Source organism: Carcharhinus amblyrhynchos, unplaced genomic scaffold (assembly GCF_965287045.1).
Source record: "Carcharhinus amblyrhynchos unplaced genomic scaffold, sCarAmb.v2.hapA chromosome_296, whole genome shotgun sequence".
Classification (NCBI taxonomy): domain Eukaryota; kingdom Metazoa; phylum Chordata; class Chondrichthyes; order Carcharhiniformes; family Carcharhinidae; genus Carcharhinus; species Carcharhinus amblyrhynchos.
The window spans coordinates 34,065-178,243 of record NW_027650036.1 but is presented as its reverse complement, the minus strand read 5'-3'; the positions used below and the strand labels follow the sequence as shown (position 1 = coordinate 178,243).

Here is a 144,179-nt window from a genome sequence, read left to right as displayed (position 1 = left end):
ACTGTGTCCTGAAATATCAAATGTTTGGCGATCAAAGCTCATTGTCGTTGAGGAAATCTTTGGAATGAAATGTGGAAGTTCTCCAAATGCTTATCTGATCCAGCCATGCAACTCGCCTAGATAGCAGACCATTGGCAAAATAGACTGATTTCAATTCAGCAGGTCGTTGGAACTGAAAGTAGCTTTGCCCAACTTGCTTCCCTCCTTCAGCTTGACGGCACTAATAACTCATTAGCATTGAGGAAAAGTTTGGAGACGAATGTGGATTTACTACAAAGTCTGAACTCTTCGGGATATGCAATTTTTGGCAATGTCAGTTTTTGTGGCGATTAAGGTTTCAGTGGTGTTGAGGGAAGCTTTGGAATCAATTCTGGGGTTACTCAAAATGCTTAGCTCATGCAGTTATGGAAGTTTCTCAACTCTCAGGCGTTTGGCAATAAAGGTTGTATGCTGTTGAGAAAATCTTTGGAATCGAATGTGCACATACTGAAAATGCACTTTACCGAAAGATCAGATTTTTGGTAATAAAAGCTCCTGATCAATAAGGAAATCTTCAGAATCAATCCTGGGATTTACCAAAAATGATTATCTCGAGCAGCTGTGCAACTCGCTGTAATATCGTACTTTTGGCAAAGGAGACTGATTGATAGTCAGGAAGTCTTTGCAAGTGATTGTAGATTTACCCAAAATGTTTCCCTGATTCAAATGCCGACTTGGCCACTATATCAGATTTTTGACAATAATAACTCATCAGCATTGAGGAAATGCTTGGAAGTACAGGGTGGACTTAATAAAATGCTTAACTTATCGAGATATGCACTTGTCCGCAATGTCCGATCCGTGGCGATTCCGTTTGCAAAGGAGTTGTGGAAGTCGTTGGAATCAATTCTGGGTTTACAAAAATGCTTATCTCATCTAGATATGCACTTTGCCACAATATCACCATTTTGGCCGGACAGAATCAATGGCCTTGACAAAATCTAAACAGTCAAAAGTGAATATGCTCAAAATGCTTACTCATCGAGATAAGCAATTTTCCGCAATATGGGGCGTTTGCCAATAAAAACTCATTGGCAACGAGGAAATTTTCAGAATCGAATTTAGAGATACCCAAAGTTTTAAGAATCCAGGAGCGCACTGTGTACTGAAATATGAAATGCTTGGCGATCAAAGCTTATTATCATTGAGGAAATCTTTGGAATGAATTGTGGAAGTACTCCAAATGCTTATTTCATCCAGCCATGCAACTCGGATGAAAAGCAGACCATTGGCAAAATTGACTGATTTCAATTCAGCAGGTCGTTGGAACTGAAAATAGCTTTTCCCAAAATGCTTCCTTCATTCAGGTTGACGGCACGAATAACTCATTAGCATTGAGGCCTTGCAAAAGCCAAACAGTCAAATGTGAAGTTACTCTAAATGCTTACTCATCGAGATAAGCACTTTGCCGCAATATCAGGCGTTTGCAAAGAAAGTCTCATCGGCAACGAGGAAATTTTCGGAATCGAATTTAGAGTTTTCCAAAAGTTTTAATAATCCTGGTGCGCACTGTGTCCTGAAATATCAAATGCTTGGCGATCAAAGCTCAATATCATTGAGGAAATCTTTGGAATGAAATGTGGAAGTTCTCCAAATGCTTATCTCATCCAGCCATGCAGCTCGCCTGAATAGCAGACCACTGGCAAAATAGACTGATTTCAATTCAGCAGGATGTTGGAACTGAAAGTAGTTTTGCCCAACTTGCTTCCCTCCTTCAGGTTGACGGCACGAATAACTCATTAGCATTGATGCCTTGACAAAAGCCAAACAGTCAAATGTGAATTTTCTCAAAATGCTTACTCATCGAGATGAACGCTTTGCCGCAATATCAGGCGTTTGCCAATGAAGACTCATTGGCAACGAGGAAATTTTCAGAATTGAATTTTGAGATACCCAAAAGTCTTAATAATCCTGGTGCGCACTGTGTCCTGAAATATCAAATGCTTGGCGATCAAAGCTCGATATCATTGAGGAAATCATTGGAATGAATTGTGGAAGTACTCCAAATGCTTATCTCATCCAGCCATGCAACTCGCCTGAATAGCAGACCATTGGTAAAATAGACTGATTTCAATTCAGCAGGTCGTTGGAACTGAAAGTAGGTTTTCACAAAATGCTTCCTTCATTCAGGTTGACGGCTCGAATAAGTCATTAGCACTGAGGCCTTGACCAAAGCCGAACAGTCAAATGTGCATTTACTCAAAATGCTTACTCATCGAGATAAGCACTTTGCCGCAACATCAGGCGTTTGCCAATGAAGACTCATTGGCAACGAGGAAATTTTCAGAATCGAATTTTGAGATACCCAAAAGTCTTAATAATCCTGGTGCGCACTGTGTCCTGAAATATCAAATGTTTGGCGATCAAAGCTCATTGTCGTTGAGGAAATCTTTGGAATGAAATGTGGAAGTTCTCCAAATGCTTATCTGATCCAGCCATGCAACTCGCCTAGATAGCAGACCATTGGCAAAATAGACTGATTTCAATTCAGCAGGTCGTTGGAACTGAAAGTAGCTTTGCCCAACTTGCTTCCCTCCTTCAGCTTGACGGCACTAATAACTCATTAGCATTGAGGAAAAGTTTGGAGACGAATGTGGATTTACTACAAAGTCTGAACTCTTCGGGATATGCAATTTTTGGCAATGTCAGTTTTTGTGGCGATTAAGGTTTCAGTGGTGTTGAGGGAAGCTTTGGAATCAATTCTGGGGTTACTCAAAATGCTTAGCTCATGCAGTTATGGAAGTTTCTCAACTCTCAGGCGTTTGGCAATAAAGGTTGTATGCTGTTGAGAAAATCTTTGGAATCGAATGTGCACATACTGAAAATGCACTTTACCGAAAGATCAGATTTTTGGTAATAAAAGCTCCTGATCAATAAGGAAATCTTCAGAATCAATCCTGGGATTTACCAAAAATGATTATCTCGAGCAGCTGTGCAACTCGCTGTAATATCGTACTTTTGGCAAAGGAGACTGATTGATAGTCAGGAAGTCTTTGCAAGTGATTGTAGATTTACCCAAAATGTTTCCCTGATTCAAATGCCGACTTGGCCACTATATCAGATTTTTGACAATAATAACTCATCAGCATTGAGGAAATGCTTGGAAGTACAGGGTGGACTTAATAAAATGCTTAACTTATCGAGATATGCACTTGTCCGCAATGTCCGATCCGTGGCGATTCCGTTTGCAAAGGAGTTGTGGAAGTCGTTGGAATCAATTCTGGGTTTACAAAAATGCTTATCTCATCTAGATATGCACTTTGCCACAATATCACCATTTTGGCCGGACAGAATCAATGGCCTTGACAAAATCTAAACAGTCAAAAGTGAATATGCTCAAAATGCTTACTCATCGAGATAAGCAATTTTCCGCAATATGGGGCGTTTGCCAATAAAAACTCATTGGCAACGAGGAAATTTTCAGAATCGAATTTAGAGATACCCAAAGTTTTAAGAATCCAGGAGCGCACTGTGTACTGAAATATGAAATGCTTGGCGATCAAAGCTTATTATCATTGAGGAAATCTTTGGAATGAATTGTGGAAGTACTCCAAATGCTTATTTCATCCAGCCATGCAACTCGGATGAAAAGCAGACCATTGGCAAAATTGACTGATTTCAATTCAGCAGGTCGTTGGAACTGAAAATAGCTTTTCCCAAAATGCTTCCTTCATTCAGGTTGACGGCACGAATAACTCATTAGCATTGAGGCCTTGCAAAAGCCAAACAGTCAAATGTGAAGTTACTCTAAATGCTTACTCATCGAGATAAGCACTTTGCCGCAATATCAGGCGTTTGCAAAGAAAGTCTCATCGGCAACGAGGAAATTTTCGGAATCGAATTTAGAGTTTTCCAAAAGTTTTAATAATCCTGGTGCGCACTGTGTCCTGAAATATCAAATGCTTGGCGATCAAAGCTCAATATCATTGAGGAAATCTTTGGAATGAAATGTGGAAGTTCTCCAAATGCTTATCTCATCCAGCCATGCAGCTCGCCTGAATAGCAGACCACTGGCAAAATGGACTGATTTCAATTCAGCAGGATGTTGGAACTGAAAGTAGTTTTGCCCAACTTGCTTCCCTCCTTCAGGTTGACGGCACGAATAACTCATTAGCATTGATGCCTTGACAAAAGCCAAACAGTCAAATGTGAATTTTCTCAAAATGCTTACTCATCGAGATGAACGCTTTGCCGCAATATCAGGCGTTTGCCAATGAAGACTCATTGGCAACGAGGAAATTTTCAGAATTGAATTTTGAGATACCCAAAAGTCTTAATAATCCTGGTGCGCACTGTGTCCTGAAATATCAAATGCTTGGCGATCAAAGCTCGATATCATTGAGGAAATCATTGGACTGAATTGTGGAAGTACTCCAAATGCTTATCTCATCCAGCCATGCAACTCGCCTGAATAGCAGACCATTGGTAAAATAGACTGATTTCAATTCAGCAGGTCGTTGGAACTGAAAGTAGCTTTTCACAAAATGCTTCCTTCATTCAGGTTGACGGCTCGAATAAGTCATTCTCAATAAGGCACTGAGGCCTTGACCAAAGGCACTGAGGCACTGAGTGCTTCCCTCCTTCAGCTTGACGGCACTAATAACTCATTAGCATTGAGGCCTTGACAAAAGCCAAACAGTCAAAAGTGAATATGCTCAAAATGCTTACTCATCGAGATAAGCAACTTTCCGCAATATCAGGCGTTTGCCAATAAAAACTCGCTGGCAATGAGGAAATTTTCAGAATCGAATTTAGAGATACCCAAAGTTTTAAGAATCCAGGTGCGCACTGTGTACTGAAATATGAAATGCTTGGCGATCAAAGCTTATTATCATTGAGGAAATCTTTGGAATGAATTGTGGAAGTACTCCAAATGCTTATTTCATCCAGCCATGCAACTCGCCTGAATAGCAGACCATTGGCAAAATTGACTGATTTCAATTCAGCAGGTCGTTGGAACTGAAAGTAGCTTTTCCCAAAATGCATCCTTCATTCAGTTTGACGGCACGAATAACTCATTAGCATTGAGGAAATGTTCGGATCGAATGTCGATTTACTATAAACACTCAACTCTTTGGGATATGCAATTTTTGGCAATGTCAGTTTTTGTGGCGATTAAGGTTTCAGTGGTGTTGAGGCAACCTTTGGAATCAATTCTAGGGTTACTCAAAATGCTTAGCTCATGCAGTTATGGAACTTTCTCAACACTCAGGCGTTTGGCAATAAAGGTTGTATGGTATTGAGAAAATCTTTGGAATCAAGTGTGCACATACTGAAAATGCACTTTACAGAAAGATCAGCTTTTTGGTAATAAAAGCTCCTGTTCAATAAGGAAATCTTCAGAATCAATCCTGGGATTTACTGAAAATGATTATCGCGAGCAGCTGTGCAACTCGCTGTAATATCGTACTTTTGGCAAAAGAGACTGATTGATATTCAGGAAGTCTCTGTAAATGATTGTAGATTTACCCAAAATGTTTCCCCCATTCAAATACTGACCTGGCCGCTATATCAGATTTTTGACAATAATAACTCATCAGCATTGAGGAAATGCTTGGAAGTGCAGGGTGGATTTACTAAAATGCTTACCTTATCGAGATATGCACTTGGCCGCAATGTCAGATCAGTGGCGATTACGGTTGCAAAGGAGTTGTGGGAGTCATTGGAATCAATTCTGGGGTTACAAAAATACTTATCTCATCTAGATATGCACTTTGCCACAATATCACTATTTTTGCCGGACAGAATCAACGGCCTTGACAAAATCTAAACAGTCAAAAGTGAATATGCTCAAAATGCTTACTCATCGAGATAAGCACTTTGCCGCAATATCAGGCGTTTGCCAATAAAGACTCATTGGCAACGAGGAAATTTTCAGCATCGATATTAGAGATACCCAGAAGTTTTAAGAATCCAGGTGCGCACTGTGTACTGAAATATGAAATGCTTGGCGATCAAAGCTCGATATCATTGAGGAAATCTTTGGAATGAATTGTGGAAGTACTCCAAATGTTTATCTCATTCAGCCATGCAACTCGCCTGAATAGCAGACCATTGGCAAAATTGACTGATTTCAATTCAGCAGGTCGTTGGAACTGAAAGTAGCTTTTCCCTAAATGCTTCCTTCATTCAGGTTGACGGCTCGAATAACTCATTAGCATTGATGCCTTGACAAAAGCCATGCAGTGAAATGTGAATTTACTCAAAATGCTTACTCATCGAGATAAGCACTTTGCCGCAATATCAGGCGTTTGCAAATAAAGTCTCATCGGCAACGAGGAAATTTTCAGAATCGAATTTAGAGTTTTCCAAAAGTTTTAATAATCCAGGTGCGCACTGTGTCCTGAAACATCAAATGCTTGCCGATCAAAGCTCAATATCATTGAGGAAATCTTTGGAATGAATTGTGGAAGTACTCCAAATGCTTATCTCATCCAGCCATGCAACTCGCCTGAATAGCAGGCCATTGGTAAAATAGACTGATATCTATTCAGCAGGTCGTTGGAACTGAAAGTAGCTTTTCCCAAAATGCTTCCCTCATTCATGTTGACGGCACGAATAACTCATTAGCATTGAGGAAATGTTTGGATCGAATGTGGATTTACTATAAACACTCAACTCTTTGGGATATGCAACTTTTGGTAATGTCAGTTTTTGTGGCGATTAAGGTTTCAGTGGTGTTGAGGCAACCTTTGGAATCAATTCTGGGGTTACTCAAAATGCTTAGCTCATGCAGTTATGGAACTTTCTCAACACTCAGGCGTTTGGCAATAAAGGTTGTATGTTATTGAGAAATTCTTTGGAATCAAATGTGCACATACTGAAAATGCACTTTACCGAAAGATCAGCTTTTTGGTAATAAAAGCTCCTGTTCAATAAGGAAATCTTCAGAATCAATCCTGGGATTTACTGAAAATGATTATCTCGAGCAGCTGTGCAACTCGCTGTAATATCGTACTTTTGGCAAAAGAGACCGATATTCAGGAAGTCTCTGTAAATGATTGTAGATTTACCCAAAATGTTTCCCCCATTCAAATACTGACTTGGCCGCTATATCAGATTTTTGACAATAATGACTTATCAGCATTGAGAAAATGCTTGGAAGTGCAGGGTGGATTTACTAAAATGCTTCCCTTATCGAGATATGCACTTGGTCGCAATGTCAGATCAGTGGCGATTACGGTTGCAAAGGAGTTGTGGGAGTCATTGGAATCAATTCTGGGGTTACAAAAATACTTATCTCATCTAGATATGCACACAATATCACCATTTTGGCCGGACAGAATCAATGGCCTTGACAAAATCTAAACAGTCAAAAGTGAATATGCTCAAAATGCTTACTCATCGAGATAAGCACTTTGCCGCAATATCAGGCGTTTGCCAATAAAGACTCATTGGCAACGAGGAAATTTTCAGCATCGATATTAGAGATACCCAAAAGTTTTAAGAATCCAGGTGCGCACTGTGTCCTGAAATATCAAATGCTTGGCGATCAAAGCTCATTATCATTAAGGAAATCTTTGGAATGAATTGTGGAAGTACTCCAAATGCTTATCTCATCCAGCCTGCAACTCGCCTGAATAGCAGACCATTGGCAAAATAGACTGATTTCAATTCAGCAGGTCGTTGGAACTGAAAGTAGCTTTTCCCAAAATGCTTCCCTCATTCAGGTTGACGGCACGAATAACTGATTAGCATTGAGGAAATGTTTGGATCGAATGTGGATTTACTATAAACACTGAACTCTTCGGGATATGCAATTTTTGGCAATGTTAGTTTTTGTGGCGATTAGTGGTGTGTCAGTGGAGTTGAGGGAATCTTTGGAATCAATTCTGGGGATACTCAAAATGCTTAGCTCATGCAGTTATGGAACTTTCTCAACACTCAGGCGTTTGGCAATAAAGGTTGTATGTTATTGAGAAAATCTTTGGAATGAAATGTGGACATACTGCAGGAAGAAATCTAATGAGACCAGGGAACCATAGAAAGGTTGCATTAATCAAGATTAATTTTATTTTCAGAGGTTGATGCTTACTTACAAACATGGTTGCTAAGTACAAGTGCCTAATGTCCATGTCCACACTGACCTTAAGGTCTTCTTAATCTTTCTAACCCCGCTGCTATGTCTTGGTGCATCCCCAGGATCCACAGTGAATGTGGAGGCAGAATGATGGTCTGCCATGCCCTGGGGTGACACAGTAGCATAGTGGTTAGCGCTGTTGCTTCACAGCTCCAGGGACCTGGGTTCAATTCCCAGCTCGGATCACTATATGTGTGGAGTTTGCACATTCTCCTCGTGTCTGCACAGGTTTCCTCTGGGTGCTCCAGTTTCCTCTCACAGTCCAAAGATGTGCGGGTTAGGTGGATTGGCTAAGTTCATTGCCACTTAGTGTCCCGGGATGCATAGGTTAGAGGGATTAGCTGGTAAATATGTAAGGAATGGGGATAGGGCCTGGGTGAGATTGTTATCAGTGCAGATTTGATGGGCCCAATGGCTTCTTTCTGCACTGTAGGATTTCTATGGTTTCTGTGATGACCTCCCCCTTTGAAATAAGAACAAAGAACAACCCAGCACGGGCCAACGAGCCTGCGCCGCCATCTTAACAAAGCATTTTCCTACACCTACCTTGACCCGTGTGTATGCCAATGGTACCCCTATTATAACCAGATTCAGGGGAGAATAGTGTAGGGTCAATTTGTTACACCAATCAGCCTAAGAGCACATCTTTGGGGTGTGGGAGGAAACCGGAGCACCCGGAGGAAACCCACACAACCACAGGGAGAACGCGCAAACTCCCACAGACACTGGCCCAAATCCATGTATCTGCACAGCTAGCAGTGATAGTCACTGAGCTAATGTGGTGCCCATCTGCTGGTCCAGGTTTAAGCACACACATCGACACGAAGTACTAGGCCACTCTCGAAACATCCAAGAGCAGCCCACGCACGACCCACCATGTGCATGCCCCTCGTTAGACAACAAGGTGGACCGACACACCTGCGGATTAAAAGAGACAAAACATTAACATGTAGCATTAGATTTCCAGTAACGTCCCAAGGCTCTGACCCTTTTTAAAACTGTCTCCTATAATCCTCCATCCCTGTGTCACTCATGTGCCTATCTAAGTAAACCTTAAACAAGTCCAGCATGCCTGCCTCCACCACCTTACTTGGTAGTGCATTCCATACCCCCACGACCCTCTGTGTGAAAAACCTCCCTCTAGTATCCAAATTATACTTCTCCCCCCTCACCCTTAGCTCGTGACCCCTTGTGATATTTGTCTCCAATCTAGGAAAAAGCCTGCCACTGTTGACTCTATCCATACCCTTCATTATTTTATACACGTCTATCAGATCCCCCCTTAATCTCCATCTTTCTAAGGAAAAGAGCCCCAGTTTACCCAATCTTTCCTCATAACCCAGTCCTTCCATACCAGGCAGCATCCTGGTAAACCTCCTCTGCACCCTCTCCAGGGTCTCCACGTCCTTCCGGAGTAAGGTGACCAGAACTGGACGCAGTACTCCAAATGCGGTCTAACCAACGTTCTGTACAACCAAAGCATTTAGACACCAGCTCTTATACTTTATACCCCTTCCTATAAAGGCTAGCATTCCATAAGCTTTCTTCGCAACCTTCTCCACCTGGGTTGCCACCTTCAGAGACTTGTGCACTTGCACTCCCAGGTCCCTCTGCATTTCTATACTCTTAATTGGTCTACCTTTTATCATGTAACTCCTCCCTGTATTATTCCTTCCAAAATGCACCACCTCGTATTTATCAGGATTAAATTCCATCTGCCATCTATCTGCCCAATATCTGCCTATCTATATCCTGCTGTGTCACCTGACAATCCTCCTCACTATCCGCCAATCCTGCCATCTTGGTGTCATCTGCAAACTTGCTGATCACACCCCGTACGCCCTCTTCCAAGTCGTTTATATATATTACGAAGAGAAGAGGTCCCAGTACTGAGCCCTGCGGCACACCACTGGTGACAGACCTCCAGCTAGAAAAGGACCCTTCCACTACTACTCTCTGTCTCCTGTTACCTAGCCAGTTCTCAATCCATCTAGATACCTGTCCTTGTATCCCATGAGCCTTGACCTTTTCAACCAACCTACCGTGAGGGACTTTGTCAAATGCCTTACTGAAATCCATATAGACGACATCAACGGCTCGTCCTTCGTTGACCGTTTTTGTCACCTCCTCAAAAAATTCTACCAGATTCGTAAGGCAAGACCTCCCCTTAACAAAGCCTGCATATCCCTAATCAGATTGCAATGCTCTAATTGCGTATACATCCTATCCCTAAGAATTTTTTCCAACAACTTTCCTACCACTGACGTCAAACTCACCGGCCTATAATTACCAGGGTTATCCCTACTACCATTTTTAAACAGCGGTACCACATTCGCTATCCTCCAGTCCTCTAGGACCTCACCTGAGTCCAAAGAAGAGACAAAGATTTGCGTCAGAGGCCCAGCAATTTCATCTCTCACCTCCCTAAGCAGCCTGGGATAAATGCCATCAGGCCCCGGTGATTTATCAGTTTTTATGCTGCCCTAACACGTCCTCCCTCGTAACGGATATTTCCTTCAACTGGTCCACAGCTCCCTCCAAGACATTACAAGACACCAAGCCCCTCTCCTTCGTGAATACCGACGCAAAGTATTCATTCAGGATCTCCCCCATTCCCTCAGACTCAATGCATAGTTCCCCTCCTTTGTCCCTAAGAGGGCCTATTTTCCCTCTAACCACCCTCTTGTTCCTAATATAAGAGTAAAATGCCTTTGGATTTTCCTTAATCCTATCAGCCAAAGCAATTTCATGCCCCCTTTTCGCCCTTCTTACTCCCCTTTTGAGCTCCCTCCTGCTCTCTCTATATTCCTCCAGTTCTTTCTCCGTTCTCAGTTGCCTAGACCTAACATACGCTTCTCTCTTCTTCCTGACCAAGTCCTCAATATATCCTGTAATCCACGGCTCTCTAATCCTGCCTTTCCCATCCTTCCTCTTTACTGGCACATGCCTTTCTTGCAACATTTTCAGTTTGCCCTTGAAAGCCTCCCACTGGGTGCTGGGAAATGAGCCAGACCAGGTGCTAGACTTGGAAGTTGGTGTGCATTTTGGTGAAAGTGACCACAATTCGGTTACGTTCACCTTAGTGATGGGAAGAGATAGGCATGAACCTCGGGTCAGCAATTTTAGCTGGGGTAAGGGCGATTATGAGGCTATCAGGAGTGAATTAGGAAGCATGGATTGGATTAGGGGATTACAGGGACTGGGAACGTCTGAAATGTGGAGTTTTTTCAAGGAGCAGCTACTGCGAGTCCTTGATAGGTATGTCCCTGTCAGGCATGGTGGATTTGGTAGATCTAGGGAACCGTGGTGCACTAAAAGAGTTGAGTCGATGGTTAAAAAGAAAAAGGAGGCTTATGTTCGGATGAGATTGGAGGGCTCAGATAGTGCACTAGAAAGCTTTAGATTGGCTAGGAGGGAGTTGAAGAGTGAGTTGAGAAGGGCTAAAAGAGGACATGAGAAGACTTTGGCTGATAGGATTAAGGAGAATCCTAAGGCGTTCTATAGGTATGTCAAGAACAGAAGGTTGGTCAGGGCAAGATTAGGGCCAGTTACAGACAGCAGGGGGAAGTTGTGTGTGGAACCGGAGGAGATTGGAGAAGTATTGAACCAATATTTCTCTTCGGTGTTCACGCAGGGGGACATGAATATAACTGAGGAGGACATTGGGTTGCAGGGGTGTAAAATAGACAGTATTACGGTTGATAAAGGGGATGTGCTGGAAATTCTTGAGGGGCTGAAAATAGATAAGTCCCCTGGTCCGGATGGGATCTACCCTAGGATTCTCTGGGAGGCTAGAGAGGTGATTGCAGAGCCTCTGGCTCAGATCTTCAGGTCGTCATTGGTCTCTGGTGTAGTCCCGGAGGATTGGAGGATAGCGAATGTTGTCCCATTGTTTAAGAAGGGGAACAGAGACTTTGCCGGGAATTATAGACCGGTGAGTCTTACTTCTGTTGTGGGCAAGGTTTTAGAAAAAATTATTAGGGATAGGATTTATAGTTATTTGGAGTGTAATGAATTGATTAGAAATAGTCAGCATGGTTTTGTAGCGGGTAGGTCGTGCCTTACTAACCTTATTGAGTTTTTTGAGAAGGTGACCAAAGAGGTGGATGGGGGCAAGGCAGTTGATGTGGTATACATGGATTTTAGTAATGCGTTCGATAAGGTTCACCATGGTAGGCTTCTGCAGAAAATGCAGATGTATGGGATTGTGGGTAATCTAGGAAGTTGGATCAGGAATTGGCTATCAGATAGGAGACAGAGGGTGGTGGTGGATGGTAAATATTCATCATGGAGTACAGTTACGAGTGGTGTGCCTCAGGGATCTGTTTTGGGGCCACTGTTGTTTGTAATTTTTATTAATGATCTGGATGAGGGTATAGTTGGGTGGATTAGTAAATTTGCTGATGACACCAAAGTTGGAGGTGTGGTAGATTGTGAGGAAGGGTGTCATAGTCTGCAGGGAGACTTAGATAGGTTGCAGAGCTGGGCCGAGAGGTGGCGGATGGAATTTAATGCGGAGAAGTGTGAGGTAATTCACTTTGGTAGGAGCAACAGATGTGTCGAGTATAGGGCTAACGGGAGGACTTTGAATAGTGTGGATGAACAGAGGGATCTAGGTGTGTGTGTACATAGATCCCTGAAAGTTGGGAATCAAGTAGATAAGGTAGTTAAGAAGGCGTACGGTGTCTTGGCGTTTATTGGTAGGGGGATTGAATTTAGGAGTCGCAGTGTAATGTTGCAACTGTACACTACTCTAGTGCGGCCGCACTTGGAGTACTGTGTGCAGTTCTGGTCCCCGCATTACAAGAAGGATGTGGAGGCGTTGGAGAGGGTGCAGAGGAGGTTTACTAGGATGTTGCCTGGTATGGTGGGGAGGTCCTATGAGGAGAGACTGAGGGATTTAGGGTTGTTTTCGTTGGAAAGAAGGCGGCTAAGAGGGGATCTTATTGAAACATATAAGATGATTAGAGGTTTAGATAGGGTGGATAGTGATAGCCTTTTTCCTCGGATGGAGAAAGCTAGCACGAGGGGGCATGGCTTTAAATTAAGGGGGGGTAGCTACAGGACGGATGTCAGGGGTAGGTTCTTTACCCAGCGGGTGGTGAGGGATTGGAATGCCCTGCCTGCTGCAGTTGTAAATGCGTCTAGTTTGGGGGCGTTTAAGAGATCTCTGGATAGGTTTATGGACGAAAGGGGACTGGTATAGGCTAGTGGGTCATTGTTTTTGTAACTGGTCGGCGCAACATCGTGGGCCGAAGGGCCTGTTCTGCGCTGTAATGTTCTATGTTCTATGTTCTACTTGCCAACCGTGGACTTGCCCGCTAACAACCTCTCCTAATTGGTGTCCTTCAGCTCCTTCCTAATCCGGCTATAGCTTGCCTTCCCCCAGTTCAGCACCCTCCCCTTCGGACAGCACTCATCCTTTTCCATTTTTATCCTAAAGTAGACAGACTTGTGGTCACTGTTCGCCACATGTTCGCATACTGCAACCTCAACCACCTGACCCGGCTCATTACCCAAAACTAAATCCAGTATAGCCCCCTCCCTAGTCAGGCTAGTTACGTACTGCTCGAAGGACCGTTCCATCACACATTTTACAAATTCCTCCCCATCCGAACCCCCAGCTCTAGGCACCTTCCAATCCACTCCAGGAAGATTAAAGTCACCCACTACAACCACCCTATTCTTTCTGCACCTATCTAAAATGTCTTTACAAATGCCTTCCTCCACTGCCCTTGGGCTGTTGGGTGGCCTATAGTACACCCCTAGAATAGTAATCGCTCCCTTCCTATTCCTCAACTCCACCCACAGCAACTCAATCCCTAACTCCTCCATATTGTCCTCCCTCTGCACTGCTGTGATGTGCTCCTTAACTAACAATGCCACCCACCACCTCTCTTCAACCCTCCTCTGTCACACCTAAAACCCTTATACCCAGGAATATTCAGCTGCCAGTCCTGCCCTTCCTTTAACCACGTCTCCGTCACTGCCACCACATCTAAATTCCTCACAAACATCAAGGCCCTAAGCTCATCCGTTCTACCCGTTACATTCCTCGCATTAAAACAGACGCAATCCAACCCTCCAGGCCCACTCGGATCTTCATTTCCCCTGATAATTTTTCTTTCAACCAAACCTACTCTGTCACCCAACTCACTCCCGACCCCAGTGCCTAATAAGCTATCAGTCTCATCCCCACCCCCCCCTCCATATTAGTCTAAACCCTGCCGAAACACTCCAGCTAACCTCCCAGCTAAGATATTTGTCCCCCTCCCATTCAAATGTTCCCTATCCCTCCTGTACAGGTGCCCTTCTCTCACAAATACTTCCCAGTGATCGACAAAAGTAAAGCCCACTACCTTGCACCAATCCCTCAGCCATGCATTCAGCTGCATGATCTCATTATTCCTAGCCCTGCTGTTACTAGGCAGTAGCCCAGAGAATGCCACCCTGGAGGCCCTGCTCTTCAGCTTGGCCCCCAACTCCCTAAATTGCCTACGTACATCCCCCCCTGCTCTGCCTTCCTACGTCCTTTTCTCCTATGTGTATAATTACATCAGCCTGGGTCCCCTCACCCTTCAAAATTCCCTCTATCCTCTCTGATACATCCTGTACCCCTGCTCCAGGGAGGCAGACTGCTATCCTGGAGTCACGCTTTTGCCATCAGAACCGCCTATCAATTCCTTTGACCCTCCCATCCCCCAACACTATCTCATTGCCAGCCCCCTTCCTTCCCTCTGAGGCATTCTGACCCTCCTGACGTTCCTTTTGTACCCCTGTCGATGCCTTTTGGGGGGCCACTGGGGTGGTCTTTGGACCAGGACTATTCTTCTTCTTCCCCCTCCTAACAGTTACCCACCCGTCCTGTCCCCCATGCCCTGGGACCTCCACTTGTCCATGGTTCATAGTCATTATCTCCTCGTTCTCCCTGACCAGAAATGCATCCTCTAAACGCAGCTCCAACTGCCTGACCCGGGCCCTCAAACGCTGCAGCTCTAAACACTTGACGCAGATGTGGACCTTCGGGAGACGTAATGCCTCTAGGAACTCCCACATGTGGCACCTAACACAGTTAGTCCCATAGTCCCTGCCATATCCTGACCTCCCTTGGAATTATATATACCGAAATGGAACACGGGAAAGATGGAACCAGCAACTCACCTTGCCTAAGCCTGCTCTCGCCTATGCCCAGCGAGCCCTTATAACTCTCATTCACTCCGCTGCCCGCTGCCTATTACTGCCTTCTTTTTATACTCCCCGCTCTCCCTTCCCGACTAGCCCCTCGCCTAACTTCCACTACGGAAAGAAAAAGGAATCAAAAAAACCCCGCGAACCGGAAATGCAGTCAAAAGCTTCTAAAGGAAAATCAAACACTCACCACAGCCACCAGGTACACTGCTCTGGAGAACAATGAGAGCCTGCATAATGGAGTGCACTTGCTGCACCATGGAGTTTATGCCTTCCACCAGGTCAGGACAAATGTCCTGCACCAAAGTCTCCATTGAAGCTGCCACCCTTGCAATGTTGACCTGGTTCGGAGTGCCGGTAACATCTCTTGGACAGAAGATGTTATGACTTCTCTTTTGGCCCTTTCAATCCAAGGAGTCTTTCCTGAAGTTCCTGACTTTGGGCAGGACAGAATTTTACAATTTTTGTGACTAAGTCTCAACTCATTAGTGAAAAAAAAGGAAGCAGGCCCCTTGATGTCATGCCGGCAGATTCTGCCCACCAGCAACTTCAGTTCTCAATAGATTGTCAAAGATCAAATAACAAAGATCAAAGAAAAGTACAGCATAGGACAGGCCCTTCAGCCCTCCAAGCCCATGCCGAACCTTCTGCCCTTACTCAGTCTATATCCCTCTATTCACTTCCTATTCATGTACCCACCTAGGTGCATCTTAAATGTTGCTAATGTGCCTGCTTCCACCTCCTCCTCTGGCAGCGCGTTCCAGGCACCTACCACTCTCTGTGTGAAAAACCTCCCCTGCACATCTCCCTTAAACTTTCCCCTCCTCATCTTGAACCTGTTCCCCCTTATAATTGACACTTCTACCCTTGGCAAAACCCTCTGACTATCCACTCTGTCTGTGCTTCTCATAATTTTGTAGACATCAGGTCTCCCCTCAGCCTCCACCTTTCCAGTGAAAACAATCCTGGTTTATTCAACCTCTCCTCATAGTCAACACTCTCGAGACCAGGCAACATCCTGGTGAACCTTCTCTCCAAAACTTTCACACCCTTCTGGTAGTGTGGTGATCAGAACTATCCAAGGTAAAAGAAAAAAAAAGGTCCCAATGGAAATGCAATGCCCTCTCTTCCCTCAGACACAGACTCCTCCCCCACCACAGAACTCACCACCCCCTGCCCCCTACCACTCCCATCATCCACCCATCTATACATGGGACCCCTAGCCCAGGGAGCAGTGCCAGAGTACTGCCCAGATATGGCATTCTTTTTCCCCCCGGGGCGATACTTACCTGGCTGTACTTATCTGTTCACTAGAAGCATGCTGACCTGTATAGACAATTCAACGTGGGGCCAGTGCAATAAGGTTAATTCTTAAATGCCCTCTGAAATGGCCTAGCAAGGCACATGACATTCAACTCCAAATTAAAGATTTAAAGAATAAAACAAGACTGTCAACCGGCACCGAAATGACCACAGCAAACCCAGCCCTGTCGACCCTGCAAAGTCCTCCTTACTATCATCTGGGGACTTATGCCAAAATTGGGAGAGCTGTCCCACAGTCTATTCAAGCAACAGCCTGACATAGTCATATTCATGGAATCACACCTTGTATAATGTCCTAGACACTGTTAGCGCGAGTGGGCGAAACGACCACTACGGACTCAGGGTGAAGTTCAATAACGGCACAGCTTTATTTTCTTTTTACGTTGACGGAGAAGCACAGTCAGGACATACAATCAGACTGTCCCGAAAGCGGTCTAAAGACTCCCCCACAACGGGTTACAGTTATACCTGAACTTCGCGTTTCAAATGCTAATCCTTTATTTACAGTTTTTGACTTCAGCCATCCTGTTTCGATGTTTGAGTGTTGGAGCAATTGTTTTAAGCGTGTGTTAATCGTTTTTGTCTGGTTGGTTATCAATGGTCTAGAATCTCTGGGGTTTGAACCATAGGTGTTTTATTGATCTCAAGAGTTTTGAGGGGCCAGGGACGCTTCCTTAACGGTGTTAATTTTAGGTGTCTCCATGGGTTGTTTGACCGGTTTAGAAGTGCTGATTTTGATGGGGTGGGGATGTGTTCTTTAATTTAGTTCCTGTAGGTGCCATCCTGTCTAATTTCCCTTATGTGCTAGCCCTCATTTGCATTCTAAAAGCATGCTCTTGCCTACTGATCAGTGTCTGTTACTTTGTGATTTTAGCAGAGGGCTCTGAGGATAGCTTTAGTTTGCTTCCGTTTTGTGTGCCCAATTTCATAAAATTTGTTGTCCGATAACAACACCATCTTGCCCATTCCTGGATTTGCCCTGTCCCACTGGCAGTACAAATCCAGCAGAGGTGATAGCTCAATCGCTCAGTTGGGAGGGCTCCCACTACCCTGGGAGGCCTGAACACTGAATATAAACCCCATGAAATCTCATGACAATGGGTCAAACATGAACAATGAAACCATGGGCTAATTACCACATACCATCCACCCTCAACTATCCTCCTTCGACTGATGAATCAGTGCTCCATGCTGAACACCACTTGGAGGAAGTATTGAGGATGGCAAGGACATAGAATAGAGTCTTTTTGGGGGCTTCAATGTAGTCCCACCATAGATTGAGCTGGCTGGGTCCTAAAGGACATAGCTGCTGGAATGGGACTCCGGCAAGTGGTGAGGGAATCAACAAGAGGGAAAAATGTACTTGATGTCATGCTTACCAATTTGCTTGTCGTAAATGCATCCATCCATGACAATATCAGTAGGAGTGACCATAGTAGAACATAGAACAGTACAACAGAGTACAGGCCCTTTGGCCCTTAATGTTGTGCCCAGCTATGTCCAAATCCAAGATCAAGCTATCCCACTCCTAAGGTTGCCTTTGCTCCTTTGATTCCATAGAAGATTTCACAGAAACCCTACAGTGCAGAAGGAGGCCATTCGGCCTATCGAGTCTGCACCAACCACAATCCCACCCAGGCCCAACCCCCTTTTCCCTACATATTTACCCACTAATCCTTCTAACCTACGCCTTTCAGACACTAAGGGGCAATTTAGCATGACCAATCAACCTAACCCGCACATCTTTGGACTGTGGGAGGAAACCGGAGCAAACCCATGCAGACACGAGGAGAATGTGCAAACTCCGCACAAACAGTGACCCAAGCCGGGAATTGAACCCAGGTCCCTGGAACTGTGAAGCAGCAGGATGGCAAGGGCAGGATGGAAGCAGCACTGTGCTACCGTGCTGCCCAATGATAATCCCTATATCATCCTGGAAAACTTCAGGATTTCAGGATATTGAAGCAGGACTTCAATAAGGCTGCCATTCTTTAACTGAAAAATGTTGAGCCAATCCAGGTGGATCTCTCGCAATCAATTTTGCCCTAATAAGCTTTGCTCTGAGACCTCCAATACAATCATTGGTAACCGAACCAGTTGCCTTTTATAGGAGACAAGAACAGAGGTTGTACCCACAAGTCACAAAGGTTCTCAGTCTCGTTAAGGTCTTGGTTAAAGTCAAGGATTAGAATACAGGGTGAATTTTATGGATCAGTGATTTGCTGACCACTGACCACAGCTGCAACTGTATCGACCTCCATTTATACCGGATGTCCATTTAACCACAGTTATCTTAATTAGGTCCAATTTGGACATCACTATGCAGTTTAATTGCTCTAAATCAGATGTAGATGGATTTTCCAGGATGTGCACGCTCCTGGATAAAGGCGTAATATTGTTTTTCTCAATCTAGGTCTTGAAGGCTTGCTCTGCTGTTTCAAATTCACTTACCAGCAACAATAACAATGCATTGCCGGGGATTTTGAAGGGACTTTTAACTGTTTGGTCAAAGTTTGGTTTTGCTTTGATGTTAAACTGTGTGCAGACCTTGGTTCTGTGCATCTGAATACTTCCTCAGTGAGGCAATGTAATCACCTGTGCTCAAGAACTGCTCCCTTAACTCAGTCAAAATGGCATGGGTGTCCAAAGCCCTTGAGATACCTTACAACTCAAAAAACCTAGAAGCAGGAGTAGGACATTCAGTCCTTTGAGCCTGGTCTGCCATTCATCTTGATCATGGCTAGTTATTGAATTCGACATCCTGATCCCCCCTTCCTCCTATATCCCTTGATCCACTTAGCCCCAAGTGCTATATCTAATTTCTTCTTGAAATCAAACAACAAAGAACAAAAAAGGTACAGCACTGGAACAGGCCCTTCAGCCCTGTGCCAAAAATGATGCCTGCCTAAAATAGTATGCACCTGTGGAATCCACATCCTTCCATTCCCATCCTATTCATATATTTGTCCAGTTGCCCCTTAAATACCGCTATCATACTTGCTTGCAACACCTCCCAAGGCAGCGCATTCCAGACTTATTTTCCATCTTCTGTGTGAAAAACCTGCCTCGCACATCTCCTTCTAAACTTTTCACCACACACTTTAAACCTATGCCCTCTAGTACTTGGCTTTTCTACCCTAGGAAAGAGCATCTGACTATCCACTTAGTCCATGTTACTCACAACCTTGTAAACCTCTATCAGGCCACCATTCAATCTCCGTCATTCCAGTGAGAACAAACCAAGTTCATTCAACCTCTCCTCATAGCTAATACACTCCAAACCAGGCAACTCCCTGGTAAACCTCTTCTGCACCCTCTCCAAAGCTTCCACATCCTTATGGTAGTGTGGTGATCAGAATTGTACACAATATTTTAAATGAAGCCTAAGGGCGTTTAAGAGATCCGTGGATAGGTTTATGGATGAAAAGGGATTGGTTTAGGTTAGAGGGTCATTGTTTTTTAACTGGTCGGCGCAACATCGTGGGCCGAAGGGCCTGTTCTGCGCTGTAATGTTCTATGTTCTATGTTCTAACTAAGGTTCTGTACAGTTGCAGCATGACTTGCCAATTTTTATACTCAATGCCCAGACCAATGAAAGCAAGCATGCCGTATGCCTACTTGACTACCTTATCGACCTGTGGTGCCACATCCAGTGATCAGTGGACATGTACGCCAGATCTCTCTGACTGTCAATACTCTTGATGGTTCTATCATTTACTGTATAATTCCTACGTGCATTGGATCTTCTAAAATGCCGTTAAACTTCATCTGCCATTCTCCGCCCAAGTCTCCAACTGGTCTATATCTTGCTGTATCCTCTGGCAATCCTCCCTATCCACAACTCCACCAATTTTTGTGATGTCTGCGAATTTACTAATCAGACCAGCTACATTTTCCTCCAAATCATTTATATATACTACGAACAACAAATGTCCCAGAACTGATCCCTGTGGAATACCACTAGTGAAAAGTCTGACAACACCAGGTTTTAGTCCAACCTATTTATTTGATAATATACTCACAAGCTTTCGGGGTTAGCCCCTTTGTCAGGTGAATGGAGAGTTCTGGCCTCAGACAGAGCATATAAAGCACAGACAGTTTAGAGATTACTGATTAGAATGCGAATCCTTACACCTAACCTGCTGTTCAAGACCTGAAGTGGCTGATAATGTGAGTGGAAGGAGCACTGATCACAGTTTAAAGAGATGTGTATTGTCTCCAGACAGTACAGTAAGTGAGGTTTTGCAAACCCAGGCAAGTCACGGGGGTTACAGATAGTGCGACATGAACCCAAGATCCCTGTTGAGACCGTCCTCATGTGTGCGGAACTTGGCTATCAGTCTCTGTTCAGCGACTCTGTGCTGTCGTGTGTCGTGAAGGCCGCCTTGGAGAATGCTTACCCGAAGGTCAGAGGCTGAATGCCCGTGACCACTGAAGTGCAAGACTGTTCCCTTCCTGTTGGCGAACACTTCAGTGGTCACGGGCATTCAGCCTCTGACCTTCGGGTAAGCATTCTCCAAGGCGGCCTTCATGACACACGACAGCGCAGAGTCGCTGAACAGAGACTGATAGCCAAGTTCCGCACACATGAGGACGGTCTCAACAGGGATCTTGGGTTCATGTCGCACTATCTGTAACCCCCGTGACTTGCCTGGGTTTGCAAAACCTCACTTACAGTACTGTCTGGAGACAATACACATCTCTTTAAACTGTGATCAGTGCTCCTTCCACTCACATTATCAGCCACTTCAGGTCTTGAACAGCAGGTTAGGTGTAAGGATTCGCATTCTAATCAGTAATCTCTAAACTGTCTGTGCTTTATATGCTCTGTCTGAGGCCAGAACTCTCCATTCACCTGACAAAGGGGCTAACCCCGAAAGCTTGTGAGTATATTATCAAATAAATAGGTTGGACTAAAACCTGGTGTTGTCAGACTTTTCACTCTGTTTACGCCAGTCCAACGCCGGCATACCCACATCATGAATACCACTAGTCACAGCCTTCTATTAAGAAAAGCACCCCTCTGTCTTCTATGGCCAAGCCAATTCTGTATCCATCTTGCCAGCTCTCCTCTGATCCTGCGTGACTTCACCTTATGTACCAATCTACCATGAGATTTCCTGAAGTCCATGTATACAACATCCACTGCCTTTCCCTCATCTATTATCTTTGTCATTTCCTTAAAAAACTCAATCAAGTTAGTGAGGCACAACCTCCCCTTCACAAAACCATGCTGTCTACCACTAATAAGTCCATTTGTTTCCAAATGTGAATAAATTCTGTCCCTAAGAATATTTTCCAATAATTTTCCTACCACTGACATAAGACACACCGGTTAATAATTTCCTGGATTATCCAAAATTTCGGCCCAACTATTGGTGAATTCCACCAGCCTTTTGGTGAAGAAATTTCTCCTCACCTCAGGTTTAAAAGGTCAACCCTTATCGTCAAACCATGATCCCTAGTTCTGAATCTACCGTGTCTAAACCTGTTTGAATTTTATAAGTTTCTATGAGATTCCCTCTCACTCTTGTAAACTCCAATCCAAAGATGTGTGGGTTAGGTTGATTGGCCATGCTAAAATTGCCCTTCGTGTCCTGAGATGGGTAGGTTAGAGGGATTAGTGGGTAAAGTATGTAGGGATATGGGAGTAGGGCCTGGGTGGGATTGTGGTCGGTGCAGACTCGATGGGCCGAATGGCCTCTCTGTACTATAAGATTTCTAAGATGATTCTATGATGATGATAATCTTAACTGACTTAGTCTCTCCTCATATGACAGACCCACCACCCCAGGAATCAGCCTGGTGAATCTATGTTGTACTCCCTCTATAGCAAGGACATCCTTCTTAAATAAGCATGCCAAAACTACACACAATACTCATATGCTTCACTTGTAGCATTTTTCAATGATACTGCCAGCTGTAGCACCAGTCTGAAATCCAATTGAACTTCAGCTAACAGGTATTTCTGAATAGTGACATTATTAATCCTGCATATCAAGATTAATAATGTCACTAAGATCATTATGGGTTAACCGGAATTTCAAATGCTTCTTTCTGCCAGTCACCTTAGCCTATTATGACATTTGTAACTAATTCCCCTGCCTCTCGGGCTACTGAGTAAAACTGATAATGTCTCAGGATCAGAGGTTGCTTTGGATCACAGTATTCACCAACTGGTTCAGTTAATTCTCAAAAGATTTTGGTATCCGGTGCCTGAGGGAAAGTTAAGCTCTGAATGATGGCAAATGCTGAACCTCCAAAGACAGTCAGGAGAGTTACTTATTGCTTTTCTTCTATCATAATGTTGTTTGCCCAAAAGAAGTAATGCATTCATTCCACATATTGGGCCTAATCCTTAAGGGTCAGATCAAATTCTATTTTTCCGAATAAAGCCACAATGCGTAAGGCTGGCTTACCCCAGCCTAAGCCGACTGTTGCAAATGAGTTACTTCAGAGTTGTACTTTACTTCCTCATCACTTTCAGGCTGGCACTGCCCATCGGACACCCTGGCACTACATACCAGACACCGGGCAGTGCCAAGGAGTGGGCAGACAAGGAAAAACTGCGCACTCTGCAATTGGCAATCAGCTCAGGTGCAGGAGGGAAGCTGCAGACTCCGCAACTGATGATCGGCTGGGCCGTGGAGTGGACAATCAACTGGGCCATGGGGGTGGGGGTGGGGGGTTGGGGGGGGGCATTCGGCTGGGGGTGGGGTGTAATATCCAGGGAATGATGGGGAGGGGGCTGATAGGCCAGGGATTGCAATTGTGCTGGCTTCCCAGTACATTTAGGCCCTCCCCCTATTGGCAGGAATCAGATAGTGCAAAAAATGATGTACAAAGTGTGATCACTTAGTACAAAATCACTTGATCATCAGTGATGCTAGAGAAATGTTTGGAAGTTCAGTAGACACTTCTTCCCTTGGAACTAATTGTGTATCATTATCACATAGCAAAGACACTCAGATTCAAGTTTGTCTTCTGTAATAGTATTCACAACACGAGGGATTAATGAAGTTGGTAATTTGAGGAAATGATTTCAAGATGACAATAACAGTCAGCGTAGCTTCGCCAAACTAGATCATCTTCGGTTTGAACCTTGTCAGAAATTGGATCTGTTTTTGCTAAAACAATGGCTGATACCCATTTCTCATTTGTGGTGTAATTCTGCACTAACACTCGATATTCTTGTTGGAATGAGTGTTGTTTTGCCTTCACTTCTTGTCTAGTGTTGTGAAGTTGGTGTTTGTAAAATTACAAAAAAATTGTAAAATGCTAAGAGGTATTGCAAGTATTAAAAAAGTAGTTTTTGCTATGCTTAGAGAGTTAAAAAAAATCACAGATGCATATGGTGCCGGTATGCAATCTAAAACATTGTAGCAAAGGTAAAACAGCAGGGTTGCCATGGCAACAGGCTTCCAGGCTTTTGATTTGTTTTTAATTTAGCCTATTTCCCCACTGTATCTATGATGACATATCCACATCTCCTAAAATATGATTGGTTCTCAGGTTACCAAAACATCAATTTCAAATCTAATACGTTGCTGGTAGCTAAGTGCCTGATTCAAATTTGATAGGCATTCTATCCATGCCTCCCATAATTTTGTAAACTTCCATTAGGTTGCCCCTCAGCCGCTGATGTTCAAGTGAAAACAAACCATGTTTGTCCAAACTTTGTTTTAGTGAGTTTAGTGGGTTTTTTTTTGCTTGCTTTAAGTTTGACCCCGGAAGTAGTTGCTAGGGCACTCGGGTCAAGTTTTTTTTCACCTTTAAAAGTTTACTCACCTCGGGGATCCGGCCTCATTGTTCCGTGGGAGCACTGAAGAGAGGCTGCGATTTGCGAGTGGAGAGCTTGTGGGTGAGTACAGCGACTTTTTCTTTCTTTCAAAAACTAACTTTGTTTTAGTGAGTTTAGTGGGTTTTTTTTTGCTTGCTTTAAGTTTGACCCTGGAAGTAGTTGCGAGGGCACTCGGGTCAAGTTTTTTTTTCACCTACTATAAATTAGACCGGAGGGTAACTATTAGGAAGGGGAAACCACGGGTGATGGAGAGCACACCGGTGGATGTCCCCCTTCAAAATAAGTACTCCGGCCTGAGTACTACTCGGGGGGACAGCTCATCTGAGGGAGGAAGCGGTGGCCAGGTCTCTGGAGCTGAGCCAGTAAGTCAAAAAATCAAAAAAGAGAGCAGAAAGGTAGTATTAATAGGGGACTCCACAGTGAGGGGCGCGGACAGGCGTTTTTGTGGACGTAGACGGGAGTCGCGGATGGTGGTTTGTCTCCCTGGGGCTGGGATTCGGGATGTCTCTGGGCGTGTCCCAGACATCCTGAAAGGGGAGGGTGAGGAACCAGAGGTTGTAGTTCATATAGGTACTACTGACGTAGGCAAGAAGAGGGAGGCACTCGTGAAAAGGGACTATAGGGAACTGGGTAGGCAGCTGAGGAAGAGAAAAGCGAAGGTAGTAATCTCAGGATTGCTGCCTGTGCCACGGGAGAATGAGGGAAGAAATGAAATGAGGTGGAGGCTGAATGCGTGGCTGAGGGACTGGTGTAGAGGGCAGGGATTTCGGTTCCTAGATCACTGGGACCTCTTTAGGGGTAGGTGGGACCTGTACAGTAAAGACAGGTGGCACTTAAATCCCAGGGGGACTAATATCTTGGCGGGAAGGCTGGCTAAGGCTACCGGGGGGACTTTAAACTAGAAAGGATGGGGGGAGGGAATTGTGATGGGGAGACTGGGACGGAGGAGGTTAGCTCCCAGGTAGGGGAGGACCGCAGGCAGTATGGGAGGGAGGTTAGACAGGGGGTGGAGAAGGGAAATGCCCAGACTGAGGGGCTGAAGTGTATATATTTTAATGCAAGGAGTGTAGTGAATAAGGTAGATGAGCTTAGGGCATGGATTGCTGCTTGGGATTGTGATGTGGTGGCCATTACGGAGACTTGGATGTCTCAGGCACAGGACTGGGTACTTCAGGTGCCAGGTTTCAGATGCTTCAGGAAGGACAGGGAGGGTGGCAGAAGAGGTGGTGGAGTGGCACTGTTGATCAGGGACAGTGTCATGGCTGCAGAGAAAGAGGATGCTGTGGAGGGACAATCTACAGAGTCTCTGTGGGTGGAAGTTACGAACAGCAAAGGGTCGAAAACTTTGCTGGGTGTATTCTATAGGCCACCCAATAGTGACAGGGAAGTTGAAGTGCAGATAGGGAAACAGATTCTGGAGAGATGTATTAATAACAGAGTTGTCGTGATGGGAGACTTCAATTTCCCAAACATCGACTAGAATATCCCTAGGGTAAGGGGTTTGGATGGGGAGGAGTTTGTTAGGTGTGTTCAGGAAGCTTTCCTGACACAGTATGTGGATAAGCCTACGAGGGGAGAGGCTGTACTTGACCTGGTACTGGCGAATGAACCAGGGCAGGTGATGGATCTCTCGGTAGGAGAGCATCTTGGGAATGGTGACCATAATTCTATCTCCTTCACAATTGCATTGGAACGAGATAGGATCAGGCAGGCTAGGAAGGTGTTTGTCTGGAGTAAGGGGAGATACGAAGAAGTCAGGAAGTTACTTGGACAAATAAACTGGAAGGAGGCGTTCTTAGGGAAAAGTACCGAAGGAAGGTGGCGGATATTCAAGGAATGTTTGTCTGGAGCTATGCATGACAACGTTCCAATGAGGCAAGGGGGTTTTGGTAGGTCGCGGGAACCGTGGTGCACGAAGGCTGTGTTGAACCTAGTCAGGAGGAAAGGGAAGGTGTACAAAAGTTTCAGGGAACTAGGAGAGGTTAAGGATCTTGAGGAGTATAAGGACTGTAGAAAGGAGCTTAAAAGGGAAATTAGGAGAGCCAGAAGGGGTCATGAGAAGACCTTGGTGGGTAAGATTAAGGAGAGTCCCAAGGCCTTCTATAAATATGTGAAAGGTAAAAGGATGAGATGAGAAGGGATAGGACCTATAAAAGGTGAAGGGGGAAAGGTCTGTGTGGAACCAGAAGAAATGGCAGAGGTGCTTAATGAGTACTTTGCCTCAGTATTCACGGTGGAAGCTGATCTGGGAGATTTTGCTACGGATTTGCAGCAGATGGAAAAGATTGAGTTTGTGGATATTAAGGAGGAGGATGTGTTAGAACTTTTGAATTCTATCAAGATAGATAAGTCGCCGGGACCAGATGGGATGTACCCCAGGATACTGTGGGAGGCGAGGGAAGTGATTGCAGAGCCCCTGGCGATGATCTTTGCGTCATCAATGGAGACGGGAGAGGTTCCGGAAGATTGGAGGATTGCGGATGTAGTCCCTATTTTCAAGAAAGGGAACAGAGATAGCCCGGGAAATTACCGACCGGTGAGTCTGACCTCAGTGGTTGGTAAGCTGATGGAGAGGCTTCTGAGGGACAAGATTTACAAGCATTTGGAGAGGTTTGACATGATCAGGAATAGTCAGCATGGATTTGTCAAGGGCAGGTCGTGCCTTACAAGTCTAGTTGAGTTCTTCGATAATGTGACTGAACACATTGACGAAGGAAGTGCCGTGGACGTGGTGTACATGGACTTCAGCAAGGCGTTTGATAAGGTCCCCCATGCAAGACTTCTTGAGAAGGTGAGAGGGCATGGGATCCAAGGGCCTTTGGCCTTGTGGATCCAGAACTGGCTTGCCTGCAGAAGGCAGAGAGTGGTTGTGGATGGGTCTTTTTCGGCATGGAGGTCAGTCACCAGTGGAGTGCCCCAGGGATCTGTTCTAGGACCCTTGCTGTTTGTCATTTTCATAAATGACCTGGATGAGGAAGTGGAGGGATGGGTATGTAAGTTCGCTGATGACACGAAGGTCGGTGGTGTTGTGGATGGTCTGGAAGGATGTCAAAAGTTGCAGCAGGACATAAATAGGATGCAGGACTGGGTGGAGAAGTGGCAGATGGACTTCAACGCGGATAAATGCGTAGTCGTCCATTTTGGCAGAACCAACGGGATGAATGAGTACACTATCAAGGGCAGGAGTCTTAGTAGTGTTGAAGAGCAGAAGGATCTTGGGGTCCGGGTCCACAGGACTCTTAAATTGGCCTCGCAGGTGGAAGAGGTGGTCAAGAAGGCGTATGGGGTACTGGCCTTCATTAATCGAGGGATTGAGTTTAGGAGTCGGGAGGTAATGCTGCAACTTTATAAGACTCTTGTCAGGCCTCATTTGGAGTACTGTGCGCAGTTCTGGTCGCCTCACTATAGGAAAGACGTAGAAGCTATTGAGAGGGTACAGAGGAGATTTACAAGGATGTTGCCTGGACTGGGAGGCATGCCTTATGAAGTTAGGTTGAGGGAGCTGGGTCTCTTTTCCCTGGAGAGACGAAGGTTGAGAGGCGACCTGATAGAAGTTTATAAAATGTTGAGAGGAATAGATAGGGTGGATTCTCAGAGGCTATTTCCCCGGGTTGAAATAGTCGCTACGAGAGGACACAGATTTAAGGTGCGGGGAGGAAAGTACAGAAGTGATGTTAGGGGTAAGTTTTTCACTCAGAAGGTGGTGAGTGAATGGAATCGGCTGCCGTCAGTGGTGGTGGAGGCGAACTCGCTGGGGTCTTTTAAAAGACTTCAGGATGAGTATATGGGGTTTTAGGGGATTGGGGGTTATAGATAGGTCTATAGATTGGTGGGTGTTGATGTGATCGGCGCAACTCGTGGGCCGAAGGGCCTGTTTGTGCTGTAGTGTTCTATGTTCTATGTTCTAAACTCTCATCATAGCTAATACCTTCCTAACCAGGCAACATCCTGGTAAATCTTTCCTGTCCTCACTCTGTAATGACTTCAATGAGGTCCATGAGTTGGACTGGCTGAAATATGAGCTTCTTAACTGAGGTCTGTTAAGGCTGCCAAATCAGAGAGCTCTATAGAGACATATAATGTACAATGTCTGAGTGACTGGGACGTGGGATGAATTCTCTGTACTGGGATGTACTTGCCTGAGTATTGCAAACCATTCTAAATAAATAAGTTTTGGTGAAGGGACACTGGCCTCTTAGGATCCAAGGCCAACAATGCCAGGCTGGCACTATGCAAGGGGCATTGCCCACTTTGCCCTTGACCACCTGGGGGCCACAATAGCCTCCAGTGCTACCGGAGAGGCCACCACATCAAGTCAGTGGGGAGCTTCACTGACGACGTTGTTAAGGCAAGTGAGCCTGGCCAATTGCATCCCGGGCTCACTAATAATATTTAAATTAGCACTTAAATTGATTTAAATATTATAATCAGCCACATGCCCTTTCTGGGCATGAGGCTGATCACGTTGGAAATCCGGGGCCATTTAGATTGTGGGAGGTGAGAAACCAGACGTGAACAATTGTAAAGGCTTGCCCTGCCTATCAACTGGCATGAAGAGCTTATAAGATTGCCCCTCCATCATGTCTTCCATCAAGGACACTACAGGATCCAGCCACAATCATAGCACTGACTGGACCTGTATCAAATACCGCCCAGGCTCAAGATGATGTCATCTGGAGGAGGCATTTGGGCCAGCTGTTGGCAGGGAGAACCGATCCATCAGAGACAGAACCTGCATTGGAAGCAATTCAGAGAAGGTACACTAGGATGATTCCCCAGTCTGGAGGGATTGTCTTGTCTTACAAGCAAATATTAAACTGATTAGGAAGTTCACAGATAACACAAAAATTGATGGAGTTGCGGATAGTGAAGAGGATACAGCAAGATATAGACCAGTTGGAGACTTGGGCGGAGAAATGGCCAATGGTGTTTAAATCAGACAAGTGTGAGATAATGCATTTTGGAAGGTCCAATGCATGCAGGAATTATGCAGTAAATGGTAGAACCCTCAGGAATATTGACAGGCAGAGAAATCTGGGTGTGCATATCCACTAATATGGCAACACAGGTGAAGAAAGCACAAGGCATGCTTGCCTTCATCAGCCAGGGCACTGAGTATAAAAATTGCTGGCTCATGCTGCAGTCATACAGAACATTAGTTAGACCTTATTTCGAATATTGCATACAACTCTGGTCACCACACTACTGGAAGGATGTGGATGCTTTGGAGAGGGTACAGAGGTGGTTTACCAGAATGTTGCCTGGTCTGGAGGAATGGGATGGATAGGATAGAGGTGGAGAGGCTCTTCCTGCTCAGAAAGGACAGTAGGACTAGGGGGCACAGCCTCAAGATAAAGGGGGGGTGGTTTAGAACGGAGTTGAAGAGGAACTTCTTCACTCAAAGGGTGGTGAATCCCTGGAATTCTCTGCCCGTTGAAGTGGTGGAGGCTGCCTCGCTAAATATTTTTAAGACGCGAGTTGATGGGTTTTTGATAAGCGAGGGGATTAAGGGTTATGGGGAGAGGGCGGGAATGTGGAACTGAGACACGACAGATCAGCCATGATCTTATTGAATGGCGGGGCAGGCTCGAAGGGCTGGATGGCCTACTCCTGCTCCTATTTCTTATGTTCTTATATTAGCTACAAGGGGAGATTGGATTTACTTAATTTGTTCTCATTGGAACGATGGAGACTAAGGGGTGACCTGATAGAGGTTTACAAGAATGAGTGGCATGGACAGTGTGGTTGGTCAGATGCTCTTTACTGGGGTAGAAAAGTCAAGTACTAAAAGACATAGGTGTTTTTTTACACAGAGGGTGGTGAATGTCTGGAATGCACTGCCTGGGGAGGTGGTAGGAGCAGATACCATAGCGGTATTTAAGGGGCAACTAGACAAATACATGAATAGGATGGGAATGGAAGGATACAGACTCCGTAAGTGCATACATAGAACATAGAACATAGAACATAGAACATTACAGCGCAGAACAGGCCCTTCGGCCCACGATGTTGCGCCGACCAGTTACAAAAACAATGACCCACTAGCCTATACCAATCCCTTTTCGTCCATAAACCTATCCAGGTTTTGCTTTACTGAGGCATCGTGATTGGCGCAAGCTTGGGGGCTGAAGGACCTGTTCCTGTGCTATACTCTTCTTTGTTCTTTGTTTGTTAAAAAGATTGGGACTCTACTCATTGTAATTTAAAAGAATGAGAGATGATTCCTATTAAAACATACAGGATTCTTGAGGGGCTTGACAGGGTAAATACTGAGAGGATGTTTCTCCTAATGGGAGAGTCCTGGACCAGAGAACAGAGCCTCAGAATGAAGGGGTGCCAATTTAAGACTGAGAGGAGGAGGAATTTCTTCTCTCAGAGGGTTGTGAGTCTTTAGAGCACTTTGCAACAAAGAGCTGTGGGCAGAGTCATTGTGTATATTTAATTCATTATTTACTTATTAGTTTCACAAGTAGACTTACATGCAATGAAGTTTGAGATAGATTTTTGATCAGTAAGGGAATCAAAAGTTATGAGAAAAGGGCAAGAAAGTGAACGTGAGCAAAGTTGCATCAAAGTTGCAAAGTTGCATCCTATTGAATGGTGGAGCAAGTTCGAAGGGCCAAATGGCCCTACTCCTGTTCTTGTTCCTTAAGGTCTCATTAAAATTGATGCATAGCATATTGTATAGGCTTTGTACTTCTGCTTTTGGACAGCTGAATTTGAGACATTGTACCTGATTTTTCTTTGCTGGTTTCTGAAACATTCCCAATACTCAGGCTGACTATATTCTTTGCAACATTATGTCATTAAAACCAAGTGTTTTTTTAATGGAATGCATTTTTGGTGAGTATTTTGAATTATTTCTTTAAATGTTTTCACTTTTTATTTGCTGCCATACTTTTGAGCCTATTCATCTAATCAACCTACATCTACATAATTGACGTTAAGTTTCAGATTCTTGGAAGATGGGAAGTCACACAGTAGGATTTGGAATAATACTTAAAAAGGCAAGTGTTCCCAGAGGTCACTGAGATATTGCATGCTGAGTAGGAACTTGGCTTCTTCTTGCGCAGAGCTGATTTGATGCAGAACTGACTTCTTCTGACTGCTGCAATGTTCCTCCATCCTTTTTGTCTTGCTTGCTAGCAAAGAGGAGACTGGCTGAGGCTGACAGCTGCCATATAATTGGAAAGATCATTTAGAAATGCGCTGGTTGAAAAATGCCAACACTGTACAGAATCAAAAATGATTGAATCATATTTCTCCAAACATTGGTTGAGTCACACCTTTTCATAATATTTCAACGCATACGGTATTATTTGGGGATGCTATTCTCCATGAGCTATAATGACTGAAATCATAAATTGCTTTATAAAGATCAGTGAAAGGTTTATAATTATTCCATGCTTAAAGCTTATAAAGGGACCCCATTTTCTCATATCCAATACACATTAGAAGAATTTCTACAAGAACTTGGCCAGATTCAGAATGCTTGAAAGATCAGGAAACTTGGTATTCAACAAATGAGAAATACTCATCAGTTCTGGCAGCTTTTGTGGAGTGAGAAAGATTCAAAATTTCAGACCTTTCTTTGGAACTTCACTCAGGGAAATGATAAAGGGAAATGCAGCACATTATCATTCCATTCTTGTTAATAATCAGTTGGAGGACTAGGGTCTATTCTTCTTCCAAATTTTCCAACAAAAGAAATGGTGACAGATAATATTGTTTTATCATGTACTATAGGAAGACATGTTGAAGTGTCAATTTGTCTCAGCAATAACGTGTTCACATCTCAGTTAACAATAATAACTTGCATTAATTATAGACTTTAAATGTCCCAAGATGCTTCACAGGAACATTCATAGAATCATACATAGAATTATACAGTGCAGAAGAGGCCCTTCAGCTGATCCAGTCTGCACAGACATGTGTGAAACACTTTAACCTCTCGCCTAATCCCATTTATGGCATTATCAAACAAAACTTGACACCGAGCCTTATAAGAAATAATTAGAACAGGTAACTTTAAGCCTGGTCAAAGAGGTAAGTTTTAAAGCAGTTCATAAAAGATAAAGTGGCACAGCAGTTTAGGTAAGGAATACACAACTTTTGTCTTAGGCAGCTGATTGCACTTTTGGAGTAATTAAAATATGGGATGCTCAAGAGGCCAGAATTGGAAGAACACAGATCTTATAAAATTGTAGGGCTGGTATTAATGGTGCAGTAGGAACTTGGAAATGGCAGCGACTCACTTACTACACCATTCATATTTGTGCTCTGGGCCCCATCACTTTGGCAAAGACAATGGTATAGCAGTAATGTCACTGGATTAGTATTCCAGAGACCAAAAGTAATGCCCTGGAGACCTGGGGTCGCAGCAAAGAGTGAAATTTAAATTGAATAAAAATCTGGAATTAGAAGTCCAATGAAACCACTGTTGATTGTCATAAAAACCCACCTAGTTCACTAATGTCACATCCATGTATCTGTCCAAATGCTTTTTAGGGAAGGAAATCTGCCATTCTTGTCTGGCTAGCTGATGAGTCCAGATCCACAGCAATGTGATTGACTCTTAAATGCCCCCTCAAGGACAACTGTTTGAGGTGAAGGTCACTCTTTAATGTAAAAGACAAGGTCCTTTATTGTCTATATTGAACTCCAATTGCAATCTTGACTTGTGCTAACCCTCTATTAGTGGCCTCGTTATTGTGGATACTCTTAAAGAGACCATTGGAGGCATAGAAAAGGACTAAAAACCTTTTCCAGGAGGAATTTTAGATCTCCTCCCTCCATCTGGTGTCCCATCTCTTCAAGCTGAGATTGTTGACTGACCTAGCTGATATCATGTTCTTCCAAAGTGAATGCCATCAAATATGCCACACTTTGCTCATTAGACCTTATCAAATGAGGCTGTGCCTCAAAATGCCATAGTTCTCCCTGCAGCAACAATGGATAAGTAGCAAACAAGCATTGAAAATTAAAAATGGGTCAAGGGGACTTTACCCACCCATGTAGGTTCAGTTATTAAAAATAGAAATTATATGAACTACTGTAGACAGTTTCTTTAGTCAATAAGAGACAACTAATAAAACATTATAGTTAAAATTACGGGAACAAATCCATTTGTTTGAGGCCCTAACAACTTTCGTACTTGTCGCTTCTGTCCTTTCATACCTCAACCGTTTTTAAAATCAGGACAGCAGGATTTTCACAGAAGTACAACATCTTCAAAGTATTTGATAGATAAATCAGGGGTCATTTCATGGAATTATGCTCATGCCATATAACCTCACTGTCCTGCAATTCAGATGCACAATAGTAAGTGGTGATTATTTAGCATCTTCAGTGTAAAATGACTTTCCAAGCCACTTCACAAAAGAGCAAAGAAAATAATTGGCAGCAAACCAAAAGAGGCAATATTCACATCGACTCATTTGGATGCATGATTTAGCTTTCACTCTGGACCCAAACCCAACATTTCTATTATGTTTTCCTCCCACTGTTTACTTCTTTTTTGTTACCCCTCCCACCTCCTTTTAGTTTTCCCCACTCCATTATTCTACTTTCTCAAAACCTTACTTCCACCGTGCAGTACTTCCCAACTTGATGCTACCTGATTCCTTTTCAGATAAATCCTACCGTTATCTTCTGTGCCTTTCTGTGCCCTGATGGACTCATTGAGACATCATCACTGCCTTCTTACATGTAGCAATTCAACTGCCATGATTGTACTCTCATTTTGACTTTCCCATTCAGTGAGTATGCTGAAGGAGGCTAATGTTACCATTCTCCTTCCCATCCAATCAGTGCTGACCCTATGGACTCAGCTAGTGGATCAGCAATGTCCATTCACTTGTATCTTTGATCATAGCACACTGCGTTTACATTATGAGCTCAATGGAGACCATGATGAGGAGTGATGACACCCTTGCTGCACTGAAGCCTTCTCCAGTCTGGTGATACATTCCACCACTTGCCCCATTATAATGGTGACATGACTCTTACCATCAAATCACACCTTGGCACACTCCGTTCACTCCTCTGGCATTCTGAAACTCCCGCCTTGTTCTAAACATCGCGCCTCTCATTTAAAATCCTTGTTCTTTACTGCCAATTGTTGCAAAGTTAATAGAATGTTGGAATTTGGTGTTTGTAAAATTATTTAAAAAGTTTTTAAAAATGCAGGTGCATATGCAGTACACAGACTGTATCGTGAGGACACGCAGTAGTATTGCTAAGACAACAGGCTGTTCTTGAATTTATCAATCAACTTAAATTAGGCACTTGGATAACAGCAACTTAGTAGATTTAAATGTGATGTTTTGGTAACCTGAGAACCAGTCCTATTGGATGTGGCTATGTCATCACAGGTAAAGAAGAACAGGCATGGGGCAATAGGCAGAGATAGCAATGGCCATCTACCAGCATAACAGCCTCATTCGTCTCAAGTCAAAGCCTCATCTTGATAGCAAAGATGCAGAAGAAGACAGAGGTTCCAGACAGAAGGAAAGAACAAAGAAGGCTTCTATGATTTCTTTGAAAATATGCTGATGGACAGCAATACACAGAATGTTCCGGAAGATGACAAACCTGGTTATAATTTAGAGAGTGAATAAAAATTCTACTTTTTTGTTAAAAAGTGGAAATTGTATTTATCTAAACAGCATTCCATTATAATTATGTGTTATTGGTTTGTTAAGAGTTTAGTTACCTGTTCACTGTTAGTTAGATAAACAAAGTGTTATTCGTTGATTTTAAAGAGTGTCTCAGGTGGTTATTTTGATTTAACCACAAAAAATTGCTGAAGAGCAGATCATACTACTTCTCAAACACTTGTACTATGATGCAAGGTACTCCTCTTTAAGTGGTTAGGTGCTAGTTCTTACTTGAGAAAGGATATACTGGCATTGGAGGGGGTGCAGAGGAGATTCACTAGGTTAATTCCGGAGTTGAGAGGTTGGCTTATGAGGAGAGACTGATAGACTGGGGCTATATCTTTGGAATTCAGAAGAATGAGGGGAGATCTTATAGAAACATATAAGATTATGAAGGGAATAGATAAGATAGAAGCAGGGAAGTTGTTTCTACTGGGAGGTGAAACTAGAACTACGGGGCACGACCTCAAAATAAGGGGAAGCAGATTTAGGACTGAATTGAGGAGGAACTTCTTCACACAAAGGGTTGGGAATCTGTGGAATTCCCTGTCCAGTGAAGAAGTGGAGGCTATCTCACTGAATGTTTTTAAGGCAAGGATAGATAAATTTTTGAACAGTGAAGGAATTAAGGGTAATGGTGAGCAGGCGGATAAGTGGACCTGAGTCCACAAAAAGATCAGCCATGATCTTATTGAATGGCAGAGCAGTTTCGAGGGGCCAGATGGCCTACTCATTTTAGGGAGATTCAGTGGGTAGCATCACTGCCTCTGAGCCAAAAGCTCTGCATTAAGACCATAATACAGAGATGCAGAAGAATGCCAATGGGCCCATCCAGTTTGCTTCACCATTCACTGAGATCATGACTGATCTGATATGATAATCGTCAACTCTACTTTCCTGCCTTCTCCCTACAACTCTTGACACCATTTCTGATTTTAAAAAACTGTCTATCTCTGATAATTAACATAATTAACAACCCTATCTCTACAACCTATGAGGTAAGAATTCCACAATTCATGACCTCTGAGAGATGAAATTCCTCCTCTCTGTCTTAAATGGATGACCACTTACTCTGAGATTAGGTCCTCTGGTTCTAGACATCCCCACAGGGAGAAAAAAGTCTCCCTGTGGGGATGTCTCTTAAGGTCGCCTCTTATTATTCTAAACTTCAATGAGTACAAGCGCAAACTATTCCTCATAAAAAAATCTGTCTGTACCCTGAATCAACCAAGTGAACCTTCTCTGGACTGCCTCCAATGCCAGTAGGAGACCAAAGCTGTTCATAGTATTCCAACTGTGGCCTAATTCATGCCTTGCATAGGTTTAGAAAGAGGTCCTTACATTTATACTCCATTCCCTTTGAAATAAAGCTAACATACCATTTGCCTTCAGTGTTGATTTTCCCAGCTGTTGTGCTAGATTTTTGTGACTTAATCCTGTTTGAAATGTACCTAGATCTGCACCTTAAATGCTTTAAGTTACAGGGTCATAGGTCATGTGCAGGAAGATAGGATTAGAAAGGGCACCTGGGTGTCTTTGAGTTGGCATCATTAAGATTGGTCAAATGACACTTTCTATGCTGTATCATTTCTATGGTTCTATAATTATGGGTGACATTAATCATCATGCTGATTGGGGTAATCAAGTTGGAAAGGATAATATGGCAACAAATTCATAGACAACATTGGGAATTGTTTCTTGAGCAATATGTCATGGAGTCAACCAGGGAACTCCCCGACTAGGAACGGGCCTATACTGGATTTAGTTCTGGGTAATTAGCCAGGTCAGGTGGTTGAGGTTGCAATAGGTGAACATGTGGCTAACAGTGACCACAATTTAGGATAATAATGGAAAAAGATGAGTGCTATCTGAGGGGGAGGGTGCTAAACTGGGGGAAGGCAAGGTACAGCCGGATTAGGCATGAGCTTATGGATACTGATTGGGAGAGGTTGTTTGCGGGTAAGTCCACATTCGGCAAGTGGGAGGCTTTCAAAGGGAAACTGAAAAGGCTGCAGGAAAGACATGTGCCAGTTAAGAGGAAGGATGGGAAAGGTAGGATAAGAGAGCCGTGGATTACAGGGGATATTGAGGACTTGGTCAGGGAGAAGAGGGAGGCATATGTTAGGTCTAAGCAACTGGGAACGGAGAGAGCACTGGAGGAATATAGAGAGAGTAGGAGGGAGCTCAAAAGGGGAGTTAGAGGGGCGAAAAGGCGGATAGGATTAAGGAAAATCCAAAGGCATTTTAATCCTATGTTAGGAACAAAAGGGTGGTTAGAGGGAAAATCGGTCCTCTTAGGGACGGAAGAGGGGAACTGTGCTTAGAGTCTGAGGGAATGGGGGAGATCCTGAATGAATACTTTGCGTCAGTATTCACGAAGGAGAGGGGCTTGGTGTCTTGTAATGTCTTGGAGGGAGCTGTGGACCAGTTGAAGGAAATATCCGTTACGAGGGAGGACGTGTTAGGGCAGCATAAAAACTGATAAATCACCGGGGCCTGATGGCATTTATCCCAGGCTGCTTAGGGAGGTGAGAGATGAAATTGCTGGGCCTCTGACGCAAATCTTTGTCTCTTCTTTGGACTCAGGTGAGGTCCTAGGGGACTGGAGGATAGCGTATGTGGTACCACTGTTTAAAAATGGTAGTAGGGATAACCCTGGTAATTATAGGCTGGTGAGTTTGACGTCAGTGGTAGGAAAGTTGTTGGAAAAAATTCTTAGGGATAGGATGTATATGCAATTAGAGCGTTGCAATCTGATTAGGGATATGCAGCATGGCTTTGTTAAGGGGAGGTCTTGCCTTACGAATCTGGTAGAATTTTTTGAGGAGGTGACAAAAACGGTCAACGAAGGACGAGCCGTTGATTTCGTCTATATGGATTTCAGTAAGGCGTTTGACAAAGTCCCTCACGGTAGGTTGGTTGAAAAGGTCAAGGCTCATGGGATACAAGGACAGGTATCTAGATGGATTGAGAACCGGCTAGGTAACAGGAGACAGAGAATAGTAGTGGAAGGGTCCTTTTCTAGCTGGAGGTCTGTCACCAGTGGTGTGCCGCAGGGCTCAGTACTGGGACCTCTTCTATTCGTAATATATATAAATGACTTGGAAGAGGGCGTACATGGCGTGATCAGCAAGTTTGCAGGTGACACAAAGATGGCAGGATTGGCGGACAGTGAGGAGGAGTGTCAGGCAACACAGCAGGATACAGATAGGCCGGTATATTGGGCAGATAAATGGCAGATGGAATTTAATCCTGATAAGTGCGAGGTGATGCATTTTGGAAGGAATAACGTAGAGGGGAGTTATATGATAAAGGGTAGACCTATTAAGAGTATAGAAATGCAGAGAGACCTGGGAGTGCAAGTGCACAAGTCTTTGAAGGTGGCAACACAGGTGGAGAAGGTTGTGAAGAAAGCTTATGGTATGCTAGCCTTTATAGGAAGGGGTATAGAGTACAAGATCTGGCGTCTAATGCTGCAGTTATATAGAACGTTGGTTAGACCGCATTTGGAGTACTGCGTCCAGTTCTGGTCGCCTTACTACCGGAAAGATGTGGAGACCCTGGAGAGAGGGCAGAGGAGGTTTACCAGGATGCTGCCTGGTATGGAAGGACTGGGTTATGAGGAAAGATTGGGTAAATTAGGGCTGTTTTCCTTGGAAAGACAGAGATTGAGGGGAGATCTAATAGAGGTGTACAAGATAATGAAGGGTATAGATAGAGTAAACAGTGGCAGGCTTTTTCCTAGATTGGAGACAAATATCACGAGGGGCCATGGGCTTAGGGTGAGGGGGGCGAGGTATAATTTGGATGTTAGAGGGAGGTTTTTCACACAGAGGATTGTGGGGGTATGGAATGCACGGCCAAGTAAGGTGGTGGAGGCAGGCATGCTGGACTTGTTTAAGGTTTACTTAGATAGGCACATGAGCGAAATAGGGATGGAGGGTTATAGGAGACTGTTTTAAATAAGGGTCAGAGCCTCGGGACATTCCTGGAAATCAACTGTTACACGTGTCGATGTTTTTCTCTTTTACTCCACAGGTGCGTCGGTCCACCTTGTTGTCTAATGAGGGGCATACACACGGTGGGTCGTGCGTGGGCTGCTCTTGGATGTTTCGAGATTAGCCTAGTACTTCGCGTCGTTTGTGTATGCTTAAACTGGACCAGCAGATGGGCACCACGACAGCTCAGTGACTATCACTGTTTGCTGTACAGATATCTGTGGGAGTTTGCGCATTCTCCGTGGTTGCATGAGTTTCCTCCGGGTGCTCTGGTTTCCTCCCACACCCCAAAGATGTGCTCTTAGGCTGATTGGTGTAACAAATTGTCCCTAAATTATTCTCCCCTCAATCTGGTTTCCAATGTGGGTACCATAAGCATAGACATGGGTCAAGGGTGGAAGAGGAAAAGCACATTGTTAATATGGTGGCACGGGCTCGTTGGGCCAAAGGGCCTGTTTCCCGTGCTGTGTTGTGTTGTTCTTTGTGCAACAGGCTATCTTGCTTGGATCAGGCAATGAGGCAAGTTTAATAAATGATTTCAGAGTAAAAGATCCACCAAGAATTCCTGATCATACGAAGATAGAATTTAATATTCAATTTGAACAAAGAAAAGTAAAGCACAGAAACAGGCCCTTTGGCCTTACAAGCCTGCGCGGATCACGATGCCTGCCTAAACTAAAACTGTGTACGCTTATGGAGTCCGTATCCTTCCATTCCCATTCTATTCATGTATTCGTCTAGTAGCCCCTTAAAATGCTATCATACCTGCTCCCACTACCTCTCCAGACAGCGCGATCCAGACATTCACCACCCTCTGTGTAAAAAACACTTGCCTTGCACATCTCCTTTTCTAAACTTTTTTACACACATCTTAAACCTATGTCTCTTAGTACTTGACTTTTCCACCCCAGTAAACAGCAGCTGACTATCCACCCAGTTCATGCCACTCAATCTTGTAAACCTCTATCAGGTCACCCCTTAACCTCCATCGTTCCAATGAGAACAAATCAAGTAAATCCAACCTCTCCTTGTAGCTAATACCCTCCAGGCCAGGCAACATCCTGGTAAACCTCTTCTGCACCCTCTCCAAAGCATCCACATCCTTCTGGTAGTGTGGTGACCAGAATTGTACACAATATTCTAACTGAGCCTAACCAAGGTTCTGTACAGCTGCAGCATGACCAGCCAATTTTTATATTCATTGCCTCAACTAAAGAAGCCAAGCATGTTGTATGCTTTCTTGATTACCCTATCTTTATTAATGATCTGGATGAGGGTATAGTTGGGTGGATTAGTAAATTTGCTGATGACACCAAAGTCGGAGGTGTGGTAGATTGTGAGGAAGGGTGTCATAGTCTGCAGGGAGACTTAGATAGGTTGCAGAGCTGGGCCGAGAGGTGGCGGATGGAATTTAATGCGGAGAAGTGTGAGGTAATTCACTTTGGTAGGAGCAACAGATGTGTCGAGTATAGGGCTAACGGGAGGACTTTGAATAGTGTGGATGAACAGAGGGATCTCGGTGTATGTGTACATAGATCCCTGAAAGTTGGGAATCAAGTAGATAAGGTTGTTAAGAAGGCGTACGGTGTCTTGGCGTTTATTGGTAGGGGGATTGAATTTAGGAGTCGCAGCGTCATGTTGCAACTGTACACTACTCTGGTGCGGCCGCACTTGGAGTACTGTGTGCAGTTCTGGTCCCCACATTACAAGAAGGATGTGGAGGCTTTGGAGAGGGTGCAGAGGAGGTTTACTAGGATGTTGCCTGGTATGGTGGGGAGGTCCTATGAGGAGAGACTGAGGGATTTAGGGTTGTTTTCGTTGGAAAGAAGGTGGCTAAGAGGGGATCTTATTGAAACATATAAGATGATTAGAGGTTTAGATAGGGTGGACAGTGATAGCCTTTTTCCTCGGATGGAGAAAGCTAGCACGAGGGGGCATGGCTTTAAATTAAGGGGGGGTAGCTACAGGACGGATGTCAGGGGTAGGTTCTTTACCCAGCGGGTGGTGAGGGATTGGAATGCCCTGCCTGCTGCAGTTGTAAATGCGCCTAGTTTGGGGGCATTTAAGAGATCTGTGGATAGGTTTATGGACGAAAAGGGATTGGTATAGGCTAGTGGGTCATTGTTTTTGTAACTGGTCGGCGCAACATCGTGGGCCGAAGGGCCTGTTCTGCGCTGTAATGTTCTATGTTCTATGTTCTATCCACCTGTGTTGCCACTTTCAGTGAGTTACAGCCCTCCATTTGGAAAACATCCTTCCACCGCTACCCTCCGTCTTCTAAGGCCAAGTCAGTTCTGAATCCATCTAGCTAGTTCACTCCTGATCCTATGTGATTTAATCTTTTGCACCAGCCTGCCGTGAGAGATCTTGTCAACTGCTTTACTAAAGTTCATGTAGACACTATCCACAGCCCATCCCTTGTCAATCATTTTGTCACCTCCTCAAAAATCTATTAAATTAGTGAGACATGACCTCCCTTGTACAAAACAATGCTGTCTGCTGCTAACAAGATCATTCAGTTCCAAACGTGTATAGATCCTATCTCTAAGAACCTTCTCCAACAATTTCACTGTCACTGACATCTAGTTCACTGACCCACAATTACCCAGGTTATCCTTGCTACACTTCTTAAATAACGGGACAACATTGGCTATCCTCAAGTTGTCTGGGACCTCACCAGTGGCCAACGAGGAAACAAAGATTTCTGTTCGAGACCCCAGAAATTTCATCTTTTCTCTCCCTCAGTAATCTGGGATAGGTGCCATATGGCCCTGGGGATTTGTCCATCTGAATGCTTTCTAATTCACCCACCACTTTATCCCTTGTAATAATGACTTGTTCTAAAGGGTTTATGTATCCCTCCAAGAAACCATCAACTGATGTGTCCTCCTTTGTGAATACCAATGCAAAGTACTCATTAAGGATGAGTGCCTACGTAAAAAAGAAGTACAGCAAAGAACAGACCTTTTGGCCCTCCAAGTCTGCGCCGATCATGGTGCCTATCTAAACTAAAACTGTATACACTTACAGAGTCCGTATTCTTCCATTCCCATCATATTTATGTATTCGTCTAGTTGCCCCTTAAATACCACTATCGTACTTGCTTCCACCACCTCCCGGGCAGTGAATTCCAGACATTCACCACCCTCTCTATAAAAGACTTGCCTCACACATCTCCGCTAAACATTTCCCCAGACACTTTAATGCATGTTCCGTAGTACTTGACTTTTCTACCCTAGGAAAGAGCATCTGACTGTCCACTCTGTCCATGCCGTTCATAATCTTGTAGACCTGCATCAGGTCACCCCTCAACCTCTGGTGTTCCGGCGAGAACAAACTGAGTTTATCCAATCTCTTCTCATAGCTAATACCCTTCAGACCAGTCAATATCCTGGTAAACCTTTCCTGCACCCTCTCCTAAGCATCCATATCCTTTTGGTAGTGTGACAACCAGAATTGTACACAATATTCTAAATGAGGCCTAACTAAAATTCCGTACAGCTGCAGCATGACCTGCCAATTTTTATACTCAATGCCCCAATTGAGGAAGGCAAGCATGCCATATGCTTTCTTGACTATCTTATCAAGATAGTGGCGTTGTCACTTTCAGTGATGCACACCTAGATTTCTCTGCCTGTCAATACTCCTAAGGGTTCTTACATTTATTGTATGATTCCTACATGCAATGGATCTTCCAAAATGCATTATCTCACACTTGTCCAGATTAAACTCCATCTGCTATTTCTCTGCTGCTGTATCCTCTGGCAATCCCCTTCACCATCCACAATTGCACCACTTTTTGTGTCATCTGCAAACTTACTAATCAAACCAGCTACATTTTCCTCCAAATAATTTATATATACTTTGAACAACAGAAGTCCCTGTGGAACTCTGCTAGTCTGAGCCTTCTATTCAGAAAAGAGCATGAGAAAGTTGGGTCAGAAATAATTGATTCAACTTCAAGGGAATTGGAATTAAATGAGGATAGAGTTAGCTAAAGTAGACTGGGTGGATAGATTAGCAGGAAAGACAGTAAGCAAGACATTTAAGGAGGTAATTTGTGAATCTCAGCAAAAGTATATCTCATAAGGAAGAAAGAATCTAACAGAGTGATAAACAAACCATGGTTAACCAAAGAAGTTAAGAAGAGTTTAAGTTCAAAGAAAAAGCATATAAGGAGTCAAAAGTCAATGATAGCTCCAAAGACCGAGATAAATTCAGAATCCAGTAAAGGATGATTAAAAAGATATTGAAGAGAGAAAAAATATGCTGCGAGGGCATACTAGCAAGGAATATAAAAACTGAGGTCCAAAGATGTGAGGATGAGGTGGATTGGCCATGTTAAGTTGCCCCTTAGTGTCAGGGGTACTAGCTAGGGTAAATGCATAGGGTTATGGGGAAAGGACCTGGGTAGAATTGTGATTGGTGCAGACTCGATGGGCTGAATGGCCTCCTTTTGCACTGTAGGATTCTATGGTTCTATGAAGAGTTTCTTAAATATATAAAAACGAAGACAGAGGTCAAAGTGAACATAGGGTCCTTGGAAAATGAATCTAGGGATATAATTATGGGGAACAAGGAAGTGGCAGAGAAAGCTTGAACGCAGGTGTAGCAGGTTATCAGGAAGTCTATGGAATGTTGGCCGTTATTTCAAAGTTCAAGTTAGAATTATTTTTTAGTGTCACAAGTAGGCTTACATTAACATTGCAATGAAGTTACTGTGAAAATTCCCTAGTCACTACACTTTGGTGTCTGTTCAGGTACACTGAGGGAGTATGGCTAATGCACCTAACCAGCACATCTTTCAGACTGTGGGAGGAAACCAGAGCAAGTGGAGAAAACCTACTCAGACATGGGGAGAATGCGCAGATTCCGCACAGATGGTGACCCCAGTTGGGAATCAAACTCGGATCACTGGTGCTCTGAGGCAGCGATGCTAACCATAGTGCCGCCATCAATTTAGCCCATTGTCATGAGATTACGGGATTGGAGCATAAGAGTAGGGAAGTCTTGGTACAACTATACAAGGTATGATGAGAAAACATCTGGCGTACTGTGAGCAGTAGTTAAGGAATGATATTGGGTGGAATTTTAGGAAAAAATTCTAAATGCTGAACAAGCAAGAAAATGGGAAAGTTTCAGACTCGTTTGTAAAAAGTAAAGCTTTTTAGTGCAAAAAAGTGCCAGGATGTGAATCTTGTCAGCAGAATGAAGGGGTGGAGCCTGAGCTCTCCTGCCAATAGGCCCCCACTTCCTGATTACCTGCTGCACTTGTGTGTCAGCTTTCTGTGTTTTGTGTATAAGTACCTCAAGTCCCTTTGTGTTGCAGCTTTCTGCACTTTCTCTCTATTTAAATAATATTATTGTCTTTTAAAAATCAACAACTTCAGAGACAACCTCTCCCAGCTACTGTTGGCCTTTAAAGCTGATTGCCCCCCTCAACTCCTCAGCTGAAACCCCCCCACCCGGACTGATTGCCCCTCTGCACATGATTCTCCCCCCTACATGCCAAGACCAATCGGCCCCTCCGTCCCCCCATTAGCATGGAGCTCAGCGGCCAAAGCCCCTCTCAGCTCCCCCAGACCAGATGAACTCCAGCTGTCATTGGAACATTTCAGAAACTTCTGCCTTTGGTTTCTGTTTGCACTCTGTACAGGCAACACCTCCAAGAATAAATTTGTTGTTATTAGTTTGAACTTCTTGTGCAAACTACATCCTTTTCTTTTTGCTTAAAACTCACAACCCCTAACTTAGTTAGGAAATTATAATAGTAGTAGGGGAAAGTATAAGTAGGAGGATAAATATTGCTCTGTGCAGTCAAGCAAGAGTCCAAAAGGCTGTGTTGCCTACGGTGTGCCAGGATTTAGGGCATTTGCTCAGGGCTGGACAAGAACTTGGCGTGGAAAGGATAGGATCTAGTTGACACCCATATAGCGATCAACAACATAGGCAGGACCAGGAAAGAGGTTCTACTTAGTATGAGGAGCTAGGCACAAATTGAGGAGGAAAATCTCAAAGGAATAATCTCTGGATTCTTCCCTGCGGAAGCCTCACAACACCAGATTGTTCCCTGAGACACATGCCAATTGGCAGAGGGCATATAAGATTAGTGAAATGAATACATAGATTATGTCACAGAGGTTAATCCCCTTTATCTCACATCATAATCTGCTACAATTATTTGGGAAGGTGGTAACTGTTTTTAATTAATGGCTAGAGGTTCATTAATATAAAGCCCTGACACTCGATTAAGTGAATAATTAATAAGGTATTTTATTTAAATAATCTGGAATTTAAACTAAACAAATAATATATTATTCTACAGTTTAACTAAAATGCTGTTCAAATAATACAAGGAAGATTCATTAACAAAACAGTAATAATGGAATTTTAGTCAGTCTCAAAGATATTATTTAGACTTGATGGAATTCCGAAGCTTTTTGGAGTTCTTCTGTGGTTATCCGCTGTCTGTAAGGTCTTTCTGACTTGGTATCCTTCTGTTAGATAGCTGGATAATTTTCTTTAGAGAAAGTTAAACTGGCAGAGTGGAGTGCTGCTCTAGAGATAAGTGCTGGCTGTCTGACTGGCTGCCCTGGCCTCTAGAGATGTTCTCACAAGATGTTGTGATTTTTATAAATGAACTGGATGAGGAAGTGGAGGGATGGGTTGGTAAGTCTGCCGATTACACAAAGGTTGGAGGTGTTGTGGATAGTTCGGAGGGATGTCAGAAGTTGCAATTAGACACAGGATGCAAGACTGGATGGAGAAGTGGCAGATGGACTTCAACCAAGATAAGTGGTACATTTTGGTAGGTCAAATGGGATGATGGAATATAATATTAAGGGTAAGACTCTTAGCAGTGTGGAAGATCAGAAGGATCTTGGGGTCTGAGTTCATAGGATGCTCAAAGCAGCTGCACAGGTAGAGGATATGGTTAAGAAGACATATGGTGTACTGGCCTTCATCAATCGAGGAATTGAGTTTAGGAGTCGGGAGATAATGCTGCAGCTGTATAAGACCTGGTCAGACCCCACTTGGAGTACTGTGCTCAGTTCTGGTCACCTTGTTACAGGAAGGATGTGGAAGCCATAGAAAGGGTGCAGAGGAGATTTAGAAGGATGTTGCCTGGATTGGGTGGCATGCCTTATGAGGATAGGTTGAGGGAGCTTGGTCTTTTCTCCTTAGAGAGACGAAGGATGAAAGGTGACCTGGTAGAGGTATATAAGGTGTTGAGAGGTATTGATCGAATGGATTCTGAGAGGCTTTTTCCCAGGGCTGAAATGGCTGCCACAAGAGGACACAGGTTTAGGGTGCTGGGGAGTAGGCACAGAGGAGATATCAGGAGTAAGTATTTCACTCAGAGGGTAGTGGGTGCATGGAATCAGCTGCCTGCAGTGGTGGGGGAGGCGGATTCAATAGGGTCTTTTAAGAGACTTTTGGATAAGTACCTGGGACTGAGTAAGATAGAAGGTTATAGGTAAGTCTAGTAGGCAGGGATATGTTCGGTGCAACTTGTGGGCTGAAGGGCCTGTTTGTGCTGTAGTTTTTCTATGTTCTCCTGATGGCTTTTGCTCTGGCCTTTATACTTGCCATGACCTCGCAATTTTCTTACACCATAATTGGTTTGATGCTGACAACAACAGCAAATTCAAATCTTATAGGCTCTTAATAGTTGATGATCTAAAAGAGTGCAAAAGCCTGCTACCAAGTCAACCCTGATGCTTGGTCCTTTTGAAACAAATGTTGCAACCTGGAGTCTGTGTATACTCTGCATTTTAGCACAGAACTCAAAAACAGCTTTTAAATGCATTGTTTTCTTTCCCTCCAGCATTTCTTTTACAATTCTTTTATATCTTAACAAACATTCTTCTGTATTTTTACAAACTCAATTTCACAACACATGGCTCAAGGGCTGGTGTGGGAAAAGTGAATTTTGGTCCATGGGGCATTGGCATCAGTACTGTAAGTGAGGGCTCTATCATTGAGATTATCTGCATCTCAACAATGTTGGGACCAGTGTTCTGGTGAGCCGTGTAACAAAGGAAATTGAAGGTGGGCTTTAAGCTAATCAAGGGGGTGATATATCAAGCTTGGACAGATATAGTAAACTAAGGGATAAAGTTAAGGCTGGAAAGCAAAATAGTAATCTGGTAAATGAAGTTCAGAGAAAGGCAGGAAGAGATGAAGTGAAAGGAAACAAAGAATACACCAACAGTTAAAACTAATGTTCAATTCCTCTCACAATAAAGAGTAGCATCATTTTAGCCTTCTTAATTACTTGCTATACCTGCATATTAACTTTTTGTGACCTGTGCTAGAACACCAAGATCTCTCAGCACCTTGGAATTCTGCAGTTCTTCTCCATTTAAGTAATACTCTGATACTTTATTCTTCCTGCCAAAATAAGCAACTTCCATTTTCTCACATTAATTGTGGACCATGTGGGCAAAACTGTCTGGCCAGACAAGGACTTAGTTCAGGCCTTTACACCAGAACAAAACTCAAGGTGGAAGAGATCCCTAAATTATCAAGCTATCTTTCTTAAATATAATGTAGATCATACCTTGCAGGAATTGGTTATGGCTGTATCTGATTGACTTCTTCTTTCTTTCTTTAACTTGCAGCAGTCTGTTCCATAATTTGCTGTAAGTAATTTACTGCCTTTCATCACATCTTCTTGGGACTTGGAGATTTCTAGAAAGACGCAAACATTACAACTAACACAAAAATAACACTGGGCAAAACTTCCCCAAAAAATGATAACACCGCGTGGAACGTCAGACGTCTAGCTCACATTATCTCCTTTTGTGTCCCTGCAGGAGAAGAAAGCATACAACCGCAGAGTGAAAGAGGAAGTGGCTGGTGAGATACCCGAACTGAAAATCCTGACTCCATTTGATGAGAGAGCCATAGAGCTCACAGGGGAGGAGCTGGACCGGCCTGCCAAGAGAGTGAGATGGGTCTATGACAGAAAAGTGACAAGTCACTTTATTCAGAAGATCAATCTCAAATGAGTTATTTGTTGACCAAACCCATTGTTGTCCAATTCATGTCTCTTGTCTTGAAGGAACATCAACAAAGTGTCATTTATGGTGAGAAAGTCAGTGTAATTCCCACTGGCCTGGGTAGCGTGATCCGGATTTAAATCTTCAGGCATTTTGAATTTATTTTTACCCATATAAAGAATTGGTCTCAGGCAAAGCATCTGATTTGCCAGCCATGAGGGTCATTTGAGCACTGCAATGAACTGCATTTAAATGATTCCATAGCACTTTATCCAATTCACACCAGGAGAGTGGCAATAAGGAAACCAGCTCCTAAATTTAATGAGTGAGGCCTCAGCCATTTACCAGCTGCCATGGAGAGGCAGGTTACAACTTACCCGTAGGTAGGCAAAAGTCCCTCCAGCAAGATCATGATTCCCAACTGGGAGATGACGGCAGCACTGGTCAGCAGCCTGACCTAGAAGATGGGAGTGCAATGTAGGAAGGCAATGAATTACCCATTATAATCAGCAAGGGTAAGTACTCCCTGTCTCCTCCTGGCATTCCACCTTGCCATCACCCCTTGGAATGTCAAGCATCCAGCTCACATTATGTCCTTTGGTGTTGCTGCAGGAAAAGATAGCCCGCAACCTCAGAGAGTGAAAGAGGAAGTGGCTGGTGAGTTACCTGAACTGAGAATCCTGACTCCATTTGATGAGAGAGCCATAGAGCTCAAAGGGGAGGAGCTGGACCAGGCCTGCCCAGTCCTGGACAGGGCCTATGATAGAAAAGTGATGAGTCACTTCATCCAGAAGACCAGTCTCAAGTGAATTCTTTATTGTCCACACCAAGCCCCTTGCCTTGTAGGAAATCAACTGAAGAACCTGGTTCGTTGACCAGCAGTGCTCACCACCCACCCTCAGTAGTACTTCAGAGATCTCGGAGGAGGACATGAATGAAGCATCACAGCTGTCACCTGCACCATTGCAGAGAGACATACCTTCGTGAGCGACCTTAGCAGAAAGGATTCTGGGTCACTTTATAGTGAGTACCACACTGCTTCTGACGCACATCAAGTGGAGGGAGGAACATTCCAGGGATCGAACAGTTGGAGGTCTGCTGGATCCCAGGACACAGGCATGCCCCAGTCAGGTGCCATGTCTCTGGACATGTTCACCCACCAGTTGCTTGAGGTGCAAAGGCAGAGCCAATCCAGGAGAAGCTGTCAGCAATATTCCTGTGACTACAAGGCCAAATGGAGAGTCCTTAAAGCCTTCTGTTGCAGGACATGTTGCGAGTGAAACATGGCATGCAGGCTAAAACTGCAAGGGTGGTGTCTGCAGTGGAAAGCCTGGGGCAAGACCTCAGATTCATGACAAGAGAATTCTGGAACAACGCATAGTCCCTGAGGACCTTGGCTGAGGCGTTCAACATCATGGTGCAGACAATGGTGGGCCTCCAGGACTGGCAGCTCCAGATAACTTTGAGGCTTCTGGAGCTCACTCCAGCTGGCCCTCCATTCCATGGAATAACCCAGTGACCCATGAATAGCTGAAGGGCTGGTCACCAATCATGCAGTCTCCAGCCCTTGAGCCTGCCCTGTGAACCCCTGGTCTTCTGGCACTGGATGTTTCCTGGATTCTGCTGCTCATTGTTGCTGGAGTCTGTGCTCCTCCTGTGTTGTAATAAACAGAATTTTCATCTCCACTGGTTCCATACCGATGATAACTCTTGATAAGCTGAGAGGAATAAGAGAAATAGAGTGAGACAGATAGTCATGTTGGTATCCCAGCCGCTCAGAATCTCTCCTCACACATTGGTCTCCCAATCCTTGAAGCAGCTAGTCCTATGTTTTACCTAAATGCTACCATTCACTCACATCTCAGGTGCCCTTCCATCTTCATTGCATGATTGGTCCCAATCAAATCTCTCCCCTGTCAGAGTTGTCTCTGGCCTCCTGTCTGATTGTTTCCTTAATCTCTACATCACTGGGGGTTCTGACAGGAGGTTTCAATGTTCGCCCATCCCTTATGGACAGGGTCAACTGGACGGTGATGTTCATCTGGACAGCTAATAGATCCTCTTTGGCAGGTGCTTGGGTCTAGCACTTATGCAGATATGGTCCCTTTCGGTCCTGTACACCAAGTGTTCATCCTTGAACCCTGTGTTTTCATTCCTATTCTTGATTTTGAGACTGTGGCAGCTGACATTGTTAAGTGTTAACTCATGATGGCCAATTAGTTTGATGAGTCTCAGGAATGTTGAAGGACACAATTACTTTATGCTTCAGGGATAGGCAAGGTCAATAGGCACCCTTCATACTAAGGCTGAATAATTTCAAGATCTCATTGCTAAAAGCCTTTTTGCATAGGCTGGGTTTCAGGAGGCAGTAGGAAAGCCATCAGGTAGTGACAATAGCCACAAAGGGCAGGAGCACACTCACAGCTTCCTGTTTCATGGATGGTGATGATTAGGGCTTATGAGAAAGTTCCAACTTCCTGAAGTCCCTCCATGCTCTCCCGTCTGACTGCTGGCAGTGCAAATGCTCATTGATATGGGGAGGCACAATTATCCACAGTTCCAGTGTTACAGGAGGATGATGACTTGCACACTATTCCTCAAAGATCTACTGTGAATATCTGACTCCTGTCTGGCTGAAGGCCTGTACTCTCACTAACCAGACTCATACCTGCACGATGTTGCACAGACGATTTAATATCATCCTGATCTCGGCTCCTCCTTAGTTAGATATGTCCCTGAGGTTCAGTGTCACTGGACGCAGATGCATACTTTTCAGAAAGATTGAGTTCCATGTGCTGAGATCAAACATTCACAATGGTTGAATCAAGTGACATTGTTCTCATTACCAGGGAGAAACAGGCAAGACTGATGTATTCTGGAGGGTAAACTGGCAGGTTTGCAGGGCGCAGATGGAGGAGGCTTCATAACGAGCATCCAGCCTTTCAGTGGAACACGTACGTAGTTGTCTCAGCAACACTACATGAAAAATATTATGAGAGCAGGGACCTACAGAGAGGTTGCAATTAGTGATATTTAATTCATTTACAGAAATGATTGCTAACTTACATTGGTGGTTTCTATCTACAAGTGCTTCACACTCATGCCCACACCATGCAACTTGTTCTTCTCAACCTTTCTAACTCTATCGCTATGTCTTAGTTTATTTCTCAGGATCCACAACAGAGGTGGAGGTATCCTGCTATCTGCCACATCCTATTGTGATGACTTTGTTGGCATTGTTTGGACGCCTGAGACTTGGAGAGCACCAGCCGGCTTTCGGGATACTTCTGTGGGGTGGTGCCACCCTCTTCAGCCTGTTGAGGTAATTCAATGAAGAGAAGAAGGGAGTTAGATGGACTGGACATTCCCAGAGTTTCCTGCATGGAAGGCCTCACGCTCTGCACCAGCTTCCCCTTTTCCCTGTGGGTGCTCAAGGACCCTTGGCTTCCTTTTTGGGGTATGCAGGTATCTGGAATGAAGTTGAGAAGTCCCGCGTTTCTCTGGCGCTGGCAATTGTTGATACCCTAAATACCTGACCCATAGAATTCATGGCCTGAACCATGGAGGGCATGTCCTGTGTCCTGGACTGCACATCTTGCACCATGGAATTCATGCCCTCCACCAGTGCAGGATAGAAATCTTGCACCAGAGTCTCCACTGTGGCCACCACCCTGGTGGTGTTAGCCTGGTTGCCTCAAGTGCTGACTTTGGACAGAAGGCATTGTTGGGACACCTCCATTTGGTCTTTCCATCTGAAGAGAGCAGCTGACATCCCTTCCTGATTTTCCCAATTTTGCCTTTTAAGCCCCAGTAACTGAAGCATGACTGAGTCCAGAGGTATGTCAACTGATTGGGATTCAGCAGATTCCTAACCTCCTCCTACTGCCAGCCTCCTGGGGCACCCCTGCATCAGAGGTGTCCCAGGAGTGAGGGGTAGTGCCGGGGTAGTGAGGTGCACACTCGATTGTGAGGTTTGATCCTCCCTCATACTAAGTCCCAATGAGGTGTGCGTCTCTGTGCTAGTGAGAGGTATCCATGAAAGCTATCTGAGAGTTCATCAGAGCTGGTGTCAGGGGTAGACTCCAATATTTGGCTGTTGAGACATTGGGTTATTCCCCTGATGTGTCTGCAAGAGAAGAGAGATGTCATTAGTGCATGACAGGTGTTTAAGGATAGAAGAGACATGACACACATTACATTGGTGGATGGATAACAGTGTTCTGGGTCCTCACTTGGTTCTTGGTGCTCGCTTCATCCTCCATACAGGAGCAGTCATCTTCTTTCCCAGGCAGTTGGAGGGCTCTCTCTGAGAGGGGACTTTAAACTTAGCCATCCATTGCCCTGTTAAATCAGGATGACCCTTTGAAGGCTTTGCGTCTCATCAACAAGTCCCGGACGTTATTGTCTGGGCTCACTTCCCTCTATCACCTCACCCGCCAAGATTCTCCCCAAAGAGAATCATGTATGGTGATTCAATTCACTGAGGACCAGATGTGATTGTTTTGCTGGGGTATCAGAGGCCATTGAAGCCCCCAGGTGGTTGGGGATAGGGCCAGGCAGTGTCCACAGGGCAGTGCCTGCCTGGCACTCCCCACAGCAGGCATCATTAATGTGTCGGGTCAGTGCCAAGGGAGGAACCAGATTGGTAGAAGCCATGGCGGGGGGTGGGGGGAGGGATTTCCACAGGGATGGGAGGGAGGAATTTCTGCTGGGATGGGAGAGAAGGGGGGGAAGCTGCCATGGGGGTGATCCGTGATCAGGGAGGGAGGGAGGGAATTCTGCCAGGGAAGGGGGGTTGATCTGTGATTGGGTGGGGAGGGAACTCTGAGGGGACGGAATGGTGATATCCATGGAGGGGACGGAATGGTGATATCCATGGAGGGGTCCCAATGTCTGTGGGGAGGTCCAAAGGTCCCTGGGGAGTGAGATGGGGGTGCAACAGGAGATGTCCCAGTATAGCACACTGGGCGATCGGGTGCCTGTGCAATGGCATCCCTAGAATACATCAGTCAGCTTCACTGGTAATCTTAGACTCCATGCCCCCATCTCTTCCCCTGCTGGTGAGAATTGCATCCTGGCACTTTTTTTTGCATCAAGTGCCATAAAATTGCATTTTTAAACTCAGCCAAAAAACAAGTCTGATACTCTCCCATTTTCTTGCTTGTTTGACAGTTAGAAATTTTCCATGAAATTTTGCCTGCAAATTCTCTCTGAAGATCCAGTTAAAATCCCAACACTATCAAATACTGAGTTCAGTAAAGATCTGGACCATAAATGGATTGTCATAAAAGAGCTAATGCCCTTTAGGGAAGGACAGCGACGTAGTTTACCCTGAATCAGCCTAGCAAGTCACTCAGTTTAAGGGCAATTGGGAACACCAATGTCCCATGAATTAATGAAAAACATACACATGTCATATCTGCATTAATCTGCCTTTCTTCTTTTACAGGCATTGGTAGACCTGTCATGCATAAAAATAAAATCTGAAAATTAGAATCTGAACAACTCAGCAGGCTTGGCAACTGTGTAGGGAGAAAGAGAGTTAACATATCGAGTCCATGCTGATTCTTCTTCTAAACGTGAGTCATTCTAAACTCAAAACACTGTCCGGGAAAAATTTTCCCTCTACACAGATGCTGCCAGACACCTTGAGTTTTTGCAGTAGTTAATGTTTTTACATTAATATAGTGTCTGGAACATAGTAAATTGGCCATCGCACTTAACAAGAGCATTATGAGATAAAAACTGCCATCAAACCAATAAACAATATATGAAATTATATTCCATTTTTACTCCAGCAGGCTTTAAATTGTGAAAACATTTTACAATTTGATTAGAGTGGAACCATCAGAATTTTAGTCTCACTAAGAAACCACTAAACCAACTGAACTCAGGCCAAAGTGATACAAAGAGCAAAATGTTTAACTCATTGTGAGGAAGAGAGTTCAAACAAGACACCAGACAGGACAGATGGAATTGGATTGACTTACGTCTGATATGGCCAGTGAGAGACCAGGACAAATTTTCCATAGATCTAGTGGATCCTTTCAAATGCTTTCCCTCCTATAGGTCATCAAATCAGCTTTGATTACTTGTACAGTCCTGACAAAGTTCATTCAATTGATCACTTAACAGAATAACATAAACAGAGATGGCAAACTTCAATCTACTTCTAGCTAGGCAGCCACATCTGCACGTAGAAGTACAGAAGTGCTGCTGGCCACTGGATGCTTCCCACACAGGCCAAATGCATCATGCACATGCAATGTGTCCCCTGCATATGCCCAAAGAGATTGAAATAGCAAGATTGTGACAACACGGATGTCAATGGCTGATGCAACACACAAATTGGCAGCAAATGTACAGCAAAGCATTCCTTATTCACTGCTTAAAGAACAAACATTAGCAAGCAAGATGAGCTCTGTTCTGGAGTTATTTAAAAGGACATTCAATAAACCATAGGCATTTTTGATTTACTTGCACTCAGACAACATTGGCTGAAACACTGTACTGAATACTGTTGGAGTTTGAAAGTTTTTGCTGATTACTGCAAAGATCCTTTGCATAAGTAATGGAAATGGTTGCAATGCCCAGGCAACCTAACAGGTCAAGCAGAGAAGGAAGCAGAAAGTGGAACTTCTGGAAGGAGGAATGAATAGAGTGGCTCTCCATAGGAGCCCGACCCTTACAGTGTCTTCTGGGGGGACTAATCCTACAACAGGTTGAGCCAGGAATTGTGCCTCAGGAAGCTTTGCTTCACTAATCAGGATTTGATGGAGTTTACGAAGACCTGAGCCTCAGACCAGGTAGGAAATGATCCTTCTAATAGCTATGAAGATCACCATCTCTTTTTCATTGCTACCATTTTTATTCAAACTGTTGCAATGCAGAGGTTGTCCTCCTTTTGAGATGTAACGCCAAATCCCCTCGTAATCTGTTAAAAGCATGTGGGAAGGTGTGAACCTTCTTCGGAAACATTTAGTGGTTAACTAACAGAAACACCATTCATTTTAAAATGAACACAACGATTTATTTATTTAACTAACAGGGAACTTTTAACTAAAGAAGTAACATACCGAATAAAATAAGGTTCTAATGGAATGCTGTTCAAATAAATACAGTACTCATTCAGTTGGTGGCATGGTAGCACAGTGGTTAGCACTGCTGCTTCACAGTTCCAGAGACCTGGGTTCGATTCCCGGCTTGGTCGCTGTCTGTGTGGAGATTGCATATTCTCCACGTGTCTGTGTGGGTTTCCTCTGGATGCTCCGGTTTCCTCCCACAGTCCAAAGATGTGCAGGTTAGGTTGATTGGCCATGCTAAAATTGCCCTTAGTGTCCTGAGATGCATAGTTTAGAAGGATTAGTGCGTAAATACGTAGGGATATGGGGCTAGGGTCTGGGTGGGATTGTGGTCGGTGCAGACTCAATGGGCCGAATGGCCTCTTCCTGTGCTGTAGGCATTGTAAGTCATTCAATAACCAAAAAAAAATTCAGTCACTCTCAAAAAAATGCAACCAGGTTCTGTTGCTTTCAGAAATTTGGAGTTCTTCTGTTGATCTCTCTGTGTGTAAGCTCATTCTGATTTGGTGTCTTTTGCAAGTCAGATGCAAAAGCACAGATGGTGTGCTCTCTTAAGACAGATCCAAAACTGGCAGATTTTAGAGTTGTTCTCTCCCTCTTGAAGCTTGAGAGTTGGCAGTTGCTAATTGCTGCTTTTCCCCCTGCACTCTCTTATACTTGTGATAAGCTATCAATTTTTCTATAATAGGATTGGTCTGATGTAGTCAACACCATCAAATGTTCTTGATATCTCATTGTCTGCTTTAAATTGATAAGACTGAATTTCAAAACATTCAATTGCCTGAAACCTGTTACCAAGGCAACCCTGCTGCCTGGTGTTTGACACAAATGTTTCAGTCTGGGACTGTGTGCATACTTTCCATTTTAAACTCCAAGCACTGAAACTAAACACCAACTTTTGAAGGAACCACACAATGTTTTTTTCCCTTTAGCATATTTACACTCTTTACATTTTACTAACATCAAATTCCAACTTCACAAACTCAACTTTGTAACAAACCAATTTCTTCCAAGCAGGAGCTGACAATATTAGCAACATATCTCAATTCACCATCCATGGAAGCATCCAGAAGGAGACTGAGACACTACAAAAGGAGAGAGCGTTTCATCCTCTTCTCCCTGAGAAAGGATAACAAGGATGAAGGGGAAGTGGCTTAACCATGTTAGTGGACTTCCAATGGTGTACGGTACCATCACCTGCTCAAATGTGGTCTGTGGCCAAGCATATTAATTGGGAGCAAAATCATAAACACAAGGGTTATTACTACACTGTTAACATCCAGCTGCATGAGAGCACACCAAGAATTTCATTTGGTGAATGTCCACTTTCCTGGAAGCTGCCATCATGCCTCTGCCATTTGTCTACCATCTTCAGGCTCCAACAGACAGCTCAGAGGTAAAAGAGTCGCTCAGAAGGGTTTAAACTAGTATGGCAGGGGGCTGGGAACAAGAGCAGAAGGTCAGCAGGAGAAATAACTTAAGGAGAGCTACAGATTAAGGCCAGTAAGATTAAGAGGAAGAGTAGGCAGGGAGTAGTTGATGAACACAGTGGGAGTGATGGTCTGAAGTGCATTTGCTTCAATGTGAGGAGTAAAACAGGTAAGGCAGAGGTACTGAAGATTAATACTTGGAACTATGATGTTGTTGCTATTACAGTGACATGGTTGAAAGAAGGACAGGATTGGCAGCTAAACATTCCAGGATTTAAATGCTTTAGGCAGGATAAATGTAAAAGGAGTGGGAGAGTTGTATTGCTGGTTAAGGAAAATATCACAGCTGTACTAAAGGAGGACATCTCGGAGTGTTCAGGCAGTGAGGCAATATGGGGTACAGTGCAGGAAATGGAAGGGTGCAGTCACAATGTCGGGGGTTTATTACAGGTTTCCCAACAGTCAGTGAGAAATGGAGGAGCAGATATGCAGACAGATTTTGGAAATATGCAAAAACAACATGGTTGTTGTGGAGGGTGATTTTAATTTTCACTATATTAGGATATTCTGGATCATGTCGATATCAAAAAGGTGGTGGTATTGGACGTCTTAAAAAGCATTAAAATAGACAAGTCCCCAGGGCTTGATGGGATCTACCCGACCTCAGAATACTGAGGGAGGCAAGGGCGGAAATTGCTGGGGCCTTGACAGAAATTTTTGTATCCTCATTGGCTACAGGTGAATTTCCAGAGGACTGGAATGGAAGGCTGTGACTAGTGGTGTTGCAACGGGATCAGTTCTGGGGCCTTTGTTATTTGTAGTATATATAAGTGATTTGGAGGAAAATGTAACTGGTTTGATTAGTAAGTTCGCAAATGAGACAGAAATTAGCGGAGTTGCGGATAATGAAGAGGACTGTCAGAGGATTCAGCAACATATTGGAGACTTGGTCAGAGAAATGGCAGATGGAGTATAATCCGGACAAATGTGAGGTAATGCATTTTGGAAGCTCCAATGCATGTAGAAATTTTACGGTAAATGGTAGAACTCTTAATAGTATTGACAGGCAGAGAAATCTGGGCGTACATGTTCACCAAATGGATTAGGTCATCAAGAAAGCATACAACAAGCTTGCCTTCATTGGTCGGGGCACTGAGTATAAAAATTGGCAGATTATGTTGTAGCTGTGCAGAATCTTGGTTAGGCCTCATTTAGAATATTATGTACAATTCTGGTTGCTACACTACCAGAAGGGTGTAGATACTTTGGAGAGGACACAGAAGAGAATTATCAGAATGTTGCCTGCTCTGGATGGTATTAGCTATAAGGAGAAGTTGGGTGAACTTGGTTTGTTCTCACTGGAATGACAAAAATTGAGGGATAACCTGACAAGAGTTTGCAAGATTATGAGTGGCACTTACAGAGTGGATGGTCAGATGCTCTTTCCTAGAGTAAAAAAGTACTGTGAGTCATAAGTTTAGAGGAGATGTGCAAGCCAAGTTTTTTTACATAGACGGTGGTGAATGTCTGGAAAGTGCTGCCTGGGGAGGTGGTGGCAGCAGGTACAATAGTGGCATTTAAGGGGCAACTAGATGAATACATGAATAGGATGGGAATGGAAAGATATGGACACCATAAGTGCACATGGTTTTAGTTTAAGCAGGCACAATGACCGGCACAGGTTTGGAGGGCTGTATTTTTTTTGTTAAGTGGGTGAGATCCTTAATGAGTACTTTGCATCGGTATTCACAAAGGAGAGGGACACATCGGTGTCTCGGTGGGGTATATAAACTCATTAGAACAAGTTATCATTAAAAGGGACAAAGTGTTTGGTGAATTAAAAAGCATTGAGGTAACACAGATGGCAGCTATCCCAGATTATTGAGGGAGGCAAGAGATGAAATTTCTGTGTCTCGAACAGAAATCTTTGTTTCCTCCTGTTGGCCACTGGTGAGGTCCCAGACGACTGGAGGATAACCAGTGTTGACGTTATTTAAAAAGTATAGCAAGGAATAATTACGGATCAGTGAGCTAGATATCAGTGATAGTGAAATTGTTGGAGAAGATTCTTAGAGATAGGATCTATACACATTTGGAACTGAATGGTCTTGCTAGCAACAGACAGCATGGTTTTGTACGAGGGAGGTCATGTCTCACAAATTTAATTAAGATTTTTGAGGAGATGACAAAATGATTGACAGGGGAAGGGCTGTGGATGTTGTCTACATGAACTATAGTAAAACATTTGATAAAGTTCTTCATGGCAGGCTGGTGCAAAAGATTAAATCACACGGAATCAGGGGTGAACTAGCCAGATGGATTCAGAATTGGCTTGGCCGTAGAAGAGGAGATGCCAGCGTTGGACTGGGGTAAACACCAGCCGTGAGACTTCTTACTGTGTTGGCCATAGAAGACAGAGGGTAACGATCGAAGTGTGTTTTACTGAATGGAGGTCTGTAACTCGTGGTGTTCTGCAGGGATCAGTGCTGGGACCTCTGCTGTCTGTAATATATACAAATGACTTGGATGAAAACGCAGCTGGTCTGATTAGCAAGTTTGCAGATGTAACTAAGATTGCTGGAGTTGCAGATAGTGATGGAGATTGTCAGAGAATGCAGCAGGATATAGATAGGCTAGAAAATTGGGCGCAGAAATAGCTGATGAAATTTAATCCAGACAAACGTGAGGTAATGCATTTTGGTAGATTCAATTCAGGAGGGAGCTATAAAGTAAATGGCAGATCAATCAGGAGCATAGACACAGAGTGATCTGGGCGTGCAGGTTCACAGATCCTCAAAAGTGACAGCACAGGTGGAAAAGGTGGTGAAGAAAGCATATGGCATGCTTGCCTTCAACAGATGGGGAATCAAATATAACAGTTGGCAAATTATGTTACAGTTATATGTTACAGTGAGGCTGCATTTGGAATACTGTGTCCAATTCTGGCCACCACACTATCAGAAGGACGTGAAGGCTTTGAAGAGAGTACAGAAAAGGTTTACCAGGATGTTGTCTGGTATGGAGGATATTAGCTATGAGAGAGATTGAATAAACTGCTTTCTATTCACTTTGTCCCTACTCCTCATAATCTGATACACTTCAATCATATCACCCTCTCTGCCTTCCCTGTTCTAAATAAAACAATCCAAAGCTGTCAGTCTCTCCTTATAGCTCAAATGCTCCACCCCAGGCAACACACTGGTGAATCTCCTCTGTACCCTTCTAATGTAATCACATCCTTCCTATAATTAAGTAACCAGAACTGTGCGCAGTAACCAACGTTCTGTACAGCTCCAACATTACCTCCTTGTTCTTATAGTCTATGCCATGGCTGATAAAAGCAAGAGTCCCAAATGCCTTCTTAACTATCCTATTCACCTGCTCTGCTGCCTTCAGGGATTTGTGTACAAGTACCCCAAAATCCATGTGTTCCTCTGAGCTTCCTAGTGTTCTGCCATTCATTAAATACTCCCTTGTCTTGTTACTTCTGCCGAAGTGCATCGCCTCGCACTTATCAGGGTTAAATACCACATACCACTGCTCTGTCCATCTGACCAACCCATCCATATCTCCCTGTAACCTACAAGCTTTTTTACTATTAACCATCCTATCAATCTTGGTGTCATCTGCAAATTTGCTTATCATTTTCCTCCACATCACCTATATCATTTGTGTAGGCACCCAGCACTGAATATTTTGGTGTGCCACTGGACACTAACCTCCAGTCACTCAAATAGCCTTCTACCATCACTCTTTGTGTCCTATTACTAAGCCAGTTTTGGATCCATCTTGCCAAGTTTTGCTGAATTCCATGTGTTTCAGCCGGTCTCCCATGTGGGGCCTTGTCAAAGACTTTGCTAAAATCCATATAAATGACACCAACTGCACTTCCTTCATTCACACACTCAATCGTATTTTCAAAAAATTCTATAAAATTTGTCAGGCATGACCTCTCTCTAACCACAGCGTGCTGACTATCCCTAATTAGTCCATGTCTTCCCAAGTGCAGATTAATGTTCTCCTTCAGAATTTCCTCCAATAGTTTCCTATCGCTGACATTAGAATCACCGGTCTGCAATTTCTTGGTTCATCTCGATCACCCTTCCCGAAAAGTGGTACCACGTTACCTCTGGCACTTCCCACCTGATGTGGAGATGCCGGCATTGGACTGGAGTAAACACAGTAAGAAGTCTCACAACACCAGGTTAAAGTCCAACAGGATTATTTGGTAGTAAACTCCACTAGCTTTTGGGGCTTTGCCCTTTGTCAGATGAGTGGGGAGTTCTGATCACAAACAGAGCATATAAAGGCACACACTCAGTTTACAAAATACTGATTAGAATGCACGTCTTTACAGCTAATCAAGTCTTAAAGGTGCAGACAATGTGAGTGGAGATCGCATTAAAGGGATGTGTATTGTCTCCAGACAGGACAGTAAGTGAGATGTTGCAAGCCCAGGCAAGTCATGGGGGTTACAAATATTATGACATGAACCCAAGATCCCAATTGAGGCTGTCCTCATGTGTGCGGAACTTGGCCATCAGTTTCTGCTCAGCGACTCTGTGCTGTCATGTGTCGTGAAGGCCACCTTGGAGATCAGAGGCTGAATACCCGTGACTGCTGAAGTGTTCGCCAAAGTGTTCCTATTGGCAAGTCGCTGAGCAGAAACCTGAGCATCTTTTCTATCTCTCCCCTCTCATCTTAAACCTATGCCCTCTAGTTTTAGACTCCCTTACCTTTGGGAAAAGATGTTGACTATCCACCTTCTCTATGTCCCTCATTATTTTATAGAGCTCTATAAGATCACCCATAAGTCTCCTACACTCCAGGGAAAAAAGTCCCAGTCTGTCCAGTCTCTCTTTATAACTCAAAACATCAAGTCCCAGTAGCATCCTAGTAAATCTTTTTTGCACTCTTTCTAGTTTAATAAGATCCTTTTCATAATAGGTGACCAGAACTGCACACGATATTCCAAGTGTGGCCTTACCAATGCCTTATATACTGGAAGAGGATGTAATCCCCTCTCCTTCTGTAGAGTTTCTCTATCCCCTGGGTTTCTGATGGTGAGTTGTGACAAGTCACTTAATTCGCCAGCTCTTGCCTATAAGGAACAGTTTACAAAGAATGAAAGGATTTTCATAATTTTCTCATCCACTGGGAGAGCTGGCTTGACCCTGATTTGAGGCCCCAGCTATACATGAAGAAGGTAGCACAAATCCATAATTAGCTCCTTAGGGCACTGCTCCTCCTTCATTCCAAATGAGGCTGGTGCACCAGAGAAATAATCTCATATAGGGCATCTTCTCAAATAGAGAGCCCACATTTTCCTCACTCCTCATACTCTTTCTGCCTCCTTCCCTACCTGCCTGCTTATGCTGCATGAACATTGTAATTCTCCTATCTCTTCTGTGGTCAACAGAAATTCCTAAGTTCCTCCAGAAATTCAGAGCAATGTTTCCACCAACTTTCCTAAGCACAACTGAATCCACAGAATCCATCGAATCTCTGATAGTCTGAAGGAGGCCTTTTGGCCCATCAGATCTGCACTGTACACAATCTCACCCAGTCCCTATTCCTGTAACCCTACATATTAACCCTGCTAATCCCCCTGGACACTAGGGTCAATTTAGCATGGCTAATCAACTTAACCCTGCACATCTTTGGACTGTGGGAGGAAACTGGAGCACCCAGAGGAATTCCACGCAGACATGGGGAGAATGTGCAAACACAGACGGTAACCTGAGGCTGGAATTGAATCTGGGTCCCCGTAGCTATGAGACAGCATTGCTAACCACTGTGCCACCATGCCGCTCAAGTCTCAGCTGCAACTTGTTGAGTGATCATTAAATAACTCCAAACAGGGCACTTCTTGTTTCAGAAGTGAATATGGAAGGAGTTGTCTGAATATTTGTTGGCCAGCCTGTTAAGATTTTGCCCCTTCACTTTTGAGTTCACCAGACTTCACACCTGTATGTGCCAATCTTTCACCATAAAGTTGTCTGCTTGGCACTGCTGGAAGCAGGAGAGTGCAGAATAGTGAAATAAACTGGGAAAGAGGATAGAAAGCCGATGTGAACATGGGGAGAGGTTAGAATACTGGGGGAGGGAGTGGATTACTAACAAATTTCGGGAGGGGATTAGATGATTATCATAAACTGGGTTATAAGGAAGAGAATAGCAGTTAGAACTGAAAAAGAAAGCACCAACATGTACTGTGAGAAATGTCCCTGAAACTGTGTAGGCATGTACCTGAAAGACCCCACACTAGTCAATCCCAACAGAGCAAGGAATAATGGTTTTGACTAATCAGGATATCGATGTAATTAATATTAAATGCGTCAACTTGGTCTTACCAATAAATATCCCACAGATGGGGGACTCGGAGGTACAATGGTGATATTACTGAAAAATAAAGCATATTCAGTGTTGAGTTCTCTGTAACAGTATTGGAAAGATGGCTGAATTGGCATAGCACTGACAAAATAGCAACTTTCCAATAGGATTCACAACCCTCAGTCACTCATTACTGACAGTATGCATTGTTGGAAGGTTTGGAGCCAACTCTGACATTCATTAATATAGCACATGTGTGCATCAATGTGTTCTGTACATTTGTTTCCAGCCTAGATTAGAAACTTTTGGTGCAAAACTTAACTCATCAATTAACCATTTTGCCAAAGGACAGGATTTTTTTTAAACCAATGGGACTATTCACTTCAAATATATAGCAATTGGCTGAAATCTCCCAGCAAAACACATATTAAAAACAAACTGTTTGTTGCTTAGAAATTAATAATTCAGAGGTATTTGAATATAATGCTTAACATCCCTTCACTCACTCACCTGTGTTTTTGCTTTATTAAATTCCCCTTGTAGCTTCCCTGCTGTTAAATCTCACTTTTCTCAACCCCTAGCTCAAACAGGAAGTAACATTAAAGAGTGAGAACACAAAGATGCCTCAGGTACGTAACAAACCAGGATATCAGCGAATCAAGTGAAAACAGAGTACAATTCAAAAGATGAACCAATGTCAAGATATTGTTGCTTGGCATCAACTAACTCAGTACCATCTTTTTAAGGATAATGAGGCATGGGCAATAAATGCTATCCATGCCAATATTGCTTACATCTCAAGAACAAATTTTAAAAAGTTACAGGATGTTAAAATGGAATATTAAAGGAATTATTTTGTTGGCAATGCTTGAGGCTGGATTGGGTAAACAACCAAACAGGAATCTGCTACAACCTCACCAGTTGTGCCTATTCATTTCATTGCTTTGAAGTCAATCTTGTTCAGCACTTATTAGTGCTTTAGTATTATATTTGAGTCAGTAGGAGTGGGCGGCATGGTGGCACACTGGCTAGCACTGCTGCCTCACACTGCCAGAGACCCAATTCTGGGTTTGGGTGACTGTGTGGAGTTTGCACATTCTCCCCATGTCTGATGGGTTATTGCAAAGGGTCTAGAGTATAGCATCAAGTGAGTGATATTGCATTGGGTGTCTGGAATTCACTGTCCGAGATGGTGGTGGGGGCAGAGACCCTAAATTCTTTTAAAAAGTACCTGGATCTGCACCTTAAGTGCTGCAAACTACAGGGTTATGGGCTAGGTGCAGGAAGGCGGCAGTAGAAAGATCACCAGGTGTCCTTGAGCTGGCAGAGTGAAGATAGGCCGAATGGCCTGCTTCGTGCTGTAACTTTTCTATGGTTCAGACTGCTTGATTTTCAGTTCCAATGCGATTTTTCTACCCTGGTAACTTTATACAATGATTCAAAAATATGGGAAGACAAATCATTTACAGAATTGTAAAAAAAAAGTCATGAACTGCAGATATTGAAGTGGGCGGCTTGGTGGCACACTGGCTAGCACTGCTGCCTCACATCGCCAGGGACCCAGTTCTGGGTTTGGGTGACTGTGGAGTTTGCACATTCTCCCCGTGTCTGCGTGGGTTTCTTCTGGGTGTTCAGGTTTCCTCTAACAGTCCAAAGATGTGCAGGTTAGGTGGATTGGCCATGTGAAATGTGTAAGGTTACAGGGGTAGGGCAGGGGAGAGGGCCTGGATAAGATGCTTTGTCAGAGAGTTGGTGCAACCTCAATGGGCCGAATGGGCTATTCTGCACTGTAGGGGTTCTATGATTAGTATTTCAAATACCTTACACAATACAACATTGCATAAATTGTTGATTTTTACCTACTTCTAAACTATTAAAGAAAGGATCTGAATTTATATAGAACCTTTCATGATCTCAGACCTTCCCAAAGTGCTTCACATCCAGCTAAATACTTCTGAAATGTGCTCACTTGTACAGTAAGATCTTACAAATACCAATGGCATAATGACTGATTCATCTGACTTATTTATGTTGGTGAAGATTTCTGAGTCAATCATTAAGGAACTGAGCGTCTGGAAAAGCAAAGCTCAATTCACCAATGTCAATATAGTTTTGTGAAGGGCAAGTTTTGTTTGACAAACTTGCTAGAGTTCAGGATGTAACCAGAAAGGTAGATAATGGAAATCCTGTGGATATGATCTATCTGCACTTCCAGAAGGCATTTGATAAGATGTCACACTTGAGACTGATAAGAAAGTTATATCCCAGGGAGTTGGCGGTAGAGTCATGGATTGGATTGAGGATTGACTGATTGATAGAAAGCAGAGGGTTGGGATAACCTAGTTGGTGATTTGTCACTAGTGGGGTCCTGCGAGGTTCAGTTCTGGGACCACAACTATTCACAATCTGTATCAATGATCTACAAGCAGGGACAGAATGTAACAACAAAATTTGCTCATGACACAAAAATAGGCGGGATAGCAGGCAGTGATGAGGAGATAAAAAATTTACAAATGGATATTGATAGGTTAAAGGGATGGGCCAGAATCTCAGATGGAGATTAATGTGCATAAATGCAAGGTTATCCATTTTGGCCAGAAAAATAAAAGGGCAAATTACTATTTAAATGGAAACAGATTCAGAAACAAAAGTGTCTATGCAGAGGGATCCAGGTGCCTTTGTGCATGAGTCTCAGTAAGAGGATATGCAGGTGGAGAATGATATAAGGAAGACAAATGGAATCTTGGCATTTATTGCACAGGGTCTAGAGTATAAAATTAGGTAAGTGTTGTTACAGTTGTATAAGGCATTGGTGAGACTAAAATCGGAATATTGTGTTCAGCTTTGGTCACCTTCTTTGAGAAAGCATGTGGTGGCACTACTGGCAGTCCAGAGAGGTTCACTGAATAGATTCCAGGTTTGAAGGGGCTGTCATATGAGGAGCGGTTGAGTGGTTTGGGCTTGTACTCACTGGAGTACAGAAAAATATGGCGGGATTTGATTGAGGTATATAAAATGCTCAACGGGATTGATAAAGTAAATGTTAACTAAATGGAGCCCTTTTAGAACAGTCTAGGACAAGATGTCTTCGTTGTAAAGAAAGACGGTGGACATTCAAGACAGAGATAAGGAGAAGCTACTCCTCACAGACGGTTGTGAATCTATGGAACTCACTGCCCCAGAGTACAGTGGATGCAGAATCAATCAATGGATTCAAGAAAGAGACAGGTAAATATTTGATCAGAAACCAGATAAAGGGCTATGGGGAAAAGGCAGGGAACCGGAGTTAGAATGAGATGGAGATCAGCTATGATCATACAGAATGGCGGAGCAGACTCGAAGAGCTGAATTGCCTACTCTTGCTCCTAATTCCTATGCCTCTATGTTCTATGAGATCGCTCTTCATTCTTCTGAACTTCAGCGAATACAATCCAAACAACTCAATCTCTCCTCATATGTCAGCCCTGCAATCCCAGGAATCAGTCTGGTAAGCCTGTTTCTTAACTCTAACCAAAGATCTGTCCATGACCCCTCCAGAACACCTTTTCTCTCCAATATTAATTCTTTGGAAGACAGATGGTGATGTGGGAAACTAAACAGCAATCTTTCATCTAATAACAGATCTATTTACAGAATGCGACACATATATATATCTCCTTCCTCAACAATACCTCATGACTGAGAACTCTTTCTTTACACGTGCTCAAGGTACTTAATCAATCAATGCCCTTCTCCCATGTATCCTTGATAATGCAATTAACATGCCATTAGCATCCAGCACAATTATATAATTTAGACTTTGTTGCATTCCTCCTTGGTCACTTAATATTTTTTACTCTGGTGCTGTCAGTCCCTCCCAGTCCTTCATGTAACCAATTTCTCTTTTCAAATGTTGCATCCTGGTGCCTATTCAGCCTGCACAGGTTTCCTCCCCCAGAATCTGTCCCAGTAATCTAAGGCCCTCCCTCCTTTTGCAACTCTTCAGCCACAAATCCATCTGTTCCATCCTCCTATTTCTCACTAGCACATGCACAGGCATAATTTGGAAATTACTATTTTGAGGTCTTCCTTGCTAGTTTGCCTCTAGCTCTCTAAAAGAATGGGAATAGATTGGGTTGGATACTGAACAGTATGCAAAGTGAGCAGTAGAATGGGATCAATATGCATTGGAAAATAATATGTATGGGAATTGAGCTGTATAATGGGATTAGACTTGGTGGCCTTTATATATACAACTACTGGGACAGACTGTTGAACCAAATGGCCTGATTCTGTAAAATAGTTTTACATTCAAATAACTATATGAACAGAGTCATGTACCAAGCTTAACTGGATTTTGACTGAACAAGATGTCTGTGCCTTGAAGGTTACAAAAGCTACTCATCAGTCATCACTGCATGTTAGCCACAATACAGCATCAACAAAGCGTTCTTTGATACATGGACTCTTACATTCTAACACATCCGACAACAATAAGATGCATTTAGAGGTCTACAACATGGAAACAGGCCCTTTGACCCAACTTGTCCATACCAACCAGTTTTTACCACTAAGCAAGTCCCATTTGCCTGCATTTTGCCCATATCCCTCTACACCATGTTATCTATGTAATGGCCTAAATGCTTTTTAAAAGACAAAATTGTACCAGTGTCAACTACTGCCTCTGACAGCTTGTTCCAGACTCTCACCACCTTCCGTATCTTTTTGTATCTCTCCCCTCTCATCTTAAACCTACAGCCTCTAGTTTTAGACTTCCCAACCTTTGGGAAGAGATATTGATTATCTATGCCCCTCATTTTTTACAGTCCTCTATAAGACCTCTCCTAAGCCTCCTACACTCCAGGGGAAAATGTCCCAGTCTATCAAGGCCTCTCTTATAACTCAAACCAGCAAGTCCCGGTCGCATCCTAGTAAATTGTTTCTGCACTCTTTCTAGTTTAATAATATCCTTTCTATAATAGGGTGACCAGAACTGTACACAGTTTTCAGGTGTGGCCTTACTAATATTGGGACATCTGGTACAATTTCAACAAGATGTCGCAACTCCTGTATTCAACGTTCTGAATAATGAAACCAAGCATGCCGAATGCTTTCTCCAACACCTTGTCCACTTGTGACTCTACTTTCAAGGAGCTATGAACCTGTAATCCTAAGTCTCTTTGTTCCATAACCCTCCCCAACACCCTACCATTCACTGCCCCAATTCAATCTAACAAAATGCATCACCTCACATTTATCTAAATTAAACTCCATCTGCCATTCATCGGCCCACTGGCCCAATTGATCAATTGATCCTGTTGCAATCCTAATTAACCTTCTTCACTGTCAACTATGCCACCAATCTTGGTGTCATCTGCAAACTTACTAACCATGCCTCCTAAATTCTCATCCAAACCACTAATATAAGTAACAAATAACAGTGGATCCAGCACCGATCCCTGAGACACACCACTCACAGGTCTCCAGTTTGAAAAACAATCCTCTATAATACCCTCTGTCTGTCATCAAGCCAATTTTGTATCCATTTGGCTACCTCACCCTGGATCCTGCGAGATTTAACCTTACGTGACAACCTATCATGTGGTACCTTGTCAAAGGCCTTGTGAAAGTCCATGTAGACAACATCAACTGCTTTATCCTCATTGACCTTCTTGGTTACCCCTTCAAAAAACTCCATCAGATTCGAGATATGATTTTCCACTCTTAAAGCCATGCTGACTGTCCTTAATCAGTTCTTGCCCTCCAAATGCTTATAGATTTTGTCTCTCACAATACCATCTAACAACTTACCCACTACTGTTGTGAAATTGAATTTTTAATGTGATAAAGAATGTTTACAAATATATAAAAGAATTGTAAAAAACATGGCAGGGAACGAAAACAATGCGTGGTCCCTTTAAAAGTTGTTTTTGTGTTCTGTGCTACACAGAGTACAGTAAAAAGTCTGACAACACCAGGTTTTAATCCAACCGATTTATTTGATAGTAAACGCACAAGCTTTCGGGGTTAGTCCCTTCGTCAGGTGAATGGAGAGTTCTGGCCTCAGACAGAGCATATAAAGCACAGACTGTTTAGAGATTACTGATTAGAATGCGAATCCTTACACCTAACCTGCTGTTCAAGACCTGAAGTGGTTGACAATGTGAGTGGAAGGAGCACTGATCACAGGTTAAAGAGATGTGTATTGTCTCCAGACAGTACAGTAAGTGAGGTTTTGCAAACCCAGGCAAGTCACGGGGGTTACAGGTCAACCACTTCAGGTCTTGAACAGCAGGTTAGGTGTAAGGATTCGCATTCTAATCAGTAATCTCTAAACTGTCTGTGCTTTATATGCTCTGTCTGAGGCCAGAACTCTCCATTCACCTGACGAAGGGACTAACCCCGAAAGCTTGTGCGTTTACTATCAAATAAATCGGTTGGATTAAAACCTGGTGTTGTCAGACTTTTTACTGTGTTTACGCCAGTCCAACGCCGGCATACCCACATCATGACTACACAGAGTACACACAGACTCCAGGTTGCAACATTTGTTTCAAAAGGATGAATCATCAAATTGACTTGGTAGCAGGCTTTTGCATTCTGCCAGCCTATCAGTTTAAAAAGGATCATCAACTATTAAGAACCTGTCAGATTTGAATTTGATAGTGTTGACGCCTTCAAACCAATCATGGCATAAGAAAATTGCAAGGCATGGCAGGTATAAAAGGCGAGAGCCATCAGGGGAACATCTTGTGAGAACATCTCCAGAGGCCAGAGCAGCCAGTTAAAAAGCCAGCATTCATCTCTAGTGTAGCACTCCACCCTGCCAGTTTAAATATCTCTTAAATGAAATATCCAGCTATCTAACAGAAGGATACTGAGTCAGAAAGACCTTACAGCCAGCGGACAACTACAGAAGAACTCTAAAATTTTTTCCAAGAAATCAGACCTGGTTGCATATAGTATTTTGAGAGTGACTAAGATTCTGTTATGAATGTTTTAATACTGAATGGTTCTTGTCTCTATTTGAGCAGCATTTCAGTCAAACTATCCTTTAATTAAAATGCTACTTGTTTACTTAAAGTTCCTGGTTGGTTGAATGAACTAATTTGTTAATTATTCACTTAAAGCGAGTGTCAGGTCTTTGTATTAATGAAACTATTAATGTTAAGGTAACATCTTCCCAAATAATTGTAGCAGATTGCGAAGCGAGCTAAAGGGGATTAACATCTGTGTCGTAGTGCTACAGACGCTAGGCTCACTGGTCTGTAGTTCACAGGCTTTTCCCTGCAGCCCTTCTTAAACAAAGGCAGAACGTTTGCTATATTTATGTCGTACTTTTAACTTAGTAAAATACTCCAAACAACTTCATAGGAGCGTTATCAAAAATAAATTATTCTGAGCTATAAATGATACTGGGCAAATAACTAAGGGATTGGTCAAAGAGGTTGGTTTTAAGGAGTATCTTTAAAGAGAAAAAGAGGTAGAGAGGTTTATGGTGAAAATTCCAGAATTTACAGCCTTAACAGCTGAACCATAGCTGCCAATGATGAAGCAATTAAAACTAGGAATACTTAACAGTAAGTAGTCTCACAACACCAGGTTAAAGTCCAACAGGTTTATTTGGTAGCACAAACTTTTGGAGAGTCGCTCCTTCTTCAGGTGAGGGAGGAGTTGTGTTCACAAACAGGGCATATATAGACACAAACTCAATTCACAAGATAATGATTGGAATGCAATAATCAAGTCATAAAGGTACAGACAATGTGAGTGGAGAGAGGGTTAAACACAGGTTAAAGAGATATGTATTGTCTCCAGCCAGGACAGTTAGTGAGATTTTGCAAATCTAGGCAAGTCGTGGGGGTCACAGACAGTTTGACATGAACTCAAGATCCCGGTTGAGGCTGTCCTCATGTGTGTGGAGTTTGGCTAACAGTTTCTGCTCAGTGATTCTGCATTGTCATGTGTCGTGAATGCCGTCTTGGAGAACACTTACCCAAAGATCAGAGGCTGAATGTTTTTGATTGCTGAAGTGTTCCGCAACAGGAAGGGGACACTCCTGCCTGATGATTGCTGAGCAGTGTCCATTCATCTATTGTTGTAGCGTCTGCATGTACCATGCTTCAGGACATCCTTTCCTGCAGCGTATCAGGGAGACAATGTTGGCCAAGTCGCAAGAGTGTGTACCGTGTACCTGGTGGACGGTGTTCTCACGTGAGATGATGGCATCCGTGTTGATGATCCGGCACATCTTGCAGAGGTTGCTGTGGTAGGGTTGTATGGCGTTGTGGTCACTGTTCTCCTGAAGGCTGGGTAGTTTGCTGTGAACAATCATCTATTTGAGGTTGCATGGTTGTTTAAAGGCAAGTAGTGGGGGTATGGTGAGATTGGTGAGATGTTCGTCTTCATCGATGACACGTTGAAGGCTCCGGAGAAGATGTCGTAGCTTTTCTGCTCTGTGGAAGTACTGGACAACGAAGGGTACTCTATCCACTGTGTCCCGTGTTTGTCTTCTTAGGAGGTCGGTGCGGTTTTTCGCTGTGGCGAGTCGGAATTGTCAATCGATGCATCAAGCGTCATGTCCTGTTTTTATCAGGGCGTCTTTCAGTGTCTGTGGGTGTCTGTTGTGATCCTCCTGATCTGAGCAGATCCTGTATATACAAAGGGCTTGTCCATAGGGGATGGCTACTTTAGCGTGTTTAGGGTGGAAACTGGAGAAGTGGAGCATTATGAGGTAATGCATGGACTTGCGGTACAATGAAGTGCTGAGGTGACCATCCTTGATGGAGATGCATGTGTCCAAGAATGCAACTGATTCTGGAGAGAAGTCCATGGAACTTGTTGATGTCATCATATAGTTGCTTCAGTGATTGTTCGCCATGAGTCCAAAGGAAGAAAATGTCATTGATGAATCTTGTGTATAGCGTCGACTGAAGGTCCTGTGCGGTGAAGAGGTCTTGTTCGAACCAGTGCATGAAGATGTTGGCATGCTGAAATGCGAATTTGGTCCCCTTGGCTGTTCCGTGTGTCTGGATGAAGAACTGGTTGTTGAAGGTGAAGACATTGTGGTCCAGGATGAAGCAGGTGAGTTGTAGAATGATTTGTACAACCTCAAACAGACCACTGTCCACAGCAAACTACCCAGCCTTCAGGAGAACAGTGACCACAACGCCACACAACCCTGCCACAGCAACCTCTGCAAGATCTGTGCCGGATCATCGACGCAGATGCCATCATATCATGTGAGAACACCATCCACCAGGTATACAGTACATACACTTGCAATGTTGTCTACCTGATATGCTGCAGGAAATGATGTTCCCAGGCATGGTACATTGGGGATACCATGCAGATGCTACGGCAACAGATGAAGGCATACCGCTCGACAATCATCAGGCCAGAGTATTCTCTTCCTGTTGGAGATCACTTCAGCAGTCACAGGCATTTGGCCTCTGATCTTCAGGTAAGCATTCTCCAAGGCGGCTTTCACGACACACGACTAAGCAGAGACTGATAGCCAAGTTCCGAGTACACGAGGATGGCCTCAACTGGGATCTTGGGTTCATGTCACACTATCTGTAACCCCCGCAACTTGCCTGGGCTTGCAAAATCTCACTGATTGTCCTGTCTGGAGACAATACACGTCTGTGCTTAATCCTGTCTCCACTTACATTGTCTGTATTTTTAAGACTTGATTACCTGTAAAGACTCGCAATCCAACCATTAGTTTGTAAATTGAGTTTGTGTCTATGTGCCGTTTGTGAACTGAAATCCTACTTACCTGATGAAGCAGCAGCACTCCAAGAGCTAGTGGCTTTTGCTCCCAAATAAACCTGTTGGACTTTAATCTGGTGTTGTCAGACTTCTTTCTATGACCAAGCCAGTTCTGTATCCATCTTGCCAGCTCTCCTCTGATCTCGTGTGTCTTCACCTTTTGTACCAGTCTACCAATGAGGTACCAATGAGGCTTTACTGAAGTCCGCTGTGTTTCCCTCATCTATCACAGAATCCCTACGGTACAGAAGGAGGCCATTCAGCCCATCGAGTCTGTACCAACCGAAATCCCACCCAGACTCTGTTCCCGTAACTCCATACGTTTACCCTGCTAATCCCCATGACAGTCGGATCAAATTAGCATGACTGTGGGAGGAAACTGGAAGAAACCCACATTGTCATAGGGAGAATGTGCAAACTCCACACAGACAGTGACTGAACTCAGGTACCTGGCACAGTGAGGTAGCAGTGCTAACCATCGTGCCACATCATCATCTTCACTTCCTCGAAAAACTCGATAGTGAGGCACAATCTCCCCTTCACAAAACCATGTCGTCTATCACTAATAAGTCCATTTGTTTCCAAATGTGAGTAAATCCTGTCCTAAGAATCTTTTCCAACAATTTCCATACCACTGACATAAAGTTCACCAGCCTATAATTTCCTGATTATCCCTGCCGCCCTTCTTAAACAAAGGAACAACACTGGCTATCCTCTAGAACTTCACTTGTAGCCAATAAGGATATGAAGATTTCTGTCAAGGCCCCAGCAATTTCTGACCTTACCTCCCTCAGTATTCTGGAATAGATCCCATCAGGTGCTGGGAACTTATCCATTTTAATGCTTTTTAAGACACCCAATATCTTCTCCTTTTTGATATCAACTTGACCCAGAATATCTACATACCCTACCTTACCCTAGGTTCCGCGTCCATCAAGTCCCTCTCTTTGTTGAATACTGAGGCAAAGTTCTCATTTAGTATCTTACCCATTTCCTCTGGTTCCATGCATAGATTCCCTCCATTATCCTTGAATGCGCCAACCCTGGCTACCTTCTTGCACTTTACATACATATAAAATGTCTTCGGACCTTCCTTAATCCTGTTTGCCAAGGACTTTTTATGGCTCCTTTTAGTCCTCCTAATTCCTTCTTTAAGTTCTTTATATTCTTCAAGTGCCTCATCTGTCTCAATCCTTTTAGATGTTACAAATGCTTCCTTTCTCTTTTTGACGAGGCTCATAATATCCCTCATTATCCAGGGTTCCCAATACTTGCCACATTTCTTCTTCATCCTCACAGGTACATGCCGGTCCTGAATTCCAATCAGCTGACATTTAAAAGACACCTACATGTCAGGTGTTGATTTACTCTCAAGCAATCTCTCCAAATCTACACTTTCCAGATCCTGCCTAATATTGTTTTAGTTAGTCTTACCCCAATTAAACACCTTTGCCTGCGCATCATTCTTGTCCTTATCCACAAGTACCTTAAAACTTATGGAATTATGATCACTGTTCCTGAAATACTCTCCTACTGAAACTTTGATCACCTGGCTGGGCTCATTCCCCAATACCAGGTTTAATATGGCTTCTTCCCAAGTTGGGCTAGTTACATACTGTTTCAAGAAACCCTCCTGGATGCTCCTTACAAATTCTGGCCCATCCAAGCCCCTAAGCAGTGAGTCCTAGTCAATGCAGGGAAAGTTAAAATCACTCACCGCAAGAACCCTGTTGTTTTTGCATCTTTCCAAAATCTGTCTGCATATCTGCTCCTCTCTCTCGCACTGTTGTTGGAAGGCCTATAATAAGCCCTCAACATTGTGACTGCACCTTTCCTGTTCCTGAGCTCTACCCATATTGCCTCGCTGCCTGAACCCTCTGAAGTGTCCTCCCTCAGTGCAGTTGTGATATTCTCCTTAACCAGTAATACAACTCCCCCACCCCTTTTACATCCCCCACTATCCTGCCTATCCCTTTCACCTACCACTTGCAAGTACTCCTCAAAGCCATTCACCCTCCTGACTTGGACATATATCACCGTTCCTTCGTAGCCACTGTGTCAAAATCCTGAAATTCCCCCCCTAACGGCATTGTGGGTCAACCCACAGCGCGTGGACTGCAGCTATTCAAGAAGGGAACTCACCACCATCTTCTCAAGGGCAACTAGGGATGGGCAATAAATACTGAGCAGTCAGCGGGGCCCATATCCCACAAATGAATAAAAAAAACTAATCAGACAAAGTCAGCACGGATTTACGAAAGGGAAATCATGCTTGACGAATTTATTGGAAGTTTTTGAGAATGTAACTAGTAGAGTTGACCAAGGAGAACCAGTGCATGTGGTTTATTTAGATTTTCAGAAGGCTTTCAACAAGGCCTCACATAGCAGATTACCATGCAAAGTTAAAGCGCATGGGACTGCAGGTAAATGTCTTGAGAAAGAAAGCTGGTTAGCAGATAGGAAGCAAAGAGTTGGCATAAATAGGTCTTTTTCTGATTGGCAGGCAGTGACTAGTGGGATATCACAGGGATCTGCGCTAGGACCCCAACTGTTTACATATTAATGATTTGGAAGAGGAACTAAATGTATTATATCCAAAAATGCAGATGATAAAGTTGGGTGGGAGGGTGAGCTGTGAGGAGGATGCAGAGATGCTTCAGCATGATTTGGATAGGCTGAGTGGATGGGCATCTACATGGCAGATGCAGTATAATGTTGATAAATGTGAGGTTATCCACTTTGGTAGCAATGATAAGGAAAGGGATTATTACTTGAATGGGTGCAAGTTGAGAGAGGTAGATACTCAGTGAGACCTCGGTGACATTGTGTATCTATTGCTGAAAGTAAGCATGGAGGTACAGCAGGCAGATATGTCATCCTTCATCGTGAGAGGATTTGAGTATAGGAATAGGGATGTTTTACATCAATTGTATAGGGTGAGGCCACACCTGGACTATTGTGCAGTTTTGGTGCCCTTATCTGAGGATGGATGTCCTTGTTATAGAGGAAGTACAGCGAAAGTTTTCCAGGCTGATTTCTGGGATGGCAGGTCTGTCATATGAGGAGAAACTGAATCAGTTAGAATTATATTCACTGGGTTTAGAAGAGTGAGACGGGATCTCATAGGAACCTATAAAATTCTAACAAGGTTAGACAGGGTAGATTTAGAAAGAATGTTCCTGATGGTGGGAGAAGTCCAGAACTAGGGGTCATTGTTTGAGGATCAGGGATAAACATTTTGGAGCTGAGGTGAAGAGAAATTTCTTCACCCAGAGGGTAGCGAATGCATAGAATTCACTACCACAGAAAATAGTTGAGGCCAAAACTTTGTGTGATTTCAAGAAGAAATTAGATTCGGCTTTTGGAGCTAACGGGATCAAGGAATATGCGGGGAGGGGAGGGTTTCAAAATATTGAATTGCATGATCAGCCATGATCATAATGAATGGAGGAGCAGACTGGAAGGGCCAAATGGCCTACTCCTACTTCTAGTTTCTATAGTAAGAATTGCACTTCTGTCCAAAAATAAGAGATTGCATTTTCAAACTCTTGAGAGATTGCCCAAGAAACCGGTCTGAAACTCTCCTGCTTTCTCCTCATTCAGCACTTAGAATCTTTTTCTTAAGATTGCGTCAGTTGTGTGAAAAAGCTTTTTCTCACATCACATTTGCTTCTTTCGCAAATCACTTTAAATCTGTGCCCTCTCATTCTTGATCTTTTTAAAAGTGTGTACAGTTTCTCCCCATCTGCTCTGTCAATCCTGTCATGATTTTCAACATCCCTTTCACACCTCCGCTTGGACTTCCCTCCAAGGAAAACAGTTCCAAACCTCTTCAACATATCTTCATAACTTAAGTTTCTCATTCTTGGAACCATCCTTATAACCCTTTTCTGCATCTCTCCAATGAGTTCACATCCTTCCTATAGTATGATGCCCAGAGCTGAATACAATATTCCAGCTTTTGTACAAATTCGACATCTTGTATTCTACGCCTCTATTAATAAAGCACAAAATACTATTTGTTTTATTAACTGTTTTCTCCAGTTCTCCTGCCACAAACAATGCACATTTACACCGAGGTCCCTTTGCTCCTGCACCCTTTTAAGAATTTTACCCTTTGTTTTATATTGATTCTCCATGTTCTTCCCACCAAAATGCATCTTCACATTGAACTTCATTGTCACTTCTGTCAACTCCACCAACTTGTCTATATCTTTTTGAAGTTTGACATTGGCGTCTTTACAGTTTACAATACTTCTAAGTTTTGCGTCATCCATAAACTTTGAGATCATTAACATACATATCAGGAAAAGCAAGGGTCCAATACTAATCCATCGAAAGCAGCACTATAAACCTTCATCCAGCCTGAAAGATATCCATTGAGTATTACTCTCTGTTTCATATTATTCAGCCACATTGCTACTGTCCCTTTTATATAATTTAATACCTCAGCCCTGTCCCCTGTCTCCATATGTAAATTCCCATTTAGGTTTCTAATCAGCCTTACTCTTCTTATACAGTAAATGGCAGAACCCTTAGGAGTATTGATAGGCAGAAGGATCTGGGTATACAGGTACACAGATCACTGAAAGTGGCAATGCAGGTGGAGAAGGTCGTCAAGAAGGCATACGGCATGCTCGCCTTCATCGGCCAGGGTATTGAGTTTAAAAATTGGTAAGTCATGTTGACGTTTTATAGAACCTTAGTGAGACCGCACTTGGAATATAGTGTTCAATTCTGGTCGCCACACTACCAGAAGGATGTGGAGACTTTGGAGCGGGTACAGAAAAGATTTACCAGGATGTTGCCTGGTATGGAGGGCATTTGCTATGAGGAGAGGTTGGAGAAACTGCAGCAACGGAGGTTGAGGGGAGACCTGATAGAAGTCTACAAGATTATGAGAGGCATGGACAGAGTGGATAGTCAGAAGCTTTTTCCCAGGGTGGAAGCGTCAATTACTAGGGGCATAGGTTTAAGGTGCGAGGGGCAAGTTTTAAAAGAGGTGTACGAGGCAGATTTTTTACACAGAGAGTGATGAGTGCCTGGAACTTGTTGCCGGGGGAAGTAGTGGAAGTGCATATGGTAGTGACTTTTAAGGGGCATCTTGACAAGTACATGAATGAGATGGGAATAGAGGGATATGGTCCCCGGAAGTGTAGGGGATTTTAGTTAAGTCAGGCAGCGTGGTTGATGCAGGCTTGGAGTGCTGTCATTTTCTTTGTTCTTTGTTCCTTTCACAACTGTTTTACCACTTGCATACCAAAGACGACTTTAGGATTCCCCTTTATGTTGGCCAACATTCTTTTCTCAGAATCCCTTTCCTGTTCTCTAATGCTTCCCTCCCCTCTCAACCTTCTGAATTCTCAGATATGTGGACAAGAAGTATTTAAATGTCATCTTTGTAGAATGTTTCACCTTACCTCAATGTTCGAAAAGCCTGCAAGAGCTTCTCACTTATTGTTTCATGTTTACCTGCGCAGCAACAAAAATAAGAATAAGAAACAAAACAGTACATTTAAAGGGGTGGACTTCATTGAGGATAATTCAGTGATGAATAAACATCCGTCTCTTATTGATTTTCTCTGAGGGAGTGCTGCACAGTTGGAGATGAGGCACTAAATCAAAGCCAATCTGTCCTCTCAGTCAGATGTAAAAGATCCTATGACACCATTCCAAAGAAGAGCAGTAAGTTATCCCTGGTGTTCTTCCTAACATTTATTTCTCAGTGATAGATTATCTGGGAGTATCACATTGCTGTTTATGGGAAATTGCAGTGTACAAATTAGCAGCTATGTTTCTTACATTACAAAAATACTTCATTGGTTGTAAATTGTTTTGAGACATCTGATGCTGATGAAAAGTATGTTATAAATGAGTGCCATGATGTGGAGATGCTAGCATTGGACTGGGGTAAACACAGCAAGAAATCTCACAACAGCAGGTTAAAGTCCAACAGGTTTATTTGGTAGCACAAGCCTCTAGCTTTCAGAGCGCTGCTTCTTCATGAGGTGAGTCACCTGATGAAGGAGCAGCGTTCCGAAAGCTAGTGGCTTGTAATACCAAATAAACCTGTTGGACTTTAATCTGCTGTTGTGAGACTTCTTACTATAAATGCGTGCTACATAGCTGTAAACTTCCATTGTTGAAGGGAAGTATTGCTTTCCTCCTTAGGACTGATTCCTGGAAGTCACTGAAGGCAAGCCTTCAGCTGCAACAGGTGGTAAAGAAGGCAAATGATATGTTGGCCTTCATTGCGAGAGGTTTCGAGCACAGGAGCAGGGATGGGTTGTTGCAATTATACAGGCCCTTGATGAGGTCACATCTAGAATATTGTGTGCTGTTTTGAGGAAGGATGTTCTGGCTCTCAAAGGGATGCAGCAAAGATTTACCAAGGTGATTCCGGGGATGGCGGAACTGATGTATGAGGAGAGATTGACAAGATTAGGATTGTTTTCGCTGGAGTTCAGCCGAATGAGGGGAGGTCTCAGAGAGGTTGGAGACCTTTAGGATGGAGATGTGGAGACATTTCTTCACCCAGACAGGTGAGTCTGTGGAATTCATTACCACAGGAAATAATTATGCTAAAACATTGAATGTATTCAAGAGGCGGCTAGATATAGCACTTGGGGCGAATGGGATCAAAGGTTATGGGGAGAAAGAAGGATTAGGTTATTGGTCGATCAGCCATGATTGTGATGAATGAATGAACAGGCTCGAAGGGCCAAATGGCCTCTACCTGCTTCTATCTTCTATGTTTCTATATAGCATGCTTGCCTTTATCAGCTGGGGCACTGGAAAAGTTGGCAAGTTATGTTACAGCAGTATAAAACTTTAGTTATGCCATTTTTGGAGTATTGCATGCAGTTCTAGTTGTCACATTGCCAGAAGGGCGTAGATGCTTTGGAGAGGGTGCAAAATAGGTTTACCAGGATGTTGCTGGTCTGGAGGGTTTTAAGTATGAGGTGAGATTGGATAAACTCGGATTGATTTCACTGAAAAGATGGAGGCTGGGGGGAGGGGGGGAGGCTGGGAGGGGGGAGTGGGGGAGGGGGGGCAGGGGGGGTGGCAACCTAATAGAAGTCTACAAAATTATGAGACACATAGATAAGGTGGATAGTTGGAGGCTTTCTTCCCCCAGAGTAAAGGGTCAACTACAAGAGGGCACAGGTTTAAGGTAAGAGGTGGTAATTTTAGGGGAGATAGAAATTGCAGATTGGTGCAGCCTTAGTGGGCCAAAAGGCCTATTCCTGTACTGTATTGTTCCGTGCTCTACATAGGCCAGGCATCTTGGGGGTCCATGAACTGATGCTACAGATGGTTGTATGGGATTGCTGCGTGTAGCCCCCTCCATCCCAGGTCCCTGATGTTAAGGCAGAGGATTTCCAGAGGGGACTCCGCCAAAGACAGCAACAAGCGTCCGGTTGACAGGTGAGAGCAAGGAAGTGAAAGACACCCCATACAGGAAACCCTTCAATGTGAAAGGACACAGAGGGCAATTCTGTGAGATGATTCGGGTCGTGGGTTGAGGGAAGGTTCGGGATTTGCATCCATAAAACCATAAGACAACGGAGCAGAACTAGGCCACTTAGCCCAGCGAATCTGCTCTGCCATTCAATCATGACTGATATTTTTCTCATCCACATTCTCCTAACTTTTCCCCATAACCCCAATCTCCTTATTAATCAAGAACCTATCTACCTCTGTCTTAAAGATAGTCAATGACCTGGCCTCCACAGCCTTCTGCGGCAAGGAGTTCCACAGATTCACCACTCTCTGGCTGAAGAAATTCCTCCTCATCTCTGTTTTAAAGGATCGTCCCTTTAGGCTGTTGTTGTGCCTTCTGGTTTAGTTTTTCCTACTCGTGGAAACATCCTCTCCACGTCCACTTTATCCAGGCCTCGCAATATCCTGTAACTTTTAATAAGATCCCCCTTCATCTTTCTAATCTCTAATGAGTACAGACCCAGAGACCTCAAATGTTCCTCATACGACAAGCTCTTTATTCAAGGGATCATTCTTGTGAACCTCCTTTGGACCTTTCCAAGACCATCACATCCTTCCTTCGATATAGGGCCCAAAACTGCTCACAATACTTCAAATGGGGTCTGGCCACAGCCTTATATAGCTTCAGAAGTACATCCCTGCTCTTGTATTCTAGCCCTCTCGACATGAATGTTAACAATGCATTTGCCTTCCTAACTGCCAGCTGAACCTGCACGTTAATCTTAAGGGAATCTTGAACAATAACTCCCAAATCCCTCTGTGTTTCTGGTTTCCTAAGCATTTTCCCATTTAGAAAATAGTCTATGCCCCCATTCTCCTTCCAAAGTGCGTAACCTCACACTTTCCCACTTTGTAATTTACTGGAGTTCTATGAGGATGTGTCTAGGGCGGTGGATAGAGGAGAGCCGGTGGATGTGGTCTTTCTTGATTTTCAGAAGGCGTTTGACAAGGTACCTCACAAGAGGTTATTGCAGAAGGTCAGGGGACATGGAGTTGGGGGTAGGGTGTTAGTGTGGATAGAGGATTGGTTGTCAAATAGGAGGCAGAGAGTGGGGGTCAGTGGGTGCTATTCGGATTGACGGATGGTGACTAGTGGAGTGCCCCAGGGCTCGGTGCTGGGGCCTCAGCTATTTACCATTTATATAGATGATCTGGAGGAGGGAACTGAGTGTAGGGTGTTGAAATTTGCTGATGACACCAAGATTGGTGGAACGGCAAATTGTGCGGAGGGTGTGGAGAGTCTGCAGAAGGATCTAGATAGGCTGGGCGAATGGGCCAGGAAATGGCAAATGGAATTTAATGTTGGCAAGTGCGAGGTGGTCCACTTTGGTAGGAATAATGGTAGGAAGGACTATTACTTACGTGGCAAAAAACTGCAGCAGGCGACGGTGCAGAGGGACCTGGGGGTCCTTGTGCATGAGTCGCAAAAACCCAGCTTGCAGGTGCAGCAGGTGGTCAGGAAGGCGAATGGGATGCTGGCCTTCATAGCGAGGGGGATTGAATATAAAAGTAGGGAGGTCTTGCTGCAGCTGTATAGGGCATTAGTGAGGCCGCAGCTGGAGTACTGTGCACAGTTTTGGGCGCCGTACTTACGCAAGGATATTTTAGCCTTGGAGGGAGTGCAGAGGAGGTTTACTAGGCTGATGTCGGAGTTGAGGGGGTTGAGCTATGAGGAGAGGCTGAATAAATTAGGCTTGTACTCGTTAGAGTTTAGAAGAATGAGGGGAGATCTCATTGAGACATATAAGATGATGAATGGGATGGATAGGATAGAGGTGGAGAGACCCTTCCCGCTCAGAAAGGATAGTAGGACTAGGGGGCACAGCCTCAAGATAAAGTGGGGGGCGGTTTAGAACGGAGTTGAGGAGGAACTTCTTCACTCAAAGGGTGGTGAATCTCTGGAATTCTCTGCCCGTTAAAGTGGTGGAGGCTGCCTCGCTAAATATTTTTAAGACGCGGGTTGATGGGTTTTTGATAAGAGAGGGGATTAAGGGTTATGGGGAGAGGGCGGGAATGTGGAACTGAGCCATGACAGATCAGCCATGATCTTACTGAATGGCGGGGCAGGCTCGAAGGGCTAGATGGCCTACTGCTGCTCCTATTTCTTATGTTCTTATGTTCTTATGTAATCCATCTGCTACTGTTATGCCCACTCTCCTGACCTGTCCAAGTTCTTCTGCAGCCCCCCTGCTTCCTCAATACTGCCTGTCCCTCTACATATCTTTGTATCATCTGTAAATTTCACAACAGTGCCTTCAGTTCCTTCCTCTAAATCATTAAATGTATATTGTGAAAAGTTGTGGTCCCAGCACTGACCCCTGAGGCGCACCACTAGCCACCGGCTGCCATCCTGAAAAAACATACTTATTCCAACTCTCTGCCTTCTGCCCGTCAGCCAATCCTCTATGCATGACACCATGAGCACTTAACCTATTTAACAGTCGCTCATGTGGCACCTTATCAAAGGCCTTCTGGAAATCTAAATAAATCACATCCACTGTTCCCCTTTATCTAACTTCCTTCTTACTTCTTCAAATAACAGATTTATCAGACATGACCTCCCCTTTGCTGACTCAATCCTACTTTATCATGCACTTCCAAGTACTCTGCAATCTCATCTTTAAAAATGGACTCCAAAATTTTGCCAATGACTGAAGTCAGGCTAACTGGCCTATAATTTTCCATCTGCTGCCTCCCTGCCTTCTTAAACAATGGTGTTACATTAGCTACTTGCCAGTACTCTGCTACCCTCCCTGCCTCCAGTGATTCCTGAAAGATCTCCACCAATGCCTCCACAATTTCCTCAGCTTTCTCTTTTAGAACCCTGCGGTATAGTCCATCCAGTCCAGGTGATTTATCTACCTTCACACCTTTCAACTTCCCCAGAACTTCTCCTTAGTGATGGCCAGTACACTCACCTGTGCCCCCTGACTCTCCTGGAGCTCTGGCATCCACTGGTGTCTTCCACCATGAAGACAGATGCAGAGTAACTATTCAGTTCCTCTGCCATTGATTTGTTTCCTATTATTACTCCTCCAGCCTCATTTTCCACTGTCCATTGGCTATTTCTGCCTCTTTCTTACCTTTTATACATTGAAAAAAACTCGATCTTTTCATATTACTAGCTAGCTTACACTAATATTTCATCTTCTCCCCCCTTATTGCTTTTTTAGTTGCCCTCTGCTCGCTTTTAAAGGCTTCTCAATCCTCTGGCTTCCCATAAATTCTTGCCACATTGTATTCTTTTTCTTTTACTTTTATGCTGTCCTTGACTTCCCTCATCAGCCATGGATGCTCATCCTCCCCTTAAGCATGCTTCCTCCTCCTTGGAATGAATTTCTGTTGTGCCTGCTGAATAACTCTCAAAAACTCCTGCCGTTGCTATTCCATTGTCTTCTCTGATAGGCTTCCTTTCCAATCAGTTCTGGCTAGCTCCTCCCTCATGTCCTTGTAGTCACCTTTATTTAATTGTAATACTGTTACATCTGACTCCAGCTTCACCTAATACGAAATTCCTTCAATTGGCTAATTAATAGCCACTTAAGTGCATTCTACCATCAGCAGTGAAATTTTACATTCCCTGTGTCTGTTCCTCCCCCATTGCCGATCATTCCGTACTGTTCCCCCACCCCCATCTTCAGAGTTCCCTCCCCCATTCCCACCAATCACCTCCCCCCAACCCATCTACAGAGTTCCCTACCCCTGCCAATCACCACCCACTCTGCAGAGTGCTCCTCCCTGGCCAATTACCAACCCTTGCAGACCTCCCCCACCCATCGCCAATCATCCACCTCATCTTCAGAGCTCCCCACCGCCGAGCATTACCACCTACCCCCCAACTGCAGAGCTCCCCTGCACTGATCACCCCATCTGCAGAGCTCACCAACCCTTGCAGGGTCTCTCAACCTCTCTGTGGAGCATCCCCCTGTCCACCTATCATTGCCCAACCCCCCTCAGACCCCACTCACTTGGCACTGCCCCGGCACAGATATGGTGCCCAATGGGCACTGATGGGATGCTCTCTGGGTACAGCCAGGCTGCCGAATGAGCACTGCCAGGCTGGCATTCTCCCCTAGGACCCCGTCCAGCCATGCCCTGGACCACCCAGGGGGCATCAGTGGCAACTGATCCCTTTGGCAAGGCCATCACATCTGATCTCCACTGGTGGAGACCAGCTGTGATTAGCCGAGACAATAGTGTCTGGGATTCACTCGTGACATGTTAATCACGTCATTGGTATTTAAATTGGCTTGGCACTGTTTCTGGGTGTGAGGCCAATTTTGCTGGCAAAACAAATCCAATAAGATAGGGTGAGGTGAAAATCCAAGCATGAACTGGATTTTCAACCTCTCATGCAATCTTACTAGCTCACCACACCAATCGACTAGCACAATGAGCCGGTAAAATCATGTCAAGTTTCAGCCTGTGCCCAAGGTTGAACTGGAAATCAAGAGCCATAGCATGCTCGTCAAGTCCTGCACTATCTTTAATAGGTATTAATCTACAACTTAGTAAAGATTTCCTGAGTTACCGTACCAAACTGTCTCCTTTGCCTAATTGGTTAAAGTTTCAAATGGACAAGATTAGGTTTAAGTTCAGATATGACATTGAGATATCAACATCATAGAAATCATAGAATCACAGAAATCATAGAAACCCTACAGTACAGAAAGAGGCCATTTCGCCCATCGAGTCTGCACCAATCACAATCCCACTCAGGCCCTACCCCCCTATCCCTACATATTTTACCCACTAATCCCTCTAACCTACACATCTCAGGACACTAAGAGGCAATTTAAGCATGGCCAATCAACCTAATCCGCACATCTTTGGACTGTGGGAAGAAACTGGAGCACCCCGAGGAAACCCACACAGACATGAGGAGAATGTGCAAACTCCAACACAGACAGTGACCCAAGCCGGGAATCGAACCCAAGTCCCTGGGGCTGTGAAGCAGCAGTGCTAACCACTGTGATACCGTGCTCCAAGTCCTAAAGGATTTTTTAGGATTTAGGAATTTTTAGGATTTTAGGAAAACCTAATCCTGCTGGATTAGGTTTTCTGCAGTTGGTGAGACAGCCAACATGATGGAGAAATCTACCTGTCCTCACCTCACCAATCCACCTGTTGCAGAAGCATTTGTCTATCGCAGTATTGGTTGGAGTGACCAACACACAGTTCTTGTGGAAAGTCCTGATTTCAAATTGAGGGTGCCCTCCATCTTGTGTATGACACTACCAGTGCGTTAAATGGGATTTGAACAGATCTTGCAACTCTAATCTGGACATCCATGAGGCACTGTGGGTTACCATCAGCAGCAGCAGAATTGTATACAACCATAACCTGAAACACCATGGTCCAGCATTTCCTCCAGTCTACATTTCCATCAAACTGGGGATCAATCCTTATTCAATGAACAGTGCAGGGGAGGATATGCCAAAGGCAGCACCAGCCATACCTAAAAATGAGGTATCAACCTGGTAAAACTACAACATAGGATTATTTGCATACCAAACAGCATAAGCAACATGCTTATGACAGAGCTAGGCAATCTCACAACGAACAAATCAGATCTAAGTTTTGCAGTCTTGCCACATGCAATTGTGAATGGTGGTGCACAATTAAACAACTAACTAGAGGATGAGGCTCCACAAATATCCTACTGTACAATGATGAGTAAGCCTAACGCACCATTACAAAAAACAAGGCTTTGGAACCACCTTCAGTCAGAAATGCCAATTTGATGATCCGTCTCAATCTCCTCCTGAATACCTTTGCCACTTTTCTGGCCATTTGACCTGTCCATTGATATCTTCCTGCACTCAACAACTTTCTTCCTTACTATCAAACATATTCAATTTTTGTATCATCTGCAAAATTTCTTCCACATGACTCTAAACAGTCGCCTTACTACTGGAAGGACGTGGAGACTCTGGAGAGAGTGCAGAGGATGTTGCCTGGTATGGAAGGACTGGGATATGAGGAAAGATTGAGTAAATTGGGGCTGTTTTCCCTTGAAAGACGGCGACTGAGGTGGGATCTAATAGAGGTATATAAGATTATGAAGGGTATAGAGTAAACAGAGGTAAGCTAATTCCTATGTTAGAGACACACAGTATGAGGGGCCACGGGCTTAGGGTGAGGCGGGAGAGGTATAACACGGATATTAGAGGGAGGTTTTTTACACAGAGAGTAGTGGGGGTATGGAAGGCTCTGCCAAGTAAGGTGGTGGAGGCAGGCATGCTGGAGTTGTTTAAGAGTTACTTAGACAGGCACATGAGTGGGTTGGAGATGGGAGGATATAGGAGATTGTTTTAAATAAGGTTCATTAGCATTGGGACGTCCCTGGCAATGTAAAAGGATGTGGTATGATACTAATGTTTTTCTCTTTTAATTCACAGGTTTTAAGTCGGTCCGCCTTGTTGTCCAATGAGATGGGTTACACACGATAGGTCATACTAGGGCTGCTCTTGAATGTTCGAGAGTAGCCTAGTGCTTCATGTCGTTAGTGTGCGCCTAAACTGGACCTGATGCTGGGCAACACGACAGCTTAGTGACTATCACTGTTTGCTGTGCAGACACATGGATTTGGGCCAGTGTCTGTGGGAGTTTGCGCATTCTCCCCGTGCTTGTGTGGGTTTTCTCCAGGTGCTCCGGTTTCCTCCCACACCCCAAAAATGTGCAATTAGGCTGATTGGAGGCATTAAATTGTCCCTAAATTAGCTTCCCTCAATGTGGAATGCCATAAACAATAGATAAGGGTCGTGGGTGGAGGGGGGACTGGTAATGTTAAAATGGCGATGCGGGCTCGTTGGGCCGAAGGGCCTGTTTTTGTTCTTTGTTCTTTTGTTCTTTAACTCCTACATTTAATTAGGAGAGCTAATTGAATGTTATCATATGTGATAAACTTTGGAAGAAGTAATTTGACAAGGTAGTATTCAATGAATGGCATGACACTAGAAAGTTCCGTGGAACAAAGGGATCGCAGTCAAATAATCTCTGAAGGCATGTTACTAGGGTGGTGCCAAAGCATTTGGGACTTTTGCAACAATCAATCAAGACATAGGTTACAAAAGCAGGGAAGTAATTTTAGAGTTGTATAGAACTTTGGTAATGCCACAGCAGGAGTACTGTGTGCAGTTTTGGTCACTAGATTATAGGAAGGATGTGATTGCACTGGAAGGTGTGCAGAGAAGATTCACTAGGATGCTGCCTGGGGTGGAACATTTTTGTTGAAGCGAAGATAACTGAATGATCAAGATGTACAAGATTATGAGATAAATGGTCAGAATGAATATGGTGCTGCTCCCCTTAGTTGAAGGGTCAATTACAAAGGGACATAGGTTCAAGGTGAGGGGCAGGAGGTTCAGGAAAGATGTGAGGAAAAACATTTTTACCCAGAGGGTGGTGACAGTTTACAACCACTGCTTGGAAGGGTGGTAGAGGCAAATTGCCTCACGTGCTTTAAAAAGTATCTGGATGAGCACTTGGCAACTCATAAAATTCAGGGCTATGGGCCAAGTGCTGGTAAGTGGAATTAGGAGGGAGGTCAGGTGTTTTTTGCCTGCTGGTGCATCTTCAATGGGGTGAAGGGCCTCTTCTACACTGTATGATCCTACGATTTGTCATGAGGGGCATTGAATACAAAAGTAGGGAGTTAATGCTATAGTATACAGAACATGAATGAGACTACATTTGAAGTACAGTTGGACACCTTATTTAATGGAGGATGTAAATGCATTGCAAGCAGTTCACAGAATGTTTGCAGATTAATATCTGGATTGGATGAGTTGCTTTAAAGGGAAAGTCGGATAGGCTAGGCTTGTATCTGCTGGAATTTAGAAGAGTAAGAAGCAATATGATTGAAACATACAAGATCCTGAGGGTTCTTCACAGCATGGGTGTGGAGACGATGTTTCCTCTTTTGGGAGAATCTAGAATTAGGGTCATTGTTTTAAAATAAGGGGTCCCCATTGAAAATTAAGAGGCAATTCTTTTTCTCTCGGAGGGTCATGTGTCATTAGAACTCTCCTCCTGAAAAGACGATGGAAGCAGTCTTGTTAATATTTGCCACTTTCCGTTAGATCCCAGCAATTTTTAACTTTCTGTAAAGTCAGCTATCTGGAACCTTGTCAAATTCCAGATTGAAATGCATCAGATATGTAATTGATGCATACACATCTCTGACTTCTTGTTGGTTAAGGTCTCGGGCCCTTCCCAGTTGAACTCTCATCAGTTCTCATTATGGTGGGATATTTGGTGACTGCAATTGCTACCCCCAAATTCCATGACACAATGGAATGGGCTACTAACATATTCATACTCCCCACCACCGAACTGGAAAATGGCTACTGTAAAATGATCCTATGATTTTATGATTTGTTGTGAGGGACATTGAATACAGAAGTAGAGAGGTTACGCTTCAGTGATTCAGAGCACGAGTGAGATCATAGTTGGAGCATGCACTACGTACACTACTGGCCATCCTGGTGGTTATGGTGCTGAATTAGCAACCCAGAGGGCTAGATTCTCAACACAAATGCAAACTAAATTTAATAAATCTGTTGACATCTGAGCTAGCACAAGAAAGCAATGTGGGCAGTTAACAGCAGCATTCCAATTACCTTGCTCCTGGTGAAATTTCTTTGCTCTTTCTTCAATAAACCACTCTCCAGTTTTCACCTTCATCTGCCTGAAATACAGAATTATCATATATGGTTTCAAAAATTGGTTTTAAGCTCCAGTTCTTCTGGAACACTTTACCTTGTGTTACACAGGGGGAGCTATTTTCCATTAAATTGACTATTCTAAGAAATATAGTTCATCTCCAGTGCAGAAGGAGGCCATTCAGCCCATCAAGCCTGCACCAACAATAATTCCACCCAGGCCCTATCCCCATAAGACCATGTATTTATTTTAGTTAATCGCCCTGACACTAAGGGGCAATTTAGCATGGCCAATCCATCTAACCCACAGATCTTTGGACTGTGGGACGAAACCCAGAAGAAACCCATGCAGACATGGGGAGAATGTGTAGACAGTGACCCAAGCCAGGAATCGAACCAGGGTCTCTGGTGCTATGAGGCAGTGGTGCTAACCACTGTGCCACTGTGCTGCCCAACTGTAAGGAAAAATTTATTGAGTGAAAATGAGATAAATTATATTCAGTTACTTTTTTTTTAAACAGTACTTAGTGGCTAGCACTCTCTCAGAATCAAAAGGTTCATGTCTCATTCCGGTGCCTTGAGCCATCTTATATGACACTGTCTTTTGCCTGAGATATTAAAACACCACATGCTCTTCTGGGTGGGCATAAAAGATCCCACTGCACTATTTAAAAGAAAATGGGAGTTCCCTTGGTGCCTTAGTCAAAATTGAGCTCTTAAACATTATCACTAGACAAGAATTCAAAGGCCCAGCCATGTTCTGTTACCTGGTTTCAAATCCCACAACAGCAGGTGGTGGAATTTGACTTCAATAAAAAAATCTGGAATTAAAATTCTAATGATGACCACAAAACCATTGTCAATTGTTGCAAAAACCCATCTGATTCACCAATGTCCTTCAGGGAAGGAAATCTGCTGTTCTTACCTGGTCTGAATAACATGTGACTCCAGTTCCACAGCAATGTGGTTGACTCTTAAATGACCTAACAGTTCAAATGCAATTTGGGATGGGAAATTAATGAAAGGATGACACCCACAACCCATTAATGAATTAAAAACAAAGCACATCATTTGGTTCATATCATATTGGCATTTGTAGTATCTTGTACCTATGACTATATTTCAAAATTACTTCATTGCTGCAGTGTTTTAGGGCACCCTGAGGTCATGAAAATAGTTAATGCAATTTCTTTCTTTTATTGTCACATTCCTTGCAGTGAAACTGACAAACAAGTTTACAACTTTAGGTGATTGACAAGATATAACAGGCAGCACTTCCAAGAAGTCTGTAATGGAGCCTTCACTATATTAATTGTAGAATTACAGAGTGAAACAGCACAGAAACAAGCCCTTAAGCCCACCATGTCAAGGCTGATCATCAATACCAATCTATACAAATCCCATTTACCAGTACTTGATCAATAGCCTACTATGCCTTGACGATGTAAGTGCTCTCCAGATGCTGCTTACATGGTGCAAGAATACCTGCCTCCTCACCCTCTCAAGCTGCGTGTTCTAAATTTCCAACACCCTAAGGGCAAAAAAAGTTTTTTGCCTCAGTTCTCCTCTAAACTACTTACCCCTAACCTTTAAGCAATGACCTTTGGTCTTAAACACCTCTGCCATCGGCCAACAATTCATTTTTGTTGTGAAGTTGAGTTTGTGAAGTTGGAATTTGATATTGACAAAGATCTAAAAAATTGTAAAAAATGCTCGAGGTGAAAAAAGCATTGCATGGTCCCTTTAAAAGTTGGGGTTTTGTTTCAGTGCTTGCAGGTTTAAAATGCAAAGTACACAGAGAATCCAAGCTGAAACATTTATGTCAAAAAGTCAAATAGTAGCCTTGACAAGACAATCTGTCTTTTTTGAATTTTGCCCAATTTAAAGCAGTCACTCAACTACCAGGAACCTATATCATTTGAATGCGATGGTGTTGATAAAAAAGAAGACCAACCCTATTGTAGGAAAATTGATAGGTCAGCACAGGTAGAAAAGAGAGTGCAAGGGGGAACAACAAGGGATAGCAACTGCCACCTCTCAAGTCTTAAGAGGGAGAGAGAGCAAATGCCAGTTGCCAAAAACTAAGATTTATCAGCTCTCAACCAAGCCATCTTTATATATGTCTTAAGAGAACGTACCAACTAACCAGCAAAAGCTATCAAATCAAAAAGAACTTATAGACAGAGAGATCAACCAAGAAATTCCAGGAGGTCCCGAAAGATACAAAATCTGGTTGTATTTTTATTTGAGACTGAGTGAATTCTATTTTTTTTGGCTAATGAAAGGGTATTGTATTTATTTGAACAGCATTCCTTTAGAATCTTATCTTATTCAGTATGTTACTTGTTTAGTTAAAGTTCCCTGTTACTCAAATAAATAAATTAAGTGTTCATTTGAAGTGAGTGTCAGATATTTTTGTTAGTCAACAAATTAACATTATTGAAGGGCAGTTCACACCTTCCCATACACTTCTAACAGATTATGAGGCAAGGTATTCCTCTTTGGGCTGTGGCCAGACATGCCACCTAAAATGATGGTTTGCAAAAGCACGCCAGCATAATTGGACAAGCCCTGAAACAGACAGGCTACAGCCTCAAAAGAAATTGGACAGAGAGAAACAGGCTGCAACTGCAAGAGCTGGAATATGCAGGATATAGACATCTCCAGGACAAAGGACACTTATAGTCAAACTGGATTGTTTATCAGATATAGGAGCGCCGTAACTCCTTATTTCGGAGGGAGGTATGTGAATTACATGCCTCCAGCATCTACAGACATGGCTGTTGGGTGCACACCCAGATATTGGTATGGCAGCACCTGATTGGATCCTATCAATCAGGATGATCAAGTCCTGATCGATTGATTGGCAATGGCCAAAATGGTGCAAAAACCAAAGACGTATAAAGGGTGCTGCACAACAGAAGAATCTCTCTCTCACTCCCAACGAATGAACGACAATGGTGACCATCACCAGTAATGACGAGCACGAGGAGAGCCACCACAGCCAAGAAGGAAGGAAGACCAGAGCCAGAGTATCAGACCAGGCCAAAGGACAAGACTACAAGGAGGACTACAGAGACCAACACGCCAATAAAGGGCAATATCTGCCTGGGTACTTGCCAGTTACACAAAAGTTAAGTCAAAGTCTAGTATTAGACTTGAACTTTCGTATTCTGTAAGATAACTTACTATTGATTGGGTTGGTGATTAATAATTGTGTGTAAATATATGTTATTGCACTAGCTTTGTTCAGCATATAACTGTCAAAACAGACTGTGCAGCAGGCGCAGCAGTAACAGGGGTATTCACATTACTTTGCAAAAAGGGGGTCAACTTCCGGGTTGTAACAATTATGATCTACTCTATCTATGCCTCTCATTAATTTGTATACTTCTATCTGATCCCTCCTCAGCATCCTCAGAGAAAACAAACCCAGTCTATCCAGTCTCTCTTCATAGGTTATTACCACATAACATTCTGGTGAATCTCCTGTGCACTCTCTCCAGTGCAATCAAATTATTCCAACACTAAATGTGTGCAATATTCCATCCATGGCCTAACTAATGTTTTATAATGTCATTCCAAGATGTGTCCCTCCTCCGATAATCTATGTCCTGGCTAGTGAAGGCAAGCACTCCATATGCCTTCTTCGCCATCCTATCTGTGCTGCCATCTTCAAAATCTCTTTGTTCCTCAATATTCCCTGAGAACCGCAACCCTCCCCTTTGCCTCTTATTAACAAGCTAATTTTGGATCCAATTTGTCTTGAATTCTATGGGCTCCAACCTTTCCAACTAGCCTTCCATGCAGGACTTTGTCAAAGGCCTTACTGTAGTAACGGTGCTACCCTTATCAATATACTTTGTTACCTTTTCAAAAAACTCAATTAAATTAGTTAGACAAGATCTCCTACCAACAAATCCATGCTGACTATCCCTGGTGAATTCTCTTTTTCCAACTGTTGATTAATCCGGTCTCAGAATTTTTTCCAATAATTTCCTTACCATTGATACTAGATTAAATGGCCTGCAATTATCTGGCTTATCCCTGATGCCCTTCTTGAATTAAGGTCCAGATTAACTATCCTCCAGTCATTTGGCATTTATTGCATGCAGTTTTGGCCAACTGTATGCAGTTTTGTTCTCCTTATCTGACGAAGGATGTTCTTGCTCTGGCAGAGTGCTGAGAAGATTCACCAGGTTGAATCAGGACTAGAGGGCACAGCCTCAAGATAAAGGGGGGGGGCAGTTTAGAACAGAATTGAGGAGGAACTTCTTCACTTAAAGGGTGGTGAATCTCTGGAATTCTCTGCCCGTTGAAGTGGTGGAGGCTACCTCGCTAAATATATTTAAGACGCGGGTAGATAGGTTTTTGGTAGGTAAGGGAATTAAAGGTTATGGGGAAAAAGCAGGAAAGTGGAACTGAGCCACTTCAGATCAGCCATGATCTTATTGAATGGCGGGGCAGGCTCGAAGGGCTAGATGGCCTACTCCTGCTCCTATTTCTTATGTTCTTATGAATCCTGAGATGGCAGGATTGATGCATGAGTAGCGATTCAGTCAGTTAGGATTGTATTTGCTGGAGTTCTGAAAAATCGAAACATAAACGATTGGAGCAGGAGGCGGCCAGTTGGCCCTTTGAGCCTATGATCGCTGATCGTCCAACTCAGTAGATTAAATCTGCTTTCTCCTCATAACCTTTGATCCCATTTGCCCCAAATGCTATATCTAGCCGCCTGTTGAATACATTCAATGTTTACGCACTAACTACTTCCAGTGATAATGAATTCCACAGGCTCACCACTCTTTGGTGAAGAAATGTCTTCTCACCTCCATCCTAAATGGTGTACCCTGCATCTTCAGACTGTGACCCCTGATTCTGGACTCCCCACCATTGGGAACATCCTCCCTGTATCTACCTTATACAGTCCTGTTCGAATTTTATAAATCTCTATGAGATCCTCCCACATTCGTCTGAACTCCAGCAAAAACAATCCTAACCTAATCAATCTCTCCTCATACATCAGTCCTGCCATCCCCGGATTCAACCTGGTAAACCTTCGCTGCACTCCCTCGAGGGCAAGAACATCCTTCCTCAGCAAAGAAGACAAAAACTGCACACAATACTCGAGGTGCGGCCTCTCCAAGACCCAGTATAATTGCAATGACACATCCCTGCTCCTGTACTCAAAATCTCTCACAGTGAAGGCCAACATATCATTTGCCTTCTTTACTTCCTGCTGCATCTATATGCTTATCTTCAGGGACTGGTGCACAAGGGCACCCAGGTCCTACTGCATACTCCGCACTCCCAATTTACAGCTATTCAGGTAGTAAGCTGCCTTCTTGTTTTTGCTTCCAAAGTGAATAACATCACATTTATATGAGGGATAATCTCATAGGGGAAACCTGCAAAATTCTAACAGAACTAGATACGGAAGCTGTCAGAGCAGCTTTCTCAAAGGTTAACCCACGGAAAGCAGTTAGCCTGGATGGGGCACCCGGACGAGCACTCAGATCCTGTGTGGATCAGCTGGCGGGAGTATTTGTAGACATCTTCAACCTCACCTTACAACAATCTGAGGTCCCTACCTGCTTCAAGAAGATGACCATCATCCCGGTACCTAAGAGAAACCAAGCAGCTTGCCTTAATGACTAACAGCTGGTGGCTCTGACATCCACCATTATGAATTGCTTCAAAAGGCTCAACATGGCACGAATCAATTCCAGCCTCCCGGACTACCTGGATCCACTACAGTTTGCTTACCGCACAACAGATTCACAGCAGACGCCATCTCCCTGGTCCTGCACTCAGTCCTGAAATACCTAGATAACAAGGACACCTATGTCAGCCTCCTATTTATTCAACACCATTATTCCCATGAAACTCATCTCCAAACTCTGTGGCCTGGTCATCGGCACCTCCCTCTGCAACTGGATCCAGAACTTCCTAACTCACAGACCACAATCAATAAGGATAAGCAACAACACGTCCTCCACAATCATCCTCAACACCAGTGCCCCACAAGGTTGTGCCCGTAGTCTCCTATTATACTCCTTTACACCTATGACTGGCCAAGTACCCCTCCAATTTGATTTTCAAGTTTGCTGACAAAACCATCATAGTGGGTCGGATGTCAAAACAATGATGAGACAGAATACAAGAATGAGATAGGGAATCTGGTGAACTGGTGCGGTAACAATAATCTCTCCCTCAATGTCAACAAAACAAAGGAGATTGTTATCGATTTCAGGAAGCGTAAAGGAGAACATGCCCCTGTCTACATCGATGGGGATGAAGTAAAAAGGATCAAGAGCTTCAAGCTTTTAGGTGTCCAGATCACAAACAATCTATCCCAGTTCCCCCATACCGACATGTAGCTACGACTCTGTCACCAACTTTTACAGATGTATCACAGAAAGCATTCTTTCTGGTTGTATCACAGCTTGGTATGGCTCCTGCTCTGCCCAAGACAGAAGGAACTGCAAAAGGTCATGAATCAGCCTCCCATCCATTGACTCTGTCTAACTTGCAGCTGCCTCGGCAAAGCAGGCAGCATAATTAATGATGCCACTCACCCTGGACATACTCTCTTCCACCTTCTTCCGTCAGGGAAAAGACACAAAAGTCTGAGGTCATGTACCAACCAAATCAAGAACAGCTTCTTCCCTGCTGCCATCAGACTTTTGAATGGGCCTACCTCGCATTAGGTTGATCTTTCTCTATGCCCTAGCCATTCTGCACACTCTCGTTTCCTTCTCTATGAATGGCATGCTTTGTCTGTACAGTGCGCAAGAAACAATACTTTTCACTGTATACATGGGACAATAATAAATCAAATCAAATCAAACACCTTCTCCCAATAACGGATTATAGAGTGCCCCCTCACACCCCCAATTACAGAATGACCACCTCAACCCCTACCCCGGTTACAGAGAGCCTCCCTCATCTCCTCCTCCCAATTACAGAGTGTCCACTCAGCTCCTTCCCCAATACATCACCCTCAATTATGGAATGTCTCTCAACCCCTACCCTCGTTACTGAGTGTACCCTCACCTCCTACCCTAATTACAGATGTCCCCTCAGCTCCTCCCCTGATTACAGAGTTCCCAATTCACCACCCCCAATTACGGAGTCTCTCTCAACCCCTCCCCTCGATTAGAGTGTACCCTCACCTCCTACCCCAATTACAAAATGCCCCTTCACATCCTCCCCCCCCCATTTAGAGAGCCCCCTTCACACCCTCCCCGATTCAAGTGTCTCTCACCCCCTCCACCGATTCCAGAATGTCCCCCTCACCCCCTCCCCAATTACAGACTGTTGTTCACACCTTTTCCCCGACTAGTGTCTCTCACCCCTTCCATCCCATGATAGTGTGTCCTGCTCACCACCTCCCCGATTACAGAGTGTCTCTCACCGCCCCCTCCCCCCCCCCCGATTACACAGTGTCCTCCTCAGCCACTCCCCCCGATTACAGAGTGTCCCCACCTTACCACCATTAGTGGCCCCTCACACCCTCCTCTGATTACAGAGTGCCTCCCCCTTACCCCGTTCCCCCGATTACAGCCTCAACTCATCCCTCCCCCTGGTTACGGAGTGTCTCTCATTCCCTTCCCCCGATTACAGAATGTCCCCCTCACACCCTCCCCCCAAATACAGAATGTCCCCCTCACACCCTCCCCCCAAATACAGAATGTCCCCCTCACACCCTCCCCCCAAATACAGAATGTCCCCCTCATCCCGTTCCCCCTGATTACAGAGTGTGCCCTTCATCCCCTCTCTCGATTACACAGTGTCCCTTTCACCCCCTCCTTACAATTACAGTGTCTCTCATTCCCTCCCCTGATTACCAAGTGCCTCTCTCAAGCTCTCCCCCGATTAGAGCATATCCCCCTTCAGCCTCTTCCCCCCCACCCCGATTATAGTGCTTCTCACCCTCCAACAGACTACAGAATGTCCCCCCAACACCTCCCCCTGATTACAGAGTGTCTCCCTCACCATCTCTCACCCCCTCCCGCTGATTAGAGAGTCCCCCTCTCAGAGATTACAGTGCCCCCTTAATCCCTCCCCCAATTACAGAAAGTCCCCTCACCCCTTCCTCAACGGTTACAGAGTGACCCCTGACCCCCTCCCCCCGATTGCAGAGTCTTTCACCCCCTCCCCCCAATTACAGATATTCTCCTCGTCACTACCCAATGATTACAGTGTGTCCCCCTCACTATGATTCAGGCTGTCTCTCACCCCCTCTCCTGGTTACAAAATGTTTTTCAGCACTTCATCCTGACTACAGGCACCACCTCACCCGAGTATAGAGTGCACCACTCACACCCTCCCCTCATTTACAGACTGTCTCACCCCCTCCGTACTATTACAGTGTCTCTCACCTCCTCCCCCAATTACAGTGTCACTGGCCCCCATCTCCTCAGCCCCTTCTCTCTGATTGCAGATTGTCCCCTTCACCCTCTCTCCCGATTATAGAGCGCCCCCATGCCTTCCCCCCAAATACAGATTATCTCTCACCCCTTCCCCCGATTACACAGTGTCCCCTTCAGATTACAGAGTATACTCCACACCCCTCCCCCGATTCAAGAGTGCCCCCACAACCCTTACCCCGATTACACAGTGTGTCCCTCACCCTCTCCCCTATTAGAATGTCTCTCACACCCTTCCCCAATTAGTGTCACTCACCCCCTCCCCCCGATTACAGTGTCTCTCACCCCTTCCCCCGATTACAGAGAATCCGCTTCAACCCCTCCCCCCGATTACAGAGAGCACCCCCCCCCCTCACTCCTCCCCCCGATTACATTGTCCCCCCTTCATTACACAACGCCACTCAGTGGGAGGGGAGGATTTAGTCAATGGATCGGGGCGGAGGGGACAATGTAATCGGGGGAGGAGTGAGGGGGGCACTATGTAATCGGAAGGGGACATGAGGGGGGCAGGGTGTCCCCTCAACTCTTCCCCCCCAATTTCAGGGGGTTCCTAACCCACACCCCCAATTATAGTGTCCCCCTTAGTCCCTTCCCCCAATACAGAGACCCCCATCACCCCTTCCTCAACAATTACAGTGTCCCCCTGACCCCCAGCCCACATTACAAAGTATCATTCACCAGGTCTCCACAATTAGACAGACCCCTCACTCCCTCCCTCCAATTACAGACCACTTTCCTCACCATCTCCCCCGATTACAGACCCCTCACGCCCTCCCTCCAAATACAGATTATCACTCACCCCCTCCCCCCAATTACAGAGTATCCCCCTCATCCCTTCCCACCAATTATAGTGACCCCTCAACTCCTTCCCCAAATTACAGAGCATCTCTCACCTTTTCACCCCGAATATAGTGTCCCCCTCATGTGCTCCCCCCCGATTACAGTAACCTCTCACCCACTGCCCCGATTAGAGAGCATCTCTTACCCCCTCCTCCCAATTAGCGTCTTTTAGCCGCTTCCCCCAATTAGTGTTCCCCTTGCCACCACACAATGATTACAAGAACGTCCCCCTCACCTTCTCCTCCTGATTACGGTGCATCCCCTGAAGCCCTCCCCCCAATTAGTGTCTCTCACCACTTCTCCCCAATTAGAGTGTCCCCCTCAACCCCTCCCTGATTTCAGTGTCTCCAACCCCATCGCCCTAATTACAGAATTTCTCTCACACTTGTTGCCCCCGATAAAAGAGTGAGCATCTCATGACAATTACAGCATCCCCCTCACCCCTTCCCCTGATTACCATGTCGCCCTCACAAACCCCCCTCTGATTACAGGTTGCCAGCCCCAACCCCTCCCCCGATTAGAGTGCCCCCATTACCTCTCCCCCCAATTACAGAGTGTCCCTCACTCCCTCTCCTGAGTATAGGTTATCTTTCACCACAGCCGCCTCCCCCTGATTATCCATTGTGCCTCTCACTCCCTCCCCTGACTATAGATTATTTTTCATCCCCTCCACCCTGATTACGGAATTTCTCCCTCAATCCCCTCCCCCAATTACAGCATCCCCGTCACCCATTCTCCTGATTACCATGTCCCCTCACAAACCCCCAATTCCAGATTGCCAGCCTCAGCCCCTCGCCCCAATTACCAAGTGTCCCCATCACCCCTCCCACCAATTACAGAGTGTCCCTTACCCCACTCCATTACAGTGTCTCTCAACTCCCTTGCCCCAATTACCAAGTGTCCCCCTCATCTCTCCACCTCCCCAATTAGAGTGACCCCCCTCAACCCGTACCCTGGTTACAGAGTGTCTCTCATCCACCCCCCGATTACACAGTGTCTCTCACACACTCCCCAATTACACAGTGTCCCATTGACCCCCTCCACCTGATTAGAGTGTCCCCCGCACCATCTCCCCCTGACTACAGATTGTCCCTCACAACCCCAACCCCCGATTGCAGTGTGCCTCTCCACCCGCTCCCCCAATTACAGAGTGTCACTCACCCCCTCCCCCAATTACAGAGTGTCTCTCACCCCTCCTTACCCTGATAAGTGTCCCCCTTTTTCCCTTCCTCAATTACAGTATTCCCAGCGCCCACCCCACCCTCCCCGATTACAGGATGTCCCACTCACCCCCGTCCCTGATTATAGGGTAGCTCGATTTCAGATTGTCGGCCTGAGGCCCTCACCCGCCAATTACAAAGTGTCTCTCACACCCTGCCACTGATTACAGATTGTCCCTCACCTCCTCCTGACAATTATAGACTGTTTCTCACCCCCTTCCGATGACTATAGCATGTCTCTCACCCCCCTCAGCAATTACAGCGTGTCTCTCAGACCCAACCCCTATTCCAGAGTATCCTCCACACCCCCAATTCCAGACTGTCCCCTTCACCCCTTCTCCCCGATTACAGAGTGTTCCCCCACAACCCCTGATTACACATTGTGCCCCTCACTCCCTCCCCCGAGTATAGGTTATCTTTCACCCTCTCCACTCCGATTACGGAATTTCCCCCTCACCCCCTCCCTCTGATTACAGACCATCCCCCTCACCCTCTCCCCTGATTACAAAGCATCCCCCTCAAGCCCTCCCCCAAAATACAGATTATCTCTCACAGCCTCCCTCTGATTACAGAGTGCCCCCTCACCCCTTCCCGCTGATTAGAGTGTCCCCCTCACTCCCCACCAATTACAATGTGTCCCCTCACACCTCCAATTACAGATTGTCGGCCTGAGCCCCCTCCCCCTGATTACAGAGTGCCCCCCTCATCCCCACTGACTAATCACAGAGTGCCCCCCTCATCCCCTCCCCTCAATTTCAGAGTCTCTCATCCCTTCCACTCAATTGCAGAGAGTCTCTCATCCCCTTCCCCAATTACAGAGTGTCTCTCACCCCTTCCCCCTCCGATTACAGAGTGTCGCCAACCACCCCTACCCCGATTATACAGTTTGCCCCTCACCTACTCCCCTGATTACAGTGTCTCTTACCCAGTCCCCCAATTACACAGTGTCTCTCACCCACTCCCCAATTACAGATTGTTCCCCTGACCCCTTCCACCATGATTACAGGGTATCCCTCTTACCCCATCCCTCTGATTACAGATCATCCCCCTCACCCTCTCCCCCTAATTACAGAGCATCACCCTCATGCCCTCCCCCAAATACAGATTATCTCTCACCCCATAGCCCCGATTACAGAATATCCCTCTCACCCCTTTCCTGCTAATTAGAGTGTCCCCCCATCCCCTCCCCCGATTACAGAATTTCAGAGTGTCCCCTCACGCCTCCTGTCATAGGTTGTCGGCCTGAACCCCTCCCCACCAATTACAGAGTGACCCTCTCATCACCTTCACCCGATCAGAGTATCTCTCACCCCTTCCCCCCAATTACAGAGAGTCTCTCACCCCACTCCACTCAATTACAGAGTCTCTCACCCCCTCCCCCAATCACAGAGTGATCCCCTCACCACCACCGAACAATTCCTGGGTGACTCTCTCATACCCTCTCCCCCGATTACAGAGTGTCCCCATCACCCGATTAGAATCTCTCCCTCAACCCCTCCCCCGATTAGAGTGTCCCCCTCATCTCTGCCCTCCATTACAGTGTCACTCACACCTCCCCACGATTACAGACCATTTCCCTCATCCCCTGCATCCCGATTCAGTGTCCTCCTCAGACCCTCCCCCAATTACAATGTACACCCCTCATCCCCTCACTCTGATTACAAACTGTCCCCCTCACCCTCTCCACGATTACAGTGCGTCTCCCTGAAGCCCTCCCCGATTTCAGTGTCTCCAACCCCCTCTCCCTGATTACAGCGTGTCTCTCATCCCCCTCACCCTGATAAAAGAGTGTGCATCTTACCTCCTCCCCCAATTAGTGTCCCCTCACGCATTCCCCTGATTAGTGTCCCCCTCACAAACCCCCCCTCCCCCCAATTACAGATTGTCAGCCTCAGCCCCTCCCTCCCTGTTTACAGGGTGCTGCCTCTCCCCCTTCCCCCCGATTACAGACCATCTCCTTGATTACAGAGCATCTCTTACAAAGAGACTCCTGCAATTACAGTATCCTCCTCAATCCCACCTCCCGATAACAGATCTTCCCCTCACCACCACCCAACGATTACATAGTGACCCTTCACCCCCCGATTACAGTGTCTCTCACCCCCTCCTCCAGATTACAGTGAGTCTCTCACCTACCCACCAATTACAGTGTGTCCTCAACAACCCCCCTCCCGGTTACAATGTTCCCCTCACCACCACCCAGTGATTACAGAGCGGCCTTTTCACCCGCTCACCCTGATTACAGTGCATCACCCTCATCACCTCACCCCGATTATAGACTGCTTCTCACTCCCACTCCTGATTAGTATTTTTCAGCATGTCACCTGATTATACTGCCCCCTCACACCTCACCTGATTACAGAGTTTGCCCCTCACCCCCTCCCCCAATTACAGAGTGCACACTCAATCCCTCCATCCAATTAGTGTCTCCTGACCCCCTCCCCCCGATTCCTGAGTTACCCCCTCACCCCCGCCCCCTCTCCGGTTACTGAGAGATCCCCCCCCCCTGATTACAGAGTGCACACCCAATCTCTCCCTCTGATTCCAGACTTACCCCCTCAACCCCCTACTCCAGTTACTGAGTGACCCTGAGTGACCCCCTCATCCCCTCCCACTGATTACAGAGTGCACACTCAATCCCTCCATCCAATTAGCGTCACCTCATCCCTCCCCCCGATCCCAGAGTTACCCCCTCACGCCCCCCACTCCGGTTACGGAATGACCTCCTCATCCCCTCCCACTGATTACAGAGTGCCGACTTAATCCCTTCTCCCAATTACAGAGAGTCCCCCGACCTACTCCGCCGTTTGCAGAAGGTCCCCCTCACCACCTCCCTCCGGTTCCAGAGTTAGCCCTTCACACCCGCCCCCTGATTACAGAGTGTCCCCCTTATCTCCTGCCCCCGATTACAGAGAGTTCCCCTCACCCCCTCTCTTCTGTTACAGAGTGACTCCCTCATTCCCTCCCCTCAGTTACAGAGTGTCCCCCTCTTTGCTCCCCCAATCACAAAGTGTCCCCTGCAACTCCTCCCTCCGATTACAGAGGTCTCCCTCACTCTCTCCCCCCGTTAAGGTGTGCCCTCATCACCCCCTCCCCTCATTTGCAGTGTGTCCTCCTCACCCCCTCCCTCCGGTTACAACGTGACCCTCTCATCACCAGCCCCCCTGCCATTACAGAGTGCACTCCTCATCCTTTCCCCCGATTGCAGTGACCCCATCACCTCTGATTACAGAGTGTCTCTCACCCCATCCTGATTACATAATCCCCCCAGCCCCTCCCCGATTACAGAATGTCACCCTCACCTCCTCCTTCTGAATACAGCATGACCCCTTCATCTCCTCCTCCCGATTACAGCATGTTCCTCTCATCTCTCCCCCATTGCGGTGTCCCCCTCAACCCCAACCCTGATTACAGAGTGCCCCCTCACCCCCCACCCCGATTACAGACAGTCCCTCTCACCCCATTCCCTCAGTTGCAAAGTTTCTCCCTCACCCTCTCCCCCGATTAGTGAATATCTTTCACCCACCTCCCTCCCAATTAGTGTGCCCTCCTCAGCACCTCTCCTGATTAGTGTCTGCCCACCCCAATCCTCCGTTTACAGACTGTCCCCCTCACCCTGTCCCTGATTACAGATATTCTCTCACCCCCTCCCCCGATTACAGTGGGGGAGGGGAACACTGTAATCGGAGGGAGGGGTTGCAGGGGACACTTTGTAATTGGGGGAGGGGGACAATTACAAAGTGTCCCCTGCAACCCCTCCCTCCGATTACAGATTATCTCTCACACCTTCCCCGTTTGCAATATGCACTCCTCACTCCCTCCCTCCAGTTATACAGTGACCCCTCACCCCTCCCCTGATTACAGAGTGCACCACTCATTTCCTCCCCTGAGTACAGAGTGTTCCCCTCACTCTGTCCCTCTGAATACAGAGTGTCCCCCTCACCACCTCCCCTCATTTGCCATGTGTCCTCCTCACCCCCTCCCTCTGGCTACAGAGTGCACCCCTCAACCCCTCCCCCAGATAACAGAGTGTCTCCCTGACACCTCCTCCGATTCCAGAGTTACCCCCTCATGCCCTCCCACCGATTACAGAGTGTCCCACTCATCCGCTCTCCCGATTATAGATTGTCCCCCTCACATCCCCCCAAATTACAGATTGTCGGCCTCATCCTCTCTGCCTGATTACAGAGTGCCCCCTCACTCCCTCCTTCCATTACAGAGTGTCTCCCTCACCCTCTCTCTCCCCGATTACAGAGCATCTCTCACCACCGCCCCCCCCCCACATTACAGTGTGTCCTCCTCAGCACCACCACCAATTACAGAGTGTTCCCCTACCCCCCCCAACCCTCCAGCTACAGACTGTCCCCCTCACCCCGCCCCCAATTACAGATTTTGTCTCACCTCCTCTCCTGATTACAGAGTATCCGCCTCACGTCCTTCCCTTGATTACAGAGTGTCCCCCGCAACCCCTCTACCTCATTACAGATTACCCTCTCCCTCCATTTGCAGCATTTCCTCTTTACCCTCTCCTTCCGGTTACAGAGTGACCCCCTCACTCTCTCCTCCTAATTACAGAGTGCATCCCTCATCCCCTCCCCCAATTACAGTGTCCCCTCATCTGCTCCCCCAATTAGAGTGTCCCCCTTACTCCCTCCCCCCAATTACAGCGCGTCCCCCTTATCTCCTCTCCCCAATTACAGCATGTCCCCTTACCCCTCCCCCTGATTACAGTGTCCCCTTCAGCCCCATTACAGGCTGTCCCTCTCACCCCCACTCCCCATTACAGATTTTCTCTCACCTCCTCCCCCAGTGAGTGTCCCCTTCCCCCCGATCACAGAGTGTCCCCTGCAAACCCTCCCCCGATTAGATTGTCCCTCGCCCCCTGCCCCTGTTTGCAGTGTGTTCTCCTCACCCCCTCAATCTGGTTACAGAGTGACCCCCCCCCCCCCCCCCACCACCCCCTCATCCCCTCCCCGTGATTACAGAGTGCACCACTCATCCCCTTCCCGATTACAGTGTCCCCCTTATCCGCTCTCCCAATTACAGCATCCCCCTTATTCTTTTTCCCGAGTAGTGTCCCTCTCATCTATTCCCCTGATTACAAAGTGTCCCACTCATTCCCTCCGAATAAAGTTTTCCCCTCACTCTTTCTGAATACAGAGTGTTCCCTTCACTCTTTCCCTCTGACTACAGAGTATCCCCCTCACCCCCTCTCTCCCATTACACTGTTTCCCCTGACCCCTTCCCCCCATTTTGCCATGTATCCTCCTCGCTCCCCCCCCACCCCCCCGGTTACAGAATGCGCTCCTCATCCCCTCCCCCAAATAACAGACTGTTCCCCTCATCGCCTCCCCCGATTAGTGTCCTCCTCATCCATTTCCCCAATTACAGAATGTCCCTCTCACAACCGCCCCCCTCGATTACAGATTGTCGGCCTCACTCTCTCCACCCGATTACAGTGTGTTCTCCTCACTCCCTCCACCCGATTACAGAGTGTGCCCCTCACCCCCTCCCCCAATTACAGTGTCCCCTTCACCCCCTCCCTGATTACAAGGTGTCCCACTCACCTCCTCCCCAATTACAGAGTATTAAAGCCATAGTATTAGAGGCTTGGATGGAGAGAAATTTGTTGAGTGTATTCAGGAGGAATTTCTCATTCAGTATGTGGATGGCCCGATTAGAGAGGGGGCAAAATGTGACCTTCTCTTGGGAAATAAGGAAGGCCAGGTGACAGAAGTGTTATGAGGGATCACTTTGGAACCAGTGACTGTAACTCCATTCATTTTAAGATAGCAATGGATAATGATAGGTCTGGCCCAAAAGTTAAAATTCTAAATTGGGGCAAGACCAATTTTGGTATCAGGCAGGAACTTTCAACAGTTAATTGGAGGGAGCCTGTGGGAAGGCAAAGGGACATCTGCTAAGTGGGAGGCTTTCAAAAGTGTGTTAACCTGAGTTCAGGGTAAGCACATTCCTCTGAGAATGAAGGGCAAGTCCGGTAGAAGTAGGGAATACCTGGATGACTTGGATATCAAGGCCCTGGTTAAGAAAAAGAAGGAGGCACGTGGAATGCATACGCAGCTGGGATCAAGTCAATCCCTTGAAGAGTATAGAGGGTGTAAGAGTAGAATTAAGAGAGAAATTAGGAGGGCAAAAAGGGGGCACATGATTGTTTTGGCAGATAAGGCAAAGGAGAATCCGAAGAGCTTCTACAAATACATAAAGGGCAAAAGAGTAACTAGGGAGAGTGTAGGACCTCTTAAGGATCAGCAAGGTCCTCTATGTGTGGATCCACAAGAGATGGGTGAGATCCTAATTGAATATTTCTCATCTGCATTCACTGTTGAGAAAAGCATTGATGTTAGGGAACTTGGTGAAATAAATAGTGATGTCTTGAGGAGTGTACATATAACAGAAAAGGAGGTGCTGGAAGTCTTGAAGCCCATCAAGGTAGATAAATCCCCGGGACCTGATGAAGTGTATCCCAGGACACAATGGGAGGCTAGGGAGGAAATTGCGGGTCCCCTTGCAAAGATATTTGAATCATCAATAGTCACAGGTGAGGTGCCTGAAGATTAAGAAGGGCTATAAAGAAAAGCCTGGGAACTATAGGTCAGTGAGCCTCACATCTGTAGTGGGTAAGTTGTTTGAAGGTATTTTGAGAGACAGGATCTACAGACATTTAGAGACGCAAGGGCTGATTAGGGATAGTCAGTATGGCAATCTAATGCAGAGTGGAAAATCATGTCTCACAAATTTAACGGAGTTTTTTTGAAGAGATAACCAAGAAGGTAGATGAGGGCAGTGCAGTTGATAACAAAAGAGAAAATACTGGATAATCTCAGCAGGTCTGGCAACATCTCTAGGAGAGAAAACAGCTGATGTTTCAAGTCCAGATGATCCTTTTTCAAAGCAGTGAAGTTGATGTTATCAACATGGACTTTAGCAAAGCCTTTGACAAGGTACCACATGGTACCTCGCAGAGGGTTAAATCTCATGGGATCCAGGGTGACATAGCCAAATGGTACAAAATTGGCTTGATGACAGAAGACAGAGCATGGTTGCAGAGGGTTGTTTTTCAAACTGGCATGCCTCAGGGATCAGTGCTGGGTCCACTGTTATTTGTCATTTATATTAATAATTTGGATGAGAATTTAGTATGCATGGTTAGTAAGTTTGCAGGTGACACCAAGATTGGTGGCATAGTGGACAATGAAAAAGATTAACTAGGATTGCAACGGGATCTTAGTCAATTGGGCCAGTGGGCTGATAAATGACAGATGGAGTTTAATTTAGATAAAAGTGAGGTGATGCATTTTGGTCAATCGAACTAGGGCAGCACTTACTCAGTTAATGGTAGGGTGTTAGGGAGAGCTTTAGAACAAAGAGATCTAGGAGGACAGGTTCACAACTCATTGAAAGTGGAGTACGGACAAGGTGGATAGTCAATGTCTTTTCCCAAAGGTAAGGGAGTCTAAAACTAGAGGGCATAAATTTAAGGTGAGAGGGTAGGGACACAAGTGTGGAGAAGGGCAATTTTTTCACACAGAGGGTGGTGAGCGTCTGGAACAAGCTGCCAGAGGTAATAGTAGACGCAGGTACAGTTTTATCTTTTAAAAAGCATTTAGATAGTTACATAGGTATGTTGGGTATAGAGGAATATGGGCCAAATGTAGGCAACTGGGATTAGCTTAAGGGTTTTAAAAAAAAAGGGTGGCATAGACACATTGGGCCGAAAGGCCTGTTTCTATGCTGTAAACCTCTATGACTCTATGACTGTATTCCATCAGGCCCTGGGGACTTGTCTACCTTAATGTTTCTCAAGAGCCCCAATATCTCCTCTTTTTTGATCTCAACATGACTCAAACTATCTACACATCCTTTCCCAGACTCATCATCCACCAACTCCTTCTCTTTGGTGAATTCTAACACAAAGTACTCATTTACTATCTTGGAGCCTTCTGGCTCCAAGCATAGATTCCTTCTTGTCCTTGAGTGGACCAACCCTCACCCTGGCTACCCCCTTACTCTTTACATATGTATAAAAAGCCTTAGGATTTTCCTTAATCCTGCTGGCCAATGCTTTTTCGTGACCCCTTTTAGCCCTCCTTACTCCTTGCTTCAGTTTTTTTCTACTTTCCTTGTATTCATTTCACTTGCTTCGTGTGTTCCTTTTCCTCTTTGACTAGGCTCACAATATCTCTTGTTGTCCGAAGTTCCCAAAACTTGCCATACTTACCCTTACAGGAATGTACCAGTCCTGAATTCCTATCAACTTACACTTGAAGGCCTCCCACATGCCAAATGTTGATTTGCCCTCAAACACCTACCCCCAATCTACATTCTTCAGTTCTTGCCTAATATTGTTATAATTAGCCTTCTCCCAATTTAGCACCTTAACTTGAGGACTACACTTATTTTCATCCATCAGTACCTTAAAGCTTACTGAACTGTGGTCACTGATCCCAAGCTGCTCCCTTACTGAAATACTGATGACCTGGCTGGGCTCATTCCCCAATACCAGGTCCTGTATGGCCTCCTCCCTAGTTGGACTATCTACATACTGTTTCAAGAAGCACTTCTGGATGCTCCTTACAAACTCTGCCCCATCCACGCCAGTAGTATTAAGTGAGTCCCAGTCAATGTAGGGGAAATTAAAATCTCTCACCACAACAACCCTGTTACTTCTATACCTTGCCAAAATCTGCCTACATATCTGTTCCTCTGTCTCCCGCTGGCAGTTAGGTGGCCTATAGTAAACCCTCAACATTTCCTTTCCTATTCTTGAGCTCTACCCAAACTTTCTGAACAGGCTGAGTGAGTGGGCATATGCATTACAGATGCAGTATAATGTGGATAAATGTTAGGTTATCCACTTCAGCAGCAATATATAAAGGCAGGTTATTATTTGAATGGGTATAAATTGAAAGAGGTGGATACTCAGCCAGACTTTGATGTCCTCGTGCATCAGTCGCTGAAAGCAAGCATGCAGGTACAACAGGCAATAAAGGAGGCAAATGGTATGTTTACCATCCGAATGAGAGGATTTAAGTATACGGATAGGGGTGTTTTGCTACAGTTGAATAGAGCATTGGTGATGCCACACCTGGAGTATTGTGTGCCGTTATGATGTCCTTATCTGAAAAAGGATGTCCTTGCTATAGAGGGAGTGCAGTGAAGGTTTACAAGGCTGATTCCTGGGACGGCAGGTCTGTCATATGAGGAGAGACTAAGTCAGTTAGGATCATATTCACTGGAGTTTATTTAGAGAGCGAGAGGGGTTCTCATAGAAACTTATAAAATTCTAACAGGATTAGAAAGGGTAGATTCAAAAAGAATGTTCTGATGGTATGGAATCCAGAACTAGGGATCATAGTTTGAGGAAAAGGGGTAAACCTTCTGGGAAATTTAGAGGGACAGGAAGTATTGAGGAAGCGGGAGGGAGGGCTGCTAAAGGACTTATGGCTGATATTTTTCTCATCCCTATTCTCCTACCTTTTTCCCATAACGCCTGCTCCCCTTATTAATCAAGAACCTATCTATATCTACCTTAAAGACACTCAATGACCTGGTTAGGAGAGGGGGCAAAGGAGTGGCAGTTGGAATACAATGTGGAAAGGTTATGCACCTCGGAAGGGGGAATGGAGGCATAGGCTATTTTCTAAATGGGAAAATGCTTAGGAAACCAGAAACACAGAGGGACTTGGGAGTCATTGTTCAAGGCTCTCTTATGGTTAACGTGCAGGTTCAGTCGGCAGTTAAGCAGGCAAATGCAATGTTAGCATTCATGTTGAGAGGACTAGAATACAAGAGCAGGGATGTACATCTGAGGCTATATAAGGTTGTGGTCAGACCCCATTTGGAGTATTGTGAGCAGTTTTGGGCCCCATATCTGGGAAGGATGTGCTGGCCGTGGAAAGGGTCCAGAAGAGGTTCACAAGAATGATCCCTGGAATGAAGAGCTTGTCGTATGAGGAACGGCTGGGGAGACTGGGTTGGTATTCGTTGGAGTTTGGAAGGATGAACAGTTGACGAAGGACGAGCCGTTGATGTCGTCTATATGGATTTCAGTAAGGCGTTTGACAAAGTCCCTCATGGTAGGTTGGTACAGAAGATTAAAGCTCATGGGATACGTGGTCAGGTATCTAGATGGGTAGAGCACTGGCTTGCAAAGAGGAGTCAGAGAGTAGTAGTGGAGGGGTCTTTTTCTAGCTGGAGGTCTGTCACTAGTGGTGTGCCGCAGGGCTCGGTACTGGGACCTCTTCTCTTTGTAGTGTATATAAAGGATTTGGAAGAGCAAATTTGCTGATGACACCAAGATGGCTGGATTGGCGGGCAGTGAGGAGCAGTGTCTGGCAATACAGCGGGATATTGATAGGCTGGTTGATTGGGCAGATACGTGGCAAATGGAGTTTAATCCGGATAAATGTGAGGTGATGCATTTTGGCCGGAATAATGTAGGGGGGAGTTATATGATAAAGGGTAAGCCCGTAAGGAGTATAGAATCGCAGCGAGACCTGGGGGTGCAAGTGCACAAGTCTTTGAAGGTGGCAGTGCAAGTGGAGAGTGTAGTAAAGAAAGCCTATGGTACGTTAGCCTTTATAGGAAGGGGTATAGAATATAAGAGCTGGAGTCTAATGTTGCAGTTGTACAGAACGTTAGTTAGGCCGCATTTGGAGTACTGCGTCCAGTTCTGGTCGCCTTACTACCGGAAGGACATGGAGACTCTGGAGAGAGTGCAGAGGAGGTTTACCAGGATGTTGCCTGGTATGGAAGGACTGGGGTATGAAGAAAGATTGAATAAATTGGGGCTCTCTTCCCTTGAAAGACGCCGACTGAGGGGGGATCTAATAGAGGTATATAAGATTATGAACAGTATAGATAGAGTAAACAGAGGTAAGCTATTTCCTATGATAGAGACACGTAGGACAAGGGGCCATGGACTTAAGGTGAGGGGGGAGAGGTACAACACAGATATTAGAGGGAGGTTTTTCACACAGAGGGTAGTGGGGGTATGGAATGCTCTGCCAAGTAAGGTAGTGGAGGCAAACACGCTAGAGTCCTTTAAGAGTAACTTAGACAAGCACATGACTGAGTTGGAGATGGGTGGATATAGGAGATCCTTTTAAATAAGGGTCATTAGCATTGGGGTGTCCCTGGTAATGTAAATGGGTATAGTATGATAATAATGTTTTTTCTTTTTTCATTCACAGGTTTTAAGTCGGTCTACCTCGTGTCCAACGAGGGGCATACACGCGATGGGTCGTACTGGGGCTGCTCTTGGTTGTTCGAGATTGGCCTAGTGCTTCATGTCATTAGTGTGTGCCTGAACTGGACAAGATACTGGGCAAGACGACAGCTCAGTGACTATCGCTGATTGCTGTGCAGACACATGGGTTTGGGCCGGTGTCTGTGGGAGTTTGCGCATTCTCCCCGTGCTTGCGTGGGTTTTCTCTGGGTGCTCCGGTTTCCTCCCACACCCCAAAGATGTGCTGTTAGGCTGATTGGCAGGAATAAATTGTCCCTAGATCAGTTTCCCTCAATCTGGATGGCCATAACACATTAGATAGGGGTCGTGGGTAGAGAGGTGGACTGGTGGTGTTGAGATGGCGGCGCGGGCTTGTTGGGCCGAAGGGCCTGTTTCCTGGGCTGATTTTGTTCTTTGTTCTTTGAATCTTATTGAAACTTACCGCGAGGCCTGGATAGAGTGGATGTGGAGAGGATGTTTCCACTAGTAGGAAAAACTAGAACCCGAGGGCACAACCTCAGGCTAAAGGGACGATCCTTTACAACAGAGATGAGGAGGAATTTCTTCAGCCAGAGAGTGGTGAATCTGTGGGAGTCTTTGCCGCAGAAGGCTGTGGAGGCCAGGTCATTGAATATCTTTAAGGTAGAGATAGATAGGTTCTTGATTAATAAAGGGATCAGGAGTTATGGCAAGGCAGGGGAATAGGGATGAGAAAAATATCAGCCATGATTGAATGGCGGTACAGACTCAATGGGCCGTATGGCCTAATTCTGCTCCTATGTCTTATGCCTTATGGACTGAGATGAGAAATTTCTTCACCCAGAGAGTGAAGAATCTGTGGAACTCACTACCACAGAAAACAGTTGAGGCCAAAGCATTGTGTGATTTCAGGGAGGGATTAGATATAATACTAGGGGCTAAAGGGATCAAGGGCTGGGGGGTGGGGGGGTGAAATCAGGAGACTAAATTTGATGACCAATCATGATCAAAATGAATGGAGCAGGCTCAAAGGGCTGAATGGCCTACTCCTGCTTCTAGTTTCTATGTTTCAGTTGATTATAGAGGAGTGAAAAGTAAAGTTTATTTATTAGTCACAAATAAGGCTTAGAATGAAGTTACTGTGAAATCCCCCTAGTCGCCACACTCCGGCGCTATTCAGATCAATGCACCTAACCAGCATGTCTTTCACTGGAGCACCCAAAGGAAACCCATGCAGACAGAGGAAGAATTGCAAACTCCATATAAGCCGGGAATCGAACCCAGGTCCCTGACACTGAAGCACCCTACATGAGATGCATTCACACCTGAATTTGCCATCAGCCATTCCTAGTGTTTGCATAGTGGTGTTGCTCAGAAATGGAAAGGATAGGGAAAGCAAAGGAAATGGTGGATGCTGAACATGGCTCAATGACATTACTCTCACACTTTTGGGAAAAGCCAAGTTGCAGAGTTCTTATAGCAATTTATTTTGCTCATTGCCCTGCTAGTGCTGCCATCCTTGGTTGGAGACATTCTTGTACATAGAACATTTCAGTGCAGTACAGGCCCTTTGGCCCTCGATGTTGCGCTGACCAGTGGAACCAATCTAATGACCCTCTAACCTAAACTATTCCATTGTTATCCATATGCCTATCCACTGACCATTTGAATGCCCTTAAAGTTGGCGAGTCCACAACTGCTGCAGGCAGGGCATTCCACGCCCTTACTACCCTCTGAGTAAAGAATCTATCTCTGACATCCGTCCTATAATTACCACCCCTTAATTTAAAGCTATGTCCCCTCGTGTTAGCCATCACCATCCGAGGAAAAAGGCTCTCACTGTCCACCCTATCTAACCCTCTGATCATCCTGTATGCCTCAATTAGGTCACCTCTTAACCTTTTTCTCTCTAATGAAAATAATCTCAAGTCCCTCAGCCTTTCCTCATAAGACCTTCCCACCATACCAGGCAACATCCTGGTAAACCTCCTCTGCACCCTTTCCAATGCCTCCACATTTTTCTTATAATGCGGCGACCAGAACTGTACAATACTCCAAGTGCGGCCGCACCAGAGTTTTGTATAGTTGCAACATGACCTCACGGCTCTGAAATTCAATCCCTCTACCAATAAAAGCTAACACACCTTCTTAAAAACCTTATCAATCTGGGTGCCAACTTTCAGGGAGCTATGCACATGTACACCGATATCTCTCTGCTCGTCAACACTACTAGGTGTTGTAGGTTTGATCATTCTGACCACCTGCCATCTGAGTATGTGTTGTCTGGTTATATGATATCTGATCAAATGACAACACAACCTGTTGCAGTCTATAGCTTGAATATAGCTGTATATTGAATTGACATAGGAACTCTCAATACCTAACGAGAAATGTGAGATGTATTTTGAGAAGTTCTTACCCATGAGCATGACACACTGTGCATCTCCAGGCTCCATTGATTTTGTACACACAGCATTGGCTGCACACTTTGTGACTGCAGATACTACACACCACACCAACATTAAACACCAACCCTAGCGTGGTCTGACATCGAGCGCAGGATCGGATACTGTATTCCCGGCTGGATACTTTTGCCCCCTTCCTCCGAATTTCTTGATATTCCAATTTTAACTTCCTGCATAAAAAGGAAGCAGCATTTTCAGTGGCACAAACTGATCACAGACACAAGGACATGGTGCAGTCAACATTACTTTTCTTCGTAAAAATGAAAACTGAAAAGTGAAACTTTATTATTGTTTGTTACAGTCAAACTGCTAGGGTGGTACCACTTTTGTGATATAATAATTTCATTGTAATTTTTATCTATTGCCAAACATATTCAACATATTTTGGTGTAGAAACAAAACAAAGAATGCTGCAAAATAAAAATCAGCAAATCTGGCAGCATCTGTAGGGTGAGAAACAGCTAGTGCCGCGTCTATATGACTCTTCTTCAGAACTACATAAGGGAAAATGCATTGGATTATATATTGCATGATAGGGATTGGAACAGCTGGAACAGAGTAGAGCCAGGAGAGATTGCAACAAAGACACAGCAAAACTTAACAAGTAACAAATGGAGGAAGGGAGGGGTTTCTGCATAGTAACAATGTGTTTGGAATATAAAAATAGGGTTACGATGGAAGAAAAAGGTTACAGTCTAAAGTAATTGAATTCAGTGTTGAATCCCGAGGGTTTTGACATGCCTAATTAAGAGATGAGGCCACAGTGCAGGTGCCAGAGGTTTGAAGTGGTTCCACTTTTCAAGAAAGGTTCTAGAGATAAACCAGGGATTAACAGAGCAGTGAATTTCACATCAATGGTAGAAAAACTATCAGAGAAAAATTTGAAGGAGTAAAATACCTTTCCACTTGGAAAGATAAGGTTTGTTCAGAGAAAGTTCATCGAACAAAGTTAATTGAATGTTTAGGAGGAGACTGGGTGTGTAGATGAGGGTAAGGCAATTGATGTAGTTTTTATGGGTTTCAGCAAAGCTCACAAGGGACCGCATGGGAGACTGATGAAGAAGGTGTAATAATTCTGACTGGAAAAGGAACAATATTTTATTCTTAAATCAAAACTTAAACACAACTTTATGGTTTATGAGTCACATTCAGGGCAATAGATCATTGGATCCACTCAGTGTTCTGCCTTATCAAGGGCTTGGGAGATAAGTTCTGGGTAGGCAATCACCTATTACACAGGAACTCATATTCCACAAGTCCCAGAGGGAGATCAATCAGGGATTCCTGAAGGTTATCACACCCCTCTCCCTCTGGATCCAAGAGTTCCCCCTCCATCCTAAAGCGTTGGGGCTGTCATATTTTTCCCAAGGCCTTCTTTCCATTGCATACTCAGTCTGATTAAGGGGATTATACTAACAGGCATCATCTCTTCCTCGATGAACATTGAAGTTTCATTGTAGGTGGCTCACACTCGGCATTGATCTCTAACTGTGACTCCGACACCTCTAATTCCATTTTTTTAAATTTATTCGTGGGCGCCACTGGCTGGCCAGCATTTATTGCCCATCCTTAACTGCCCTTGGGGGTGGGGGGTAACTGAGAGTCAACCACATTGCTGTGGCTCTGGAGTCACATGTAGGCCAGACCAGATAAGAACGGCAGATTTCCTTCCCTAAAGGACAATCAGTAAGCCAGATGGATTTTTCCAACAATCGACAATGGTTTCATGGTCATCAGCAGATTCTTAATTTCAGATTTTTTTATTGAATTCAAATTCCACCATCTGCTGTGGCGGGATTCGAACCCAGGTCCCCAGAACATTAGCTGAGCATCTGGATTAATATCTAGTGATAATGCCATTGGGCCATCACCTCCCCTTATGAGGCCTCAGTGGCTTCTCCTATGTCTTCTGTGGTGGTGTGTCTTGCCTGCCTGTCAATGTGCATGGTGCCAATGATGGCATGTCTGTACAGTAGTTGTTTCTGCTGAAAGCTCCCAATGTCAGAGGTGTTCAATGTTTCTTCGTTGTCTTGTCTCCAGCTCTTAGTGTATAAAATTGTTCTAGTTCTTGCAAGGACAACTCCTTGGGTCTAAATTCCACTGTCTTCGAAAATTCACACATGGACGGTGTCTTTTTTTAAATTCATTCATGAGACATGTGCGTTGCTGACTGGCCAGCATTTATTGCCCTAGAGGTGGTGGTACTGAGCTGCCTTTTTGAAACGCTGCAATCCATGTGCTGTCGGTTGACCCACAATGCCATTAGGGAAGGAATTCCAGGATTTTGACCCAGCGACTGCGAAGGAATGGAGATATATTTCCAAATCAGGATGGTGAGTGGTTTGGTGGTGAACTTGCAGGTGGTTTTGTTCCCATATATCTGCTGCCCTTGTCCTTCTAAACGGAAATGGTCGTGGCTTTGGAAGGTGCTGTCTAAGGATCGTTGATGAATTGCTGCAGTGCATCTTGTAGATAGTACACACTGCTGCTACTGAGCGTTGGTGGTGGAGGGAGTGAATGTTTATCAATGTGGTGCCAATCAAGTGGGCTGCTTTGTCCCAGATGATGTCAAGCTTCTTGATTGTTGTGGAGCTGCACCCATCCAGGCAAATGGGAGTATTCCAACACATTCCTGACTTCTGCCTTGTAGATAGTGGACAGGTTTCGGGGAGTCAGGAAATGAGTTAGTCGCCGCAGTATTCCTAACCTCTGACCTGCTCTTGTAGCCACTGTGTTTATGTGATGAGTCCAGTTGAACTTCTGGTTGAGGATGTTGACAGTGGGGGATTCAGTGATGGTAACACCATTGAATGTCAAGGGGTGGTAGTTAAGAGTGTCTTTTATTGGCGATGATCATTGCCTGTCATTTGTGTGGCATGAATGTTACTTGCCACTTGTCAATGCAAGCCTGGATATTGTCCAGATCTTGTTGCATTTGAACATGGACTACTTCAGTATCTGAGGAGTCATGAATGGTGCTGAACGTTGTGCAATCAACAGTGAAAATCTCTATTTCTGACCTTATGACAGAGGGAGGATCATTCATGAATCAGCTGAAGATGGCTCGGCCTAGCTCACTACCCTGAGGGGCTCCTGCAGGATGTCTTGGAGCTGAAATGACTTATCCTCCACAACCACAGCCATTTTCCAATGTGCCTAGTATGACCCTAACCAGTGGAGAATCTGCCCCCCTGATACCCATTGATTTTAGGCTCCTTGATGCCACACTCAGTCAAATGCGTCTTTAATGTCAAGGGCTGTCACTCTCATCTCACCTCTGGAATTCAGCTCTTTTGTCCATGTTTGAACCAAGGCTGTAATGAGCTCAGGAGCTGAGTGACTCAGACGAAGCCCAAACTGGGCATCACTCAGCAGGTGCTGCTTGATAGCACTGTTGATGGCTTCTTCCATCACTTTACTGATGATCAAGAGTGGACTGATTGGGCGGTAATTGGCTGGGTTGGATTTGTCCTGCTTTGTATACAGGACATACCTGGGCAATTTTCCACATTGCTGGGTGGATTGCTGGCCAGTGTTGTAACTGTACTGCAAGACTTTGGCTAGGGGAGCAGCAAGTTCTGAAGCATAAGTCTTCAATATTATTGCCGGAATGTTATCAGGGCCAGTGCCTTTGCAGTATCCAGTGCCTCCAACCGTTTCTTGATGTCACGTGGAGTGAATCGAATTGGCTGGAGAATGGCATCTGATATTCTAGGATCATTGGGAGAGGCCAAGATGGATCATCCGCTCAGTACCTCTGGCTGAAGATTGCTGTGAATGCCTTATCTTTTGCACTCATGTGCTGGGCTCCTCCGTCATTGAGGATAGGGATATCTGTGGAGCCCCCTCCTCCAGTGAGTTGTTTAATTGTCCACCACTATTCATGACTGGATGTGGCAGGACTGCAGAGCTTAGATCTGATCTGTTGGTTGTGAAATCACTTAGCTTTGTCTTATCACTTGCTGTTTATGCTGTTTAGCAAGCAAGGAGCCCTGTTTGGTAGCATCACCAGATTGACACTTCATTTTCAGATACGCCTGGTGTTGCCCCTGGCATGCCCTCTTGCACTCTGCATTGAACTAAGGTTGATTCCCTGGCTTGATGACAATGGTTGAGTGAGGGATATGCCAGACCATGAGGTTGCAGATTGTGCTGGAGTACAGTTCCATTGCTATTGATGGCTCACAGTGTGTCATGGATGCCCAGTCTTGAGTTGCTAGATCTACTTGAAGTCTGATCCATTCAGCGTGGTGATAGTGCCACAACACGATGGAGATTACTCACAATGTGAAAGTGGAACTTTGTCTCCATAAGGATTGTGCAGTGGTCACTCTTACTGATACTTCATGTATAGCTGACAGACTGGTAAGGATGAGGTCAAGTATGTTTTTCGCTCTTTTTGGTTTCCTCACCAGCTGCTGCAGACCTAATCTAGCAGTTATATCCTTAAGGACCAGACCAACTTGATCAATAGTGTTGCTGCCAAACCACTCTTGCTGGTGGACATTGAAATTCCCCATCCAGAATACATTTTACGCCCTTGCCACTCTCAATGCTTCCTCCGAGTGTTGTTCAATATGGTTTGATTCATCAGCAGCAGGAGGAGGGTACGTAGTAGCCAGTAAGGAGTTTAGTTGCCCCATGTTTAGCCTGAAGCTATGAGACTTTATGGGGTCCAGAGTTGACACTGAGGACTCCCAGGGCAAGTCCCTCCCATCTGTACGCCACTGTGCCACCACCTCTGCTGGGTCTGTCCCGTCAATGGAACAGATCATATCCAGGGATGGTAATGTAAGATATGATACTGTGAGAAGGACTGTCAGGCTGTTGCTTGACTATTTTGTGAAACAACCCTCCCAGTTTTGGCACTAGCCCCCAGATGTTAGTAAGGTAGACTGTGCAGGGTTGATAGGGTTGTTTGTTTTACCATTGTCTTTTCCAGTGCCCAGATCAATGCCAAGTGGTCTGTCCGGTTTCATTTCACTGTTGAAACTTTGTAGCGATTGACACAATCGAGTGGTTTGCTGGGCCATTTCAGAGGACAGCTGAGAATCAACCACATTGCTGTGGCTCTGGAGTCACATATAGGCCATTTCAGAAAGCATTTGGGAATCAACCACATTATTGTGGCTCTGGAGTGACATGTAGGCCAGACCAGGTTCACATTAGTGAATTAGATGGGTTTTTCCAACAATTGACAATGGTTTCATGGTCATCAGTAGACCATTCCTTTTTTTTATTGAATTCAAATTCCACCAGCTGCCATGGTGGGATTCACACCTGGGTCCGCAGAACATTAGCTGAGTTTCTGGATTAATAGTCTCACAATAATACCACTGGGCCATCACCTCCCTAATCGTCTCTCAGCTTAAAAACACTGTCAAGTTTATGTCCTCTTCTTTGGGCTTTTCTTTTTCCTCAATTTTCCCACTCAGATTTGGGAACACGAGGCTAAGCCTGGTCTAAAGGCATCTGCCCATTAGGAATTCCACCAGGGCTGAATTCGTTATCATTTACAGCGTTGTCCTGTAGTTAAAAGGGAACCATGCCAATTTTGTGTCTATGGATCTCAGTTTGTTTTTTCAGGCCATTTTTTATAATACCTGGACTGGTCACTCCAAATCATTTGAAGGCAGGTGATAGAGTGTGCCTTACTCCATTTGTGGTCATTAAAACTCTCTATTGTAAACAGGGTCCCATTGACTGTTATGAGGACTTCCAGTATACTGTGTACTGAAACACTGCTTGAGCCTTTCTATAGTTAAGAGAGGTGGTAAAGGCCATCAGGTGCATCTCAATCCATTTGGAGTGGTATCAATCAGTATGGGAATGTCAGGCTCATCAATGGCCATACAAAGTCCACATGCACTTGTACCAGGGGTTTCCCCAGCCATTCCCAGGAATGTAAGGATGTTATTGGTGGAATCTTCTGGTTGTCATGGCAAATTTTGCATGTTTTAACCAGCTTTTCTATGTCCCCATGCACACCAGGCCACAAACATTGCTTCTAGCTAGCATGTTCATTTTGGGATCCCTGCATGGCTGTTATATAGCTCTTGTATAATCGGTTACTGGGCTGGATGCAGGTTAAGCACCTGGGCTCTGCACAGAATGATACCATCCTCAATGCTCAGCTCTTGGTATTTTTTTTTAAGTTCTGTGTTAGATACTCCCGTTGTCCTCCATTTAATATGATGTAATGTAGTTTTGCCAAGATGGGATGTTTCCGGGTTTGAGGTTGAAGTTGTATGGCTGATATTGGCAAAGTGTTCGTGAAATTTAATGTCACAATGACTTTGTCCATCTTTCACAATAAGGGGAGTGTAGGCTAGTGGGTATTGGTAGGTATCTCAGATCATCTGAGGGTGAAACAGTGGCACAGTGGTTAGCACTGCTGCCTCACAGTGCCAAGGACCTGGTTTAGATTCCCAGCTTGAATCACTGTCTGTATGGAGTCTGCACATTTTCCCCATGTCTACAGGGGTTTCCTCCAATTTGAGGTGGGGGGAATACTACTGACAAACACTCGTCCCCAATTTGCGTATGCCACCTTTCCGCATATGCTAAGACCCCTGAGGCGAATACAATTGGGTGCTCCATCCCTGTGTGCCAATGGTTATAGAGTCACAGGTTTACAGCAATGGAAACAGGCCCTTCGGCCCAACTTATCCATGCTGTCCCCTTTTTTAAACCCTTAAGCTAGTCCCAACTGCTCATGCTTGACCCATATCCCTCTATACCCATCTTATGCATGTAACTGTCTGAACACTTTTCAAAAGACAAAATTGAATGTGCCTCTACTATTACTTCTGGCAGCTTGTTCCAGACACTCGTCCCTCCCAGGTGAAAATATTGCCCCTCTGGACATTTTTGTATCCCTCCCCTCTCACCTGAAACCTATGCCCTCTAGTTTTTGACTCCCCTACCTTTGGGAAAAGATGTTCACTATCTAGCTGACCTGTGCCCCTCATTATTTTACACACCTCTATAATCACCCCTCAGCCTTCCACGCTCCAGAGAAAAAAGTCCCAGTCTATCCAGCCTCTCCTTATAACTCAAACCATCAAGTCCCAGGAGAATCCTAGAAAATCTTTTCTGCACTCTTTCTAGTTTAATAATATCCTTTCTACAATAGGGTGACCAGAACTGTACACAGTGTGTACAGTTCCAAGTGTGGCCTTACCAATGTCTTGTACAACTTGAACAAGACATCCCAGCTCCTGTATTCAATGTTCTGATCAATGAAATCAAGTATGCTGAATGCCTTCTTCACCACTCTGTCCACCCTCCGCGACTAGATCCTGAACTTCCTAACTCACAGACCACAATCAGTAAGGATAGACAACAACATCACCTCCACAATCATCCTTAACACCGGTGATGCACAAGATTGTGTTCTCAGCACTCCACTATACTCCTTATGCGTGGACAAATTCCCCTCCAATTCGATTTTCAAGTTTGCTAATGACATCACCGTAGCTGGTTAGGTCTCAAGCGATGATGAGGCAGAATACAGGAATGAGATAGAGAATCTGGTGAACTGATGCGGCAATAATAATCTCTCCTTCAATGTTAACAAAACTTCAGGAAGCGTAAAGGAGAACATGCCCCTATCTACATCAATGGGAATGAAGTAAAAAAAGTCGAGAGCTTCAAGTTCTTAGGTGTCCAGATGACCAACGACCAGTCCTGATACCACCCCCCCTCATCACGCCGACACTATAGTTAAGAAAGCCAACCAGTGCCTTTACTTTCTCAGAAGACTAAGGAAATTTGGTACGTCAGCTATGACTCTCCTAATGTTTACAGATGCACCAAAGAAAGTATTCTTTCTAGTTGTATCACAGCTTGGTATGGCTCCTTCTCTGCCTGAAACTGCAATGAACTACAAAAGGTCATGAGTGTAACCCATCACACAAACCAGCCTCCCATCCACTGGCTCTACCTACACTTCCCGCTGCCTCAATAAAGCAGCGAGCATAATCAAAGGACCTCACGCACGCCAGATATTCTCTTGTCCACCTTCTTCTGTCAGGAAAAAGATACACAAGTCTGAGGTCACATACCAACTGACTCAAGAACAGCTTCTTCCCTGCTGCTGTCAGACTTTTGAATGAACTTACCTTCTTTATGTTTTTGTCTGTATGTTTTGTCTGTATAGCGTAAGAAGCAATACTTTTCACTGTATATAAATACATGTGACAATCATAAATCAAAATCAAATCAATGGGGGAGACCAGGACAGGTTGTTGGTGATCTGGACATCTAAAACCTTGAAGCTCTTGATATTTTCTACTTTGTCCCTGTTGATGTAGACAGGGGCATGTTCTCCTCGATGCTTCTTGAAGTCAATGACAATCTCCTTTGTTTTGTTGATATTGAGGGAGAGATTATTGTTGCCACACCAGTTCACCAGATTCTCTATGTCATTCCTGTACTCTGTCTCATCATTGTTTGAGATCTGTCCCACTACAGTGATGTTGTCAGCAAACTTGAAAATCGAATACACAATCATAGGTGTATAAGGAGTATAGTAGGGGTCTGAGATGATTGTGGAGGAGGTGCCGTTGCCGATCCTTACTGAATGTGGTCTGTGAGTTAGGAAGTTCAGGATCCAGTCGCAGAGGCAGGAGCTGAGACCCAGGCCACAGGGTTTGGAGATTTTGTGGGAAAAATATTGTTGAAAGCTGAGCTATAGTCAATAAATAGGAGTCTGAAATAGGTGTCCTTGATATTTAGATGTTGCAGGATTGAGTGTAGGGCCAGGGAAATGGTGTCTGCTCTGGGCCTGTTGTGGTAGTAGGCAAACTGAAGTGGATCCAGGTAGTCCAAGAGGCAGGAATTGATCGTGCAATGACTAGCCTTTCGAAGTCCTTCATAACGATGGATGTTAGAGCCACAGGACAACATTCATCGAGGCACTTTGCTTGGTTTTTTGAGGTACTGGGATGATAATCGTTTTCTTAAAGCAGATAGGGACCTCAAATTGTTGTAAAGAGAGGTTGAAGATGTCTGCGAATACTGCCATCAGCTGATCTGCATAGGATCTGAGTGCTCATCTGAGTCCCCCGGTACAACCTGTTGTCAGACTTTTTACTGTGTTTGCCCCATCCAGGCCAGTCGCTTTTCATGGACTGACCTTCAAGAAAGCTGCTCTGACATCTGCAATGGTGACACCAGATACAGGTTTATCTAGGGCTTCCACGGTGGAAGGCATGCTCTTGCAGGTCTCTTGCTCAAAGCAGGCATAGAATGCATTGAGCTCATCAGGGATGGGTGTGTTGGAGCCAGCAAGTTTACATGCCTTCATCTTGTAGCCTGTTAGGTCTTGCTTGGTCTGGTGCTGTCTTTTGGCATCTTTGATGGATCTTCTTAGATCGTATACGGCTTTCCTGTATGGGTCAGGGTCGTCTGACTTGAACGCCTCAGACCTGGACTTCAGCAAGCAGTGGATGTCCCTGTTCATCCATGGTTTCCGGTTGGAGAACACACGGATTTGCATCTTTGGCACACAGTCTTCTACATACTTACTAATGAAGTCAGTTACTGTAGTGGCGTACTCGTTCAGGGTTGGTCGCAGAGTTTTTAAATACTGATCAGTCCACCAACTCCAAGCAGCCCCGTAGGAGATCATCTGATTCCTCAGACCAAAATTGTGTAACTTTCTTTAATGGATTTTCCCACTTCAGTTTTTGCTTTAAGCTGGGAGCAGGAGCACAGCCTTGCGGTCTGATTTGCCAAAGTGTGGGTAGGCGATAGAGCAGTAGATATTTGTGTAGCAGTGGTCTAGGATGTTTGGGCCTCTGGTGGAGCAGGAAACGTCTTGGTGGTAACTTGGTAGTATGCTCTGGAGCTTGGCCTGATTGAAGTCCCCGGCCATGATGAACAATGCCTCGGGATGTTTCATCCCAAGGCTATTCATAGTGGGGTATATTTCGTCTGCATGGGGTGGGATGTAAACAACCATCAGGATAACGGAGGTGAACTCCCTTGGAAGGTAGTAGGGGCAGCATTTTAGTATCAGGTATTCTAAATCAGGGGAGCAGAAAGTTGCTCATGTTGCTATGTCTAGGCACTGCGAGGTGCTGATTAGGAAGCAGACCTCACCTCCCCTAGCCTTGCCTGGGGCCGGTGTACGTTCCATTTGATGGATTGAGAAGCCTTCTGGTAGTAGGGACAATCTGGTGAAGCAGGAGTGAGCCATGTCTCTGTGAAACAAAGTACACAGCAGTCCCTCAGTTCTCTTTGGAAAGTGAGTCTGGCTCTGAGCTCATCTTGTTTTCCAGAGATTGGACATTTGCAAGCAGTAAGCTGGGAGGGGAGCCTTGGCATTGCATTGTTTCACTCTCACCTGCAGGCCTGCACGTTTTCCACACTTCCTGGAGTGATTCAGGTGTTTAGGGTCTTGAATGTTTAGGGTGTTGAACAATGAGAAGGTGGTAAAGAGGCAGAAGTTGCACCTTCTGTGTTTGCAAGGGAAAGTACCATGGGAAGGGATGAGGAGAATATTGACAGAGGGCATAAGAGGAAGTTGGCATCATGCCACCATAAGTCACAACTTGTTGGTGGAAATGGTGGGAGGATGACCCTTTCAACGCAGAAGCTGGTGGGGTAGAAAGTGAGGATAAGGCGAACTCTAACATGGTTCTGGGAGGATGGCGAAGGAGTAAGGGAGGACAGAGTGCTGGAAAGAGGTCAAACCCAGTTGAGTGGGTCGTCAACCATGGGGTGGGGGGTAGCCTTGATTAAGGAAAAAAGCAGACATATCTGAAGTGCCATTTTCAAAGGTGGCATAATCAGAATAGATGCGACAGACTGGTTGAATGGGATGAATTCCTCACAGGAAGCAAGGTGCGAGGGGTTGTAGTCAAGATAGTCTAAAACTAGAGGGCATAGGTTTAAGGTGAGAGGGGAGAGATACAGAAGTGTCCAGAGGGGCAATTTTTTCCACGCAGAAGGTGATGGTATATGTCTGGAACAAGCTGCCAAAGATAATAGTAGAGACAGGTATAATTTTGTCTTTTAAAAAGCATTTAGATAGTTACATGGGTGCAATGGGTATAGAGGAATATGGGCCAAATGCGGGCAATTGGGATTAGCTTAGGGATTTAAAAAAAGAGCAGCAAGGACAAGTTGGGCTGAAGGGCCTGTTTCCATGCTGTAAACCTCTATGACTCTATTGTGGTAGGGGATGGGGGGCTGTAATAAATTCTGGTGGTCAGTTTATCACTGGAAATGGAGACAGAGGTCAAGAAAGGAGTGATCAAATCAGAGATTAACCACGTGAAGCTAAAGAAGGATGAAAATTGGAAGCAAATTTGATACATTTTTCCAGGTCCGGCTAAGAGCATGAAACAGCACCAATATAGTCATTGATGTAATGGTAAAAGAGTTGCCAGGTAGAGGAGAGTGGTGATGGATGGGGATTATTCGGACTTTGGCTCAAGGAAGAAGTGGAAAGCTGTATTTGTTCTGTCATTCAGCAATTGCTCCTTTAATTTATCTCACTTGCTGCAAGTAAAAGGTGTGGCCATTGGTACTGGCATGGACCTGTCTTTCTGTGAGTCATGCGAACGTTCCTTGTTCCAGTCCTACTCAGGCCTACTCCTGCAATATTTTCCAATATATTCACAAGGTTCTTGCAAATCTGTGCTTGGTCCTTGACAGAATCAGGACAATACAGTTGAAGCTCAACCCTGCTAAGTGCAGATTCAGGGTCAGCCAGGTCCACTACGTGGGCCACCTGCCGGCTGCCAATGGTATGAAGCCAGACCTGGATAAGACAATAAACGTTTTATTTCAGATTTCAGCATCCACACTATTTTCGCTTTTGTATTTTGGTGCAGGTTGCATATCTTTAATTGTATGAAACATCTTACCAAATGCTTTATTAAAAGAGAACAAGTATTTCTTGGATTTTTTAATATAATAGTAAGGTCATGGGATCAGGCTCCTTGCCAGAGATTTCAGCACATAATGGACTGAATCTAATTCCCACGAGGGAGGTCTCAGCAATGGACTCAGAAGCAGCTGTGGTTGCCAGCCAGAAGACTGGCAGGCTGAACATGACCATGATATGGCAAACCAGTAAATGTCAAGTAGCTATGGGCCTGTCCAATTCTCTCATGAGTTATAGGATTGTTACGATGCAGAGGGAGGCCATTTGGCTCACTGTTACTAAGTCATGGTGCAGACACATTCTCCTGCCTTTTCCCATACCTCTGCACATTTTATCAATTTAAGTAAACATCTAATGTCCACTTGAATGCCTCAATTGAACTTGCCTCCAGCATACATTCAAGCAGTGCATTCCAAACCCGGACCACTTGTGTGAGAAAGGTCACCCTATTATAGAAAGGGTATTATTAAACAAGAAAGAGTGTAAAGATTTACTAGGATTCTATTGGGATTTGAGTTATGAGGAGGGACTGGATAGATCGGGACTTTTTTTTACCTTGCGTGTCTTAAGGGTCTATAAAATAATGAGGGGCACAGGCAAGCTAGATAGTCAACATCTTTTCCCAAAGGTACGGGAGACAAAAAACTAGAGGGCATAGATTTATGGTGAGAGGGGAGAGATACAAAAGGGTACAGAGGGGCAATTTTGTCACCAGAGGGTGGTGAGTGCCTTGAATGAGCTGCCAGAGATAGTAGTAGAGGCAGGTACAATTTTGTTTCTTAAAAAACATTTGGACAGTTACATGGTGAGATGGGAATAGAGGGATATGGGCCAAATACAAGAAATTGGGACTAGCTTAGTGGCAAAAATTGGGTTGCATGGACAAGTTGGGTTGAAGGGCCTGTTTCCATGATGTAAACCTCTATGACTATCACATTTGCTTCTTTTGCAAATCACTTTAAATCTGTATCCTCCCACTCTTGATCCCTTAACAAGCTTACTCTGTCCAGCCCAGTTGTGGTTTTGAACACCTATATCAAATCTCCTCTTAGCCTTCTTCACTCCACAGAGAATAGTCCCAACCTTTCCAATCTACTCATTACTAAAGTTTCTCAATCCTTGAACTATTCTTATAAACCTCTCCTGCACTCTCCAATGCATCCACATCTTTCCAATAGTGTGTGCCACCCAGAACTTACACAATATTCCAGCTGGGGTCTCTAGTGTCTTGCATAATTTCAACCTAAGTGCCTTGCTGTTGAACTCCATGCCCCTAGAAATAAAGCAGAATACTATATACTTTCTAGTAAATGATATAGATAAAAAATGTTGGGGGACAGATCCCTGAATGGGGCAGAGCACATGAATAGGTTAGCTCAGGAGGCATATGGGACACTTGTTTTTATTAGTCGTGGCATAGAATACAATAGCAAGGAGCATTATTAGGCCCCAGCTGGAGTACGGCTGGTGTGCAGTTCTGATCACCTCACTATAGAAAGAATGTGATAGCACGAGGGGGATTACAGAGGAGTTCACCAGCGTATTGCTTGGGGTGGAGCATTTGAGCTGTAAGGACAGACTGGATAGCCTTAGATTATTTTCCCTGAGCAGAGAAGGCTGGGGAGGGACATGATTGAGGTGTATTAGATTATAAGGGGCATGGGTGATAATAAGGGTAAGCAGGGAGCTGCTGTTTCCCTTGGTTGGGGGGTCTATCATAACTATGGGCATAGTTTTAGGGTAAGGGGCAGGAGATTCAGAGAGGATTTGAGAAAAATCCTTTTCACTCAGAGGGTGGTGAGAATCTCAAATGCACTGTTTAGGAAGGTAGTGGAAGCTGGAAATCTTTCAATCTTTAAAAAATATTCAGATAAACACTTCAAATATAACATTCAAGGTTATGGTACAACTGCTGGAAAATGGGATTAGTGTGCCTTTCATGGTAATTGTCAGTGTAGACTCACTGGGCTGAAAGGCCTTTTCTGCACTGTATGACTCTATGAATCTTCACCTGTCCTGCCACTTTCAATGATCTATGCATATATATGCCCACGTCCTTTATCCCTGAAGAACTTTACCCCTTATTTTGTATTGTCTATCCATGTTCATAACAAAATGCACATTTTTCAATCGAACTTAATCTTCCATCTATCTGCCCACGCCAACAACTTGTCTCCGTCCTTTTGAAGTTCAATACTGGTTTCTTCACAGTTTATAATGCTTCTAAATGTTGTCATCTGCAAACTTCAAATTTGTACCCTGCACACAGTTCATCCCAGAGCCAACACTACTGGGGAGCCAAGAACAGAAGAGACACCTCCCAGATGGGCCAGCCCCACCTCCCAGAAGGGCCAGCCCCACCTCCCAGAAGGGCCAGCCCCACCTCCCAGATGGGCCAGCCCCACCTCCACATGGGCCAGCCCCACCTCCCAGAAGGGCCAGCCCCACTTTCCTGCACATGCTTCGGACCTCTGAGTCCGAAATGAACAGTGCAAAGCCACAGCTACTCCTCTGCCACTTGAGGAAGAGGAAAGACTAGAACTCCAGCACACGCAACAGGACCTGTTAGATACACTCCTCCCACTTGCCGAGTTGGAGGATCTGAATCCAGCGCTGAAACATCAAGAAACCTATGAGGTGCATGAGCAGCCCAAGAAGGGAAGGGGAAGACTGCAACTAGAGGTTGGCCTGTTGGAGAATGAACTGCCTGATTGGGCAGGCAATTATTACTTTTATCAGGGAGTGATGCGTGTGTATAAAACTGGGAGTGTGAGGTCTTCTGGCACTCCAGATTCTGACTGTGTACCAAAAGCACTCTGAATGGAATAGAGTTTGTAAATAAAGGGGCACTGGCCTCTAAGGAGATATTTCACCTGTTAATTGAGTGTTTCATTTATTGCTATTAAAGAAATTGATCTGTCATCGATCTTTTCTGTGCAGCATTTTCTAGTTGGTCAATATAGTGCTGTAATGTTTATCATTTAAATTTGACGGGCAATTTTGTCTACTTAAAACATGTTTTTAGAAATCATTGTAACCATCCATGTTACTCATTTAATAGGAGCACAGGAACCAGGGTGTGTCATTTAGCCCCTCCAACCTGTTAATAAAAAAGTAAAAGGAGCCATACAGATTTTAGAAACTGAAGACCAAACCCATGAGGGATATAAAGAAAGCAGGAAAGAACTTGTCCAAGCAGAGCTAAAAGGGGCCATGAAATGTCCTTGGCAAATAGGATTAAGTAAAATCACAAGGCATTTTATATGTAAATAAGGAACATAGCTAGGGGCAAACGGGGGAATGTGTGTGTGGAGCTGGAGAAAATGGCTGAGGTCCTTAATGAATACTTTGTATCAGTATTCACATGGTGGATGGTGAGTCTAAAGAGGGGCAAGTTGATATTTAAAAATGTGTTGGGTGGTTTGAAAATCATAAGGTAGACAAATCCCCAGGACTTTTAGCAGTGCAGGGGTGTTTTTCTGGGACCGCTGACATATACATATATAAAAACATATTTTGGAGAAGAATATAGGTGGTCTGATTAATACGTTTGCTGATGACCCAAAGATTGAGGGAGCTATGGATAGTGAGGAGGCTTCTCCACATCAGTGAGGAGGATTGCCACAGGATACAGCAGGATACAGATAAGCTGGAGATTTGGGCAGTAAGGGAGGCAAGGGTGGAAATTGCTGGGGCCTTGTACAAAATTTTTATATCCTCTTTAGTCACAGGAGAGGAAGAAGCACAATAATACAGTCCAGTGAGCCTTATATCACATTAGAACATAGAACACTACAGCACAAACAGGCCCTTCGGCCCACAAGATCATATCCATACCAACAGGGCCTATCTATAACTCTCAATCCCATTAAATCTCATGTACTCATCCAGAAGTCTCTTAAAAGACCCCAATGAGTTTGCCTCTACCACCATCGACGGCAGCCGATCCAACTCACTCACCACCCTCTGAGTGAAAAACTTACCCCGACATTTCCTCTGTACCTACTCCCCAGCACCTAAAACCTGCGTCCTCTCGTAGCAACCATTTCAGCCCTGGGAAATAGCTTCTGAGAATCCACCCTATCTATACCTCTCAACATTTTATAAACCTCTATCAGGTCGCCTCTCAATCGTCGTCTCTCCAGGGAGAAGAGACCTAGCTCCCTTAACCTATCTTCATAACGCATGCCTCCCAATCCAGGCAACATCCTTGTAAATCTCCTCTGCACCCTCTCAATAGCTTCCACATCCTTCTTGTAGTGAGGTGACCAGAGCTGCGCACAGGACTCCAAGTGGGGTCTGACAAGGGCCTTATAAAGTTGCAGCATTACCTCCCGACTCCTAAACTCAATCCCTTGATTAATGAAGGCTAGCAGACCATATGCCTTCTTGACAACATCCTCCACCTGCGAGGCCGATTTAAGAGTCCTATGGACCTGGACCCCAACGTCCTTCTGCTCCTCAACACTGCTATGACTCCTACCCTTGATATTGTACTCCTTCATCCCATTGGACCTGCCAAAATGGACCACTACACATTTATCCGCGTTGAAGTCCATCTGCCACTTCTCCACCCAGTCTTTCAAACTATCTATGTCTCGCTGCAATTTCTGACATCCCTTCAGACTATCCACAACACCACCAACCTTCGTGTCATCAGCAAACTTACTAACTCCACTTCCTCATCCAGGTCATTTATGAAAATGACAAACAGCAAGGATCCTAGAACAGATCCCTGGGGCACACCACTGGTGACTGACCTCCATGCAGAAAAAGACCCATCCACAGCCACTCTCTGCCTTCTGCAGGCAAGCCAGTTCTGGATCCACAAGGCAACAGCCCCTTGGATCCCATGCCCTCTCACTTTCTCAAGAAGTCTTGCATGGGGGACCTTATCAAACGCCTTGCTGAAGTCCATGTAAACCACATCCACCGCTCTTCCTTCGTCAATGTGTTCAGTCACATTTTCAAAGAACTCAACTAGGCTCGTAAGGCACAACCTGCCCTTGACAAAGCCATGCTGACTATTTCTGATCATACTAAACTTCTCTAAATGTTCATAAATTCTGTCCCTCAGTATCCTCTCCATCAACTTACCAACCACTGAGGTCAGACTCACCGGTCGGTAATTTCCTGGGCTATCCCTGTTGCCTTTCTTGAAAATAGGAACTACATCCACAATCCTCCAATCCTCCGGAATGTCTCCCATCTCCATCGACGATGCAAACATCATCACCAGGGGCTCTGCAATCTCTTCCCTCACCTCCCATAGTAACCCGGGGTACATCCCATCCGGTCCCGGTGACTTATTTATCTTGATTGGATTTAAAAGTTCCAACACATCCTCTTTCTTAACATCCACATACTCAATCTTTTCAGTCTGCCGCAAACCTGCAGTACAACCTCCCAGATCATTTTCCACAGTGAATACCGAGGCAAAGTACTCATTAAGCACCTCTGCCATTTCATCCGGTTCTACACAGACTTTTCCCCCTTGATCTTTTATAGGTCCTATCCCTTCACTTCTCATCCTTTTACACTTCACATATTTGTAGAACACCTTGGGGTTCTCCTTAATCTTACCCACCAAGGCCTTCTCATGACGCCTTCTGGCTCTCCTAATTTCCTTTTTAAGATAATATTATTGGAGAAGATATTAGGGACAGGATTTGTTCACATTTGGGGAAAAATATGATCTTATTAGTGTTGGGTAGCATGGCTTTGTGTGGGAGAGGACGTGATTGAGTTTTTTGGGGAACTGACAAACATGGTTTTTTTGAGGAACTGACAGTCTACATGAACTTTAGCAAGTTTCCCTCAGCAGGGTCTCACAGAAGGTGAGGTCACATGGGATGTGCAGTAAGCTGATAAGATGGATACAGAACTAGCTTGGTTATAGAAGAAGTAGCAGTGCGGGGATGTTTCTCTGTGACCCCTGATATATACATGTATAAAAAAAAATTGGAGGAGAATGTAGGTGGTCTGATTAGTAAGTTTGCTGATGACCCAAAAATTGAGGGAGTTATGGATAGTGAGGAAGTTTGCCATAAGATACAGCAGGACACAGGTAGGCTGGAGACTTGGGCAGAGAAATAGCAGATGGAATTTAATGTGGTCAAATGCGTGGTGATGCATTTTGGAAGTATACATGAAATGGTAGAACCCTTAGAAGCATTAACATACAAGTGGATAAGGTCATCAAGAAGGCATACGAGGTGCTTACCTTCATCGATCAGAGTATAGAGGATAAAAATTGGCAAGTCATGTCACAGCAATATCGAACTTTAGTGAGGCCACATTTGGAATACTGCATACAGTTTTGACCGCCACTTTCCCAGGAGGATATAGAGACTTTGAAGAGGGTACAGAAAAAGTTTACCAGGATGTTGCCTGGTTTGGAGCATATTAGTCATGAGGAGAGATTGGACAAATTTGGTTTGTTTTCACTTGGACATCGAAGGCTAAGGGGCGACGTGATAGAAGTTTACTAAATTTTGAGAGGCATGGATAGAAAGGGTATTTGGACTCTTTCCCAGGGTACAAATGTAAATTATTAGGATGTATGTTTAAGGTACAAAGGGAAAGTTTAAAGACAATTAAGAGGCAAGCTTTTTATACAGCGGGTGATAAGTGCCTGGAAACCTCTGCGAGAGCAGATGGTAGAAACAAGTACTATAGCAATGTTTAAAAGGCATCTTGACAAATACATGAGAGAAATGGACTGTGCAGAGGCAAAAGATCTGTAATTTAGAAAGGGATTGCATGCCTGCGCAGGCTTGGTGGGCTGAAGGGCCTGTTCCTGTGCTGTCCTGTTCTTTGCATAAGAAAATCAATAGAAGTTGGAAATGAAGGGTACCAGCAAAACTTATCTGTCCTGCTTTTTCATACCTTAAAATAGAGCCCCTGTACTTTTTCTGCTTTGGCCTTAACATTCATAAATCTGCCACTTTCTTTGCACAAGTCACCAATAATACTGCTCTTTGGAAAGATAAGATTTTGATGCTGCTCACCTTATCCGCTCTTGTTCAGCTTTACGTAGCATTTCATCCCGATGAAGAACTTCCAGAACCTTCTCACGTTCTAGATCTCTGAGAGATTTGATATCAATTTGCAGCGCCATTCTGATGTCTAATGACAGTTCAACCCCACAATTTTTAATGGGCAAGTCAAGTCGGCTTCTCAAACCAAGGGAAAGATAATGAGCTGAATTGTGCAGCTGTAAGAAATAGGTTCAACCTCTTACAAATGAGTTGCCTCTGCTTTGACAATTTGAAATCAAACTCATCTCTAGTGTATTCCCATTTCCAGCTTGAAATATTGCTTCACATTTTCCCATTGCCACTGTAAAAACTGATTTTAGTAGTTTCCTTTTTGTCTAGTGCACAATGGTATTCTCTCTCTCTCTCTTTCTCTCTAGTAACTTGCAAGTCAAAAAACTATCAAACTTTGAACCTGGATCAGTACTTCATCTTTAGGACACGTGAAGTGTCACATTCTTGGAGCAACATCCAAATTTGACCAGCTGTCCTTTCATATGTGACGTAGTTCTGAATCACGAGCAGTTTTGGATCCTACAAAAACAATAAGATAGACATATTCAGTGTTGAGCTGAAACTCAGATTGTACTTCCTTGGTACCTACTCCATTGTCCCTTCGACTGTCCTCACTAGCATCATTGACTAGCAATCTGAATAGTGCATAACTTTCCCGACTGCATAAAGTTATTAGCATAGCGTTATATCTAGTCAGAAACAGCCTTAGCCAGTTGAAAACAATTACTTAAAAAATATATATAATATGATGTTGACGTTCCACTTTGCAGAAGGTTTATTCCATATCTGGTTCTTATCCTTCCCAAGAGATTAGATAACATGACCATAGTATTTTGTATTATCGGATCAGTCGTGATACTACTGAATGGTGGAACAGGCTCGAGGGAACCAAACAACCCACTCATGTTCCTATTCCTTTTTGTCTTATATCTGAGGATGCATAGGGCCATGGAGGTAGATTGAAATTTATTAAAAACACTGAAACCAATTTGCAAAATTTGAACATTTCCAGAGAGAAAGGAAAAATCTGTGTTATATCTCCATAGAATCCCTATAATGCAGAGAGAGGCTACTCAGCCCCTCAAGTCTGCACCAACTCTCTGAAAGAGGATCTTAGCCACACCCACCCCCTCCCTGCCCTATCCCTGTAACCATATGCATTTAGCATGGCCAACCCACCTAACTTGCACATCTTTGAGGAACCCAGCCAAAACCCCTGCAGACATAGAGAGAATATGTAGGGTCCACACACAGTCACCCAAGGCCTGAATCGATCCCTGGTGCTGTGAGGCAACAGTGCTAGCCACTGTGCCACCTACAAAAGCAAACATAAGCAAAATCATTTCTCACTCCTCTGCTTTCTCCACTTCCTTTTCTTTCTCCTCAAATTCTTGCCTGTTGGTGGCAACAGCGATTCCCCAATAATAGCAAGGTCCTGCTGGCTCATGCAACAAGACATTGGGTGGAATTTTGAGCCTATGTTAACTGTCAGCGTAAACAATGATGCGGACCCAAACTCCCAAGATCTTGCCAGTGAAATTTCATTTCCCAATTTTCATGCCCCTCACCCGTGAGATTTCTTAATAAATAATATCAGTAGTGAGCAGTCCACTGTCACTTACCCACTCATTGAATATTCAAGCCATACCAGCATGTTGGCTGAGTTTACAACAGCTCTATATAAACGTTACCCTGGCTGCCTCACCTCTGAAGGGGATATTGGAGGTGAGTGCACAAGTCGCCGCTAACCACTAGAGAGTCTAATAGTGAGAGCACGTGGAAGAGCAGCTAAGTCATTCTTGGGCTGGGGGGGCAGTATTAACACCTGACTGTTTGGGGGAGAGGAGTGTGGACTTCACACATCACAGGTTACCCTTGCTGGGGTTTAACTAATGTTTCCTCAGAGGGATTGCCTTTCTGGGGTGGCAGCTGTAACTGTGGGGGAGAAACCACAGGGTCAGCATGGTAGGTGACTGCGAGGTTCCTAAGAGGGGTTTGGTGACACTCCAGGTGGGAAGAGCAATGTGTAGGTCTATGAGATCAGATGCTGATTAATTCCATGAGGGCAACAGGACCCTGACACGGGAGATGACAAGACCTGTCACATTTATCCCTCACTCCCCGGCTGCAAGGGACAGCTGTAGGGTGACAGCATTATGGATGAATGCTCTCCATAGTCTGGGAGGCCAGACCATCAGGGAAGTTATTATCAAGATGGAAGACTCGTAAGATTCGCTACCCATGAGAGCTTGGGGGGATGCAAGTTAAAGTTAGGAATCAAATTGAGTATAATCTGGAGGCTTGAAATAAATCAGGTGAGCCTTGCCTGTAACAGCAGTAGCCACTTTCCTAATAACACCCCCGACCTTCCTTGACAAATCAATAATGCCCATGTAAAGTAATATCACTGATTGGCAACCACTAGTTAACCTTTTGATAGCTGAGACTCGAAGTGTTGGAATACATGTCTTACACTCACTTCTCAATTAAGGCAGTGGTGTCATAGGTTTAGCCCAAAAAATATATAAGGAGCAAAGGTAACAAAAGCTCAGCAGGCAACCATGAAATGAGAAGTGTTGTGGCTGCGCTTCAGCCTCTGGGGAAGTCAGCACACAGGTTAAATCAATGAAGCAAGTGCCCTCTGTCCTCACCTTGGGGACATTCTGCGGGCCAGTAAAGATGCCAATCTGTTCTGTGGAGTTGGGAGAGGCTTATGTGGATCATGGCCATTGTGTTTCAGTGAAGGGGTGAAGCTCATGGAAAGGCTCTCACATAAGCAAAAAGACATCAGTGTCTTAATAGACATTAGGTCAGAGCTTTTGACAAGACTCCTCATTGCTCACAGATATATTCCCTTCCTTTCATTTCTTTCAGTGTGAGGATATGGAGCCTGTAGAACTGGCTATGCTTTTGATTGCGGTGGAACAGGAAAGAGGACATTAACATGTCACTGCACGTAGACAGGACCTGTATGATGCAGGGGAGGGAGTGGCAAGGTCCGATGAGTTACCAGCAGGAGGGCTACACATGGAAGGGGCTTGGAGGCGACACTATCTGGCACAAGTGCACTAGAGAAGGACATAGAACATAGAACATAGAACATAGAACATTACAGCGCAGAACAGGCCCTTCGGCCCACGATGTTGCGCCAACCAGTTAAAAAACAATGACCCACTAACCTAAACCAATCCCTTTTCGTCCATAAACCTATCCACGGATCTCTTAAACGCCCCCAAACTAGGCGCATTTACAACTGCAGCAGGCAGGGCATTCCAATCCCTCACCACCCTCTGGGTAAAGAACCTATCCCTGACATCCGTCCTATAACTACCCCCCCTTAATTTAAAGCCATGCCCCCTCATGCTAGCTTTCTCCATCAGGGGAAAAAGGCTATCACTATCCACCCTACCTAAACCTCTAATCATCTTATATGTTTCAATGAGATCCCCTCTTAGCCGCCTTCTTTCTAGCGAAAACAACCCCAAATCCCTCAGCCTCTCCCCATAGGACCTCCCCTCCATACCAGGCAACATCCTGGTAAACCTCCTCTGCACCCTCTCCAAAGCCTCTACATCCTTCCTGTAATGTGGGGACCAGAACTGCACACAGTACTCCAAGTGCGGCCGCACCAGAGTTGTGTACAGTTGCAACATAACGCTGCGACTCCTAAATTCAATCCCCCTACCAATAAACGCCAAGACACCGTATGCCTTCTTAACAACCTTATCTACTTGATTCCCAACTTTCAGGGATCTATGTACACATACACCTAGATCCCTCTGCTCATTCACACTATTCAAAGTCCTCCCGTTAGCCCTATACTCGACACATCTGTTATTCCTACCAAAGTGAATTACCCCACACTTCTCCGTATTAAACTCCATCCGCCACCTCTTGGCCCAGCTCTGCAAGCTGTCTAAGTCTTCCTGCAAACTATGACACCCTTCCTCACTATCTACCACACCTCCGACTTTGGTGTCATCAGCAAATTTACTAATCCACCCAACTATACCCTCATCCAGATCATTAATAAAAATTACAAACAGCAGTGGCCCCAAAACAGATCCCTGAGGCACACCACTCGTAACCGAACTCCATGATGAATATTTACCATCAACCACCACCCTCTGTCTCCTATCCGCTAGCCAATTCCTGATCCAATTCCCTAGATCTCCCCCAATCCCATACATCTGCATTTTCTGCAGAAGCCTACCATGGCGAACCTTATCAAACGCCTTACTAAAATCCATATACACCACGTCCACTGCCTTACCCCCATCCACCTCTTTGGTCACTTTCTCAAAAAACTCAATAAGGTTAGTAAGGCACGACCTACTCGCCACAAAACCATGCTGACTATCTCCAATCAATTCATTACTCTCCAAATAACTATAAATCCTATCCCTAATAATTTTTTCTAAAACCTTGCCCACAACAGAAGTGAGACTCACCGGTCTATAATTCCCGGGGAAGTCTCTGTTCCCCTTCTTAAACAATGGGACAACATTCGCTAACCTCCAATCTTCCGGTACTATACCAGAGGCCAACGACGACGTGAAGATCAGAGCCAGAGGCTCTGCAATCACTTCTCTTGCCTCCCAGAGAATCCTGGGGTAAATCCCATCTGGACCAGGGGACTTACCTATTTTCAGACCCTCCAGAATATCCAGCACATCCTCCTTATCAACTGTAACACTGTCTATCCTACTCCCCTGCAACCCAGTGTCCTCTTCAGCTATATCCATGTCCCCCTGCGTGAACACCGAAGAGAAATATTGGTTCAATGCCTCTCCAATCTCCTCCGGTTCCACACATAACTTCCCTCTGCTGTCTATAACTGGCCCTAATCTTGCCCTAACCAACCTTCTGTTCTTGACATACCTATAGAACGCCTTAGGATTCTCCTTAACCCTATCAGCCAAAGTCTTCTCATGTCCTCTTTTAGCCCTTCTTAGCTCACTCTTCAACTCCCTCCTAGCCAATCTAAAGTTTTCTAGTGCACTACCTGAGCCCTCACGTCTCATCCGAACATAAGCCTCCTTTTTCCTTTTAACCAACGAATCAACCTTTTTGGTGCACCACGGTTCCCTAGCCCTACCAATTCCTCCTTGCCTGACTGGGATATACCTATCACGGACTCGCAGCAGCTGCTCCTTGAAAAAACTCCACATTTCGGACGTTCCCAGTCCCTGTAATCTCCTAGTCCAACCTATGCTTCCTAATTCTCTCCTAATAGCCTCATAATTACCCTTCCCCCAGCTAAAACCACTGGCCCTATACACGCTTTGCCATACTCTTTCAGCAGCTACCTTCATTTTTCCTTTTAAGCAAGGCAACAGCCTGAACTTTCAGCCACTTTTTAAATACACCCAACCATATGATTGCTTTGCAGAAGATTGTTACTCACATCCACCGAGCCTATTATGTCCTAGCATAGTCTTCTTTTCCTGACTTTATCAGTAAATTTCCTCCTCCAGGGTGGCTAGCAAATGCGTTCAAAATCCTTGTCACCAGTTTTTATGTTCTGCCTTGGAGAATTGAATGCTAGGAGCATGAAGGATTAAAAGTAACAGAGCTTTAATTACAGGATGATGTTCACTTACATGGCTGCTTCTTCTCCAGCAGTTTCCCATGCTAGCAACCTTTTGGGCACAGAAATGACAGATGGCATTTAATCCAGACAAATGTGAGGTGATGGATTTTGGAGGATCAAAGTTAAGTGTGAATTATATTGTAAATGGCAGAACCCTGAGGAACATTAACCTCTAGAGGGATTTGGATGTGCAGGTCCACAGATCCCTAAATGTGGTAACACAGTTGGTCAAGGTGGTTAAAAAAGGCATATGGCATGCTTGCCTTCATCGCTGAGGCATTGAGTGCAAGAATTGGTGAATAACGTTGCAGCTATATAAAACGTTGGTTAGGCCGCATTTGTAGTATTGCATGCAGTTCTGGTCACAACACCACACTGCCATTTCCCGTTCTTACGAGGGTGTCTCATAAGAATGCCCTCGTAAAAGCAGGATATGGCGCTCGACTCATCAATCACCAGTTCCGACGCACCACAGTGAAAAACTGCATCGACCTCCTCAGAAGACAAACACGGGACACAGCGGACAGAGTACCCTTCGTCATCCAGTACTTCCCCAGAGCAGAGAAGCTACGGCATGGAGTTTAATCCTGATAAATGTGAGGTGATGCATTTTGGCCAGAATAATGTAGGGGGAAGTTATATGATAAAGGGTAAACCCAAAAGGAGTATAGAGTCGCTGCGAGACCTGGGGGTGCAAGTGCACAAGTCTTTGAAGATGGCAGTGCAAGTGGAGAGTGTGGTGAAGAAAGCCTATGGTATGTTAGCCTTTATAGGAAGGGGTATAAAATATAAGAGCTAGAGTCTAATGTTGCAGTTGTACAGAACGTTGGTTCGGCCACATTTGGAGTACTGCGTACAGTTCTGGTCGCCTTACTACCAGAAGGATGTGGAGACTCTGGAGAGAGTGCAGAGGAGGTTTACCAGGATGTTGCCTGGTATGGAAGGACTGGGGTATGAGGAAAGATTGAAGAAATTGGGGCTCTTTTCCCTTGAAAGACGCCGACTGAGGGGGGATCTAATAGAGGTATATAAGATTATGAAGGGTATAGATAGAGTAAACAGAGGTAAGCTATTTCCTATAAAAGACACGTAGGACAAGGGGCCATGGACTTAAGGTGAGGGGGGAGCGGTACAACACAGATATTAGAGGGAGGTTTTTCACACAGAGGGTAGTGGGGGTATGGAATGCTCTGCCAAGTAAGGTGGTGGAGGCAAACACGCTAGAGTCCTTTAAGAGTAACTTAAACAGGCACATGACTGAGTTGGAGATGGGTGGATATAGGAGAACCTTTTAAATAAGGGTCATTAGCATTGGGGCGTCCTTGGTAATGTAAATGGGTATAGTATGCTAATGTTTTTTTTTTCTCTTTCAATCACAGGTTTTAAGTCGGTCCACCTCGTGTCCAACGAGGGGCATACAGGCGATGGGTCGTACTGGGGCTGCTCTTGGTTGTTCGAGATTGGCCTTGTGCTTCATGTCGTTAGTGTGTGCCTAAACTGGACAAGATACTGGGCAAGACGACAGCTCAGTGACTATCGCTGACTGCTGTGCAGACACATGGATTTGGGTCGGTGTCTGTGGGAGTTTGCGCATTCTCCCCGTGCTTGCGTGGGTTTTCTCCGGGTGCTCCGGTTTCCTCCCACACCCCAAAGATGTGCTGTTAGGCTGATTGGCAGGAATAAATTGTCCCTAAATCAGTTTCCCTCAATCTGGATGGCCATAAAACATTAGATAGGGGTCATGGGTAGAGAGGTGGACTGGTGGTGTTGAGATGGCGGCGCGGGCTCGTTGGGCCGAAGGGCCTGTTTCCCGGGCTGATTTTGTTCTTTGTTCTTTTGTTCTTTGACATCTTCTCTGGAGCCTTCAGCATATCATCGAAGGAGATGAACATTTCGCCAAGGACATCCCCACGCCCCCACTACTTGCCTTCGAGCAACCACGCAACCTCAAACAGACAATTGTTTGCAGCAAACTACCCAGCCTTTAGGAGAACAGTGACCACAACACCACACAACCCTGCCACAGCAACCTCTGCAAGACGTGCCTAATCATCGATACAGATGCCACCATCTCATGTGAGAACATCATCTACCAGGTACACGGTACACGCTCTTGCAACTTGGCCAACGTTGTCTACTTGATTCACTGCAGGAAAGGATGTCCCAAGGCATGGTACATCGGCGAGACCATACAGATGCTATGACAACGGATGAATGGACACTGCTCGGCAATCACCAGGCAGGAGTGTTCCCTTCCTGTCAGAGAATACTTCAGCAGTCAAGGACATTCAGTCTCTGATCTTCGGGCAAGTGTTCTCCAAGGCCGCCTTCAAGACACATGACAACGCAGAATTGCTGAGCAGAAACTGATAGCCAAGTTCCGCACACGCGGACGGCCTCAACTGGGATCTTGGGTCCACATCACACTACTTGTAACCCCCATGACTTGCTTGGGCTTGCAAAATCTTACTAACTGTCTTGGCTTGAGACAATTCACATCTCTTTAACCCGTGTTTCACCCTCTCTCCACTCACACTGTCTGCACCTGTGAAAACTTGATTATCTGTTAAGACTCACATTCTTAAGGCTCCTCTACACTGGTCTTTTGGGTGAGCTTGACACTGCAATCTTCTGGCACATTCAACTCTTTTGAGAGCTAGGAGCTTTGCACCAATAGGGAGGAGGGTGAAGCTGGCTTCAGAGCACTTGGGCGCCATTGTGCAGGGCACCCCAATTTACTAGTACATTGGGAAACCTCCTCCCACAGCTCCCTCCACGGACATCAGAACCCCCACCAAATCATCAGTGGCATTGCTACCCCCATTGTTCATCCATCGTCGTCGATGAGGACCTCAACACCATTAGTCATTTTGAGGCTGGATGCGGTGTGTCCGAAGATGATTGATCAGGCCAACTTGGGCACGGAATGTCCTGGCACATATAGGACAGATTTGTGTAGGCACTGATGTTGCTGCCCTGGTGGCTCTGGACTTGCGCAGCTTGCGCTTAAGTTGTGCTTCAGCAAATGCACCTGGCTTCGTAAGCTTGACAGCCCTTGTGGATGAGGCAGCGCCAGGTAGGGCGGTTTTGTGCCACTGTTTCCCAGGTGGTCACGTCTATGTCAAGTGACTTCAGGGAGGCCTTCAGTGTGTCTTTGTAACATTTCTTCTGCCCTCCATGTGAGTGTCTGGCAGCAGAGAGTTCCCCAAAAAGAAGCTGCTTGGATATGTGCTCGTCTGGCATCCGGATGACATGACTACCCAGCAGGTCAGCACTCTCATTAGCAGTGTGTGGACTGATAGTAGACTTGGTCTAGAGAGAACTTCAGCGTCTGGTACTTTATCTTACCATCTGATGCGTAATATTCTGCGAAGACAAGTCATATGGAAATGATTGAGCTGTCTTGCATGCCTTCGATACACAGCCCACATTTCACAGGCAGACAGGAGGGTAGCAAGTACCACAGCGCAATAGGCCTTCAGTTTTGTTTGGGTTGATTCCTCGACATTCCCATACAGTGGAGTGCAGTCTACTGAAAGCAGAATTTGCCTTTGCTATTCTGCAGTTAACTTCTGTATGAATAGTCACTGCTTGGGAGAGGGTGCAGCCAAGATAAGTGAACTGGTCCATTGCCTGTAGTTTTTGCTCTTTGATTGTGATTATGGGTTCTGTGTACGGTGCATGAGAAGCAGGCTGGTGCATGATTTCAACCTTTTAATGTTGATGTGAGTCCAAAGTTGTCACAAGCCGTGGAAAATTTGTCCATACTGACTTGCATCTCTGGCTCTGAGCCAGTATACAGGGCCAGTCATCAGCAAAAAGGAAGTCTCTCAGAACAGTCTCCTTCACTTTGGTAATAGCTTGAAGTCTCCTCAGGTTGAAGAGCTTCCCATCCACTCTGTACTTGAGGCTGATTCCAGCAACACTGTCCTGGAAGGCATCATTCAGCATGGCAGTAAACATCATGCTGAACAGTATGCATGTGAGCACACAGCCCTGTTTGACACCATTGGTGACTGGGAATGCATCAGAGGATTCTCTGCCATCCAGTACTCTGGCTATCATGGAACCGGCATACCATCTAAATGAATCTGGGGGGGGGCAGCCGAACTTCAACATGATCCCCTACAGGCCTGGTTGGCTGACAATGTCGAAGGCTATCATGAGATCAACAAAGGCTGTGTAGAGCTCGCGATTCTGCTCCTGACATTTCTCCTGAAGTTGGCGCGCAGCAAAAACCATGTCAATAGTCCTGCAACCTTTGTGGAAGCCACGCTGTGACTCTGGAGGCAGACCCACTCCAGATGAATGACCAGACAACTTAGCAGGACTCTTGTGAGGGTTTTTCCTTTGATGGAGAGCAGCGAGGTTCCTCAGTGGTTGTCGCATACTTGCCAATTGTCCTACCTCTTGTAGAGGTGTACGGTGGAAGCATCTTTAAGTTCCTGAGGAATGGATCCTTACTTCCAAAAGGACTGGAACAACTTGGTGAACTTCTTGACCAGCAGCTTTGTAAATCTCTGTGGATATGGCATCTGCCCCTGGGGCTTTCCACTGGATAGCTGGCTGACAGCTTTTGTGACTTTGGCTACTACTGGTGGGTCATCCATGGCGCTGTTGATATCGACCTGGGGAACCCTGTCTATTGCCTCATCGTTAATAGATGATGGTCCGTTGAGGACGGCTTCAAAGTGTTCAGCCCATCTCTGCAGGATCTGAGCCTTCTCTGTAATGAGAGTTGTACCATCTATACTCAGGAGAGGGGAGCTCCCGAGATATTGAGGTCTGTATAGAGCGTTGAGCGCTTCATAAAACCATTTCAAGTCGTTTCTGTCAGCATATCCCTGCATTTCATCTGCCTTGGCACTCAGCCAGGCATCCTGCATTTTATGCAGTTTATTCTGGACTGTCCTGCGAGTGCTGGTAAAAGCATTTTTCTTGGCAGCTGAAGATGGGTCGTTCTGACAGATCCGAAGAAGACACTGCTTTTCAACAAGTAGAGCTTGTATCTCATCATCATTCTTATCGAACCAGTCATGCTGCTTGCGGGTGGAGGGCCCGAGCATCTTCAGTGCAGATGAATGGACAACATCTCTGAAGCATTCCCAGTCGTCCTCAGCGCTGCCTGCGAGGTGTAGTTCAGCAAGCTTGATTTGTAAGTCTTCAGCCAGTGCTGAAACTATGCTGGGGTTCTTTAGCTTGGCCACATTGATTCTTTTCATAATCTTGCTTCCTTATGGTCACTTCTTGGGTCTGATGCGGAGCCTCATTTTGGAGACAATGAGCCTGTGATCTGTCCAGCAGTCAGCACCACACATGGCCTTGGTCACTCTGACATACTGCCTGTCTTTTCTCCTGACAATGACATCGTCAATAAGATACCAATGCTTAGAGCGAGGGTGCATCCAGGAGGTCTTGTTACGGGTAGGCAGATGGAGGGCTGTGTTGGTGATGAGGAGATTGTGTGCTGCACAGGTCTTCATTAAGACCTGTTACTGTTACACTTGCCCACTCCATGCCTCCCAATGACTCCTACAATGACGGATTGTGGAGTCACATCCTACTTTTGCATTGAAATCGCCAAGCAAGATTAGCTTGGCGGTATTGCTCACTGCTGATAGTAGGGCGGCTAGTTCTTTGTGGAACTTGTCTTTCATCTCGTCTGGGTTGTTCATTGTGGAGGCATAGGAGCTGATCCGGGTGCCTTGACTTGGGCACACTGTAGCACAGTGGTTAGCACTGCTGCTTCACAGCTCCAGGGACCTGGGTTCGATTCCCGGCTTGGGTAACCGTCTGTGTGGAGTTTGCACGTTCTCCTCGTGTCTGCATGGGTTTTCTCCGGGTGCTCCGGTTTCCTCCCACAGTCCAAAGATGTGCGGGTTAGGTTGATTGGCTATTCTTAAAAATTGCCACTTAGCGTCCTGAGGTGCGTAGGATTAGTGGGTAAATATGTATGGATATGAGAGTAGGGCCTGGGTGGGATAGTGGTCGGTGCAGACTCGATGGACCGAATGACTACTTTCTGCACTGTAGGGTTTTTATGATTTCTATGACTTCTGTTCTGTAGCGGAAGATGTAATGTCATAAGCTGGTCGTTCACACCCTAGGGTAGACTACCAAGTTTCCGAACAAGATGACTACTGACAGCGAATCCAACTCCAGGATCATAACGCTCATCGCTGCTGCGACCGCTCCAGAAAAAAGTGTATCCACCTCCAGTTTCAGTCAACTGACCTACGTTGGCAAGGCGAGTTTCACTCAGGGCGACAATGTCAATGTTGTATCTTGCAAGCTCTCTGACAACTAAGGCTGTTCTTCTCTCTGGTCTGTCTGCTGTAGGGTTCTCCAAAAGCATGCGCATGTTCCAACTGCCAATGGTGAGCAGTGTCACCTCATGTTTTATTTTGTTTGTTTGACCACAAGATGGGAGCCCCGCCAGTCATGGTAAACTGGCCAGAGTGTAGTGAAGCAGGCAATGTTTAGGGCACCTTTGTTAAATGTGTTCAGGAGAATTTTCTACATCAGTATTTAGAGGTGCCAACTAGAGAGGATGCGAAACTGAATCTCCTAATGGGAAATGAGTTAGGGCAGG

General features: G+C 44.8%; 1 protein-coding gene across 1 annotated transcript; it reads right to left on the bottom strand.

The window, feature by feature from the left end:
- Positions 1–31,455: 31,455 nt before the first annotated feature.
- On the bottom strand, positions 31,456–132,062 carry sytl3 (synaptotagmin-like 3). The gene is made up of 8 exons (XM_080183470.1): positions 131,953–132,062; positions 112,998–113,213; positions 88,818–88,885; positions 78,111–78,162; positions 62,958–63,006; positions 54,083–54,155; positions 47,651–47,781; positions 31,456–31,605 (listed from the first exon to the last, which is right to left on the bottom strand). Exons 1-8 carry the CDS (start codon positions 132,060–132,062, stop codon positions 31,456–31,458), a joined length of 849 nt encoding a protein of 282 aa, XP_080039596.1.
- Positions 132,063–144,179: the final 12,117 nt, after the last annotated feature.

Bases quoted from the DNA above. Each gene is read 5' to 3' on its own strand.
- sytl3 (XM_080183470.1), bottom strand. From the start codon at position 132,062: ATGGCGCTGCAAATTGATATCAAATCTCTCAGAGATCTAGAACGTGAG. The intron at 113,214-131,952 runs GTGAGCAGCATC...CTTTTTATGCAG, and splicing joins GCTGAACAAGAGCGGATAAG to GAAGTTAAAATTGGAATATC. The intron at 88,886-112,997 runs GTAAGAACTTCT...TCTGTATTTCAG, and splicing joins ACAGTGTGTCATGCTCATGG to GCAGATGAAGGTGAAAACTG.